Raw genomic sequence first — 144179 nt, forward strand, 5'->3', positions numbered from 1 at the left:
ATAAATACACTCATGTTCCTGCGTGAATGTTCTTACCCGTCTTGACCCCCCCCCCCAGAAAAAATCCTTTTGTAAAACTCCCTCCGAAAAAAATCCTGGATATGGTCTTGTCTAGGGGGTTTCAGGATGGTGTTAGTCAAACTTTAACTTGAAGGGCGGAGCGTTAAGGGGTGGCAGGTCCTCGCACATTGGATGATTTTGGCTGTTTGACATAAAAACGAATAAGTACGATGAAGAAAATACATAAACTAATTAAGGAATCAAAACCGAGGGAGATCTTCAGTCAATGGGAAATCACCGGCTGATTCTTTTCTGCTGGCTGAAAACCACCCTTATTTTTATTTCTTAATTATTTATATTTTATTAATATTATTTATATATATGTTTGTCCTTGCAAACGCGTGGTTTTAGAACATATTATGTATATCAAGCGTGGTCTTAGAACATATTTATGATTTTGTAATTATAATTTCTCATGTTGTACATCACTTTTATCTGAAAAGCTGAGTCTTTTATTTTTGTTACGTTTTTGTGGGGGGGGGGGGTCAAATCCAGTAATAACCCCCTAGGATACGGTCTTAATTGTGCCTGTTTGTTTTTATGACAACTGTCATTTCAAAATATGATGTTTTGGACCAAATACCTAAACATGTTAAATTTTCATCATTTTCATCACAAGGAAAATATTTGTTTACCCTACCTCAGCTCAATTTCAGAAAGATGATTGGTATGGGTGTGAAGATCTTATCTGTCGAAGGCATTGACTTCAATTTTTTAGTTTAGCAATAAAACTTGGACATAAACTGTAATAAATGATGACGTTTTATTTTTAAATAAACTTTTCAGTTGACTAATTGCTTGTTAATGTAGCAATTATTGCAAGTTCAAGTTAGACAATAAATGTGGAAGCCTCTGAATACGTATACGAGCGTAACTGGACCATGTTTGAGTTCTAACTACTTCCCTACGACTTGACTGGGATAAAGCATAAAAACGGAGGAGCTTTTATAAGAAAGGACATTTAAGAGCCACTTAGGAAGTGGCTAAAGTGTCAGTAGTTTTCCTACGGCAGTGAGTGTAATACTACAGAAAATCCCTATTTTTATTTCTATTTTAAACTGTTTTCCTCTTTATCACTACAGGGATTTATCACCAAAGATTACATTACCCTCCTTGGTCATCCCGTTAATAATTTCATCCACAATAATTTCAGCTTCCCACTTATTTTCTCGCTTCCTGTTCAAATTTATGATGCCGTAGATATCGTTGGCGCTAACTACTAATTCTTTGGAGGCGGCTAAATCTAGTTGCATTGAAATTAACCCTGCCCTAAAACTCTAAAATTGGATTCTTACGAATCCCGGGAATTATTTTTCAATCTTTTGTGCGGGAGCTTTGTTCCCTAAGCACGGATCCATTTGGGGTTCGGAGAGTCTAATTGGCCCCATAGATTTTGGAAATACTTTTATAGCATTTTCATTGAAAAAGGCTAAATTGATTCCTCCCACACCTCCTTGATTTTGTAACATGCCGTTTGGTACTTATGTGTTATAGCGACCACACTGTATTTCTTGATGTGAGTAAAACCGGTTTCTCTGTCTGCATTCGGAGATAATTAGCTTAGTCTCAGGGAGATCGACTACTATGCAGGTATATTTTAATTAAATATTAAAATATAGAGTTGGTTAGGTATTTAATATAAAATTAAATAAAAAAACAAATTTTTTTAACTGAAAGTAAGGAACGACGTTAAAACTCAAAACGAACAGAAATTATTCCGTATATGAAAGGAGCTGTCCCCTCCTCAATACCTCGCTCTTTACGCTTAAGTTTTTTTTGTTTTAAAAAATTAAGTTGTGTGACAGATTCAAAATTTAGCGTAAAGAGCGAGGTATTGAGGAGGGGACAGCCCCTTTCATATACGGAATGATTTCTATTCGTTGTAAGTTTTAACGTTGTTCCTTACTTTCAGTTAAAAAAACTTGTTTTTTTATTTACTTTTTGAACGTTTTTGAATTAATGCAGGTTTTGATTCTGGCTCACCGTACATGAATAATTAAAACAAAATTTGAATATTAATTTTACTTTTGTTTGGTTAAATGGATTTCGCGGAAATTGTTTGATTTTATTTACGAACGTTTTTATTAGTAATAAATATACGTAACTTAAGAATTAACTTACGCAATGAACTTCTATATTCATAGATTTTTAATACGTATATTAGAGGGTTCGCCCCCGAGTCAATAACTTGCTCTTTAAGCTAAAGTTCGAATTTTGTTCCAATTCTTTAAAAATGACCCTTAATCGCAATCAGTTGAAATCAGTTGAAAAACTTGTTTTTTTTACTTAATTTCTGCTATTTTTCTTTAGTAATGCTGGGAAATCTGGTGCCCCCTTCATACCTATGTCCATTCCCCCATGAAAAATTCCTTCTTGGAAAAATACTCCCATATAACCCCCGACCCCCCCCCCGCACCGACCCGAAAAAAATTCCCCTGAAAACGTCTGTATACTTCCCAATAACCAATACAATATGTTAACATTGGGTAAAGTTCATAGCTTTCAGCCCTCCCCCGGGGACTTCGGGGGATTAAGTCATCCTAAAAGACATTTTTATCATATTTTCGACCATGCTGAACAAAATGACTATCTCAAAATTTTGATCGGGTGAGTTTGTGAAAAAATGAGCGTGGGAGGGGGCCTAGTTGCCCTCCATTTTTGGGCACTTAAAAGGGCACTAGAACTTTTAATTTCCATTCCAATGAGCCCTCCCACGATATTCTAGGACCATTGGGTCAATACGATCACCCCTGGAAAAAAAAAACAAAAAACAAAACAAATAAACACGCATCCGTGATCTTTCTTCTGGCAATAAATGCAAAATTCCGTATTTTTGTAGATAGGTGCTTGAAACCTCTACAGTGGGGTTCTCTAATACGCTCAATATGATGGTGTGATTTTCATTAAGGTTTTATTACTTTTAGGGGGTCTTTCCCCCTTTTTTCGAAAATCAGACAAATCTTCTCAGGCGTGTAACTTTTGATGGGTAAGACTAAAGTTGATGAAACTTATATATTTGAAATCAGCATTAAAATTTGATTCTTTTGGTGTAGGCCCTATCTAGTGGTATGAAAATTCCGTTTTTTAGAGTTTTGGTTACTATTGAGCCCGGTCGCTCCTTACTTACAGTTCGTTACTACGAACTATTCGATCTGTTTTGGGTGCCCTACTTTCCATAATTCTCTGTTGTAGTTTCCATTATTTTGTTACTAAAGTATTATATTTCCATCATATTTCGGCATATCAAACAGTTCGTGGTAACGAACTGTAAGCGAGGAGCGACCGGGCTCAATAGTAACCAAAATTCTAAAAAACGGATCTTTGAATCCAGTATATGCATAAAAAAATCAGATTTTTATGCTGATCTTAAACATATAAGTTGCATCAAGTCTAGTCCTACCCACCAAAAGTTACGAGCCTGAAAAATTTGCCTTATTTTCGAAAAAAGGGGAAAGCATCCCCTAAAAATTATAGAACCTTAATAAAATCACACCATCATATTCAGCGTATCAGAAAACCCTACTGTAGAGATTTTAAGCTAATATCTGCAAAAATGTGAAATTTTGTATTTTTTGCCAGAAGAAAGATCCGGATGCGTGTTTATTTGTTTTTTTTTTCAGGGGTGATCGTATTTATCTAGTGGTCCTAAAATATCGTGAGAGGGCTCATTCGAACATAAATTTAAAGTTTTAGTACCCTTTGTAAGTGACCAAAAAAATTGGAGGGCAATTAGTTACGCTAAAGTTTTTTTTTAGTATATTCAAAAGAGCTATCTAATCTAATTTAACGGCCTTTGTGATTCAGGGGTCAAACTTTAGCGTAAAGAGCGAGGTATCGACTAGGGGGCGAACCCCCTCACATACATAATAATTTCTGTTCGCTATAAGTTTTAATGCTGCTCCTTACTTTCAGTTGAAAAACTTGTTTTTTTTTTATTTAATTTCATTTGGATTAACCTATCTTCACATCTTGGGCGTGGTTGATATAACACGTAAGTACCTGCCCTTTTTTTATTTTATTTTTAAAAGTTTGAAGAAAATCCTTGCCCCTTACATTTTCGTAAATGTAACAGCTTATCCCAAAAGAGCTCTAGTCCCCGAGTTCCCTTTCAATATTTGAACCTAAGATACCTTTCTAACTCTATTGTTGTCCCTAAATTATCCCCCCCCCCCTAAAGGATTTTTTTGGCAAAAATGTAAATTTTCCTTATAATCATGTTTTATTATTAAAAGACATGCGGAATGGAAAAGAGCCAAATATCTCTGATAGAGTCCTGTTTTTGGCAAGTAATTCACCATGAATGATGATTATATGATGATGATAATTAGGCCCTAAGAAGGGTATAAGGTGGGTCAGATGAATCGTTCATTTTTGTAAGGTTGTTATGTTGGCATTCATTCGGCACGTCAACCATTGTTACTGAAGCATTTGGAGTTCTTTACAAATGGATCCTCAATTCTTTTATAATCGGCAAAACCTGATTCACATATGGGCATACCGCACGTCAGAATCTCTTAGAAATCTCGCATGTCATCTGTATAACCAAATACGTTTCGGTTGTCATTTGGAACCTTCACAATCATGTGTAGAAGTCATTTAAAACTGCTAATCTTCCCGCGTCAAGAACCGCCTATGCGACGTTGTGACATATTATCTGATGCGCATTTTTGGGAGAGATCTCGCTTATTGGCGAAAACTTAATTAAGTCCCGCCTCAGGACCACCAGGCTTTTGGAAACTGTGTGCGGGCAGGTATACAGAAAATTCAGGTGTTAGGAAGTAGTTTCGAAAGTGGATGGATGTTAATATGAAACATTTGGAAAATTAATAAATGTTACCCTGCTTTCTAATGGATGGTGAAAGGCCTAGGGCCACTGATTTCTCAATCGCAGCTATTATGGCACGCTCAGCGGCCACGCCTATGGAGAAAGGTAGCTAAACGATTTGTGATATAAACATCCAGGTGCAGGATAGCAGAGTGGGACAAGTCATCTTTGTTAAACTGATAAATCTTGTTTTTTTCAAAAGAATGGCGAAAGGCCGGAGCCCACTGATTTTCAATTGCAGCAATTATTGCTAGCTCAATACCCTTAAACGGGTCTAAACCCATGAAGAAAAGATTACCTGCTGTTTTATGATATACCCTCATTACACTTTACGGCCTGTTGTAAATACTGTGGTATCGCCTAAATATCTAATACCATCTCATAAATACTTTAAATTTTCTTTATGTTCGTTTGAATATTAGTGGAATTTGTATGTGGTAGCTACCTGTTCAATATATAATTTAATCCTAAAATTTTTCAAATAACTACAAACACACAAATGAATATAGCCAATGTAAGAGCAGAAAAAGTGTAATAGTTTAAATGTAAAAATAGAAAGCAGCGTATGATTTATACAAGGCCGTATCCTTGTATAAATTGGTTAGGGTTTGGGGTTAGGGGGTTGGAACCCCCCCCCTGAAATGTTTGTCTGACTCATAAAAACGTTACAAAAGAATATAAACAAATTTTGGAGGCATTTGAAAAAAATTTGTACTCCCCCGGAAAAAAAAACCTTGGACACAGCCCTGGGTTTATATTTATAGGATGTTGTTACTAAGAAATCTAAACACAAAAAAGTAGAAACGGCGTAATGGCTTTTAACTTTAATATTAAAGCAGTGTTTGATTAATATATACATCCATTTTTCATTAGAAAATCCAAGGCAGGTGAGGTAAGGCAAAAGGCACTAATTAAAGGGCAGACGACATCCCTTGGATTTAAAAAACAATTCTGTTTTGGTATTTCTATTATAAATTGGAAAAGCAATAAAAAATGCTCCCTAGATTGGTTCAAAAATATCTTTTTGTGTCTTAATTTAAACGAAATGAAAACAAATCATTGTCCCCATACATTCTCGATGATATCACATGACATTTATAGCCATCTAATAAGCACTTTAAGTGTTTTAAGTTCATAAGAATATTAATTGAACTTATGTGGGTTAGCTATATAATCCATTAATCATTTAATCAGAGAATTATATAAATTGGCACAATCATGGGAATAAATAAAGCAAAATATAAATACAGAAACAGTGAAATGCCTTGAACATGAAAGTATAAAACTGCGTACGAGTAAATATTTCATCAGTTTTTTCACTGGAAGATTCAAGGCAGCTGAGGTCAAAGTCGAATGGGAGGGGGGGCTGTTCCCTACATTCTTAAATGTACAATTTTAATATTTGCATTATAAATCGACAAAATCCTAGCCTAGATTCTGCCCCTCTAGATTTTTTCAAATATTTTTGTGTGTATGTGTTAATACTAAAGAAATTGAGAAAATGCTTGCCCCAATTATGGGGCATATGCGCATTAAAAGGCCGTACCCAGGATTTTTTTCGGAGGGGGTTTTACTCAAAGATTATTTTTGGAGGGTTGGGGGGGGGGGAGGGTTACACGAAAAAAACGCATACAAAATTTGTTTTTATCCATTTTTGTTACGTTTTTACGAGTCGAAAAAACATTTCGGGTTCAAACCCCCTAATCCTCCCTCTGGGTATGGCCTTGGCGCATTTTGAATATCACCTTAATGTCTAATACCATCTCAAAATACTTCGAAGTGTACGTAGATTTAATAAAATATTAGTGGAACTTATGTGGGGTAGCTATTCTACAAACCGTTTAGTTTAAAATTCCTCTAAATAGGTATAAATACCAGAATGAATAGAATAAAGTATGGATACAGAAACAGAGAAACAGCTTTAACATGAAAGCATGGATCACAGTATGAATTATATTTATTTAATTTTTCGCTAAAAAATTCAATGCAGCTGAGGTAAGCCTAAAGGCGGCCCACTTGGCCGGGCAAAATAAATCCAAGCCAGGCAACAAGAGTTTATTGTTGTTCCCACTTCATTAGTTATTAGCTGCCTAGACAAGACAGTTTTATTTAGGTCTTCGCAATACGATAAGTAAAATTTCATATCAGAACCTAGACTTTCAAGCTATTGTTACAAGTAAAAAAAGACGACGTATTTTTTCTGAAACGAAAATACGTATAGAAACTACGCTGAGGCCCAAGGCCATATCCAGGGGGGTTTAGGGGGTTTGAACCCCCCCCCCCTCTGAAATGGGTCTGATTCGTAAAAACGTAACAAAAACGGACATAAACGAACTTTGTATGCGTTTTTTGAGGTTTTTTTTAGTAAAAACTCCCCAAAAAAATTTGGAGCAAAACCCCTGTGAAAAAAAAATCTTGGATACGGCCCTGCTGAGGCCCTAATAATGTCAACCAGGGGTGAATCTCCAACAATTTTATTGGGGTGCAAGAGGGGTCCATATCTGGATAGTCAAAGGGCATTGGATGAATAGCATTGTTTTCTCCACAATATTGGGAGAGCAACTGCCCCCTTCCCACCCCATGATGCCAACTGAATGACACTCCTGATGCCAACTGAGGCCATCGGAAGCAGATGGCTCAATACATATAGCTTAATTAACCTGATTGTAAGTGTGAGTAAAAAGTGTAAGTTTATACCCCATAAAGTATCTTAAATCACCACAGCAGAATGCACCACCCAGACAACAGATTTTAACTCCCTTCCGTGCCTTGTGATGGAGCCTGATTTTCGATAAGATCTTAAATCGTTTTCACAGCAAACGAACTTAAAGTAATAATTTTTAAATAATAACAGTTACCAATTTGATGTTAGGCACAGTAAATGATAATTGAAGACACTAGAGTTATGAAATATTAATTTTAAAATAATGAAAATTACAAAATAATCATAAAAATAGTAATTAAAAAGGGCAATAGTTAAAAATTATAAAAGTAATAAAAGCAAGAACGTATCTAGAGGGGCTGCCCGTTTTGAAACCTATCTCAAAATTTATGTTCAACTCGTAAAAAAATAACATAAAAGAATCAAATAGGTTATAAGCAAATTTTGTATGTGTTTTTACAGTTTTAGTATCCCCCTCCCAAATAAAAACTTTTGATACGCCTATGAAAATAGTGACAAAATTATGATATTAACTGATTAATATCATTTGTCAATTCTGTAATTTATAAATAAGCACATTACTTGTACAGCCACCCTATTTTAAAGAAAAAATAAACAGAACGTTTTATTTGCCTTTCATGACGGCCGGATAATAATTTGTTAATTTTCGTTTTGCGGTATTGTGACAGTGTTATGGCGGGGTAGCCTCCATATGCCTCTCTTCTACTCTTATTTGTTTCATTCTTCTTCCTTTTTTTGTCACCAGATGTTTTTTGTTCATTCTTTTGGTATACGATACATTTTTTGGTAATAAGTAGGATTCGGTAAGAGCTTAGCCTTCTCTTGGTTCTGTTAAGCTATTTTTAGCTATTTATTCTGTTTGTGTTAAATAAACAAAGATTATTCCATCTTTTTAAGTCTGAAATTTATTCTTCTTCTTTTTTGGTAAAGTGCTATGCAAATTTCATACCTGGTACAAATTTGATACATAATTTTTGTTCTGGAATATGTAATCCCCACTCTCCTTGTATATATCCCTCTGCTTATTCTTCCCTGCTTTGTCTGCTTGCAAAGACCAGGAAACATAGACACAAATGCGCTGCCTCCTTGATATAACAAGACGCATATAAGATCTGCGGCTTCAATGAATATTTCGTATATTTAAAACATTAGCAACCATTACTGTAAGGCGGAAAGAGATATAGCCCGGTTCCTATGTTGAATTAAACAATTCTATTAAATCATTAGTAAGCTGTGCAGAATAATGTCAAACTCAGCAATATTTTAAGCTAAAATTTAATAAAATTGGCTTATAAAGGGGGGGGGGGTGGAGGTTTAGTTAAGCCGACGGAGCGACTACTGTTGTTCCATGGGTGCCCAAAGCAGCCTCCCAGGGTAGGGTATGTCTACAAGACAATTTTAAAAAGGGTGCCAATGGCGTCTATTCACGAGAATCTTTGGAGTGAGTGTAAGATCTACTTTGGAGTGAGTGTAAATCTAGGGGGAAGCAATTTTGTTGTTTTTTCAATTTTTAATAAACATACTTAAAACTCACATTTTGCAATGAACGTCCAAGATAGGTATTTTTTAAAAATTTAGGTGGGATCTACGGAGCAAATATATCCCCTGCCCATAGAAGTCCCTGGTGGTTGCTATATTTAAAAAAATGTCAGAAAAGTGTCAGATTTCCCTAAAGACCATAAGTATGATCTTGCATACTTATGGTCTTCTGGGCGGGGGGAGGGGTCATTTGTTACCTTATTTTTCAGTTCCTTTCACCTAACCCATATAGCTTAGACCTGAAGTACCGCATGTCCCAGTTTTTTCTTAGAAGTAGCACATATTTTGTATTCTGCGGAAAGCTCTGCATATATTATTACTTAAAAGTAAAGAACACAGAACAAAAAGCTCAATGAAAACCAATATTTTTCCAGTTCACAAAGCTACATTTTGGATATTCTTGTAATAACAGCATAAGCATATTATTATGAGCTTTTTCAAACCCTCGCTACCCAAAGCTCTAGTCACCTCCTCACAATTAGTCACTGAGTACCCCGCGAAGTGCATTGAACGTTAACATTCTGCGTCACGCATTTGATAAAGTTTGTCTACCAAAAACAAAGTGTTTTACCCACACTGACGAAAATTTGGTACAAATCGTGCGATTTGTACGAAATATACCTTAGGTATAAATATACCTAAGATGGGTCTAGGAGGTGATTAAAATATTTTCTTATATCCTTGGCACCTTAATAATTTCCCCCGTGATTTCTTGTATTTCTTACATTTTCGCGTAGCTGGTATGTAGCCTACTATAGAATTAACTAAATAATTTGATTTGAAACTATTTTAAAAATCATCCATTGCCGCATAATTTCAAAACACAAAAAGCTCGGTTGCTAATTGCTGATGCAGCAGAAAATATGGACATAATTGTTGCATTCTCTTTCGACTCGCGGCGAGTTTAATTTGCAAAAGATTCATTCATAATCTAATTTTCTAAATGCTTTATTACTTTTGATAAAGACAGCTCTGTTTAATATCATTTATGTTGCATTTGAAACTCGACATATTGTTCAATATATCCCTCCTTAAATGGAAAGAGGTAATTTTCAATTAATTAATTTAATAATCTAAGATAAGATAATTTGTAGGCCTAGCGCCTCACACAGCGTATTGTCTGGTGACTTCATTAAAGAAGTAAAAAGTATGAAAGAAAATTCAATTATTGATATAATTAGTCTCCTATTTTGTAGGACAATGGCTGAAAAAGCTGAAAATATAATTTATAATTAACCTGTATTCTGTTTTTAAGAATAATTTTCATTCAAAATCTCATCTAAGATAAGATAAAATTTTTTCATTATGGAATACACATACAATATTACATTTTACTGTTCCCCCAAAGGCTCTTTGGCCTGTAAAGAAGGGGGAAATAAACGAGTCACTTACTCAGAGAAAAAAAACAAAAAAATTCAAAAAATCACTTACTCACAGAGAGAAGAGCAAAAAGTAGAAGAAAATAAAAGATAAATGACATAAAAAATATAGAAAACAAAACTAAGTAAATTGAATACACTAAGTAGATTAGCATATTAAATAGACTCCAATAAAACAATAATAAATATATATGAAAAATGAATAGATAAAATAATTTCTAAGAAGCCAAAGAATTTTTAACAATTTTTTAAACAAACCGAATGAGTGGCACCTTCGAGCTGATTCGGGCAGCTTATTCCACACAATATGACTCACAATCAAAGGAGTTATATTGTGTAGAATAAGCACAAAGTAGGAATATGTCCCCTTAAGAAAACCTCAGCAGCTTAAATATTCTAGTTGACTTGAAGCTGGTATATACACTAAGGAAAAAAAGTCTGGTTTCTCGATTCTTCCCGACATTTTATAGTCCTTGAAAGGACAAGTATGCAATAGTTTAAAGTAGGTTAAAAAGGATCAGAATCCAGGTGCTAAATGACCCTGGGGATTTTTATTTTTGACACTTGTTAAGTTGCAAAGTATAAAGTTTTGGGAGGGGCAATACATTTTTTAGGGGGACTGGGAGTTGTTTAACTGCATGATAGTGATCCGTTTTTATGAAGGAAAATGTTTAGGTGAGGGTTTTAGGGTGAAACAAATTTATTTTTGAGTATTTCCGCAAGCAGGAAAAATAGTTATAAGGCCTATTAGAACAATGGAACTTCTTAGAACCAAATAAGGCAAATTGTATATTCCAGTCCTTATGGCCAGTAATCAGTGGCGGATCCAGAAGGGGGGCGAAGGGGCGCGTGCCCCTCTTCCTAACGTAGTCTAAAGTAGTGCAATTTACTTAATTAACGCAAGATTGCGCTAATTAAACTTGCTCCTAACGCAAGTTTATCAGATCAACCTATTTTGCGCCTCCCCTAAAGAAAAATCCTGGGTCCGTCCCTGCCAGTAATCCCATGCAAATGCCATTTTCAACAAATTTACACATTTCTAAACCTTGCAACACAGAGTAAAGTTTAAAACGATCTCTGTATCCCTTAGATGAGTCCATGAGGAAGAAACACCAATTTTTGCCAAATATTTTTCGAAACTTTGCCAAATATTTTGCCAGTATTAAATGTTTCTTCTTCTTGAAGTAATTACAGTTATCAGGATCAGGGGCGTATCTCCAGTATTTTTATTGGGGGGCAAGAGGGGTCCATATCTGGATAGTCAAGGGGCGTGGGCTATATAATATTTTTTCTCTCCACATTATTGGGGGGTAACTACTCCCCCCCCCACCGAAACGCTGCTCCTGATCAGAATGCTTCAATACTTTAGAACCTTTTCTTTCTTTGTCATCCAAATTTTGTCATGGCCGGACATCAATTTGATCTGAAAGAATCATTGATATCTCCGGTTGATGCACCTTATCGGGCTTGATGTTACGTTGACGTCGTTGGGTTTCTCTGTTGATGACGGGGGAGGATCAGCGTTGATACCGACGGAGTTTATCTTTGACTGCCGTTTATGCTTTTTTACAACAGTCAAAAAGTGTTTTCTTTCGGTTGACAGAGATTCACATCAAGAAAACATGTTCTTGATGAAAACTCAACAATACAGATCCAGCGTTGTCACCGTGTTACATTCTGTGCCACCATCATTGTCGATAAGGTGTAGAACTAACATCCGCGGCTCTGGCATTTATAAGACACGCTCAACTGTGTGTAAAAACTCGTTTTTTTAGGATATAGATAACCCATAAGCAGAATCCCAAAGGATACATAAGAAGCCTACCATAGTGATGGTCCATCATGTAGTCGAGAGAATTTATATGCTTGTATTACCTTCTTATCCCATGGCGAAGATCAATGGTACTAGTCTAGCGGTTTCATGTTCAGCAGGATATCCATGGAATTTTGTTTGCTGTAGCATGCTATTTCATTAAAAGTACAAAGGACAGTGAAAATAAAAAATCACATAACCCCATAAATCTTAAAAAAAAAGTCGAAAACTCAATTTTTAATGAAAAAAGCCTCTGTGTATTGCTGATTAGTGTTTGGCAGTAGCAGATGCCACATTTAAAAAAAAAAAAAAAAAAAAAAAAAAAAAAAAAAAAAACGAAGATGAGAAACCAGCAAAAATAAGCTAAAAAATTACCACCAATGAGCTTAAGAAGATGTAGCTTTCGTTTTAAGATCCCGTCATCTTTGGAAATTACAGGTTTTGTTAATGTTGTGACTTTCATCGGTAAGCTTTTTAAGTTTAACCAATTAGTTTTACTTATTTATTTATGGTTTAACTTGGCAGCGTTGACGGAAATGTGATACTGCTCCAAAAATTTTATAATTTTGAAACAACCAAAAGATGTATCTTAAAAATCGTAGTTTCCATATATGAATAGAACTAAGATGGCTCCAGGGAGCTAGAATTGTATTTGTTTTGTTGTTTTTCGTATATCGAGGTCAAAAATGGAATAAATGATTGAAGTTCAAAGCTTTTTTCAGATTTGATTATAGGACCATGGTTGTCACCCAAGGTGATCCAACAAGTCTCCTGGGAACAATTTTAGTTCTTTGAATTAAGTTCTATTTCTATTGGGTGGAAAAAGAAGTTTGTGACTTATTAACAGAAGTTGTGCTAACTTTATTAACACCTTTATTGTGAAGGTCTACTCGAAACTCTTTGATAAAAACAAGTTTTGAAACAATTTTATTTTTAAATCCCTTTTATTTTTAAATCTCTTATATATATATATATATATATATATATATATATATATATATATATATATATATATATATATATATATATATATATATATATATATATATATATATATATATATATATATATATATATATATATATATATATATATATATATATATATATATATATATATATATATATATATATATATATATATATATATATATATATATATATATATATATATATATATATATATATATATATATATATATATATATATATATAATATATATATATATATATATATCTTTTTCTATAGGTATAACTGAAATCCATGACCAGGATCCACTGGCAAATTCGTTTAACGATTACGATGTTGATATTGAAGATTGCTCTGATACAGAATCGATTCGTTTTGCTCCTAGTCCTGAAAAAGAGGTGAAACAAGAAACACTTACACCCTCGCCCCAACCTTCCCCAGTTTCATCAACCATTGCCTCAATTAGTCCTGAGCCAGCAGCAGTGGAAGAAGTACATATAAGTAGTGGAAAGGACAGGAAAAAAATTCCTAGTTCGAAACTAGTCCCAAAATGCACCTGTGATGAACTTTTGGCAATTGAATGCCATCTTGAAACCAAAGAACTATGGGATAAATTCCACGACCTAGGAACAGAAATGATTATTACCAAAACTGGGAGGTAAGTATACTAAAGTAGTGTCATTGATTAGCTCGCAACTTTGCCATTTTCCAGAAAAGAGAGGGACTAGCAAGTTTCTTGGGTTTCGCAAAATAGGCATGATTGGGGGGGGGGGGCCTTTAAATTGACTTTAGGAATCCATAAAGTAAGTGCAAGAAACTGATTTTTGCTTCAAAATATGGTAAAAAGTTGACTATCTTCATTTGTCTGAGCTGTCCCCTATCCAGATAGACATTTTTTTCGCTTTCGGTACTTGAGAAAATTCAAATGAAGTCTCGTTACTGCCACCCTTCCCCCAATTCTCACAACCGATTTAGATGCAACCTATTTTTCTTTTTGAAAAAATTGTGATTTTCAAAAAAAAATTAAGATGTAAAAGAGATGAGTGACTAGGTCTCTCTCGGAACTAGAAGGTCCTTAGATTACAACATTATCATTTTTTTTCAATAAATTAGTCACAAACTTGATAAATAGTTTGCTTATCAATTTACTGTGTATAATCATATAAAAGCAAAAAAAGACATAATATTTCTATTTTATTCCAAAAATTTTTTCCCTGGTAACTATGGGGCGTAGTCACGAGGGGTGGGCATCCAGGGATCCGTTATCCTTAAGAAAATTGAAGAATGAAGTTTTTCAGAGGAATGAACCAATTATTAACTGTAATTCACTAAACAAAATGTAAAAGTAAAAAGTGCTTTTGTAGCTAGTTGATGCTAGTAGATTGTGGAATATATGGCCCAATCTGTATCTACATTGTAGCATATATCTCTGTAGACCATGAATAAATTCAATTTAGGCCTACAAATATAGAATATATACGGTAAAACTATGATACCTAAGTAAAAAGAGGGCTGCTAGCAGACGAATAGACTGAGCGTCCGCTCTGAAACCCCCAATTTTCATAATTTTCTTCTATTTTCTTGTGTTTCCATGTAATTTGTCAATTTCCGCGTACTCTATGGAGGTGTTTCCCCTTTGAAAATAAATTCTACATACCAGGGCCATATTTAGGATTTTGATCTGGGACTGGAAGGTTATCTACGTTTTGGGGGAGTATACAAAAATTCACAAAACGCAACAATTTTTTTTACATGTATATTTGAATTTTTTTTTCGTAAAAGTCAAACAAATATTTCAGGGGGGTATAGGAGGGTCCAGAATAGGTAATTCCTCTTGGTATGGCCTCCCAACACACGTACCTGGTCAAAAAGTCCATTTAAAAATTGTCTTTAATGTTCATATTTAATTTCAATGATGGAAATAATTATAACCCGGATCGTAAGACTAACCAATAATTCTCATATGAAAGCCAGCAGTTATTAGTACAAAGCATAAAATGGGTGCTAAATTGTATAATATTCGAAATAGTAATTTCCTGAAAATCGTAATCTATAGAAAATTTAATTTCAATCTCCCTTCCTTCCTTACATACAAACGTCTAATTTGTATTGGACACTAACACAAAAACTCCTTTTTTTGGGGGGGGGGGTACTTGTCAACATGGTAGCTAAACTCTAAACGAGACTAAAAAAGGAGTCATAGAAATTTGGGTACTGTTACACTTAATGGTACACACGAAACAAGTCAAGTTCGGTTAATGCTAATAAAAAGAAATAAAATAGTATGAATATATAATAGTTTAGAAACAGATGTGGGCTATATATTTGCACATTAGGGAGTGGGGGTAAAGTATACATATATTTAATACCTAATCTAACCTAGGTACCTCTCCCCCCCTAAACCCCAAAAAACAACAGTTTAAACATTGTAAATTCAATGAGAAACCACGCTTTACCATCAATTTAGATAGCAATTACCCGCTTTACGGGTCTCCATTTCTGCATTCCTTGGACAGTCTCTAGCGCTGTGTACCAATTAGTGCAATAGTACCGAAATTTGTCTGATTTAATTAAGAGGGCTCTGGTTTTATCCTTATCTACTGCCTGAATAGATCTTGGATAGTTTCCACCCGGAAATTTTCAGCAAATACCCTTTATAATAGACGTAACCTAATCTGTATTTGTGGAAATGGTGAATGACTATATTTATTAAAACAGTCTTCTTTTCGCTTTCCGGATTTTTTCTTCGCCATGAGAAAATTTAGTGAATTTCGGTCTTTCAATATTTTGGATTCCGTTTGGAATGCATATATTTGGAAACAATGTGTTGAATTAAACTTTGTTACTTTCCTAAATACTTTTAATTAAGAATAATTAATTAATAGCTACTTTTGATTTCTCTCTTTTAATCTAATTTAAATTATTCTTATTAATAATTATTTCTCGAAGCAAATTAGTATCATTACAATTTCAATACATTTATCACTACTCTAATTTAAGGTACCCTAACTAATAATTATTTTTCAAAACAATAAATATAAGTACAATTTCAGTATAATCATCATTACTCTTCTTTAATTGACAAGGATGAACCAGTTTAAGCCAAAATTCAATTGCAGGATCAATTCAACCCAAATCATTTCCTGTTCAACCAGTGTTATTAATATTGATAAATTATTTTTAATTATCTCAAAACCCAAATAGCAAAATTTTGACTGGGTACATCAAACGACTGTTGAAGCATATAAGAGCTTCCTTACATCAATTACAAGTTTAATCCATCATTTTTGACACCCGAAAGTAGATCCATAGTGTGGTTTTAACTACCCCCTTCGTGTTTGCAACAACCTCGGTTAATATTTAAGGGGGCATGAACTTGCTAGAAAGATGCTACTGTTAAGGCACATTTATAATTAGACATGGTTACACAGAAGGCATTAGATTCACTCAGAGAAGGACCAGGGAGAGGGTAGCTGCAGTAGCGTCAATTCATGAAAATGTTGGAGAGTGGGGAGGGGGGATGCAAAACATACCTTCAAAATCTATGGCCGTTAACTTTGTAGTTTCCTTCAATGAAAATATTAAGAAAAATATTTTTCAATGAAAGCACCTCAGACAAACCTATTTTTAAAAATCTAGGTGAGGCAAAAAAATGTGAGTGTAGGGGGGGGGGATAAATTTGTTCCCTCCCCACCACGCACACAAACACACATTTGACGTCCCCTGGGTCTGGGTAGCTGCCTGCCTTCTCCCGAAGGGGAAAAATTTAGCTCCAAATTTTGCAGTTCTTTTAAAAAATATTTTCTTTTACTAAAAAATTAGGTCATTTTTGAACCAAAAATAAAAGACAGATCCCTGTCTCATACTTTCATGGTAAAACAGGCTTTAATTCCATTGGTATTTTTTGTGACAAATTTTCCCAAGTCGATCGCATTATTTGTAATTTTTCGAGAGAAAAAATAGCCTTCTTCTGAAACCGGGTTAACTAATGCGCTGAGTTAGTTAACACTGCATGACAAAACTAAATAGATAGAGGACAAATCTGAAGCCCTATTGAGGAATTAAATAAAAAAAAAGTTTTTTTAACTGTAAGTAAGGAGCGACATTAAAACTTAAAACGAACAGAAATTATTCCGTATATGAAAGGGGCTGTCCCCTCCTCAACGCCTCGCTCTTTACTCTAAAGTTTGACTCTGTCTCGCAACTTTATTTTTTTAGAACAATAAAAAACTTTAGCGTAAAGAGTGAGGCCTTGAGGAGGTGACAGCCCTTTCATATACGGAATAATTTCTGCTCGTTTTAAGTTTTAATGTCGCTCCTTACTTTCAGTTAAAAAAACTTGTTTTTTTAATTTAATTTCTGATCGTTTTTTAGTTAATGCAGCTTTTATTTTGGCTCACCGTCATTGAATAAGTAAAAAAAAATTTGAATATTAATTTTACTTTTCTTGTGCTAAATGGCTTTCCAATAAACCAAAACAAATAATATACAGAAATACCAATACAGAAATTATTCTGTATATGAAAGGGGCTGTCCCCTCCTCAACGCCTCGCTCTTTACGGTAAATTTTTTTATTGTTTAAAAAATATAGTTGTGAGAAAGTCAAACTTTAACGTAAAGAGCGAGGCGGTGAGGACGGGACAGCCCCTTTCATATACGGGATAATTTCTGTTGGTTTTAAGTTTTAACGTCGTTCCTTACTTTCAGTTAAAAAAAATTTGTTTTTTTTAATTTAATTTCTGATCGTTTTTTAGTTAATGTAGGTTTTGATCTTGGCTAACCGTAATTGAATAGTTAAAGCAAAATTTTCATATTAATTTTACTTTTATTAGGTTAAATGGCTTTCTCGAAACTTGTTTAATTTTATTTACGAACGTTTTTATTAGCAATAAATATACGTAACTTACGAATCAACTTACGTAACGAACTTCTATATTCATATATTCTTAATACATATATTAGGGAATTCACCCTCTAGTCAATACCTTGTTCTTTAAGCTAAATTTCGAATTTTGTTCTTTAAAAATGACCCTTAATCATAAAGGCCGTTAATTAGAATAAATAGCTCTTATGAAAGTACTAAAACATCTTTGGCTTAAAGAGGGAGGTATTGACTTGGGGGTGAACCCAATGATATAATTATAACTTTCGGTTCGTTTTAAGCTGTGATGTTCCTCTTTACTTTCAGTTGAAAACCTTATTTTTTTTAATTTGATTTCTGGTCTTTTTTGTTAAGACTACTGGGAAATCTGGCGCCCCCTTCATAGCAATGTCCCTTCCCCCATGAAAGTTCCTTCATGGAAAGATCCTCTCACATAACCCCCAACCCAACCCCCTCCCCCACTACCAGAAAAAATCCCCCCTGAAAACGTCTTTATACTTCCCAATAACCAATACCATATGTTAACATTGGGTAAAGCTCATAACTTTCAGCCCTCCCCCCGAGGACTTCGGGAAATTAAGTCATCCTCAAATACATAGTTATCATATTTTCGACCATGCTGAACAAAATGGCTATCTCAAAATTTTGATCGGATGACTTTGGGAAAAAAATGTGCGTTGGAGGGGGCCTAGTTGCCCTCCATTTTTTTTGGTCACTTAAAAAGGGCACTAGAACTTTTAATTTCCGTTCCAATGAGCCCACCCACGATATTCTAGGAGCACTGGGTCGATACGATCACCCCTGGGGAAAAAAAACAAAAAAAAAACAAATAAACACGCATCCGTGATCTTTCTTCTGGCAAAAAATGCAAAATTCCACATTTTTGTAGATAGGAGCTTGAAACCTCTACAGTAGGGTTCTCTGATACGCTGGATATGATGGTGTGATTTTCATTTAGATTCTATAGCTTCTAGGGGATCTTTTTCCCTTTTTTTAAAATCAGCCAAATTTTCTCAGGCGCGTAACTTTTGATGGGTAGCACTAAACTTGATGAAAAATATATATTTGAAATCAGCATTGAAATCTGATTCTTCTGATGTATCTATTGGTATCAAAAACCCGTTTTTTAGAGTTTCGGTTACCATTGAGCCGGGTCGCTCCTTACTTACAGTTCGTTACCACGAAATGTTTGAAAATTTGAAAATCCATTTATGGAGAGACAGGTGACTCCACCTTTTCTTAGACCTGACTGACTCTATTTTGAGAAATCAGTAAAATAAAAAAGTTCTACAAGCACAGTCATATTGTCAGTTTCTTTGTGCCTGAATTTTGGCTCCGAGGGAAAATTTCTTTGGTCACTCTCGAAAGGAACCAGCCCATAAATGTAGAAAAAGAAAGCTGGGTCCAAATATAATTTGGATCTAAAATCAGTTATATAGGCCCAGGGTGGTATCCAGGATTTTTTTAGGGAGGGGGGAGTACAAATTTTTTTAGGGGGGGGGGGGTGTTACAAAAATGTATAAAAAATGTGTTTATGCTATATTCATTTTTGTCTGATAGACATTTCAGGGGGGAGGGTGGTTCAAACACCCTAACCCCCTCCTGGATACGGCCTTGTATAGACCTCTATCCTCCGTCCTAACAAAAAAAAGGTACAATTAATTTTACTAATAGTTGTGTTCCCGCGATATCAGAACTGGCACCAATAATAGTTGAAGTGATATAGTGAATTAGTGATATAGTGAATATAGTGAATTTTATCGCCCACAATAGTTGTGGGCGATAAAATTTGGAAATAGGGTGGGGGCAAGGATTATTTTATTTAGTTGTTCTTAATGAATGTATACGATGATACGAACCATAATACCAAATAAGTTGAGGGCTTTAGCCTCTGATCATCGTTTTGATTTTGGACTGAATGGCCAACAAGTCAGTGATGTGACTTATGTTACACACTTCTCGGGTGCAAGTAATTTCCTTTATAAAAAAATTTCCTTTAACAATACGATTATCGGCTACTAGATTGTCAAGAATAATCCAGATTGTCAACTTCTTTTTCTGTTGGTAATTCTACAATCCTACTTTGTATTCTGGATTGTCAAGCAACAATGCGTTATTCTTATTCAAATTCATGCCCTTCTATGCCGACTGCATTTATAGTGTAAAGTTTTGAATTGAATTCTTAGAACAAGATGCTCTTATCTAACCTTATGGGTATTTGGGTCCTATTGCTTTTATGATGTGTCCTCTTACGGAAATTAGAAAGTAGAACAGTGGGTTTATGATGTTATAAATGACTGAGTTTTAGCAGAATATAGAATACCAAGTTTCTAAAGACCTAAATTCAAAAGACCTTGGAAATCATTTATAAGTGGATCTCTGAAGAGTTTAAAATGAGTTCCTCTCGTGTACTACTTCTGTCATGTTCTGTTTTTTTTTTTTTTTTTTTTTTTTTTTTTTTTTTTTTTACCATGTAAATAGACTTTGTAAAATAAATGAACCGTTTATAGTAAAGATATTGTTCTTGTACCTCCTCCCACGTGAACCCATAGCCCTGAACGATTCGACTACACGCTTACCAATACCAGATGCTTATTAAAGTAAATACATGCCACCAAGGCCGTGCCCAGGGGGGAGGGGGTTAAGGGGTTTGAACCCCCCCTAAATGTTGTCTGACTCGTAAAAACGTAAAAAATGGAAATAAAAAAAACTTTTTATGCGTTTTTGACTTTTTTTGTGTAGCCCCCCCCTCCCTGGAAAAAAAATTCAGTAAAACACCCCCCGAAAAAAGAGCTCTTGGTGGGCCTTGCATGACACCAGAAAGGAGTAGAAAAGGTTTACAATACTCTTACCGTCAGTTAACCTCTTGCTGTACCGTACTTATAACTTCCTTTCATCTTCCTGATTTATGTGTAACGGTTAACAAGCCATCGACACGACTCAAATTGGACATTTTTTTTTTTTTTTTGGTACCTAACTGACCGTATTTCAAACAGTAAGTTTTTTAGGGCTTTAATTAGGGAAGGTTGAGATGGCTTGGACACGTTCTGTGGATGAAAGATGACGGGTTGCTAAGGATCGTCCTTTTCGGCCACCCTCTCTAGGTCCATTTGGAAAGTAGATCGTCCCCAAATTAGGAGGGAGGAGGTCGCAAGGAAGGTTGTAAATAGGGATGCTTTAAATAGATGGAGTTGTAGTGTGCGTAGCTATGTTGGCCCAAGGTGGCTTGGTGCTGAAGTGAGTTGTTAGTTGTAGTAGCAATATTGATTACTGGAAGTTAGATTCTCAACGATAAACCAGAATGTTGGAAATGTATTCGTCTTGGTACTCCAAATCCTAAAAAAAAATCCAGGTTCTTACGCGCAATGGAATTATGTCTATTCAATTATGTATCCCGTTATTTTAATTAAATTAGCAGTCTTGTTTTTAGCTTAGCTCTTATAGTCTTCATAACTTATGTTTATCTTTCTGATTTTGCTGATTTTACTTCCTGATTTGATTTAAGAAGTCGTTGATACGACTTAAATTACATGGTTTTCTGTTCAAATTTTTTCGGCAATTACTATTTTCTTTCACGTTATTGATTACTGTAAGTTAAACTGTCAATGGTATCCCGAATTATGAGGAATGTATTTATTTGGTAGTCTCGCAACCCTAATATGGTTTCTGGATTTTCAAGTGAAAAGACATTATGTTTATTTGCTTCTATCCCCAGCTACATCGACTGGATTAACAGTATTGCCACTAGTTAACCTCTTATAGTCTTTGTAACTTCCGTTCATCTTCCTGATTTGGGTGCGAAGGGTTAACAAGTCATCGATACGACTTAAATTACACAGTTCTCTATTGGTGGTCCCGTCGGAACGGAATTCAGAACACGCGCAATCTCTTCTAATAAATGTCACCCAAGTTCTTAGACACCACCTTTCCATCCGTTGTTTTACTTGGATTTATGAGCAGGCTTTGTCAGGTGGCAAAGATCGGTGAAGATTGAAATTAAAGAATCTTTGGTGATTTGGAGAGTCCGAACCTCATACCTTCCTTGACTAGGTGTTATGTAGCAGCACGTAAATATTTTCAATCTTTCAATAAAAAATGTATCCGAAAGTTAGCGCTTACCTCAGTACTGGCATTGGCTATGATCACCTTGGCCAAAGCTTTCAACATTTTTCCTTCAAAAATGCTGGATGAATTTTGACAGCTACTGGAAAAAAGTGCTGGGAATGCAGATTAAGGTGGAATTCTAACAAGTTGTTGGGAACGAAGGATAATTGAGGGAAACAGGAATAGAGAGAGAGAAAAAAAAATTAAAGTTTGGCTTACTACAATTTGAAGCTGTTGGTTATTCGGAACATCAAATAAATTCAGTCTCCATTTTTGATAGTATAGAATAATTTATCGGTATAAATATACAAAATATTTGCGGAGTAAAATAAAACGAAATTAAAATTGATAAGAAAAACTGTCTTTCTTTTCACCGAATAATTAAAAAAACTTTTTCCACAAAATAAGTTTTTCAAAGAAAAGTAAAGAACTCCATTAAACAAAGAATGAGAAAAAATAAAATCAAATAATCTACCAAGCGTGAAACTACCACAAATCAGCATAGAAAATAAATGAAACCCAAAACGAACAGAAATTACAATAAATAGCCGAGTCAAACTCAAAACGAGCAGAAATTAACATAAGTTGGGCTCAAAAACCCTATGCCTTTTCAAGGCCAGAACATAATTTGCACTTTACTGAAAAAATATAAATGTTTTTACTTTTATAACTTTAATAAATCAAATAATATTGACGTTTTGATTACTAAATATCAGTATATGTATATTAAACTGACAATGCACATTCAGTTGTATTTTTTTTCAGTTGTATTTTTATTTATTGTAATTTCTGTTCGTTTCGGGTTTCATTTATTTATCGATGCTGATTTGTGGTAGTTTCACGCTTGGTAGATTATTTGATTTTAAATTTGTTCATTTTCTTGTTTAATGGAGTTCTTTACTTTTCTTTGAAAAATCTATTTTGTGGAAAAAGTTTTTTTAATTAATTTTTGTTCGTTTTATATTGACATAGTCTTTTCAGAGAAAAAGAAAATAATATTTTAAATCTTGTCGTTTTTTTAAGAATTTATAGTTTGGCCTGCTATTTTTATGCTGGAGAAACATTTTCAGCAATTTTTAATAACAAACCTCCTCTTAAAAATCTGGACACAAATAGTAGTGTTTAATTTAGTTTCATACCTTCTCTAGCTGACCTGAAATTTAAAATTTGATACCATTCGCAAAAAAATCTTTTTACTCTCTTTGATAGCTTGGACACACTTACGCTATTTTGATTTGGTTAAATTTTAAGAGCAGAAGTAGCCCTGAAAGTTTGAACATAATACCCTCAGTCGTTCTTAGGATACTGGTGAGATGCCTTATTGGGAATTAGCATTAACGCAGTGCATTTTGGCGTGGGAGGGAGATTAGCTTCCCTCCAATCACTTTTGACTATTAAAAAGGGCATCAGGCCTTTCTATTTTCAATCGAATGAGCCCTTTTCGAAGTTCCTACGACAACTCCTTCGATACAAAGTGCCCTGGTCTAAACAAGAACAACAACAAAAAAATAATACATTATACCCACATCGATCTTTACTATAAAAATGTCAAGCCTTCCAATCACTTTCGAATACTAAAAAGGGCACTAGGCCTTTCGATATCCAATCGAATGAGCCCTTTTTGAGTTTTTACGACAACACTTCCTATAAACACCTCATATGCCCCCAGGGCATAAGTTACAACCCTTATTCTAAGGGCTGTGAGGGTGGTTGTCATCCTCTAAGACCTAATTTCCAGAACTTTCAACTACATTAAACAAAATGGCTATCTCAAAATTTTGATTGGATGTGTTTGGGAAAATGTAGGGTGTGAGAGGGGCGTCAGTCTTTCTCCAATCACTTTCAACTATTAAAAAAAGCACTAGCCAGTAGGGTGTATCTATGGAATTTGCATAAAGCAATAGGAATTACCATTCTATTTGCATGCCTCTATAGGAAAAATATTTCCAGGGCATGTACCTATGGATTTGCTTGCCTTATGTTCCTTGGCGTCTTTCCAGAGCATTTACTTATGGATTTGCTTGCCTTATGTTCCTTGGTGTCTTTCCAGAGCATATACCTATGGATTTGCTTGCCTTATGTTCCTTCCTGTGCTATTTGCTTGCCTTATGTTCCTTGGTGTCCTTACAGAGCATGTACCTATGGATTTGGGGAGATTATGTTCCTTGGCACCTTTTCAGAGCATGTAGTCGTGGATACCTTTCCAAGCAACGTGATTAAACACGCTTTTACAATCGGAATTGTTTGATTGACATTTGCAAAAAAGGGGTAATTAGTGATTGGATAATTTTTTAACATGAAATCTCTGAATAAAATATTTTTGGAGGAATGGGATGATGGGAGCGAGGTGTCTTAGAGTACTTATAATGGTGTTATTTGGGGAGATTACGTTCCTTGGCACCTTTTCAGAGCATGTACTCGTGGATACCTTTCCATGCAACGTGATTAAACACGCTTTTACAGTCGGAATTGTTTGATTGAGATTTGCAAAAAATGGGTAATTAGTGATTGGATAATTTTTTAACAAGAAATCTCTGAATAAAATATTTTTGGAGAAATGGGATGATGGGAGCGAGGTGTCTTAGAGTACTTATAATGGTGTTATTTGGGGAGATTAAGTTCCTTGGCACCTTTTCAGAGCATGTACTCGTGGATACCTTTCCAAGCAACGTGATTAAACACGCTTTTACAATCGGAATTGTTTGATTGACATTAGCAAAAAAGGGGTAATTAGTGATTGGATAATTTTTTAACATGAAATCTCTGAATAAAATATTTTTGGAGGGATGGGATGATGGGAGCGAGGTGTCTTAGAGTACTTATAATGGTGTTATTTGGGGAGATTACGTTCCTTGGCACTTTTTCAGAGCATTTACTCGTGGATACCTTTCCAAGCAAGGTGATTAAACACGCTTTTACAATCGGAATTGTTTGATTGACATTTGCAAAAAAGGGGTAATTAGTGATTGGATAATTTTTTTAACATGAAATCTCTGAATAAAACATTTTTGGAGGGATGGGATGATGGGAGCGAGGTGTCTTAAAGTACTTATAATGGTGTTATTTGGGGAGATTACGTTCCTTGGCACCTTTTCAGAGCATGTACTCGTGGATACCTTTCCAAGCAACGTGATCAAACACGCTTTTACAATCAGAATTGTTTGATTGAGATTTGCAAAAAAGGGGTAATTAGTGATTGGATAATTTTTTATCATGTGTAAACCTCTCTTTAGCTCTCTATTTATGCCCTTTTTGTATTGGCAGTTGTAATGGTTTACGTAAATTCCAAAGATAGACGATAAACGTTGATACATGGTCTTTATTGAATAACGTGAGAATACACATAGAGAAAATAAGGTAGCACAAGAACAACTAGCTACGACGAAGGCGAAAGATGGACTGCCTTTAGAAATGAACCAAGAATATAACTTTCCTGGAACGGAAGTTCCGGCTATTGGTTCTTCGACCATGCCTGGGAATAGGCCCTTTCCCACGACTAGCTTTAGTCCTAAGAGCCCCCCTGGACCGCTCTCGTTGACACATAAATGCCTGAATAGCTAAGAAATGAGATACCCGGAAAAGCTTCTCGAATTGATGTTCTACATACTTTACAGATTCTCCCCCCTGTTTTAAGTTAAATTTCCCAAATTTGGCTTATCCCCTTCTCTTTAAACCCTCAATCTTTAATTGAATTCAAAACATTCCCTTCCCAAATTATTCACTTCTCACCTACTAACATTCTATAGCATGAACTAGTAACAATTACATAATACAAACACTACACAATACTTGCATAAGTAAAAACTTACATAGTATAAAAGAACCACTCTAACAACAGTAGTCGGAAACTGGATATTTTAACACTTCATTTTTCTTTGTATACTTTAAAAGACTTGTTCCCCATACCCCTGAATTTGATGAGGACAAGGAAAGTTGGGATTATGTATAAACTTCGGATTAGGGCAAAAGGAATGACCGAGAAAGGCTAATTAATCCTGAAAATACCGGCGACAAATGAATGAAATGTCATAAACTTATAAATAATGGAATAGATATGTCAACCATTGCAGTTTGATTGGTCTACCATGCTGCAATGACGTCAGAATATTATTACCAATAAAATCCTCGGGGTTTTATTGCTATGGAACGCCTCGGTTTTGACCTATTTGGGTTTGCTCTACTAACTTGTGGTTCGACAAATGGCAGTACTACTGTTGATATCTCTACATAACTATTAGCGCTACGTATTAAAACCATCCCGTGAGGCATCAACCTCATCCCACTGGACCTCAAAACCAGCCCCCTTTCCACCTTTTTTTCTCATCCCAGGGAACCTCAAAATCAGCTCCCTTTTCCTGGGTAGCCAAACCGCCCTGCGAAGCATCAGTACCATCTCGCAGTGCAACAAAAAAAACATCCCGTGAGGCATCAGTACCATCCCACGGGACCTCAAACCAGCTCCCTTTTCCTGGGTAGCCAAACCGCCCTGCGAGGAATCAGTACCATCTCGCAGTCCAACAAAAAAAAACATCCCGTGAGGCATCAGTAACATCCCACGGGACGTCAAAACCAGCTCCCTTTTCCGGGGTAGCCAAACCGCCCTGCAATCATCCCGCGAGGCATCAGTACCATCCCACGGGACCTCAAAACCAGCTCCCTTTTCCTGGGTAGCCAAACCGCCCTGCGAGGAATCAGTACCAACTCGCAGTCCAACAAAAAAAAAAATCCCGTGAGTCATCAGTACCCACACACGGGACCTCAAAACCAGCTCCCTTTTCCTGGGGCGCCAAACCGCCCTGCGAGGAATCAGTACCATTTCGAAGTGCCTTCTCATTATCATTGAGTCCAAATTTCACCCTCGTCAGCGCAGAAAAAAATTCATCGGAAAAAGAGGACGTGTCTCCCTTCCCCACTATCTGTTCTATCTGTTCATATTGCTTTGCAACCTTGTACGCATCACCTAAACAAAAAAAAATTCTGCACTATTCTCTAACAAATACCATTTGTAGGACGGTCTGATCCCCTCCTTGAATAAATTAAGAGCAAATCTTCCAAGGACTATACCATCATTCCTGGCTTCTAAGGACACCCTACCTGACCTTCCTATTTTTTGCATCCTTCTACAGAATAGATTTACCCTTTCATCCTTAAATTGAGCCACGCCTATAAACTATAAACTATTAACTATAAACTGGGGCATATGCTACAAGTAATCCACTTTTAAACTTGACAAATTTATAATCGAGGGGAGTCAAATAAAAGAAATGGAAATATGCCATTTTCCTTCCACTGTTTTACAAAATCAAAAGCAACCTTTTTGCTATATCCAGTTTCCGCCGGATCGAGAATAGGAATAAAAACTGACATATTGAGGTCAAAATTTGAAAAAGCAATTATTCTAAAAATTTAAATATTTGTTTTAAACACAGCTCTTTAATTACGGACGCCAGATTTTGGGCAATAAACTTCACCTTTAACAACAAGGGTCTAATAAAATTTACTGGGTTGTTTAGTCGTGCTAAATCACTGACGAAAGATAGTCCGTTCCAAATCCAATTGTAGTTGGTCTCCATTAAATCACCAGCGTCAAATGTAGTCACAATTGAGAATTAATTTTCGATTATCGAATTCAAAATGTTAAATTTTGGTTGGAAACTGTCAAATGTAGATCACACGTCGACTGTATAAAATCAGGTAAAAAAAAAATTACCAAACGTAGAATGGCTAAGTGAAGGTAGAAATCAACCGGAGACTCTCAGTTGTAGAGATTTGAATTAGTAGGTAGAAGCTATCGCGAGGAAATCCATATTAGCCACTGTTTAACATCCTATTTCAAAATGTTCATTTAAAGGAAAGTGTTTCTCAAGAAGGCACTTTGAATAGAAGAAAGTTCAATAGCTCGTAACGTTTCGATGTCATTTTAATCAGTCTTTTGCAGTATTCGCTGCTCAATATCACAAGCAATTTTGGTAGCGGGCGAAATAGCTCTTCAATATGTTGCCAGTATTTAGCGTCTCTGTAAACCTCTCTTTAGCTCTCTATTTATGCCCTTTTTGTATTGGCAGATGTAATGGTTTACGTAAATTCCAAAGATAGACGATAAACGTTGGTACATGGTCATTATTGAATAACGTGAGAATACACATAGAGAAAATAAGGTAGCACAAGAACAACTAGCTACGACGAAGGCGAAAGATGGACTGCCTTTAGAAATGAACCCAGAATATAACTTTCCTGGAATGGAAGTTCCGGTTATTGGTTGTTCGACCATGCCTGGGAATAGGCCCTTTCCCACGACTAGCTTTAGTCCTAAGATCCCCCCCTGGACCACTCTCGTTGACACATAAATGCCCGAATGGCTAAGAAATGAGATACCCGCAAAAGCTTCTCGAATTGATGTTCTACATACTTTACACAAGAAATCTCTGAATAAAATATTTTTGGAGGGATGGGATGATGGGAGCGAGGTGTCTTAGAGTACTTATAATGGTGTTATTTGGGGAGATTATGTTCCTTGGCACCTTTTCAGAGCATGTACTCGTGGATAACTTTCAAAGCAAAGTGATTAAACACGCTTTTACAATCGGAATTGTTTGATTGAAATTTGCAAAAAAGGGGTAATTAGTGATTGGATAATTTTTTAACATGAAATCTCTGAATAAAATATTTTTGGAGGAATGGGATGATGGGAGCGAGGTGTCTTAGAGTACTTATAATGGTGTTATTTGGGGAGATTACGTTCCTTGGCACCTTTTCAGAGCATGTACTCGTGGATACCTTTCCAAGCAACGTGATTAAAAACGCTTTTACAATCGGAATTGTTTGATTGACAGTTGCAAAAAAGGGGTAATTAGTGATTGGATAATTTTTAACAATAACTATCGGAATTAAATATTAAGTAAGGGATGTTATGTAGTGAGTGTTGTGACATAGAGCTCTAAGTAGGGTGGTATTGGTGGACATAAAGTTAAACGAAATCTTATAGTAGCATGTGCACATGAATAAATATCAATGAAACGATAATAAGCACGCTTATAATATTGTACTTATTTAACTGACATTTCCGAAAAAAAGGTAATCAGTGATTGGATAATTTTTTAACATGAAATCTCTGAATAAAATATTTTTGGAGGGATGGGATGATGCGAGCGAGGTGTCTTAGAGTACTTATAATGGTGTTATTTGGGGAGATTAAGTTCCTTGGCACCTTTTCAGAGCATATACTCATGAATACCTTTCCATTCAAGGTGATTAAAAACACTTTTAGAATCGGAATTGTTTGATTGACATTTGCAAAAAAGGGGTAATTAGTGATTGGATAATTTTTTAACGTGAAATCTCTGAATAAAATATTTTTGGAGGGATGGGATGATGGGAGCGAGGTGTCTTAGAGTATTTATAATGGTGTTATTTGGGGAGATTACGTTCCTTGGCACCTTTTCAGAGCATGTGCTCGTGGATACCTTTCCAATCAGCGTGATTAAACACGCTTTTACAATCGGAATTGTTTGATTGACATTTGAAAAAAAGGGGTAATTAGTGATTGGATAATTTTGTAACATGATATCTCTGAATAAAATATTTTTGGAGGGATGGGATGATGGGGGCGAGGTGTCTTAGAGTACTTATAATGGTGTTATTTGGGGTGATTACGTTCCTTGTCACCTTTTCAGAGCATATACTCATGGATGCCTTTCCAAGCAACGTGATTAAAAACGCTTTTAGAATCGGAATTGTTTGATTGACATTTGCAAAAAAGGGGTAATTAGTGATTGGATAGTTTTTTAACATGAAATCTCTGAATAAAATATTTTTGGAGGGATGGGATGATGGGAGCGAGGTGTCTTAGAGTACTTATAATGGTGTTATTTGGGGAGATTATGTTCCTTGGCACCTTTTCAGAGCATGTACTCTTGGATACCCTTCCAAGCAACGTGATTAAAAACACTTTTACAATCGGAATTGTTTGATTGACATTTGCAAAAAAGGGGTAATTAGTGATTGGATAGTTTTTTAACATGAAATCTCTGAATAAAGTATTTTTGGAGGGATGGGATGATGGGAGCGAGGTGTCTTAGAGTACTTATAATGGTGTTATTTGGGGAGATTACGTTCCTTGGCACCTTTTCAGATTATATACTCGTGGATACCTTTCCAAGCAACGTGATTAAACACGCTTTTACAATCGTAATTCTTTGATTGACATTTGCAAAAAAGGGATAAGGAATTCGCAAATTGGAACCTATGAAGGATATTAATTAATGTTTGAATAAAATGAGTGTGATTGATTCTAATTAGTGATTGGATAATTTTCTAACAAGAAATCTCTGAATAAAATATTTTTGGAGGGATGGGAGTGAGGTGTCTTAGAGTACATATAATGGTGTTATTTGGGGAGATTACGTTCCTTGGCACCTTTCCAGAGCATTTACTTATGGATTCTAGCCGACTATGTTGAAGGTCAGTAAATAATTCCTTTGTTTTTTTTTGTTAAACACGATTGATTGAAATAAAAGCGGAACTTTTAAAATCACAGCAACTTAGGGTCAGTAAATAACTGCTTTGTTTTTTTTTGTTAAACACGATTTGCTGAAATTAAAGTGGACATTTGAAAATCACCAAAACTTAAAGTCAGTAAATGATTCCATTGTTTTTTGTTAAACACGATTGGTTGAAACAAAAGCGGAACTCTTAAAATCACAACAACTGAAGGTCAGTAAATAATTCCTTTTTTTTTTTAAAAACGATTGGCGGAAATAAAAGCGGAACTTTTAAAATCACAACAAATGAAGGTCAGTAAATGATTCCTTTGTTTTTTTTTGTTAAACACGAGGGATTGAAAAAAAAGTGGAAATCTTAAAATCACAGAAACTGAAGGTCAGTAAATAATTCCTTTGTTTTTTTTTGTTAAACACGATTGGCTTAAATAAAACTGGAACTTTTAAATTCACAACAACTGAAGGTCAGTAAATAATTCCTTCGTTTTTTTTGTTAAAAACGATTGGCTTAAATAAAAGCTTAACTTTTACAATCACAACAACTCATGGTCTGTAAATAATACATTTGTTTTTTGTTAAACAAAATTGACTGAAATGAAAGCAGAACTATTAAAATCAGAACAAAAGAAGGTCAGTAAATAATTCCCTTTTTTTTGTTTAACACGATTGGCTGAAACAAAAGAAGAACTTCTAAAATAACTACAACTGAAGGTCAGTAAATAATTCCTTTTTTTTTGTTAAACACGATTGATTGAAATAAAAGCAGAACTTTTAATATCCCAACAAAAAATGGAAATTAAATGTTTCCATTGTTTTTTTTTTGTTAAACACGATTGGCTGAAACAAAAGCGGAACTTCTAAACTAAAAAAAATTAAAGGACAGTAAATAATTCCTTTGTTGTTTTTTTTTTGTTAAACACGATTGGTTGAAACAAAAGCGGAACTTTTAAAATCACAACAACTGAATGTCAGTAAATGATTCCTTTTGTTTTTTTTTGTTAAAAACGATTGGCTGAAATAAAAGAGAAACTTTTAAAATCACAACAACTGAAGGTCAGTAAATGATAGCGAATCATGGGGGATCTACTGTTTATGGAAAAACGTTTGATTCTAGATGACGATTTTCTAGAGCTGTCTATTCAAAGGAAGATATTTTCTCAGGGAATGCTTGTCGATATTGAACGTAAACTCTAATTTTTTGCAAGAAAATTATAGAAAATATATTTCTCTAGGTCAAATGTGAATGAAATTTTTGCTTTGTGTATTCAAGAGGTGAAGAAACTTTATAATTTAATTTCTGATCGCAGGGGGCGGGCCATAGTTGAAGTTGTTTTCACGTAGCCTTTTTTCTAGCCAAAGACTCACATTTGACCTAGAGAAATGTATTTTCTATAATTTTCTTACAAGAAATTAGACTTTACGGTCAGTATCGACAAGCATTCCCTGAGAAAATATCTTCCTTTGAATAGACAGCTCTAGAAAATCGTCATCTAGAATCAAAGTTTTTCTATAAACAGAAGATCCCCCATGATTCGCTATCATTTACTGACCTTCAGTTGTTGTGATTTTAAAAGTTCCTATTTTATTTCAGCCAATCGTTTAAAAAAAAAAAAATCATTTACTGACCTATAGTTGTTGTGATTTTAAAAGTTCCGCTTTTATTTCAGCCAATCGTGTTTAACAAAAAAAAAACAAAGGAATCATTTACTGACCTTCAGTTGTTCTGATTTTAAAAGATCTACTTTCGTTTAATTCAATCTTGTTTAACAAAAAAAAACAATGGGATTATTTAATGAGCTTCAGTTGTTGTGATTTTAAAAGTTCCGCTTTTATTTCAGCCAATCGTGTTTAACAATAAAACACAAAGGAATAGTTTACTGACCTTTAGTTGTTGTGATTTTAAAAGTTCTGCTTTTGTTTCAACCAATCGTGTTTAACAAAAAAAACAAAACAAAGGAATCGTTTACTGACCTTCAATTGTTGTGATTTTAAAAGTTCCTCTTTTATTTCAGCCAATCGTTCTTAAAAAAAAACAAAGGAATTATTTACTGACCTTCAGTTGTGATTTTAAGAGTTCCGCTTTTATTTAAGCCAATCGTGTTTAACAAAAAAAAACAAAGGAATTATCTACTGACCTTAAGTTGTTGGATTTTAAAAGTTCCGCTTTTATTTCAGCCAATCGTGTTTAAAAAAAAAAAAAAAAAGGAATTATTTAATGACTATGAGTTGCTGTGATTTTAAAAGTTTTGCTTTCGTTTCAGCTAATCGTGTTTAACAAAAAACAATGGAATCATTTACTGACCTTCAGTTGTTGTGATTTTAAAAGTTCCACTTTTATTTCAGCCAATCTTTTTTAACAAAAAAGACAAAAAAAAAGGGAATCATTTACTGACCTTCAGTTGTTGTGATTTTAAAAAGTTACGCTTTTATTTCAATCAATCATGTTTAACAAAAAAAAACAACAATGGAATTATTTACTGAAGTTCAGTTGTTGGGATTTTAATAGTTCCACTTTCATTTCAGCCACTCGTGTGTAACAAAAAAAAAAGTTATTATTTACGGACCTTCAGTTGTTTTAATTGTGAAAGTTCCACTTTTGTTTAAGACCCTCGGGTTTAACAAAAAAAACAAAGGAATCATTTAATTAACTACATTTGTTTCTTTTTTAAAAGTTACAATTTTATTTCTTCCCCTATAGTTTAACAAAAAAAAAACAAAGGAATTATTTAATTTATGGCAGTTGTTGCGATTTTAAGCTTTACGCTTTTGTTGCAACCCATCGTGTATTACAAGAAAAAAAACAAAGGAATTTATTACTAACTTTCGGTTCTTGTGATTTTAAGGGTTCTGGTGTTGTTTAAGACCGCCGTGTTTAACAAAAAAAAAACAATGTACTCAATTAATGTCTATCACGTGCTGTGGTATTGAAAGGTCCTCATTCGTTTCAGTTAATATTGTATAACAAAAAATAAACAATAAAATTATTTACTGACCTCAAGTTTTTGTGAATTTAAAAAGTCCGCTTTTGTTTTAACCACTCCTGTTTAACAAAAAAAACAAAGGAATTAATTACTGTTATTGAGTTGTTGTGATTTTAATAGTTCCGCTTTTATTGAAATCACTCGTGTTTAACAAGAAAAAAAACAAAGGAATCATTTACTGACCTTCAGTTCTTGTGATTTTAAGAGTTCCACTTTTATTTCAACCAATCGTGTTTAACAAAAAAAAAAATGGAATTATTTACTGACCTTGAGTTGTTGTGATTTTAAAAGTTCCTCTTTTATTTCAGCCAATCATTTTTAACAAAAAAAGAAAAGAAGAAAAAAAGGAATCATTTACTGACCTTCAGTTGTTGTGATTTTAAAAGTTCCGCTTTTATTTCAGCCAATCGTGTTTAACAAAAAACAAAGGAATTATTTACCGACCATGAGTTGTTGTGATTGTAAAAGTTATACTTTTGTTTCAGCCAATCGTTTTTAACAAAAAAAAAACAAAGGAATCATTTACTGACCTTCAGTTTTTGTGATTTTAAAAGTTCCGCTTTTGTTTTCGCGAATCGTTTGTAACAAAAAAAAACAAAGGAATTATTTTATGACCTTCAGTTGTTTTGATTTTAAGAGTTCCGCTTTTATTTCAATCAATCGTGTTTAACAAAAAAAAAACAAAGGAATTATTTACTAACCTTCAACATAGTCGGCTAGAATCCATAAGTACATGCTCTGGAACGCCAAGGAACGTAATCTCCCCAAATAACACCATTATAAGTACTCTAAGACACCTCGCTCCCATCCCTCCAATAATATTTTATTCAGAGATTTCTTGTTAAGAAATTATCCAATTACTAATTAGAATCAATCACACTCCTATTATTCAAACATTAATTAATTTTCTTCATAGGGTCCAATTGGCGAATTCCTTATCCCTTTTTTGCAAATGTCAATCAAAGAATTCCGATTGTAAAAGCGTGTTTAATCACGATGCTTGGAAAGGTATCCATGAGTACATGGTCTGAAAAGGTGCCAAGGAACGTAATCTCCCCAAATAACACTGTTATAAGTACTCTAAGACACCTCGCTCCCATCATCCCATCCCTCCAAAAATATTTTATTCAGAGATTTCAAGTTAAAAAATTATCCAATCACTAATTACCCTTTTTTGCAAATGTCAATCAAGCAATTCTGATTGTAAAAGCGTGTTTAATCACGTTGCTTGGAAAGGTATCCACGAGTACATGCTCCGAAAAGGTGCCAAGGAACGTAATCTCCCCAAATAACACCATTATAAGTACTCTAAGACACCTCGCTCCCATCATCCCATCCCTCCAAAAATATTTTATTCAGAGATTTCATCTTAGAAAATTATCCAATCACTAATTACCCCTTTTTTGCAAATGTCAATCAAACAATTCCAATTGTAAAAGCGTTTTTAATCACGTTGCTTGGAAAGGTATCCACGAGTACATGCTTTGAAAAGGTGCCAAGGAACATAATCCCCCCAAATAACACCATTATAAGTACTCTAAGACACCTCACTCCCATCATCCCATCCCTCCAAAAATATTTTATTCAGAGATTTCATGTTAAAAAATTATCCAATCACTAATTACCCTTTTTTGCAAATGTCAATCAAACAATTCCGATTGTAAAAGCCTGTTTAATCACGTTGCTTGGAAAGGTATCCACGATTACATGCTCTGAAAAGGTGCCAAGGAGCCTAATCTCCCCAAATAACACCATTATAAGTACTCTAAGACACCTCGCTCCCATCATCCCATCCCTCCAAAAATATTTTATTCAGAGATTTCATGTTAAAAAAATTATGCAATCACTAATTACCCCTTTTTGCAAATGTCAATCAAACAATTCCGATTGTAAAAGCGTGTTTAATCACGTTGCTTGGAAAGGTATCCACGAGTACATGCTCTGAAAAGATGCCAAGGAACGTAATCTCCCCAAATAACACCATTATAAGTACTCTAAGACACCTCACTCCCATCATCCCATCCCTCCAAAAATATTTTATTCAGAGGTTTCATGTTAAAAAATTATCCAATCACTACTTACTCCTTTTTTGCAAATGTCAATCAAACAATTCCGATTGTAAAAGCGTGTTTAATCACGTTGCTTGGAAAGGTATCCACGAGTACATGCTCTGAAAAGGTGCCAAGGAACGTAATCTCCCCAAATAACACCATTTTAAGTACTCTAAGACACCTCGCTCTCATCATTCCATCCCTCTAAAAATATTTTATTCAGAGATTTCTTTTTAAAAAATTATCCAGTCACTAATTACCCCTTTTTTGCAAATGTCAATCAAACAATTCCGATTGTAAAAGCGTGTTTAATCACGTTGCTTGGAAAGGTGTCCACGAGTACATGCTCTGAAAAGGTGCCAAGGAACATAATCTCCCCAAATCCATAGGTACATGCTCTGGGCAGACACCAAGGAACATAAGGCAAGCAAATAGCACAGGAAGGAAAACAAGGCAAGCAAATCCATAAGTACATGCTCTGGAAAGACACCAAGGAACATAAGGCAAGCAAATCCATAAGTACATGCTCTGGAAAGACGGAAAGGAACATAAGGCAAGCAAATCCATAGGTACATGCCCTGGAAATGTTTTTCCTATAGAAGCAAGCAAATCGCATGGTAATTCCTATAGCTTTATGCAAATTCCATAGATACACCCTACTCTATCCCTTTCAATTTCCAATCAAATGAGCCTTTTTGAAGTTTCTACGACAACACTTGCAATAAAAACCTTATATGCCCCCCGGGGATAACTTACAACCCTCGCCCTGAGGGGTGGGGGGGGGGGGTTTGTCATCCTCAAAGACCTAATTTCCAGAGCTTTCTACTACGTTGGCTATCTGAAAATTTTGATTGGATGTGTTTGGAGGAATGGTGGGCATGAGAGGGGGGTTAGTTACCCTTCAATCACTTTTGACTATTAAAAAGGGCACTAGCCCTCTCAATTTCCAATTGAATGAGCCCCTTTTGAAATTTTACGACAACTCTATCAATAAAAATCTTATTTGCCCCCAGGGCATAACTTATAACCTTTGGCCTGGGGGCTCTTAGGAGTTTTTCATACTTAAATACATAATTTACATACCTTTCAACTACGTTAAAAAAATGGCTATCTCTATACTTTGATTGACTGTTTTTGCGGAAATGGTGGGCATGAGAGGGGGTTAATTACTCTCCACTCACTTTTGACTATTAAAAGGGGCAGTTTCAATTTCCAATCAAATGAGCTCCTTTTGAAATTTCTACAACAACTTTCTATATAAACCTTATATGCCCCCAGGGCATAACTTACAACCCTTGCACTGAAGGCTCTGATGGGGTTATGATCCTAAAAGACATAATTTCCAAAACTTTCGACTACGTTGAACAAAATGGATATCTCAAAATTTTGATTGGATGTGTTTGGGGAAACAGTGGGTGTGAGAGGGGGTTTAGCTGCCCTTCAATCACTCTCGACTATTAAAATGGCACTAGCCCTTTCAATTTTCAATTAAATGAGCCATTTTTGATGTTTTTACAACATCGCTTTCTATAAAAACCTTATATGCTCCCAGGGCATAACTTACAACCCTTGTGGGGGGATGGGTTGTCATCGTGAAAGACCTAATTTCCAAAACTTTCAACTACGTTGAATAAAATGGCTATCTAAAAATTTTGATTGGATGTGTTTTGGGAAAAGGTGGGTGTAAGAGGGGGGTTAGTTGCCCTCAAAGCGCTTTTGACTATTTAAAAGGCCACTAGTCCTTTGAATTTCCAATCGAATGAGCCCTTCTCAAGTTTCTACGACAAAGATTTCAATAAAAACCTTATATGCCCCCAGGGCATAATTTATAACCCTTGCCCTGAAGACTCCGGGGGGAGTGTTGCCTTCCAATCACTTTCGACTATTAAAAAGGGCACTAGCCATTTCAATTTCCAATCGAATGAGCCCTTTTTGTAGTTTTTACGATGACGCGTTCTATAAAAACCTTATATGCCCCTAGGGCATAACATAAAACCCTTGCCCTGAGAGCTGTGGGGGAGTGTCCTCCTCAAAAACATAATTTCTATCTGGAAATCCAAAACATTGAACAAAATGGATATAAAGAAAATTTGATTGGATTTGTTTGGGGGAAAGGTGGGCGAGAGAGGGGGGCTACTTGCTTTCAAATCACTTTCAACTATTAAAAAGGGAACTAGCCCTTTGAATTTCCAATCGAATGAGCCCTTTTTCAAGCTTCTTTGACAAAGATTTCAATAAAAACTTATATGCCCCCAGGGCATAACCTATAGCCCTTGCCCTGAAGTCTGTGGGGGGAGTATCCTGCTTAAAGGTATAATTTCCTGAACTTTAACTGCTTGGAACAAAATGGCTGTCTCAAAATTTTGATTGGATGTTTTTAGGGAAATAGTGGTTATGGAAGGGTTGTTAGTTGCCTTCCAATTACTTTCGACTATTAAAAGGGCACTAGCTATTTCAATTTCTAATAAATTGAGCCCTTTTTGAAGTTTCTACGACAACGTGTTCTATAAAACTTTATGTTCTCCCAGGGCATAACTTAAAATCATTGCCCTGAGGGCTGTGAGGGGGTTGTCATCCTCAAAGACCTAATTTACAGAACTTAAAACTACGTTGCATAAAATGGCTAATTCAAAATTTTGATTGGATGTGTTTGGGGAAAAGATGGGCGTGAGAGGGGGGTTAGTTGCCCTCCAATCACTTTCGACTACTAAAAAGGGTATTAGCCCTTTGAATATCCAATCGAATGAGCCTTTTTTGAAGTTTCTACGACAACGCCTTCTATAAAAACCTTAGAAGCCCCCAGGGCATAACTTACAACCCTTTTCTGAAGTCTATGGGGGAGTGTCCTCCTAAAAAAAATAATTTCTTTCTGGAAATCAACTACGCTGAACAAAATGGCTACCTCAAAATTTTGATTGGATGTGTTTCGGGAAATGGTGAGCGTGGAAGGGGTGCCACTCCAATTTCCAATTGAATAAGCCCTTTTCGAAGTTTCTACGACAACTTCTTCGATGCGAAGTGCCCTGCTCTAAAGGAAAAAAATTAATAATAAATGATACATTGTGCCAACATCTTTCTTATATGCCCTCAGGGCATAACTTAAAACCCTTGCCCCGAGGATTGTGGGGGAGTGTCCTCCTCAAAAACATATTTTCTATCTGGAAATCAACTACGCGGAACAAAATGGCTATCTCAAATTTTTGATGGGATGTATTTGGGGGAATGATGGGCGGGGGGGGGGGCTAGTTGCCCTCCAATCACTTTCGACTATTAAAAAGGGCACTAGTCCTTCGATTTTCCAATCGAATAAGCCTTTTTTGAAGTTTCTACGACAATGCCTTCTTTAAAAACCTTATATACCCCCAGGGCATAACTTACAACGCTTGCCCTGAACGCTGTGGGGGAGTTTCCTCCTCAGAAACATAATTTCTATCTGGGAATGAACTACGCTGAACAAAATGGATATCTCAAAATTTTGATTGGATGTGTTTCGGGAAATGGTGGGAGTGGAAGGGGTGTTAGTTGCCATACAATCCCTTTCGACAATTAAAAAGGGCGCAAGCAACTCCAATTTCCAATCGAATGAGCCCTTTTCGAAGTTTCTAGGACAGTTTCTTCGATACGAAGTTCCTTGCTCTAAAGGAAAAAAAATAATAAATGATACATTGAGGCCAACATCGTTCTTATATGCTGTCAGGTCATAACTAAAAACCCTTGCCCCGAGGGTTGTAGGGGAATGTCCTCCTCAAAAACATATTTTCTATTTGGAAATCAACTACGCTGAACAAAATAGCTATCTCAAATTTTGATTGGATGTGTTTGGGGGAATGATGGTCGGGGGGGGGGGGGGGCTTGTTGCCGTCCAATCACTTTCGACTTTTAAAAAGGGCACTAGCCACTCCAATTTCCAATCGAATGAGCCCATTTTGAAGTTTCTACGACAACTCCTTCGATACGAAGTGCCCGGGTATGGAGAGAGAGAAAAAAATAATACATTGTGCCCACATCGTTCTTTAGTTAGGCAGCGCTATCACGCTGCCTATGATTGTACTATTTTTAGTAGAACTATAATAAATACAGCGCAACCGTCCTAACTTAAAAACAACGGCATGCTGGAGGACTGCGTTCAGAGGCACCAATTGAGGGTGGGGGGCGAGCGATAAATTATCCCTTCCTACATATTTTGAAAAATTTGTTTTTGTGAGCTTTTATGGAAAAATATACCCCCCCCTCTCCCTCTTAGATTAAATTTTTTTCGTTCCCTCATTTTAAAAAAAAAGAAAAGTTCTTTGCCTCTAGATTTTCTTCAATCGGAGCCCACGGCTGGGCTCTGATTTCTTGTTTGCGCAAATGACAGTGAAAAGCCATCAATTAAAGTACGAGAGATGAAGTGTCTTCATTAAATTGGTGTTTTCTTACCTTTTGGAACAATTATGTCAATTATTGTTTTTGAAATCTAAAATATAATTGCCCAGTGGTTTATTTGGTACAATAGGACGTTACAAGGGTCTTGTCAAAGCTTTCAAAGAACTGCATTTTTTCTTGACAGAATTCTTGGTGCTTACACATTGGAACTGCTTTATGTCACTTCAAGTAAGATTCAACTTATTTTTCTTTTGAGATTGGTGTCAAGAGTCCAAATTGAACTTGTGATTTTAAAATAAACAATCTTATTGTTTTATAAGCGAATGTTTCCAACTCTAAGAATCGCAATCATCGATCGTTTGAGAGCTTATGTCAAATACACAATTAACTCTTAAGTTTCACGTTGCTTTTAGATTTCAGAATATCCCTATTGTCGCAGCAACATGTTTAAGTGTGAAGTAAAATATAGTTTTAAATGATACTATTATAGGTCTGGGATGATTCCTAAGGATTAGTAAGTAGCACATTAAAAATTATAGGGCATTGTGGACTGTTTCTAACGAAACTCTATTTGTGTTGATAAGATATTCATTTATTAATTATTAATTAAAAAAAACTTTCATAAAAATATTTTTTTCAAAGAAAAGTAAAGGCCATTTTAAACTAAAGCTCAGGAGATACAAATACTTTTTAAAATTAAAACTCAAAACGACCAGAAATTACTATTAAAGAATAAATGAAACCCAAAACGAACATAAATTAAATAAACAATCATAGCAAAAAAAACACACAACAAGTAATAATATAAATGAATAAATAGATCTTAAAGCGAGTATTGCTTCGATTGAATATGAAAATCAAGCTTAAAACGAATACAAATATTTTGCTTTAAAGTATAAATGAAACTTAAAACGAACAGAAATTAAATAAACAATCAATGCCAACAAACATACAATATATATTAATGTAAATGAATAAATAAATCTTAAAACGAGTGAAACTTAAATTGAATATGCAAATCAAGTTTGAATCGAATAAAAATAACTACAAACAACAGTTTGGGGATCGCCTCACTGCAGAAGCCTAAAAACTACTGCGTCATTGGCGCTTTACTGAAAACAATTCTTTGAAATATTTTCACTTTTGTAACTTTAAGAAATCAAAAATTAATTAATATTTTAGGGAATAAATATCAACATGTGTATATTAAATTGACAATGCACAATTTTTTTCAGTAAACTCATTTGCATTTTTTTCAGTAAAGTACAAATTATATTCTGGCTTTTAGAAAGCATAGGGGTTTTGAACCCTACTCACATTAATTTATGCTCGTTCTGAGTTTGACTCTAATATTTATTTTAATTTTTTTTTCGTTTTAGGTTTAATTTATTTATTGATACTGATTTGGGGTAGTTGTATGCTTGGTAGATTATGCTTGGTATGATAGTCCGGACGCCAGGTGTTGAAAATGTAATCCATACCACGACGGAATGGGGCTGCTACGAAAATTAGCCTACCCTCCACCCCCTAAATTGACCATGCAGATTCAAAAATACCAATGGCACTTGCTTACGAGTGGTGGAACACCCCGAAACTTGACATTTTATTATATTTTGGTGTTTCATGCAAGAAACTGCATGTTCCACAAAGTTTAAGGTGCAGTTTTCCGCTCAAATAGAAATTCCTAGAACCCATAGAATATTTTCATAACAAACTAACATGATTAGTTAAAAAAAAATGGCAAAGTTAAAAAAAATGGCAAAACTATATGAGTCTTGAACAGTTTTGGAAAGTATAAACAAAATTAAATTGAATATTAGATATAAAATGATATTAATTGTTGAAAGATCCATCAGATCGAGATTTTTTTTTCACTGTAATTTTGATTTTCATTTTCAATGCTGTAAGAACTGAAAAATAATAAATTTGTAATATACGAGTAATTCGTTTTCAGTGAAGCACCAATGACGCAGAAGGCTTTAGGTTTTCACAGTTAAAGAAGGGGGCAGTATCCAAACTTTGCTTGTAGTGAAACTATATTTGTCTTGACCAATCTTGAAGAGAACTAATAAATTAAACTGAATATTTGATGCATAATGATATTAATTGCTAAAAGCTCATCAGTTCAAAAATTTACTGTAATTTTAATATTTATTTTAAGTATTAAGTACAAAAGAAAATATTTGTTATATAATTCGTTTTCAGTAAAACGCCAATGACGCAGTAGGTTTTAGGCTTCTGCAGTGAGACGATATCCAAACTCTTGTTTGTAGTTATTTTTATTCGATTCAAACTTGATTTGCATATTCAATTTAAGTTTCACTCGTTTTAAGATTTATATATATTCATTTACATTAATATATATTGTATGCTTGTTCGCATTGATTGTTTATCTAATTTCTGTTCTTTTTAACTTTCATTTATAATTTAATAGCAAAATATTTCTTTTCGTTTTAAGCTTGATTTTCATATTCAATTTAAGCATTACTCGCTTTAAGATCTATTTATTCATTAATAGTATTACTTGTTGTATGTTTTTTGCTATGATTGTTTATTTGATTTTTGTTCGTTTTTGGTATCATCTACTCTTTGATTGGCGTTTCTGGTCGTTTTGAGTTTAAAATCGAAATGTTACTAGTATCTCCTTAACTCAAGTTTAAAATTGCATTTACATTTCTTTTAAAAAAATGTTTTTCGGAAAGTTTTTTTTAATTAATTTTTGTTCGTTTTTGATTGCAAAAAGTTTCTATTTTTATGGCTTAGGGGGGGGGGTGCTTACTGTCCGATTATTCTTGATTTTAAAAAACGGATCTAGAACTTTCAATTTAAATCGAATGAAGCTTTTTTCAAAGTCTATGCGATTACCTCTTTGATAACAACCTTATATATGAACAATAAACAGCTTGCATAACTTTTGGACAGTGATTGACAACAATGAATAGATTTAAAATATAGCTCCAATAAGGAGGTTTAGACGATTTCCCTTGCTGTCACAAAGGGATCACGGCTCTTTGGAGTTGGCCTTAATAGGAATATGTGTGTAAACGTAATTTTGCATCTATCACAGAATATGTATTTTAACCTTATAATTGGATAATTATAATATATTTCCTATGTGTTCTTCCCATACAAAACCTCTTCCCATAAGTTATAAACCCCCCTTAATAAGTTATGCCCCAGAGCATAACTTACAACACCCACCCCTGGGCCCTGGTGGGCTGTGTCGACACCGGAGTTTTTTGTTATCAGAACTTTGAACAATTTTAACAAAATGTGTATCTCAAAATTTTTATCTGATGCATTTAGGGCGTTAAGGAGGGAGAGGGGCTAGTTGCCCTTCAATCTCTTTTGACTCTTAAAAAGTGAACAAGAACTTTCAATTTTCAGTCAAATGAGCCCTCTCTAAAGTTTATACGAGCATCCCTTCCATAAGAAATTATATGAAGGATTCGGAGAATCCTTAAATTACAACCCTTGTCCTGAGGGCTTTGGGGGAGTTGTAATCCTAAAAGACCTAATTTCCAGAACTTAAAACTACGTTTAATAAAAGGGCTGTCTTAAAATTTTGATTGGATGTGTTTGGGGAAAAGGTTGGCATGAGAGGGGGACTAGTTGCCCTCAAATCACTTTTGACTATTGCAAAGGGCACTAGTCTTTTGAATTTCCAATTGGATATGCCTGTTTTGAAGTTTCTACGAGAACGCCTTCTATAAAAACCTTATATGCCCCCAGGGCATAGCTTAAAACTCTTTCCCTGAGGGTTGTGGGGGAGCAGTAGTATCCTTGTATAAGGTCCGAAACTTACATGGAAACTTACACCTGAAACACTTCAGTATCACGTGGACATTGCCAAAAAGTTGTCAACCTACAAAGTGGCTAAGCATGTTTTGAAACTATAGTCAAGGCTTTATAAGATAATCAGACTGGTTTTTTGTTATTGATATGAATTGCACAAGATTATGCAGAATAGCTTCACATGGAATTGCATAAGAATATGCTCAAAAGTGTAATAGATATGAACCGCACAAGAAAACCCACGCCTGAGACACTACAGTATCACATGGACATTGCAAAAAAGCTGGCAATCCTTTGCCTATAAAGTGGCCAAGCATGTTTTTTTTTTTTTTTTTATCGAAAACTAGAGATTGTCAAATTGCGTATTTAGGAATGATTTTGTAGGGAAAGCTGTCTATCACCCGTGTGTTATCCACAGTTCAATTTCTTTGAAGTCTGTGCTATCAAGAGCGGTTTCTGATTTTTTTTACAATTGCCTTTAGCCAATTATAGTTTGATATGAATGTGTCGGTAGATAGGATTTGCGAATTTGATCCTATTAAGGTGGAGAAAAAAAAGGGTTTAGCATTTGCAAATTGGACTTTACGAACGATATTAATTGATTAACAGGAATAAAAAAAAACAGAGCTAGATAATATTTGCGAATTAATCGTATGAAGAAGAAAAAAAGGGTATAGCATTTGCGAATACTTCGATGTGTACTGTATAATACACAAGTGGTGTTTGAACAGTGTTGTCAATTTAAAATAGTTTAACGTTATACTATACGAAGAAGTTGATACTAAGAGGGATGTAGATGGCAAGAATAGAATATTAATAACAGATAGCTTTACTTTTTCGATTTGTTCCGTATAATACATAAGTGGTGAGGTGATGGGAGTGGGCTGTATTAGAGTACTTTTAGTGTTGCGCTGTTTGTCTTAGAGGGGAAAATTGATTTTTGTGGGAGGTGTGAAAAATAAAAATATTTAGTTAAAATAAGGCTAAGGGGAATTGGGTTTTGAGGGTGGGGTGAAAAATAGTACTTATTAAATATCCAGGTAAACATACGACTAGAAATGCTTCAGCATAAATATGGTATTGCGTCTTTCTGAACTTTCTGGGGAGGGGGATGGAGCCAAGTATTTAGTTTGAAAAATGCTAAGAGGAATTGAGTTTTGTGGGTGGGATGAAAAATGGTACTTATTAAATATCCTGGTAAACATACGACTAGAAATACTGCAGCATAAATAAGATTATTGAGTCTTTCTGTACATTCTGTGGGAAGTAGGGGGTAGAGGTAAGTATTTAGTTTAAATAATTCTAGGAGGAATTGAGTTTTGTGAGTGGGGTGAAAAATGATACTTATTAAATCTCCAGGTAAACATACAACTAAAAAAATGCTTCAGCATAAATAATGCTATTGCGTCTTTCTGAACTTTCTGTGGGAGGTGGGATGTGGAGGTAAGTATTTATTTTAAATAATTCTAGGAGGAATTGAGTTTTGTGAGTGGGGTGAAAAATGATACTTATTAAATATCCAGGTAAACATACGATTAGAAATGCTTCCGCATAAATAAGGCTATTGCGTCTTTCTGAACTTTCTGTGGGAGGTGGGGGGGCGGGGGTAAGTATTTAGTTTAAATAATTCTAGGAGGAATTGAGTTTTGTGGGTGGGGTGAAAAATGGTACTTATTAAATATCCTGGTAACATACGACTAGAAATGCTTCAGCATAAATATGGGTATTGCGTCTTTCTGAATTTTCTGTGGGAGGTGGGGGGCGGGGGTAAGTATTTAGTTAAAATAATGCTAAGAGGAATTGGGTTTTGAGGGTGATGTGGAGCTAGGTTTCTTAGTCTCTCATAGGTGTGTGTTGTCTGAAACCTACAATTTGGGGTGGGTAGTTTGCTATTTCTAGCTTTTATGAGCTAGGTTTCAAAGCCTTTTGTAGGGGTGTGTTGTCTGAAACCTATAGTTTGGGATACTATTTGGACTTTTTAGAGCTAGGATTCTTAGTCTCTCATAGGTGTTTGTAGTCTCAAACCTACAATTTGGGGTGGGTAGTTTGCTATTTCTAGCTTTTATGAGCTAGGTTTCATAGCCTTTTGTATGTGTGTGTTGTCTGAAACCTACAATTTGAGGTGGGTAGTTTGCTTTTTCCGGCTTTTATGAGCTAGATTTCATAGACTTTTGTAGGTGTGTGTTGTCTGAAACCTATAGTTTGGGATGCTATTTGGGCTTTTCAGAGCTAGGTTTCTTAGTCTCTCATAGGTGTGTGTTGTCTGAAACCTACAATTTGGGATGGGTAGTTTGCTATTTCTGGATTTTCAGAGCTAAGCTTCTTAGTCTCTCATAGGTGTGTGTTGTCTGAAACCTACAATTTGAGGTGGGTAGTTTGCTATTTCTGGCTTTTATGAGCTAGGTAATAAACTATTTCTGTAAAATTTGAGCTAATAAGGGTTTTTGGGCGTAAACTCTAGTTTTTTGTAAGAAAATTATGGAAAATAAAATTTGTTGGCTCATAGGTGAAAATTAAGATCAGTTATGGATCGAAAAATAAACTATTTCTATAAAATCTGAGCTAATAACGGTTTTGACCGTAAACTCTAGTTTTTGTAACAAAATTATGGAAAATAAAATTCTCTGGTTCAAATCTGAAACGTAATTCTATTAACTATTTCTGTAAAATCTGAGCTAATAAGGGTTTTTGGCCATAAACTCTAGTTTTTTGTAAGAAAATTATGGAAAATACAATTTGTTGGCTCATAGGTGAAAATTAAGTCCAGTTATGGATCGAAAAATAAACTATTTCTATAAAATCTGAGCTAATAAGGATTTTTTGCCGTAAACTCTAGTTTTTTGTAATAAAATTATGGAAAATACAATTGTCTGGTTCAAATCTGAAACTTTAGCCTATTTTTGGATCGAAAAATAAACTATTTCTGTAAAATCTGAGCTAATAATGGTTTTTGGCCGTAAACTCTAGTATTTTGTCAGAAAATTATGGAAAATACAATTTTCTGGTTCAAATCTGAAACTTTAGTTTATTTTTGGATCGAAAAATAAACTATTTCTATAAAACCTGAGCTAAAAAAGGGTTTTTGACCGCAAACTCTAGTTTTTTTTGTAAGAAAATTATGGAAAATACAATTCGTTGGCTCATAGGTGAAAATTAAGTCCAGTTACGGATCGAAAAATAAACTATTTCTATAAAATCTGAGCTAATAAGGGCTTGTTGCAGTAAACTCTAGTTTTTTTTAAGAAAATTATGGAAAATACAATTCTTTGGTGCAAATCTGAAACTTTAGTCTATTTTTGGATCGAAAAATAAACTATTTCTGTAAAATCTAAGCTAATAAGGGTTTTTGACCGTAAACTCTAGTTTTTTTTTGTAAGAAAATTATGGAAAATACAATTCGTTGGTCCATAGGTGAAAATTAAGTCCAGTTATGGATCGAAAAATAAACTATATCTGTAAAATCTGAGCTAATAAGGGTTTTTGACCGTAAACTCTAGTTTTTTGTGAGAAAATTATGGAAAATACAATTCTCTGATTCAAATCTGAAACTTAATTCTATTTTTGGTTCGAAAAATAAACTATTTCTGTAAAATTTGAGATAATAAGGGTTTTTGACCGTAAACTCTAGTTTTTTGTAAGAAAATTATGGAAAATACAATTGTCTGTTTCAATTCTGAAACTCTAGTCTATTTTTGGATCGAAAAATAAAACTATTTCTATAAAATCTGAGCTAAAAATGTTTTTTTGACCGTAAACTCTATTTTTGTTTAAGAAAATTATGGAAAATACAAATCTAAGTCCAGTTATGGATCGAAAAATAAAGTATTTCTGTAAAATCTGAGCTAATAAGGGTTTTTGGCCTCAAACTATAGTTTTTTATAAGAAAATTATAGAAAATACAATTCCCTGGTTCAAATGTGAAACTTAAGTCTATTTTTGGATCGAGAAATAAAACTATTTCCGTAAAATCTGTGCTAATAAGGGTTTTTGGCCGTAAAATCTAGTTTCTTGTAAGAAAATTATGGAAAATACAATTCTCTAGCTCAAATGTGAAACTTAAGTCCAGTTTTGGATACTCATATTGATGATGACTGATAATTCTAATTCAATATTTTTTCCATAAAAACGGAATATTTTTTTTTTAAACTTCGAAATTATTCAACTTTATTTTTTTTTGTACGTATCTTAAAATGACAAAATATGCCTACGGCTCTAACAATTGTACTCTATGATTGGTCAGAGATACGATATGGCTTTCCCATTGGTATTCTATGTCCGGTTATTGACACTACCTAATCTATTGCATGTATTAAATCAGTATTTTTTACGCAGTGGAACGATAAACACATAAGTCATATCTTTGAAAAAAAAGTGAAGATGGAGCATTTTAATAAAGTGTGTTCACCTAACAAGGTTATTGTAGCATTGAATGCCGACAAGGAGAAGTATTTAAACTATGAAACAAGTACAAAAGGTTTCACTATTGGAAATGTATGCATGCATTGTCATGACAGTAAAGAATTAAATTTCTTTGGAATAGCGAAAAAATTCAACTCTTATGTTGGTGGTTATGCGAGATTGAGATCTCCAGAGATGATTGCACTCAAAGAGATGGCCAACATAAAAATAATCGTCGATGATAGAGGACAACTCCTTGCTACTGTTGCAAGTAACACATTACCTACTGAAACATCCAATCGTCAGCTTTCGGGTATTAGCATTCAACAGAAGGTCAATAAAAGAAAGGCCTACTATTCTACTAATATTGTTAACCGTATCTTCTCTATGTGCTATAACTGTTACCTGTATAGAAACAATTTGATAATAGACAGTGAAATGCCCGGAAAAATAAAAATATAATTGGCTGAAAATGTAACGATGGAATATAAAGATGACACGATGAAAAACAAAGCGCAAACAAACGTTACTGCCATTGATTAAACAGTCAATGAACCAAATAATACCAAATGCGAAAAGCATATTGAGCCTGTTGATGAGACACCAGTAAAAATTGTGTATGACTCTAAATTATTATTCTACTGATTACGAACTAAGAGAAGACAATAGCTACAATATCAAGAGAGAACATGGTGAACTATTTTATGGAACAGATTCAAAATGTCCAAAGTTAATCATTGATATTAATAATGTATCATAATATATTTTTGTATTAATATTCTAAATAGCATTATCTCATTAAAAATATATTATGCATTACCTTGTTCATTATTTTTAGAGTAAGCTAGCATATCAAACGTTTAGAATGTCTATTAAAACATCAGAGATGTAAGAAAATGAATTTGCATACATCTATTGTCAGACAAATGGGATAACATTGACAAAATCTAGCTATCAGAATGAGTAAATTCTTTATCAACATCCGTTGTTGGATATGTTATTATGTCATTATGAAAAAATTGTAAGTAAGTAGGTAAGTAAGAAATTAAGTAGGTAAGTACGTAACAAACTCTTTCTTGAATTCACCTCTTCGACACACAATACAGAAATTTAATTCAGGAAATTATGAAAAAAAATTGAACAAATTCTTTATTAACATTATTTATCGATTGAAGTCGCTTCCTAGACAGTCAATACAGCAATTTCAATAAAATCTAAGTATCAGATTGATGAAATTCTATATCAACATCCATTTCTCGGATGCATGCGGATGAAATTGACAAAATCTAAGTGTTAGAGTGACTAAATTTTATTTATCAATATCTTTTGTCAGATACATCGAATAAAATTGACAGAATCTAAGTGTCAGAGTGAATAATTTATTTTTTATCAACGTCTTTTATCAGTTACAACAATTATAAATAACAAAATCTAAATATCAGAGTGAATAAATGCTTTTCGGCATCCTTTGTCGGATATGTTGAATAAAATATGAAAAGTCGACATAGCTTTATTTCATTTTTTAAGGTTACTTTAGACGAGGTTACGTGCGCGCACGTAACCTCGTCTAAATTAACCTTAAAAAATGAAATAAAGTCCTCTATCATCAACGATTATTTTATGTTGGCATTCTCTTTGAGTGCAATCATCTCTGGAGATCTCAATCTCGGATAACCACCAACATAAGAGTTGAATTCTTTCGCTATTCCAAATAAATTGAATTCCTTACTGTCATGACTATGCATGCATACATTTCCAATAGTGCTATCACTTGTACTTGTTTCATAGTTTAAATACTTCTCCTTGTCGGCATTCAATGCTACAATAACCGTGTTATGTGAACACACTTTATTAAAATGCTCCATCTTCATTTTTTTTTTAAAGATATGACTTTATGTGTTTATCGTTCCACTGCGTAAAAAATACTGATTTAATACATACAATAGACTAGGTAGTGTCAATAACCGGACATAGAATACCAATGGGAAAGCCATATCGTATCTCTGACCAACCATAGAGTACAATTGTTAGAGCTGTAGGCATATTTTGTCATTTTAAGATACGTACAAAAAAAAAATTAAGTTGAATAATTTAGAAGTTAAAAAAAATTGTCTGTTTTTATGGAAAAAATATTGAATTAGAATCATCAGTCCTCATCATTATGAGTATCCAAACCTGGAATTAAGTTTCACATTTGAACTAGAGAATTGTATTTTACATAATCTTCTTACAAGAAACTAGAGTTTACGGTCAAAAACCCTTATTAGCTCAGATTTTACGGAAATAGTTTTATTTTTCAATCCAAAAATAGACTTAAGCTTCACATTTGAACTAGGGAATTGTATTTTCCATAATTTTCTTATAAGAAACTAGAGTTTAAGGCCAAAAACCCTTATTAGCTCAGATTTTACAGAAACACTTTATTTTTCAATCCATAACTGGACTTAATTTTCACCTATGAGCCAATGAATTGTATTTTCATAATTTTCTTGCAGAAAACTAGAGTTTACGGTCTAAAACCGTATACACTCAGATTTTCTAGAACTGGTTTTATTTTTCAATCCAAAAACAGACGGCAGTTTCACAATTGAATAAGAAAATTTTAATTTCCATAATTTTCTTACAAAAACTAGAATTTATGGTCAAAAACCCTTTTTAGCTCAGATTTTACGGAAATAGTTTTATTTTTCGATCCAAAAATAGACTTAAGTTTCAGATTTGAACCAGAGATTTGTATTTTCCATAATTTTCTTACAAAAAACTAGAGTTTACGGTCAAAAAACTCTTTTTAGCTCAGATTTTATAGAAATAGTTTTATTTTTCGATCCAAAAATAGACTAGAGTTTCAGATTTGAACCAGACAATTGTATTTTCCATAATTTCTTACAAAAAACTAGAATTTACGGTCAGACACCCTTATTAGCTCAAATTTTACAGAAATAGTTTATTTTTCGAACCAAAAATAGAAGTAAGTTTCAGATTTGAATCAGAGAATTGTATTTTCCATAATTTTCTCACAAAAAACTAGAGTTTACGGTCAAAAACCCCTATTAGCTCAGAATTTAAAGAAATAGTTTATTTTTGATCCATAACTGGACTTAATTTTCACCTATTAGTCAACGAATTGTATTTTCCATAATTTTCTTACAAAAAAAAACAAAAAACTATAGTTTACGGTCAAAAACCCTTATTATCTTAGATTTTACAGAAATAGTTAATTTTTCGATCCAAAAAGAGACTAAAGTTTCAGATTTGCACCAGAGAATTGTATTTTCCATAATTTTCTTACAAAAAACTAGAGTTTACTGCAACAAACCCTTATTAGCTCAGATTTTATAGAAATAGTTTATTTTTCGATCAATAACTGGACTTAATTTTCACCTATGAGCCAACGAATTGTATTTCCCATAATTTTCTTACAAAAACAAACAAACTAGAGATTACGGTCAAAAACCCTTTTTTAGCTCAGATTTTATGGAAATAGTTTTATTTTTAGATCCAAAAATAGACTAAGGTTTCAGATTTGAACCAGAAAATTGTATTTTCCATAATTTTCTTACAAAAAACTAGAGTTTACGGCCAAAAACCCTTATTAGCTCGGATTTTACAGAAATAGTTTATTTTTTGATTCAAAAATAGACTAAAGTTTCAGATTTGAACCAGAAAATTGTATTTTCCATAATTTTCTTACAAAAAACTAGAGTTTACGGCAAAAAACCCTTATTAGCTCAGATTTTATAGAAATAGTTTATTTTTCGATCCATAACTGGACTTAATTTTCACCTATGAGCCAACGGATTGTATTTTCCATAATTTTCTTACAAAAAACTAGAGTTTATGGCCAAAAACCCTTATTTGCTCAGATTTTACAGAAATAGTTAATAGAATTAAGTTTCAGGTTTTAACCAGAGAATTGTATTTTCCCTAATTTTCTTACAAAAACTAGAGTTTACGGTCAAAACCCTTATTAGCTCAGATTTTACAGAAATAGCTTATTTTTCAATCCATAATTGGACTTAGTTTTCACCTATGAGCCAACGAATTGTATTTTTCATAATTTTCTTACCAAAAACCAGATTTTACGGCCAAAAACCCTTATTAGCTCAGATTTTACAAAAATAGTTTGTTGCCTACCTCATAAAAGCCAGAAATAGCAAACTACCCACCTCAAATTGTAGGTTTCAGATAACACACACCTATGAGAGACTAAGAAACCTAGCTCATAAGAGCTAGAAATAGCAAACTACCCACCCCAAATTGTAGGTTTCAGACAACAAACACCTATGAGAGAATAAGAAACCTAGTTATGAAAAGCCAAAATAGCATCCCAAACCATAGGTTTCAGACAACACACACCTACAAAAGGCTATGAAACCTAGCTCATAAAAGCCAGAAATAGCAAACTACCCACCCCAAATTGTAGGTTTCAGACAACACACACCTACAAAAGGCTATGAAACCTAGCTCATAAAAGCTAGAAATAGCAAACTACCCACCCCAAATTGTAGGTTTCAGACAACAAACACCTATAAGAGAATAAGAATCCTAGCTCTGAAAAGTCCAAATAGCATCCCAAACTATAGGTTTCAGACAACAAACACCTACAAAAGGCTATGAAACCTAGATCATAAAATCTAGAAATAGCAAACTACCCACCCCAAATTGTAGGTTTCAGACAACACACACCTATGAGAGACTAAGAAACCTAGCTCCACATCACCCTCAAAACGCAATGCCTCTTAACATTATTTTAACTAAATAATTACCCCCGCCCCCACCCCCCACAGAAAGTCCAGAAAGACGCAATACCCATATTTATGCTGAAGCATTTCTAGTCGTATGTTTACCAGGATATTTAATAAGTACCATTTTTTACCCCACCCATAAAACTCATTTCCTCCTAGAATTATTTAAAATAAATACTTACCCCCCCACCTCCCACAGAAAGTTCAGAAAGACGCAATAGCCTTATTTATGCTGAAGCATTTCTAGTCGTATGTTTACCTGGATATTTAATAAGTATCATATTTCACCCCACCCACAAAACTCAGATTCGCCACGAATTATATAAACTAAATACTTACCTCCACCTCCCACCTCCCACAGAAAGTTCAGAAAGACGTAATAGCCTTATTTATGCTGAAGCATTTATTTAGTCGTATATTTACCTGGATATTTAATAAGTACCATTTTTCACCCCACCCACAAAACTCAATTCCTCCTCGAATTATTTAAACGAAATACTTACCCCCGCCCCCCACCTCCCACAGAATGTTCAGAAAGACGCAATAGTCTTATTTATGCTGCAGTATTTCTAGTCGTATGTTTACCAGGATATTTAATAAGTACCATTTTTCACCCCACCCACAAAACTCAATTCCTCCTAGCCTTTTTCAAACTAAATACTTGGCTCCATCCCCCTCAACAGAAAGTTCAGAAAGACGCAATACCCTATTTATCCTGAAGCATTTCTAGTCATATGTTTACCTGGATATTTAATAAGTACCATTTTTCACCCCACCCTCAAAACCCAATTCCTCTTAGCATTATTTTAACTAAATACTTGCATTTTTCACACCGTCCACAAAACTCAATTTTCCCCTCCTAGACCAACAGTACAACACTATAAATACTCTAAGACACCCCACTCCCATCACCCCACCACTTATGTATTATACGGAACACATCGAAGAAGTAAAGCTATCCGTTATTACAATTCTTTTCTCGCCATCTACATCCATCTTAGTATCAACTTCTTCGTATAGTATAACGTTAAACTATTTTAAATTGACAACACTGTTCAAACACCACTTGTGTATTATACAGTACACATCGAAGTATTCGCAAATGCTAAACCCTTTTTTTCTCCACCTTAATAGGCTCAAATTCGCTTATCCTATCTACCGACACATTCATATCAAATTATTGTTGGCTAATGGCAATTGTTAAAAAAAAATCAGAAACCGCTCTTGATAGCACAAACTTCAAAGAAATGGAACTGTTGATAACACACGGGTGATAGACAGCTTTCCCTACAAAATCATTCCTAAATACGCAATTTGACAATCTCTAGTTTTCGATTTAAAAAAAAAAAAAAAAAAACATGCTTGGCCACTTTAGAGGCAAAGGATTGCCAGCTTTTTTGCAATGTCCATGTGATACTGTAGTGCCTCGCAGTGGGTTTTCTTGTGCGGTTCATATCTATTACACTTTTGAGCATATTCTTATGCAATTCCATGTGAAGCTATTCTGCATAATCTTGTGCAATTCATATCAATAACAAAAAAACAGTCTGATTATCTTATAAAGCCTTGACTATAGTTTCAAAACATGCTTGGCCACTTTGTGGGTTGCCAACTTTTTGGCAATGTCCACGTGATATTGTAGTGTCTCAGGTGTAAGTTTCCATGTAAGTTTCGGACCTTATATATGGATACTACTGGGAGTGTCCTCCTCAAAAAACATATTTTCTATCTGGAAATCAACTACACTGAACAAAATGGCTATCTCAAAAGTTTGATTGGATGTGTTTGGGGAAATGCTGGGCGTGGGGGGGGAGGCTATTTACCCTTCAATCACTTTGACTATTAAAAAGGGCACTAGTTCTTTAATTTCAAATCGAATGAGTCTGTTTTGAAGTTTCTACGACAACGCCTTCTATAAAATCCTTATATGCCCCCAGGTCATAACTTAAAACCCTTGCCCTGAGGGTTTTGGGGGAGTGTCCTCCTCAAAAATATATTTTCAATCTGGAAATCAACTACGCTGAACAAAAATGGCTATCTCAAAATTTTTATTGGATGTGTTTGGGGGAATAATGGGCGTAGGGGGGGATAGATGCCCTTCAATCACTTTCGACTATTAAAAAGGGCATTATCCCTTTGAATTTCCAATCGAATGAGCCTTTTTTGAAGTTTCTAAGACAACACCTTCTATAAAAACCTTATATGCCCCCAGGGTATAACTTACAACCCTTGCCCTGAGCGATATAAGGTATTGCTTTACTCAACCTCCTATGTTATGTCCTGAAATCAACTACGTTGAGACCCACGGCTCCTTCAATATGTTTTTTCAATGTTTTGTAGGGAAGGAAAGGCATGGGGGGGGATATTTGAACTAAAAACCCTATTGAACATTAAAAAGGGCACTAGCCCTTTGAATGTCCAATTGAATGAGCCTTTTTTGAAGTTTCTACGACAACGCCTTCTATAAAAATCTTATATTCCCCCAGGGCATATCTTAAAACCCTTGCCCTGCAGGCTCTGGGGGAGTGTTCTCCTCAAAACATATTTTCTATCTGGAAATCAACTACGCTGAACAAAATGGCTATCTCAAAATTTTGATTGAATGTGCTTGGGGAAATGAAGGGCGTGGGGGGGGGGCGGCTAGATGCACTCCAATCACTTTCGACTATTAAAAACGGTACTAGTCCTTTAATTTCCAATCGAATGAGCCTGTTTTGAAGTTTCTACGACAACACCTTCTATAAAAACCTTTTATGCCCCAAGGGCATAACTTAAAACCCTTGCCCTGAGGTTTGCGGGGGAGTGTCCTCCTCAAAAACATATTTTCTATCTGGAAATCAACTACGCTGAACAAAATGGCTATCTGAAAATTTTGATTGGATATGTTTGTGGAAATGACGGGCTTGGGGGGGACGGGGGCTAGTTACACTCCAATCACTTTCGACTATTAAAAAGGGATCTAGCCCTTTAATTTCCAATCGAATGAGCATGTTTTGAAGTTTCTACGACGACACCTTCTATAAAAACCTTATATACCCCCAGGGCATAACTTAAAACCCTTGCCCTGAGGGTTGTGGGGGCGTATCCTCCTCAAAAATATATTTTACACCTGGAAATCAACTACGCTGAACAAAATGGCTATCTCAAAATTTTGATTGGATGTGTTTGGGGGAATGATGGGCGTGGGTGGGGGGGGGGGGCTAGTTGCCCTCCGATTACTTTCGACTATTAAAAAGGGCACTATCCATTTGAATTTTCCATCGATTGAGCCTTTTTTGATGTTTCACAAACAACGCCTTCTATACAAACATTAAATGCCCCCAGGGCATGACTTAAAACCATTGCCCTGACGGCTGTGGGCGAGTGTTCTCCTCAAAAATATATTTTCTATTTGGAAATCATCTACGATGAACAAAATGGCTATCTGAAAATTTTGATTGGATGTGTTTGGGGAAATGATGGGCGTGGGGGGGGGGGGGCTATTTGCCCTCCAAACACTTTCGACTATTAAAAAGGGCACTAGCACTTTAATTTCCAAACTAATTAACCTGTTTTGAAGCTTCTACGACAACGCCTTCAATAAAAACCTTATATGCCCCCAGGGCATAACTTAAAACCCTTGCCCTGAGGGTTGTGGGGGAGCTTCCTCCTCAAAAATATATTTTCTATGTGGAAATCAACTACGCTGAACAAAATGGCTATCTAAAAATTTTGATTGGATGTGTTTGGGGGAATGATGGGCGTGGGGGGGGGGCTTTTTGCCCTCCAATCATTTTCGACTATTAAAAAGGGCACTAGAACTCTCGATTTCCAATTGAATGAGCCCCCTTTGAAGCTTCTACGTCGACCCCTTCCATATGAAGTGCCTCTGGGGAAAAAAAATAATAAATAATAATAATAAAACATTGGAGCCGCATGGCCTTTACTATAGGCAACGCTACAGCGTTGCCTCTGATTTGTTTGTTTATTAGTTTGTTTATTGCATTGACCAGGAAGCTTTTTGTAATAGGCTTACCGGCAAAAATGCAGAAGAGGGGTGGAGGTCCTTTCTCAAAAATAAAAACAATGCGATCTGAAATATCATTTTGACGTTTCAGGCCCCTTCTTAGAAAATCTTGTATGCAGATTCTATGCGTTTTCCTTTCGGAAAACACCCCCATAAAATAGCCCCCCGCGGAAGGTACTCGTTCCTTTGGAAAATACTCCCTCCCTCCCGGAAAATAAAGGTGTCAAGTTTGCAGACCAGTCGATTATTACGGAATGATCTTAAAATTCAAGATTTTTATTTTTTTAGCACAGCATATATTATTTTTCCATATTTTCCTTTGCTGGAAAAAAACCTTCCTCCAAAATAAATTGAAGCTCATAAGGTCCTCAGTCCTTTCTGATACTAAACAATCATATTGTTTCTTTTTTAATCCAGATGCCAGTAGGGAGGTAAGAAGTGGACTATTTCACTAGACTCAGATGGACCACTGAATAGCTGAGAAGCGTGGAAAACTGAACAATTTGTTTTCAGGAGGGATTCCATATTCTGAAGGCAAATCTTTGGAGTGGAAGCTACCATTCTTTTTATTGAACTCTGCAGTGTTATCAGAATCCTTTCAATAAATGTTCTGGTTTATGAAGTCAACAACAACTCCTCTATTCCGGAGCCAGCATGCTACCACAGTAAAGAGAATATACAGCATCGACAAAGGCTATACTCTCAGTTAAAAAAATGTGAAAGATATTTAAAACCACACAAGATTCATACTCCGCCTTCCGCACGTGGGATACCGATGTACACATCACGATAAGCCTATGGAAAAACCTGTTTTTTTTGTCCGACCACTAGTAACTAAACTAAGGTTCTGACGTATATTCCCAGGGTTAGTACGCGCGGTATCAAATGTGTTTCACGTTTGGAAAAAGAAGACGCTATAGTCTACAGTGCATGCTACTAACAACTCACTGCACCACCGAGGGCAACACAACTTCGCACGCTCCTCCTCCATCCCAACCTTTCTAAAGCCTCCCTCTTTACACCATCCTAGGAAGTTCCCAGCATACTATTGGACAAAATTTATTGTGTAAAATAGACGATGGCTATGAAAGTCTTTTCGGAATATTAAAAATCTTATGAAAGTCTTTAATATATTAAAGATATATTTCGTGCAAGGCTTTAATCCTCTAGAAATCAGATACATCTTGGTCAAAATCATAGGATTCATCTTCAGGCTCAGATCCTGCGAAAATTAACAAATAGCACATTTAACAAAACTCAGGCTTTCTTTTTTTGGACAAAATCAAAGAGTTTTTGATCCAATCCCACTAAGGTATCAAAAATTATTCAAAGCATGTATTTTAGGGGACAAATTGGTTGTGCGAATCAAGGGCGGATCCCGGATTTTTTTCGGGGGGGGGGGAGGGTTTACTAATTTTTGACTCACTTTTCGACTAATTTTACTGATTTTTACCTAGGTTTTACTAATTTTCGACTTATTTTCGACTCGGTCAAAAATTTCGGGGGGGGGGTTTAAACCGGGTAACAGTGTATGAAACGGGCATTATACTATTAAATAAAATAAAATAAAACTAATAATAGATTAAATAATAGGTTAAGTAAAAACCAGTCGGTAAAAATGACAAGAAAGACAACAAACCTTCCTACCCCTGCCCCCAGACATGTTGGGTAGTAGTATGCACAGGACTGGCATATAAACAACCAGTGCCATCGTTTAAAGGCGTGGGCAAGGGGGGATCAGTAAAAAAGTTGGAGAAAAATTAGTTAAGTATAAGTAACGTTAGAAGTGTTTCTTGTTTTAAGTTTCAACTTTCCTCTGTACTTTGAGCAGATATTTTTGTTTAATTAATCGATCCTCGTTTTTAATATATAATAAACACGAAAAACAGGGATCCAATACACTTTCTACTAGGTTCCACATAATATTTATGCAAATATAGCGTCTTCGAAACCTTATAATCAAGTAAATAGTTGAGCCTAGTTAATGACAAAATTGCGAAAGTGTACTGAGCTTCCTGTTTGGTCACGTTTGCTCAGGTCAAATTTTTCCCCTGATTGTTTACGGTCTTCTACTTCCTAAAATCTATGTTCACAATAAGATTTTTTTATTTTAACACTTTCAAAACAGGATATTAATACACCCTGTACATCTGCAAATAAGACAGAAATTGAATCACTGAAAAACAAAAAGTGCTTGAAAACAAGAATTTTCTCATTAATAAATAGGAAAAAGAAATCATCGAAAAAGAAAATAAGACTTTGTGCTTTCAACAATAATATTCGTACTGTAGCTAGATAGGTCAAATAGGTTGTAGTTTGGTCTTAGAAGTTACTAGGGGGGAAGGGTATCAGCTCCAGGAAACATTTAATTATTTTAATCTTTTATCTCCAATATTTAAGTCAACACTGCAATATAGCTCAGAATTATGTCATTTCAAACAGTTCGTGGTAACAAACTGTAAGTAAGGAGTGACCCGGCTCAATAGTAACCGAAACTCTTAAAAAGGAATTTTGATACCAATAGACACATCAAAAAAATGGGATTTTTATGCTGATTTCAAAAATATGAGCTTCATCAATTTTTGTTTTACCCATCAAAAGTTACGCGCCTGAGAAACTGTGTCTTTTTTTCGAAAAAAGGGGGACACCCCCCTAAAAGTCATACAACCTTAATGAAAATCACAAAATCAGATTCAGCGTATCAGAGAACCCTGCAGTAGAGGTTTCAAGCTCCTATTAGCAAAAATATGGGATATTGCATTTTTTGGCGGAGGAAAGATTAAGAATGTGTGTTTATTTGTTTGTTTTTTGTTTTTTTTCAGGGGTGATCTTATCGACCCAGTGGTCCTAGGATATCGCAGGAGGGCGCATTCGAACGGAAATCAAAAGTTCTCTTGCCCATTTAAGTGACCAAAAAAATGGAGGGCAACTAGGCCCCAACCAACGCCCATTTTTTCCCAAAGTCACCTTATCATAATTTTGAGATAGGCATTTTGTTCAGCATGGTCAAAAAATATAGTAGCTATGTCTTTGAGGATGACTTAATCCCCACAGTGCCTGGGGGAAGGGCTGCAAGTTATGAACTTTGTCCAATGTTTACATATAGTGTTGGTTATTGGGGAGCATACAGACGTTTTCAGGGGGGATTTCTTCTGGTAGTGGGGGGTGGGGGTGGATCAGGGGTTACGTGTGAGGATCTTTCCATGGAGTAAGTTTTCATAGGGGAAGGACATTACTATGAAGGGGATGCCAGATTTTCCAGTATTATTTAAAAAAACGATCAGAAATTAAATGAAAAAAACAAGTTTTCTACTGAATAACTTTTCAACTGAAAATTTTTCTTAGAACGAACAGAAAATATTACTTATATGATTGGGTTCGCCCCCTAGTTAGGAAACTTAGAACAAACAGAAACTATTACTTATACGATTGGGTTCGCCCCCTAGTTCGCAAACTTAGAACGAACAGAAACTATTACTTATATGATTGGGTTCGCCCCCTAGTTAGCAAACTTAGAACGAACAGAAACTATTACTTATACGATTGGGTTCGCCCCCTAGTTCGCAAACTTAGAACGAACACAAACTATTACTTATATGATTGGGTTCGCCCCCTAGTTTGCAAACTTAGAACGAACAGAAACTATTACTTATATGATTGGGTTCGCCCCCTAGTTCGCAAACTTAGAACGAACAAAAAATATTACTTATATGATTGGGTTCGCCCCCTAGTTCGGAAACTTATAACGAACAGAAACTATTACTTATATGATTGGGTTCTCCCCCTAGTTCGAAAACTTAGAACGAACAGAAACTATTACTTATATGATTGGGTTCGCCCCCTAGTTTGCAAACTTAGAACGAACAGAAACTATTACTTATATGATTGGGTTCGCCCCCTAGTTCGCAAACTTAGAACGAACAGAAACTATTACTTATATGATTGGGTTCGCCCCCTAGTCAATACTTAGTTCTTTACGCTAAGTATTTTTTCGTACTTTCATAAGAGCTATTTAGTCTAATTAACGGCCTTTGTGATTAAGGGGTCATTCTTAAAGAGGAAAACAATTCGAACTTTAGCGTTAACACCGAGGTATTTACTAGGGGGGGGGTGAACCCTCCTAATATACGTAATAAAAAATATGAATATGGAAGTTTGTTATGTAAGTTAATTCGTAAGTTATGTATATTTATTACTTATAAAAATGTTCGTAATAAAATTAAACAACTTTTGAGAAAGCCATTTAGCCAAAAACAGTCAATGAAAATAAAACGCCTAATAAGCGCTGATAAGGTCATATTCCTTGAATTTTGGAGGATTCACATACTATCTCCTAAGTTCAGAACTGCCTCTACGCACAATACCATGCTGACTTCTCGGTATTTTCACTTTACTAAATATTTCTTTTAACCAGCTTCAAAAAAAGAATTTACATAAATATACTGAGGATTATTACTTTTATTAATCGTATTTCACGTAACGCCAGAGCTACTTATGTGAAATTTATCTCTGCATCAGCATGTTGTACGAAATGTCTGCTGCAAGTAGGATAAAGTGAATCCGAATAATTTTTTTTATTTTTCTCACAGTTTTGAAATTTTATGTTCACATACAAGCGGTACCAACCCACACTCTTTATCTATTGTTATAAGTTTGAACATGCAGCACTTGGAGACTGAACTTCGCTTAGTGAAGGGAATTTTAGATATAAAGAATATTCAGTGTCGCCCTCTTCCGGAAATGTATACCCCCCCCCCTACCCTAATTTGCACAAAAAAACTTTCATGTAATTTTTCTATATTTCGTTTTTTTTAACTAATATACAAAGGGGAAGGTAATTGTCAAACTCTAGGTGTCACATTTTCCCATCCATTTGGCATATCTGGCAAGTTTTAATTAATATAAGGTTTCAACCACAATGCTGTCAAGAATTATTCAAATTTTCTGGATATTTTTAATCAAACAATGCTTAACGAGTAAGTTAATGATTTACACATTTTTTTCACTACTTTAAATTAAAAATACTGTCGCCATTTCAAATTTAAGGACAATTTCCAGTGATGGGGATTCTTCATTGAGGATAATTTCCACAGGGCTTGGGGAAAATATGTCGAAAGAGTTTTTTCATTGGCAACGCCCATTTTTGTTATTTTTTATTTTCAAAAAATGAAAAAAAAACAAAGTGCACTTTTTGGGTGCCATGTGGCACTTTATAATTGCCTTAGTAAGTCAAATTTAAAACGAACAGTTAAATATAGAAATTAGTTCATAAATGAGCCAGTTATTACCTCTCTATGATGTCCATGTGTCCGGCCCAGTCTTTCCATTACAAAATGTCGCCCAAATTCAGCTTTTACTGTACCATATGGTACTTTATGACGGCCTGATGCAAGAATTAGCTTTTATAAGTTAACCATGTGGTTACCATAAGTTAACCCACTGTACCATGTGGTACTTTAAGACGGCCTGATGTAAGAATTAGCTTTTATAGGTCCTTAAACAGCTCTCGATGATGTTTCAGTGCCTCAGTAGTGGCAAAGAAATATAAGAGGATTTACCACTCGTGCCCCATGTAAAGAAGTAATTTTTCTTGTTGTTCAACGAGGGGGGTTGTAATTCTCCTGTATAAGGTTTCAACGAAGGTAATCTAAAGTGTGTACTTTTTGATTTGCTTAGATGTCCTTTTCAACTCACATGTAACTGAATGACACGATGCACGGGGCTCTTGAAATAGTGCAGAGTTCAACCGCGAGATTTAGTCTCCTATGATGGGCGCGGGGGTTGAAGGAAGTGGCAGGGGAATATACACTTTATTATCAACGGTAAAACCGGTAAAAAGTCGAACTTATTAAACTCACCATCACCCACCCGAAAGGTTGTTTACAGTAGAATGTTTGTCGTCTGCAGCAACTAATTGCTGACAGGCTTAGTGAAAGCTAAGTCCACTACTTAATTTATGCTTGTTTGATGCGTGTATATTGTTGATTTACGTATTCTGTAAGGTTTTTGAATTGAACCGGGTATATCTTTGCTAAATAGTAACTTTTCTTCGTTATTGCTGAAGGAAAGGGCTTTATTGAAGAATTAGGGAAGGAACGGGCTATCTTTACGTTTTAACCACTTGGTACACCCCTTCCCCTCAGGTGCAAGAGCGCATGTACATTCGGTCCCAGGATCGGGGCAGTTGGGCTTCTAAATATTCTGTAAATAATTAATTCAGAATAAACGCGTCCCTAGGCTCAGCGGTGTAAGAAGGCCAAGCTTTCGTTTCCTTAACCAGTTCAGTAAAAATCAGCTTTGCCCAGCTCTCAACTTTGATGTGTTTCACAACGTTATTCGAAATATAATTTGAACCAATTCTATTTGGTTATAACATGCTAATACATCAATAAAGAGCAGAGCTCCTTACTTTCTTTCTTCGGGTCAAAACCAACTTTAAAAAAGCACAGGAAGGTGGAACGACAAGAAGAAAGTGAAGAAAATCTTAAGAGTGAAAGCAGTTCAACGTTGACCAAATTAACTAATAAAGGTGATCCACTTAATGGTCCAGCTTCAGCTTTGACTCGTAAATGTGATGGTTCTATTCAACAAAGATACTTGATTTTCCCTTAGACTAACGGGAAAAAAATTCGGAACAGAATCATCAGAATCTTCAGACACCTCTAAAAAACATTCAGGCTTGTATTTTTCACAAGTTTTCCAGCAGCCCTTTCCCCACAGGTGATTTAGAGTAGGAGTAGGAGGGTTAAGGGGGTAACAAGAGTTTGGGTATGACCTCCTTCTCTCACTGTAAAAGTCTAAAACATACTGTGTCATTGGCGCTTTACTGAAACCATTTTTATAACAAATATTTTCTTTTGTGCTTAATATTGAAAATAAACATTAAAATTATAGTAACATTTTGAACTGATGAGCTTTCAGCAATTAATATCATTATACATCAAATATTCAGTTTAATTTATTAACTCTTTTTAAAGTTGTTAAAGACGAATATAGTTACACTACAAACAATTGTTTGGACCCTGCCTGCTTTCCTAACTGTAAATAAAATCCAAAAGCCTACTGCGTCATTGGCGCTTAACTGAAGACGGATTATATTACAAATATTTTCTTTTCCAGTTCTTACATCATTGAAAATAAAAATACAATTAAAGTGGAATTAATTCTTGAACTGATGGATCTTTCAACAATTAATGGCATTATACATTAAATATTCTATTTGATGTTGTTTATACTTTCCAAGACTTTTCAAGACGCATATAGTTTTGAGTAAAGTGCCAATGACGCAGTAGGTTCTAGACTTTTACAGTGAGAGAAGGAGGTCATACCCAAACTCTTGTTTGTGGTGATTTTTTTTCGTTTTAAGATTTATTTATTAATTTACATTAATATCTATTGCATGTTTGTTTGCATTGATTGTTTATATAATTTCTGTTCGTTTTAAGTTTCATTTGTACTTCAATAGGAAAATATTTTTCTCGTCTTAAGCTTGATTTTAATATTCAAACTAAGCATTACTCGCTTTAAGATCTATTTATTTATTTATATTATTACTTGTTGTATGTTTTTGCTATGATTGTTTATTTAATTTCTGTTCGTTTTGGGTTTCATTTATTCTTTAACAATAATTTCTGGTCGTTTTGAGTTTGAATTTTAAAGGTATTTTATCTGCTGAGCTTTAAAATGGCCTTCAATTTCATTGAAAAACTTATTTTTCGGAAGTTTTTTTCAAATTAATTTTTGTTCGTTTTTGATTGCAAAAAATGTTAAGTTTATAAAAATTTCCTTATTTCAAAATCAAGCTATAAAAAAAAAATATCAAATATTCATCGAAGTATCAAAACTGATATCAAAGTAACAATATCAAAGTGAAAAAATGGGTTTGTGTCAACCTCGGAGTTTTTATTATCTGATGTTCGAACTATTTTTACCAAATTTGCTATCTAAAATTTTATCGGATGGGTTTGGGTAAAAAGGGCGTGGGGGACTAGATTAAGCCTCGGTTTCTTTTGACTCTTTAAAAGTGAACTAGAACTTTCTATTTTAAATCAAATGAGCCCTCTCTGAAGTTTATACGAGTATCCCTTCTATAAGAACCATATATATTCCCAGAGTATAACTTACAGCGCCTGTCCCTAGGCCCTGGGGGGTTGTGTAGACCCTGGAGTTTTAATATCTAATGGTTGAACTATTTTTAACAAAATGATCACCTGAAACTTTTATTGGATGGGTTTATCCATCCGATACGCCCAACGGCGTGGAGGGTGGGAGGGGCTAGTTGCCCTCCGATATTTTTTCACTCTGAGAAAATGAACTAAAACTTTTAATTTCCATTCAAATGAACCCTCTCTGAAGTTTATACGAGCATACCTTCTATAAGAACCATATATGCCCCCAGAGCAACACTTACAACGTCTGCCCCAATCCGGGGGGGGTGGGGGGTTGTGTTCTACGCAGGAGTTTTTCTTATCTGACCTTTGAACTATTTTTAACGAAATGACCATACGTAAAGGAGTTTTTGTTATATGATCTTTGAACTATTTTTAAAAAAATGGCTACCTCAAATTTTTATTAGATGTATTTGGGGAAAACGGGCTTGGGAGGGGGCCAGTTGCCTTCTGTTCACTTTTGACTTTTAAAAAGGGCACTAGAACTCTTGATTTCAAATCGAATGAGCCTCCTTTGAAGTTTATACGACGACCCCTTCCATATGAAGTGCTTCTAGGAAAAAAATAAATGGAGTGTGAGGGAGGCTAGCTGCCCTCCAATCAGTTTTGACTCTTAAAAAGTGAATTACAACTTTCAACTTACAATCCAATGAGCCTTCTAGGAATTGCATACGAGCATCCCTTCCGTAACAATCATAAATGCTCCAGGGTATAACTTAAAACGCCTACCCCTGGGTCCTGGAGGGTTGTGTCGACACCGGAGTTTTTTGTTATCACAACTTTGAACTATGTTTAACAAAATGTTTATCTCAAAATTTTTATCTGCTGTATTTAGGGCGTGAGGAGGGGGGAGGGGGGCTAGTTGTTCTCCGATCTCTTTTGACTCTTAAAAATTGAACAAGAACTTTCAATTTCAAATCAAATGAGCCCTCTCCGAAGTTTATACGAGCATCCCTTCCATAAGAACTATATATGCCCCTAGAGCGTTACTTATAATGTCTGCCTCCGGGCCATGGCGGGTTCCGTTGACACCGGAATTTTTCTTATCTGACATTTGAAATATTTTTAATGACTTGGCTATTATAAAAACTTTATCTGATGGGCTTGGGGAAAAAAAAGTGTGAGGGGGGGGGCTAGTTGCCCTCGGATATCTTTTGACTCTTAAAAATTAAACTAGAACTTTCAATTTCCATTCAAATGAGCCCCCTCTTAAGTTTATACGAGCATCCCTTTCATAAGAACCATATACGCCCCCAGGACATCAATTACAACGCCTATCCTCTGGGCTCTGGGGGGAGTTTTTGTTATCTAATTTTTGAACAATTTCCAAAATTTGTAGCGAACGGGTTTGGGGAAAAACAGCATGGGGGGGGCTAGTTTAAGTCTCTTGACTCTTAAAAATTGAACTAGAACTTTTTTCCAATCAAATGAGAATTCTATGAAGTTTATACTAGCATCCCTTTCATAAGAACAATACATGCCCTTAGGGCATAACTTAGAACGCCTTCCCCTGTGCCCTGGGGGGTTCTACTGACAGCGGATTTTTTTTTATCCGACCTTTGAACTATTTTCAAAAAAATGTCCATCTCAAAATTTTCATCAGATGGGTTTTGAAAAAGAAGGCTGGGGGGAGTTAGCTGCCCTCGGATCTCTTTTGACTATTAAAAAAGTGAGCTCGAACTTTCAATATCCAATCAAATGAACCCTCTCTGAAGGTTATACGAGCATCCCTTTCATACGAACAATATATGCCCCAGGGTATAACTTACAACGCCTGCCCCCGGGCCCTGGGGGGTTATGATGACACCTGAGTTTTTGTTATCTGATTTTTGAGCAATTTTTAACTTATGGCTATTTCAAACTTTTTATTGGATGCATTTGGGGAAAAAAGGGCGTGGGGGAGGAGCTAGTTGCCCTCCAATCTTTTTTGAATCTCAAAAACTGAACTAGAACTTTCAATTTCCAATCAAATGAGCCAATTCTGAATTTTTTACGAGCATCCCTTCAATAAGAACCATATATTCCCCCAGAGCATAACTTACAACACCTGCCCTCGGGCCCTAGGGGGCTATGTTGACCCCTGAGATTTAGTTAAATGGTCATTGAACTATTAAAAAAAAAAACTATCTCAAAGTTCTTATGGGATGGATTTGAGGAAAAAAGGGCATAGAGGGGAGGGGGGCTAGGTGCCCTCAAATCTCTTTTGACTCTTAAAATTTGAACTAGAACTTTCAATTTCCAATCGAATGAGCCCTCTTTGAAGTTAATACGATTATCCCTTCCATAAGACCCATATATGCCCCCAGGGCATAACTTATAATACTGCCCCTGGGCCATGGGGGGTTGTGTTGACACCGGAATCCTTGTTATATGATCTTTGAACTATTTTTAACAAAACAGCTATCTTAAAATTTTTATTGGATGCATTTGGGAAAAAAGGGTTTGAGGAGGGGGGAAGCTGGTTACCCTCCAATATCTTTTGACGCTTAAAAGGTGAACTAGAACTTTCAATTTCTAGTCAAATGAGCCCTCTCTGAAGTTTATACGAGCATTTCTTTCATAAGAACCATATATGTCCCAGGGCATAACTTATAAACCTTGTCCCTGAAGACTATGGGGGGAGTTTCTTGCTCAAACACATAATTTCTAGAACTTTCACCTACGTTGAACAAAATGGCTATATCAAAATTTGATTGGATGTGTTTGGGGAAATTGTGGGCGTGGAAGGGGTGTCAGTTGCCTTAAGACCACTTTCGACTATTAAAAAGTGAACTAGCCATTTAAATTTCCTAGCGAATGAGCCCTTTCTGAACTTTCTACGACAACGTTGTCTATACAAAACCTTATATGCCCCCAGGGCATAAAGGTTTTGCCCTGAGGGCTGTGGGGGAGTCGTCATCCTCAAAGACCTTATTTCCAGAACTTCAAACTACGTTTAATAAAATTAATTAAAATTAAGTATTAAAATTAAAATACGTTTAATGGCTATCTCAAAATTTTGATTGGATGTGTTTGGGGAAATGGTGGGCGTAAGAGGGGTGTTAGTTGCCCTCCAATCACTTTTGACTATTAAAAAGGGCACTAGACCTTTCAATTTCCAATCAAATGAGCCATTTTCGAAGTTTCTATGACAACACCTTCTATAAAAACCTTATATGCCCCCAGGGCATAACTTAAAACCCTTGCCCTGAGGGTTGTGGGGGATTGTCCTCCTCAAAATATATTTTCTATCCTGAAATCAGCTACGCTGAATAAAATTGCTGTCTCAAAATTTTGATTGGATGTGTTTGGGGGAAGGCTGGGCTTGGGGGGCTAGTTGCCCTCCAATCACCTTTGACTATTAAAAAGGGCACTAGAACTCTCAATTTCCATTCGAATGAGCCCTCTTTGAAGTTTCTACGACGACCCCTTCTATATGAAGTGCCTCTGGGAAAAAAATAATAATAAATAGATAAATAAATAATAATAAAACATTGGAGCCGTATGGCCTTTACTAAAGGCAACGCTATAGCATTGCCTCTGATAAGCAAATTGAAGAGGCCAGATTCATCACTATTTTGCCATCTAGGATAGCCCTTGTCCATAGACTATCCTAATGTGAACCCCATCTTGCCCCCCTCAATAAAAATGTTGGAGCTATGCCCCTGTAAACAACATAGTGCCTACTGCAGTGATGATATTCGTACTTTCCACTGTTCCCTGTTTGGATGACAATACTCTTTACCCGTAACAGCGTCACCATCATCGACAAACACGTGTTCTTTTGGTTTTTATATAGAATACCTCCTATTTCCTCAGGAAAATCTCCCTGTACTTTTTCTATGGATGCAACTTTCTGCAACTTTTAGAAAAATAACAGTCAAATTTTAAATTTAATGATTTTTTGCTCATTTAGTGATTTTTTGTGTAAGGATTCTAATGATTTTATTTTTGACTTGGTGGTAACCCTGTACGTTGTGTGATCCTTTTAGACAGTAAAGAAATATAGCAGGTAATCATGAGGAAATGAAGTGTCAAATATTACCACATTTGTTTCAAGGGTCTATACATAATTTTTGAATTTAAACTTTGTATGATTTTAAAAATAACAATAAATTCAACCTAGGTAAATTATTAAAATGAGTAATATTTTATACAACATACGTCACATATTCCCAAATATGAGAGTTACCTTCTATTGTCCTTCGGAAGTGTGTGTCAAATAAAGTCACCATGACAAAGGTCATATCTGAGATTTAAGACTCCTGAAATAATTACTAAAAACTATGGGAGGGAGTAAGGAGTGATGCTTTGAAAAGACTGGAGTAGAGGATAATCCTGCTCAGCTGTGTTAGCCTCAGGTGACTTGGAAACGCAGTGAGGTGCAAAACTGAGCTAGAAGGGAGTGTAAGCAAGCAATGAGACCAATTCAAGAAAATGAAGTGGGGGCAAATTGTAGTTTCAAAATCTAAGGGGGAGGTAAGTTTTCGTTTCCCCCAATTGGTCAATGAAAATGCCAAAAAAGGTATATTCTACAATTAAAAATTAAAAAAGGATATTTCCGAGATCAAGGGGGAGGGGGCAAAAATATCTAGCCCCCGTTCCCTTAATTGCCATCACTCTAAGGAAGGTAATGTATTTTTCAGTACATTTTGAGCCTCCTCTTCTGCATTATCGCACATGTCTTCTCTAAGTATCTCGGGAAAGGATCTTTGCTAATACCTCAGAAGTTTAAAAATATCAGATACAACCTTAAAGTGTGACAAGGGTCATAACTACAAGTCATATTCTACTTAGCACTCGTATATATTAAATGTCATAGATTGACCCTTCATCAGATACTTAACATTCACCTGATTCACATTTTCAGGTTACTTTCTAATTGCGCAACCAGCCCCTCCCCCCCCCTGTTGAAACGAATTATATGTAGCCTACAGTGTGTTTGCCTTCTTTGAATAAATTGCTGCAGCAAAATAAACAATATATCAATTTAAAAAGAAATTGAAGAGACAAATCCACAATGAATTAGCGATATTATATTCTAAATGAGCTATTCAGAAGCAACGGTGACTGAGTCATTTTATTACATTATTTTAGTTTAGCAAATTCTCTAAATTAACACCAAATAAATACTAACAAACATTTTGCCATAAATTCTTAAATAATTTTGTATAAGCTAACTCAATTAATCCATAATAAAAAATGCAGCGTTTGAACGAGATAAAATCTTTGTCATGATCCAACGAAATATCATGGATCAATCATTCACCTAAGCAGTCTCCTATTTTATAGACGCATGTTCCCAACTGTAAGAGTGGCTTTCACCGGCCCTTTAAGAGCAGATGTCAAATATACAGTGATACTTGACGTGGCCCCCGTAGACAGTAAGCGATACAGATATGCCTACCATAGATCGTCCTGGCTTGTTGCTGGTAAGGCTGACCCACCTGCACCCCAAAGGTTGTATTCTCATCCTGACTGCCCCATGACCGGAGATCAGCTGAGGAAGCAGATTATCTCGTTTGAGAAAGTGAAACTTACAAATAATGATATGGACAAACATGGCCAGGTTAGTAATATGTTTGCCCACGTCTTACTGTTACTGCTACTCTACTAAAAGCTCCCTGCACCAACGAGCCACCTTAGACCAATACTGCTGCACACAGTGCTCTTCCACGCTAACTTGTTCAAAGTTACACAGATTTCCACCCCCTTGAAATTTCAATTTTCTTTCAATCCCTCCTTATGACCTCTTTTCATTTCATTCGGGGACGACCCATCGTTTTAGAGTGTGCTGGAGTTTTCCACGCTTCTTTCAGTCAGACAAAGCTGAAAATTCATGGATCCTAGACATGCCCTACACGATGTTTTATTTAGGGGGGGGGCTGTAAGGCGTTTTCCCACGCCTTACTTTTACTGTTACTCTACTAAAAGCTCGCTGCACCAACGAGCGGCCTTAGGCCAATACTGCTGCACACAGTGCTCTTCCACGCTAACTTGTTCAAAGTTACACATATTTCCACCCCCTTGAAATTTCAATTTTCTTTCAATCCCTCCTTATGACCTCTTTTCATTCCACTCGGGGACGACCCATCGTTTTAGAGGGTGCTGGAGTTTTCCACGCTTCTTTCAGTCAGACAAAGCTGAAAAGTAATGGATCCTAGACATGCCCTATATGATGTTTTATGTAGGGGCTCAATTACTCTCATCTCAAAGAGCACTGTAGGACTGTCTTTTTGCATTTCTGTGGGTGTCCATACCATTTTATCAGAAAACTATCCTATTAATTATTTTTTATACATGGCACTGGCACTCAGTGTAAGTGCCATATGATAAAATAATCTACTCTTGTGAAAAATTCACTTTAAACTTTTGGTCGAAGTTGCCACTAGGATGTTCTGGAAGCTAATCCAGATACGGCCTATTTCAACTGTTCTATGTTAGAAACCTTAAGAACATTGTTGTTGTCCTAGAAATTTTCAGAAAAGCCAAAAACTATGCAGACTATTGGTCATCAATTCCCATACAAAATGTTTGCTGGAGTGGCAAATTTTTGCTTTCAGAGGTCAGAAATTCAACATTTTTCTAGTCATTTTTTTTTTTCCACTGTGACGTTTGTAGCTTGTAGTAAGAGATGTAAAAGTGAAATAAACTAAAATTCCGACGACTAAAAAACGAAAATTCAGCAGTCATATAGTTTGTTTTTCAATTTCAAAGTTACAGGCCAAACAAACTACTGTAAGGGCATCCTTGTATAGACAATATATAGTAAGTTGCAGGATGGTTTACCCAAAGGAAAGCATGACAGCCCCTCCAAAAAGATTGGTGTTTCTGATGTGCATGTCGGTTGTACTGGACTATAATTGATCCGGAGTTCCAAATCAACCCACTGGAAGGAGGCTGAGCTTCTATAGTAGAGATTTTTTCTCCAGGATTGAAGGATAGAGTTAGTAATTCTTATAGAAAGGTTCATGATTGAAGATATCCCATTTTTGCTCTACTTTCAGGCAATGTTTCATATCTTTTTTTAAACATTACATATTCTTTAACGCTAAGTAGCCATACAGTTCAAAAGATGGGCCTGAATTCCCCCCTAACGACCGTCTTTCTCATATAGCTGTACTAATGAGACTGACTGTAAAAAAAAAAAAAAAAAAAAAAAAAAAAAAAAAAAAAAAACTATGCCAGGGAAACCAGGAACATCATAATATCATATTCTCCATCTTTAATAAAAACTTACCATATGCGCTAGGTATATTTAAATGATACGTGTTCCCAGAAACCACGTTATTAAATAATCAAAATCAGGGGTGCCAATAGGGGGGCGGGAGAGAATTCGAATTTTTTTTTTTTTTAAGTGCCCTTTTTTCGTATTTCCTTTTAAAAGCCCGTAAAAACAACCTTCTTCCTCCATTGATTTGAAAAATACCCTTTTGTATCTTCAGTAAAAAAAAAAAAAAAAAAAATTGTCCCACCCCTACAATATCATGAATTAGTGGCACTGAAAGTCGTACACGAGATTAGGGTCGTATCCGGAGTTTTTTTCCGGGGGGGGGGGGGGGCGGCAAAAGGATTTCTTTCGGGAGGTTAAAAAAATAACTTTAAAAAACCTATCAAAAATTTGTTTATATTCATTTTTGTTATGTTTTTACAAGTCGGACAAACATTTCAAGAGGGGGGCTCAAACACCCAACCCCCCTCCCTGGATACGGCCTTGTACGAGATTCTTTATATAGAAAATAATCAACTTTAAGTGGTATCTCGTACTTATTTAAGCTTGCCATAATTTATAAATTAATTTTCCCACCCCTATAATTTCATGAATTAGTGGCCCTGATAGCCGTACCCGAGATTAGGGTCGTATCCAGAGTTTTTTCCGGGTGGGGGGGAGGGGTTGCAAAAGGATTTTTTTTCGGGAGGTTAAAAAATAACTTTAAAAAACCTATCAAAAATTTGTTTATATTCATTTTTGTTACGTTTTTACAAGTCGGACAAACATTTCGAGAGGGGGGCTCAAACACACAACCCCCCTCCCTGGATACGGCCTTGCACGAGATTGTTTATATAGAAAATAGTCAACTTTAAGTGGTATCTCGTACTTATTAAAGCTTGCCGTAATTTATAAATTCATTTTCCAGATAACAATATTTTCCTACCTATCAAAGCAATCGATGCAGAAACATGTCTTTTTTTATCAGGTAGAAACTCTAAGGTTTGACAGGTCCAACGACACGCGCTCAGTTATGCACATCGTGAGGGCTAAGAAGTATGTTCCACCCCCTGTGTGACTGCCATTGTTTGCGCTAAGAGGACCGTAACCACTGAGCCCCCCTTGTCTGTCTACTCAATAACGAGACTTCAAAGATGTGGAAAAATAGGGGGATTGGCATGAAATCATACTGTCAAGTCCATTTTGGTGTGATGCCAGTTGTGGAAGCTATTGTGTGTGAAAGGAGACCGATTGATGTGATTGAGAGAAAATGACTTTTCGGCCCAGTCTTTTGGACATGTATTAATACGGGTGTTCAGAATGAGGGTGGTTAATATTGTTATATTTATGATTTAATTCATTTAACTTTAGAAGGCTAGGACGATAAATGTTAAGAAGAAGTATATTTTGGAGGAAAATGTAAAAAGTTGTTAACTCGAATTGATAATTCGTATGTTGGTAACAAAGGGGGGGGGGGAGATACTTTGTTCAGAGATTTATCATCTGAATTCCCTGAATCTTTCATTTTAATTTTTTTTTGCATACAACCAAGGATTGAACATACTAGCCTACTCTCTAATTGGCGACATTTCAATATAGCTCAAATAAAATGAACTCAAGCGCAGGCTCTAGTTAGCTCAAGAATTAGCAAAATCTATATATATCAATGGATCTATATTAGCTAGAAATGGGTGTTCCCAATGTTCATTGAGTAGGTATTTATTTTATATAATTCTCCCGGGGTGGGAAAAAAGCTCCCCCCCCCCCTGTCCCTCTCTCCTAGAAACATTGAGAAAAGTGGCCTAAAAAAAGGTTTTCCCTTACACGACGACCGGTGGCAGGGGCCAAAACTCAATAAAATCAATTATGCCAAACTTGGATGTAAGCTCCTAAAACTACCCTAGAAAATTTTCCTGTACAGTGTTTTTAACTGCAAAAACTAAACTGAAATTTATGTTTTTTTTTTCAAATTCCAATTAAATGGTACGAAATTTCTAGTCTTGTATATTTTTTAGCTTATTTTTTTTCCTTTTCTATTATGTTAAGGTGCTATGTGGTGTTAAATTTGTCTTTAACAGTCTTTCGACGATGATTCAATTCGTATGAAAAATTTTTAATAGTGACAGCTGAAGTAATAACTATCTACAATACGGTACATCTCCAAGGAAAGGAGGTTAACCGATTTGAACCTCCCCCCCCCCGCTTGCCCCGGAACTTCTGACCGACTGGTACAAAGTAATAAAAACACGTGTAAAATATATATATATATATATACAATATATATAAAAAAAAAAAAAAAAAAAAAAAAAAAATATATATATATATATATATATATATATATATATATATATATATATATATATATATATATATATATATATATATATATATATATATATATATATATATATATATATATATATATATATATATATATATATTGGGTTTCGTGATTTTTTTGTAAGCCCCCTTCCCGAACAAAAATAAAACCCCCAAAAAAGAATCCTGGATATAGCCCTGCTGGAGATGCTTGTTATTCACGTAACATCTATTCATCGGTACTTGTGTACTATCTATAACACAAGCGAAAAGTGAAGTTTGGTTAATGCTAATGAAATAAAATAAAATATAAATATAAATATTAATGCAAAGCTATTGTAGCTCCTAAAAACTATGTAGCAAAGAATTACCTGGTTCAATCCAAAAACCTTACAGAAAACATAAATCAACAATATACACGCATCAAACAAGCATAAATTAAGTAGTGGACTCAGCTTTCACTAAGCCTGTCAGCAATGAGTTGCTGCAGACGACAGCATTCTACTGTAAACAAGCTTTCGGGTGGGTGATGGTGAGTTTAATAAGTTCGTCTTTTTACCAGTTTTACCGTTGATAATAAAGTGCATATTCCCCTGCCACTTCCTTCAACCCCCGCGGCCATCATAGGAGACTAAATCTCGCAGTTGAACTCTGCACTATTTCAAAAGCCCCGTGCATCGTGTCATTCAGTTACATGTGATTTGAAAAGGACATCTAAGCAAATCAAAAAGTACACACTTTAGATTACCTTCGTTGAAACCTTATACAGGAGAATTACAACCCCCCTCGTTGAACAACAAGAAAAAATTACTTCATTACATGGGGCACGAGTGATAAATCCTCTTATATTTCTTTGCCACTACTGAGGCACTGAAACATCATCGAGAGCTGTTTAAAGACCTATAAAAGCTAATTCTTACATCAGACCGTCATAAAGTACCACATGGTACAGTGGGTTAACTTATGGTAACCACATGGTTAACTTATAAAAGCTAATTCTTGCATCAGGCCGTCATAAAGTACCATATGGTACAGTAAAAGCGGAATTTGGGCGACATTTTTGAATGGAAAGACTAGGCCGGACACATGGACATCATAGAAAGGTAATAATTGGCTCATTTATGAACTAATTTCTATATTTAACTGCTCTTTTTAAATTTGACTTAATAAGGCAATCATAAAGTGCCACATGGCACCCAAAAAGTGCACTTTGTTTTTTTTTCATTTTTTGCAAATAAAAAATAATAAAAATGGGTGTTGCCAATGAAAAAACTCTTTCGACATATTTTCCCCAAGCCCTTTGGAAATTATCCTCAATGAAGAATCCCCAACCACTGGATATAAAAATAATAGACATTAATGTGAAACAAATTTAGGCTATATATTTGCACATCAGCGGGTGGGGGTGGAGGGGTGTGTGTGTAAAGCATGGTATATATTAAATACATAACCTAACCTAACCCAACCTAAGTATCTTTTCCTCCTAAACCCCACAAAACAATAGTTTAAATATTTTAAACGTAATGACAAACCGCGGTTTCCAATCCAATACTCTATGGGAAGAAACCCATTTTATTAGTTTCTTAAGCAGCTTCCCTATATAAGATGGTATGTGTTACAGATAGCATATAAGTACCTATTCACCTATGCTTTAACTGACAAACCCTTGGCTTTCTTCTTTCACAAGGTACTCGGGGGGAGTCTGTGAAGCTCGATTTATTCATCACGAATCATTGGTCTTGAACTCTAGCGTCTATTCCCAAGAATAGAAACCCACTTGATCAGCCCTCACCATTAGAATAGTGGAGCCCAACCCCTATCAGAACAACCCTCACGAAGAAAAATGACCTGAAAAGGATGACTGCGGAAATGCTTTTCTATAGAGTTCATTAGCGTGATAATTGTCAAATCTGTCACATTTCCTCTCTGTGGTTTGACTTGGGTGGGGTTCACGACCCACATGAGTGTGAGACAACTAAGTCGGCCCCCTTGTCTATATTTCAAGAGTGTCATCACATTCAAGGAAACGAAGCTCTGGCGGCTCATTATAGCTTAGAATTCGCTCATTACTAGTGACGACCACACAAGGTGCGAGATAGCTTTCCGGCCAGTATATTTGTCTTATTAACCTACTAGCTGCAGCAACTTTATGACAGATTTGATTAGGCACACATAGAAATGTTTTATTTAGGGGTGGGGGGGGGGTAATAAAGAACAACTTTGGATGTGAAAATTTGAATAAAAATTGCGCAGAAATATTGAAAAATGTGAGATTCCTGGGGTAGGGGAGGATCAGACTCCAATCCCTCCGACTGAGTACGTCCTTGTAATTGATGCGAGACTTGTGAGAGTTACTTATAATTACATGACATTCCAGTCTCCTGCTAATACCTGGAGACCTAGGCCATATACATAAGTTTGGTTATTTTGCTGTTTGTTATTGCTTGTATTTCACATAAAGAGCTGGTTTATAACACACACAAAAAAAAAAAAAAAAAAAAAAAAAAAAAAAAAACAAAAGCTTTTGTGTGCAACGTAGGTCCTATCTAGTCATTAAGAAGGAATGGGCTGGATGAGATTTAGAACCAGAAGCAATTCTAAGGATTTGATAAGTAAAATTCTTCTGAATGCTTCTAAAAATTGAAAATTGTGTTACTGTAGTGTTCAGTGCAGAAAAGGGGAAAAGCTGTACGGTTATCCAATAGTTAATCTGAATTTTGAAAAAAAAACTTACAAGAAGCGAAGGGGGTCTCTGTCCCCCCTAAATCCTCAATTTTTCCAAATTTGCGTTGTTTCTTATTCAAATTGCTATTTTGGTACTTCCTTTCTAACCACTAGACACTCGAGAATTTGGATCTGCTAGATGAGACAATGACGGTTTTTAAGCTGTTTGTATACGGAGACAATTAGCTTAGGCTCAGTTGAAATCTACGGTATAGGTGTATTTGCAGTGGCGTCGTTTGGGGGTGGCAAGGGGGGCAGTTGTCCCCCCATAAATTGAAAAAAAGCTATTATAAAGCTCATGCCCCTTGACTCTCTGGATGTGGAACTTGTTTGCCACCTCAATAAAAATGCTGGAGCTACGCCCCTGTGTATTTGTATTGGGTTAGGTATTGATATAATGCGTTCTGGGTGACCCCCCTTCCATATTTTTTTTGTTGTAGTTTCCATAATTTTGTTACTAAACTATTAAATTTTCATCACATTTTGGTATATTTCATTTTGATTAACCTCAACTTCATTTCTTGAGTGTGTACTGCCTAACAAGAAAATACCAAATTTTTATCTTTACCTCCCTCTCCCCAAACAAATTACCTTGTACGTGCCTGGCCAGAAGTACTAAGAAACAGCAATAAGTTTAAAAGTGACAATACCTAATGTAAACACTAGCAAAGACCACACAATATGCGAGATAGCTTTCCGGCCAGTAGGCTATATTTGTCTGATTAACCTACATGTAGCATGTTCATGAGATATTTGATTCCAGTCATATGGAAGACAGATTTTCATTTTGTCTATTAGCTAGTCTTGCACATTTGTCAAATTAGAAAACTATAAACTAGTTCGTTTATCTAACTTTTAATCTCTTATAAGCACTTAATCCCAACGAAAGAATGAAATATGTATTCAAAACATTTGGGATAGATATATTAAATTGGTCGATCAATCAATTCAACAAATCATATAAAAGTCTAAGTTTTACAATGAATTTTTTTTGCCCAAACTTTTCATAAAAAGACACACAAATTTATTACGATTAATGAAGAAACCTGATTGTCAAGGAACAACTTACATTTCAATATTTTTGTAGCGAAGGTGTGTTCGTCCCTTGGCCATAGCCAGGCCATCCCCCTGGCCATAGCCAGGGGGAAAGGGATTCAGCCCAGCTCTTAAAATCTGAAACCCTACAAAATAATTGATACCTTGAATTTATAATAATTATAAACAACAGTATCAAAACTTGTATCAGCCCTCCCCCTTCAAATAAGTCTTACCTTCTCAAAGTAGAACTTTTGATACAACATTCGTCTATTCGAGCCCTAAAAAGCCTGTTTGGGAGTCTCTTGCGAAAGACTATTTAGATTAAAAAATGTTGGGCTAGGGAGCATATCAAAGGTGCAGTTTGTTATAAAAAAGAGAAATAGAGGAACTACTTATAAAAATCTTGCTACTCAAAACTTTCCGTTCTGTTTATTGGTTTGAATTTTACACAAGGACAGATGAGATTTCAAAAGATGGGGTTATTCGTTTTACCTTTTTTGACATATGCTTAAGGAGTAATGTAATTTGTTTGCGAAAATGCATCAAAGATGTATTGCAACGAAAACAAATCTTTTCATCACGAAAATGCCGGAAAGTCAGATCTCTTTTTCTCGTTGTTTCTGCCTTCTTAAGCACAAAAGACGCATAATAAAATTAAAACTTAAAAAAAACAGGAATTATTCCGTATACGAGGGGCTGTCTTTTCCATATCTCGCCCTAAATACTGTGCTCAATTACAAGGGCTGTTGAATTTGAATGAAAATTATTTCTAAAGAACCTTAAGACTTTAGCGTAAAGTGCGAGAGATGAGATAGGGGCAGCCCCATTATATACGAAATAATTTTTATTCGTTTTAAGTTTTAATGCTGCTCCTTACCTTCAGTTGATTTTTTTTCTTAGTTCACAGCTTAAAGTTCACACGTTTGTTGTGAGGGGCACTGAGTTTGTCTAATATTTTTTTGTGACTTGGTTTCAATTATATTTTTGGAATTTGGTTTAATTTATTGGATTGTCCTACATCTTTTTTTTTGTTTAGGGGCGGGGTCTCATAAAAATCGTTTTTGTTTGGGTCTTTTAATTATTTTTTTTTCCTCTTCTTTGTTTTGTTTTATGTGTGTGTGTGTTGAGTCTTCGGAAGGTTGAAATGCATTATGTTTAAAATACTTTTTTTTTTAGTATTTATGCTATTTCTGTTTTTCCTCTGTTTTTTCCTGGCCATAGAGCCTTACGGGGGGTTCTATATTGAGGTGCTTTTGTCGTAAATTTATTGGTTGAATAAACTGATTGATTGATTGATCATAGGGTAGTCCACGTGGAATAAATTGATTGCTTGGTAGTCCCCTGTTTAGTTTTTGATTTTTTTAAGTTTTTTTCTCTCTCTTCTTTTTTTAGGTGGATCATTGAATTTATGATTTTTTTTCTTGTTTTTTTTTTCGTTTATTTTTTTTTTTCTTGTGTTGAGTCTCTTAAAGGTGTGAATTTATGATGCTGAAAATGTTTTTGTTTTTTATGTATTTGCTTCATTTTTGTTTTTTATTTATTTGCTTCATTTTTGTTTCACCCCTGTTTTTTTTTTCCTGGCCATAGAGCCTTACGGGGGAGTTTATATTGAAGTGTATTTTGTTTAGTTTATTGATTGAATAAATTGATTGATTGATTGATAGGGTAGTCCCACATTTTCGTAAGTGTTGCCATGCTAAGCTGAGAAATTGAATTAGCTAAATTACTTAGCTAAATTTGGTGAGCCTTTTTACCCTGTAAAAATTCAAACATTAACAATTCGTCGATATCCAAAGACAACCATGACTGAAAAGGAAAGCTGCACCTTCTTAATCTGTTTGGTACCAGTATTTTTTTATTTTACTTTTGGCTTATTTGTCAACCTCACATTTTTTTTTCAGATTTGGCATCCGCTACTATCAAAAACACATAACTATAAATGGAGGTTGTTTTCAATAAAAATCTAATTTCTGACTCTTCTTAATATTTTAAGAAATATATGTTTGAGTAAGTCCCCACATCAACTACTATATTCCATTTCCACTGTCCTGGCACTGTAAAGAAAAAGCCTAAAATGGGTCTTTCTTCATTCTCGCATCCAGGAAGATTCTTAGTACCCCCTCCCCCATAAGAAATAACTGAGATGATTTTATCTACTTATGAGTGTAAATATCACTTCGTTTCCAACAATAAGTAGTTCTTGTTGACATGGGTGTAGCTTTGTTGTGCAAAACCTATTAATACCATAGCTAACCAACTCTTAAGATCTTCGATCCATCAGTCTTGTGATTTCAGTATACATTCAACTACCACTTCTGTTCGCTGATACCACAACTACCTGTTCGACTGTTCAACTCTGTTCAACCACCACAACTACCACTTCTGTTCGCTGATACCACAACTACCTGTTCGACTCTTCAACTCTGTTCAACTACCACAACTACCACTTCTGTTCGCTGATACCACAACTACCTGTTCGACTCTTCAACTCTGTTCAACTACCACAACTACCACTTCTGTTCGCTGATACCACAACTACCTGTTCGACTCTTCAACTCTCTTCAACCACCACAACTACCACTTCTGATCGCTGATACCACAACTACCTGTTCGACTGTTCAACTCTGTTCAACTACCACAACTACCACTTCTGTTCGCTGATACCACAACTACCTGTTCGACTGTTCAACTACCACAACTACCACTTGTTCGCTGATAAAACACGCTGAGATCAGCAACTAACTATTCCTCCAGCTTGACCGTATCATTTATGGCACTCCTCCTTTTGTCAACTCACTCTTTCATTGTTACTATGACTATTTTTTTCTGGTTCGAACATGATTAAATTGACTTAGAAAACATCACTTAAGGGATACGTTCCCTCTCAAACAAGCAAATTTGCGACAGCCCCACAACTGTTACTTGTAGAAAAAGGAAAAGGTACTTATATAGTTGAATTCATTTTTCACTGATCTATCCATTCACTAGGCCAGAATTATGATATTACCTTGACTTTTCCTTAAATAAGGATCTGAACTTGCTTAGAAATTAGTAAAAATGTCTCTTTTTCAACGATTTTGAACCAATTTCTGACGTATTTTTATCTGAAAAACCCTTTACACCAAATTTCAAAAATGTAATCCGTTAGATGGATGGAACTGAATCTCAGCCATTGAATGGTAGAAAAAGTATCGATTTTCGTTGACATATAAAAACTGTAGAACAGCAGGAAAATAGTACACAAAAACTCAAACAATGGACATAAGCCTTAGGAGTACTTTAAAAGTACTGTCAGACAGGCATATTTTGGAATGTTGTATGAGGTCAAATAACATCAGAAATAATCTATTTGGTTCGTGGCATACGAATAAAAAAGTGACCAATATTAATTATGCCCGCAGCAAGTAATTTTTAGTTATGCCTGCAGCAAGTAATTTTTGGTTGAGAAAACGATATTTGGGCAATCTAAGAAATCGCAAATTGGACAAAAATACTATAAATTTAAAAAATAAAATTGAGATATGAAGGTTCCTATGCAGAAAATAAGTGCAACCCTCACACCCCTGCGATCCTGCGAAAGTGTCGGATCACAGTTATAGGAACCAGGACAGGGTTGTCGGAACTTTCAAGCTTTTTGAATTCTGAATAACACTTTCCAACTTCATTATAATGCTACTGCATTACGCATATTTCAAAACCAAAATGTCATCTTTCTAATTTGATATACGTACCATGTAGTAGAATGCAACTTTCTCATTCATAGCATTTAATGATAATCTTATTAGTTAATTAAAGCGCTTACTCAATAAGACTAGGATTTAGCATGTAAAATGCTTCAGATCCCCAGGGAATATCCGAAGCTGGAAAGCCAAAGTTAGAATGACAGATTCGTTTCTAAGGCCAAATAGGTTCTCTATCTCTACCATATCGAGTTGAGTGATCTCCAGAGAGTGATCAAAGTAGCTAAGTATGAACAGTTTAAGTCGGCGAGTGATTGCGATGGGATTTAAGCAAGCGATTTGTTTCAGTCGTAATTTGAGAGTGATTTGCTATAATCATGCTAGTGGCAGATTCGATATGGTTTGGGAGGAAAATAATGAAACTCGAATTTAGACAGCTTTATTGTCTGAAAGGAAAAACACGCGACGAAAAGGATTTTCTGTGGAATTAGTGGCAAAAAGATTTTCCATCTGTGTTTGGGATTGATTATTCATTGGACCAGATGGTGCATTTACTGTAAATATTGAATTTTAGCGTCAAAGCCCGTGACACTTATGCATTATAGTGACCCCACTCAAGAAGTGGGTCAGGTTAATCTTAATTTAAATATACCTGAATATAATGAAAATCTAACACTTTAGTAGCAACATTATGGAAGTTCAGTAACTACAACAACGAATTATGGAAAGCAGGGCGACCAGAACGCGATATATTAAAGACCTAGTCTAACAAGAATACCAACTTTATATATTAAATATTTAATTAAAGTACTAAATATTTTAATTAATATTTAGTTAAATATTAATTATATATTAGTTTATGTAGTACTTATGTATTATAGCGATCCCACTAAAGAAGTTTGACCTGATCTGTCTGCGTAAAACCGGTTTGTATGTCTGCATTTGAAGAAAATTGTTAATTGTCTAATTAGCATTTAGAAAATTAGTTTAAAGGTGTATCTTAATTAAATATCTAGAATATAAGTTGGTTTTTTGGATATGTTAGGTTAGGTATTTAATATTAGGCTACGTGTTCTGGTCGGCCTGCTTTCCATAATTCCTTGTGTAGTCTCCATAATTTTGCTACTGTACTGTTATATTTTCATCACATTTAGGTATATTTCCTTAGAATTAACTTTCCGCTTAACCGTATAGTTTAGTTGTTTTACGTAGTTATGTTATTAGGCCTACTATTCTTGTGAATGTTTTGTTAACGCTTCCATTTTTAGTTTTTTTAATGCTCCTCCAAGGATATTCATTTTTTGTATAGAGGGTCGAAACATTATTATTATTATGATTATTATTGTTATTATTATTATTATTATTATTGCAAATAAGAGAACTCGTGCTTTCCTCAAAATCCGCTTGAAAACTCGACATATCTTGGTTAGTGATTCAGCTCCCTCCTCCCCTATGAAGTCTTGATATTTTGTAATTGTTTTATACTTTCCGTGTAATTTTTTTGTTTTTTAACTAAGCTCCTTCCCACCAAAATTATGTCGGTTCATTTGACCCAAAGAAGTACCGGGACTTAAATAAGTACCCGAAGTTGAAAAAATGTAATTGAATATTTTAACTTAGTGTAGGTGATATTAAAAAGAAATTAAATTTAAGTGAAATGATGGTTATGTCAACAAGTGGGGAGGAAGTGGGAGTAATTTATAAAAAAAAGGAGATAATTAGCACCAAATACAGTTATCAGCTAATATCAGGGGTCTGCTATGTTAGTGATTGATATCATTCAAAGAATTGCTATGAAATTTTAAATGAATATCTGATTGAAACAGGTGCACCATATAAGTGGAAGGGGAAACAAGGGGAATTTGTCCCTTTATTCTCCCCCCACTATTTTGAAATTGCCTCTTATGGTATTTTCTTAATGAAAAAACGAAAAACAACAACATTTTCCAAAATCTAGGAGGACCTAGATTTTGGAAAATACTTTTTTTGTATCTCTATTTTTTTTTTGTTTAATTCCCTACCTCCGCAACAATTTAGTAAATTGGTGCACCTGGGTTGGAACAACAAATATGTACTCGACCCGTGAAAATTTTCTGTGGAAGTGGCTGGGTCAATCCCTGGAAACAGGGATTAAGGCACCCACCTGAAATGGCCTTAAAAATTTTCATAGACAAAATAATATCTTGTTATATCTTGATAAATATTCATGGAAGGAATACTTGTATTTTTGTAATTTTCTGTTGGATGGATCCTTCTGGGTCGAGGCTCAGGCCTCAAAGGCCCGTTGCCTCCACACCCTAAAAAAATGGCCAGGTGAACCCAAAAAGAGTGATTTGCTCATCCTTACCATGTATTTTGACAGCTTTAGGAGCCTTGCTTCTCCCACAATATCTTCCAGCTTGACAGTCAAAAGATGAAAAAAAATCAACCCGTTGTCTACTCCTAGCAGGTGTAGACAACGAACTAGAAGGAGTAGACAACGAACGAGGGGTCTGATCTTCTATCAGACCCCTCCTTGTTTCAACGGTTAGCTTGTATTTTTGGCATAGTCTATAGACGAATAAACCCCCCCAATTCAGGCAAGGTGCTTCCGAAAATTCCCGAGTCGTAGCATGTGTTTATTCATCGTTGGGTAAGAATTGGGAGTACTTACTTTGTTTCATTGTATCCTACCTTCTTATTCCAGCTGTGTTCTATTCTTCTATTGCTCCATCATTCATCTCATTGTCGCCTTCCAGCAGCCCTGAGAAATGGGGATGACAGGTTCTGGTCAATATTATTTTTATGGAAGGATAGTTTAAACAGCTATGTCTTGGGAATTTCTTTTTTTTAGAAAAAAAATTATACTTTCTCAGCACCTGAGCTGGTGAGAAATTGACTAGCCTCACACTAAATAGGATACGCGAGAGAAATAGACAAGCGTCCTAGGGTCCCATTCATGCTATAATGATACCAAAATTGGAGGACATAAACGTCGCAGCCAGACTACGCGATGACGGAATGATTTCCACCAAAGCCCTGTTTGCCTCGGGAAGTGCAAGAAGAACTGAGGTGTAAAGTAAGAATCAATAGAACCATTCTTAAAGGTCAAAAGATATGAATTTATATCTTCAGTAATTAGAACCTCAGCGCTCTGGAACGGTCTTTGTGAGGTGTCCTACTATTTGCATGGCTTTCTCAAAGAAACCAGGCTAACAGTCATCTCAGCGAGAAGAAATGATGCAGATAAGCAGAAAAGTTTTGTTTTACTGTTTAAAGGGTTTAGCTATAAAAGCTTCGTGATATAGACTTTACTCATAGTATAAACTTATACTATAGACTTATAATATAGACATAGCATAGACTTAACTCAGACTTTATTTTAAAGAAGCCAAAAACTAGTCCTTGAAAATACATCTGGAGGGGAAATATTCAAGATGGTAGGAGTCTAACTGCAAAACAAGTAGTAAGGAACGGTTTAATATACATTTTAATCGATCATACACTAAAGAAGTAAAATCGTTGCCAGATATAGATGATAACGTTCTGTTGAAACTGAACATTTTGACTTTTGCTTTGAACTAGCATGGGGGCTAGGTGACAAGTAACAGTACTTTTGAGGAGAATTGTTCTCCATGGGAAAATATCTCTAGAAGTTAAGAGAGGGAATAATACTTCATTTTATCACTTTTAATCAGGAATACTTATTTTCTTTGAACAATTTCCAAGGGCTGTTCCTGTCCCTCTTCAAATGCTCGCTTATTAACTTCAATACATTTTGTTTTTTAGATTGTCCTAAATTCGATGCACCGATATCAGCCTCGAGTATTCTTAGTGAAACTACGACCTGAGCAGAATCAAGCACCCACTGATCTCGAAGGAGAGCAATATCGAAGTTACCTCTTCTCTGAAACGGTTTTTACAGCTGTTACTGCTTACCAGAATCAGTTGGTAAGTTTTTTTTCTGAAGACGCAGTAAATAGTAAGGCCAGGATTATGTTTAGAAAAAAAAATTCCCCGAAAAGGTTCGGTAATGCTTTAAGGCAGGACATATAATAAATAGGTAAATATTTGTGTTACAGTTTGTCTGGAATTCCTAGGTGTAGATTTTTTTAAAATAAAGCGCATCCACTTTCTATTTAGAAGTGAGGGGGGTGGTGGATTATAAAAATACTCTTAGGAGAATAAATATAGCAGGTAAATTGAAATTTTGATATTCTTAAGAGAATTTAGATGGGGCTCCTGTTCTTACTTTTGAGAATTGTTAACATTTCTCAAATCAGATAAACTATAAACTATAGTTTTATAGAATAGAATATTCTATAGAATATTCTGTATTCTATAGATATATATATTCTATATATTATATAGAATATATTCTATATTCTATATAGTTGAAACTAAGTTCAAACTATAGTTCATCTGGTCATTGATTGATGCATGAAGACAAATGAGTATGCTATATAAAGCTGTCATATCACATGACTGAAATTTCGAATATTAAAATAGGCATTGGAAAAAAATATATTAATTTAGTTGGTTCAAATAATCATAAAAAATAGTAAAGAAAATAAGAACTAAAGTTTGTTAGACATTATTTTTTCCAGATAATTTTAAAAATGCAAAATAACTAATTTGTACTTTTTTACATACAGTATGCACTAGTTTTTGAGCAGGATTGAAATTCAGTCTAGGTATATTAACTAAGGTTTGCACATTGACTTTTTTAAAATATATCTATATTTGCCTATACGTAGATCTCCACGTTATTAAAGGTTATAGCCAAATCTAGTGACCAAATAGGAAAGTATGGATAACTTTTCTTTAGTTCAATGGTAAACAGTATGTTTTAATTTTGTTGGTATCGCATTTTCGTTAGCCAATCAGAAGATTCCTTGTTTCTGTAGAGACATAGATCCATAGAGACATATATATATATATATATATATATATATATATATATATATATATATATATATATATATTTTTATATATATATATATATATATATATATATATATATATATATATATATATATATATATATATATATATATATATATATATATATATATATATATATATATATATATATATATATATATATATATATATATATATATATATATATATATATATATATATATATATATATATATATATATATATATATATATATATATATATATATATATATAGGATATTTAAAGGGGATTAAGGTAATTCTATGAGGTTTTTCAAGTGTCATGTTATTTTTATCTTTGGACGAAATGTTTTTCGTATTTTTGGACTTTGTACCTTTAGACCCATCTTTTCCCTTCAGATTACCAAGCTGAAAATAGACAGCAATCCTTTTGCCAAAGGTTTCCGAGATTCAACAAGACTTACTGACTTCGAAAGGTAAGTCATTTTCATTTTGTTTCCCTTTGTTCAGTCGAAAAAAAATATCAAAAGATTTTCCACCATTTCAGGCATTGATTCATCTGTGTGAATGACAATTACTAAACCTTTCAACTATGCTGAACAAAAAGGCTATCTCAGATTTGTTATTGAATATTTTTGGGGAAATGACAAGTCTATGAGGGGTGGGGCTGAAAAGAGGATCGGAGGATCTAAAATGGAGACTCTTGTCCATACTTCATTGAGTGTAAGCACCTTGAATTTTCCTATAAATGCAAAAATTAAACGAGACTTTAGTTTTAAAGCTTTCTAGAAATGTCTTACTTTTTAGGCAACTGCTTAGTGTTGAAGAAAAAAAGAACAGGTCGTTCTACCCTATATAGGGTCCTTGGTCTAAAGGGAGCTATAAGCCTTTTTCAAAAGCTGTTGCTTCTGAAAAAAAAAATAGTCAACTAATAAAACTTAGTATATAAGGGAGGACTAGTAGGATTTCTTCGAGCAGGGGTAGGGCTATAATACAGGAGTAGTGTGGTAGGATTGACTTCACAAGATTCAAGATATCTGAAAAAAAGTTTTGGTTTAGAGTTTCGAAGAAAGAAAATTGGCCTTTCATCCAATTTCGAGGCATTTTGTTTCGAATAGATGGGATTTTTTTCTTAGTTATGAGGTCATTTGCAGAAAAAGGAAGCTTATCAGGGGCGGATAAAATTACCCCTTGGAAACCAGCAATTACTAATGCGTTACAAAATTTCGTTAAATTTAAATAAAATATAGCTCTTACGGGCAAAAAACTCTTCTCTCATTTATTTTCTTTTGCCCGTCTTGAAGGGAGGGGCAAAGGTAATATCTTAAAGATTTACCTTAGATACAAATTTCAGGAGGAAACGTAGTGGAACCTTAATCATTTTATTAGCATTGACAATGTAACCACGGGTAAGTGTAACCGATTATACCATTACTGTTACGACAAGAAATAAATCAATTAGTCCTTATATTTTATTATCTTTACTGTTTTCCACATTAAAATGTTTTCCACATTTTTAACACCTTCACCGTTTCCCATCACTTTGACTGGTTTAAGTAACGTGTCATCGAATGTAATCAAATAACTCTATAAAACACAAACAGAAAAAAAAACAAATGAAATACCATGCTGGTTCCCGCTATAATGGCCTATACAATGCACGTTCTTTGGTTTGGGGGGGGGAGGGTATCTCCTTTTCTTTAGTGTCTTTCCTATTTAAACTATTAGAAGTAAATACCACATGATTTCTTAAAAATTCAGAATTTTCAACATCTTACCATTCCCTAAATACTTAAGAAAGTTGACTAATGTTTCATCAAATTTGATCAAACGTCTCAACAAAGCAGAAATATTTAAAATTTTTAAAATATCAAAAAAGTCTTGCCCCCTGCAAACATGTTTGTAGATTAGCGTCCCTGGTTATAATTAGAATTTATTTTGCTTTTATTAGCAGATAGATGTCTCAAAGTACATTTAGGTTCCGGAATAGTTACATAAATCCTTCTGCAGATCTAGGCTACACAACATTCAATGGACGAGTAATTCGTTTTGCCATTTAAAACAATTAATCTTTTCTTAAAAATGTACTAAATTAAGACTCAACCAAGTGTACTCTGACGCTAAGACCGAAAAAGTTAAAATTAAGCTCCCACGAAAAATATTACAGATCAGAAAATACTCAAGTCTTCACGAAGTCTCTTTCCCTTTCCCTTGCTTGTTTTTATACTTTAAAGCTGCCGATTTTTCTACAGAAACGGGAACACCACCAATGAGAGAACTTCAGGGCTGTGTCTAGCAACAACTGCGTACCATGATTTTTGTTCGGGGGATATTTTTTCAGGAGGGGGATAGGTACAAAAGAAAATATTAAAAATAGAATTAGAAATTTGTTTATTACGTTTGTATGATTCGAAAAAAAATTTCAAGGAAGGAGAGGTGTTCAAAGCCGGTACTCCCCCCTTCCAGATAACACCTTGCCTAGCACTCAAATCTAGAGGTTTGTATGATTTCCACTATAATTTCCTACATTTTCATATAGCTCGCCACTTATTCTTTTTTTTCTTGTTTTTTAATAATGACAAAAAGAACAATGACTTTCCCTCACATGGAAATCTATGAAATTACTGAAGAATTTTCTGATGACAGTGGTTGAAATGCATCGTTCGTATTAATTTTTCGGAAATAGCCGAAAGATTCAAAAGCTAGCTGATAGAACAGCAAATACCACAGTAAGGAACTCTCAAAATTTTAATGAAATTTACGGCTTGAATCAGTAACTTTTCTGCCAGTTTTGTTGGAACATTTTTGACTTAATGTATCTAAGATATCTGTCAAAATTTATATATTTTGTGATGATTTTATTTCATCACTATTTTATTAATGAGTCTCAATTCTCTTTGTTGTAGTATTTGCATTATATTTCGCTAGTTAGTCATGTATCCGAAAAATTTGCTTGGCCTGTATTTATTCGGTGTCTTCACAAAATTCCTCATTAGCTCTTTATATTTTTGTATTTTCAAAGTTTTATGCCCTCTTCCCTTTCCTGGAAGCCAGCTCCTACACATACCTAAGCTAAAGTGTCCACCGGGGGTACCAATTAATGAAACTATAGGGGCGGAGGCAATGATTATTTTTAAATTCTATTATGAAAACACAAAAACAGATTTTTTTATGATCTGGGCGAGGCAATTTTTCGATTTTTCAATGAAAATACCAAAAGATGTCGTTCAAAATCGAGGGGGATCCTCCTGTCCCCTTTAGCCTAATTTGGGGCTGATATATGAGTTACGATTTTGAACGACATTTTGAATGACAGCCAAAGAGTAGCAGAAAAGCTCAAAAACCCAGATCTGATAACCCAGTTTTAAGTATTTTCGACATAACACCTTTACTTTAGGTGTTGTTTTCCTAGACTACACTGCCGTTCTAAGACGAACAAATAAACTTTCAAATGGGGATAAATCCGTTTCCATTTTCACAGTCTAAATAAATGGATTTATCCTTATTTAAAAGTTTATTTGTTCAGTTTTAAGTATGTTAATAGCTAACAATATCATCAACCAAATTACTAACACCAAACAAATTTAAACAGAATAAAACGCTATATCAACAAACTGGTTTCTTACGTCTAAAAATCGATAACATCAAGACCATTTAGCTCATAGTTAAGCCTATTTAACCATAAAAATATGAAATAGGTTTTTTCCTTTAGTCTATCGGCTGTATTAACACCTTCTGTGTTATCAACCTGAACTTCTTTTGATTAAGTTTTCGCCGATATGTGCGAGGGGCGTTTTAGATTGCGTGCATATAGGAAAGTGTTGATTGTTTTTTCTTTGTGTAATAATCATACATTGCTGTTATGATTAGACCACCTTGACTTTGTCTTCTTTATCATGAAATAGCTATTTATTGGCTTACTCGGGGGGTGATTGAGATAATTAAACAATGATGATGAGAGCGTACATATAACTTATTATTAAACCTTAATGAAGTCAGGTTTCTATGTGATCTTCATATGACTTTCTCAAAATCGGACTGAGTAAACGTACCTCACATGTCGTAAATGAAAATAATTGTTCACTAAAAAAAAAAAAAAAAAAAAGTTACCCAATGTTTACATATAGTATTGGTTATTGGGAAGTATACAGCCGTTTTCAAGGGGGATTTTTATGGTAGTGGGGGGGGGATCAGGGGGCTATGTGGGAGGATCTTTCGATGGAGAAAGTTTTTATGGGGGAAGGGAAATTGCTTTGAAGGGGCGCCGGATTTTCCAGCATTATTTAAAAAAAAGATCAGAAATTAAATAAAAAAAATAACAAGTTTTTCAGCTAAAAGTAAGGAGCAACATCAAAAACTAAAACTAACAGAAATTATTACGTATATGATTGGGTTCGCCCCCTAGTCAATACCTCGCTCTTTATGCCAAGGATTTTTTAGTACTTTCATAAGAGCTATTTATTCCAATTAACGGCCTTTGTGATTAAGGGGTCATTTTTAAAAGAATTGGAACAAAACTCGAACTTTAGCGTAAAGAGCGAGGTATTGACTAGGGAGAGAACCCCTAATATATGTATAAAAATATATGAATATAGAAGTTCGTTACGTAAGTTAATTCGTAAGCTATGTATATTTATTACTAATAAAAACGTTCGTAAATAAAGTTAAAAAACATTCGAGAAAGCCATTTAACCAAAAAAAAGTAAAATTAATATGTAAATTTTGTTTTAATTATTCATGTAGCCTACGGTGAACCAAAATCAAAACTGTATTAATTCAAAAACATTCAAAAATTAAATAAAAAAAACAAGTTTTTTTAACTGAAAGTAAGGAGTGACATTACAACTTATAACGAACAGAAATTATTCCGTATATGAAAGGGGCTGTCCCCTCCTCAATGCCTCGCTCTTTATGCTAAAGTTTGACTCTTTCTCACAACTCTATTTTTTAAAACAATAAAAACTTTTAGCGTAAAGAGCGAGGCGTTGAGGACAGCCCCTTTTATGTACGGAATAATTTCTGTTCGTTTTAAGTTTTAATGTCATGATGACAATTTTATCCCTTCCTCCCCGCAAATTTTTCACTCGGTAACTGTTGGTCAATGCAGGTTTTGATGAAGGATTTATAAGTAGAAATTGCAGTTGTTTTATATACAGAAGTAAGATTGATAGTAAACCACAATTTTTTGAATTGAGATGTTGAGCTCCACGCCTCCCCCCCCTCAAGCATGATCCCTGTGTATTTTTTAAAGATACGATACTATATTCATAAAAAAACAAAATCAAGCAACAAATATGAGGGACTGATCCATGTCCTGTGAAGGGGGGGGGGGGAGGATACTATATTATTGAAACACTAATTTGTAAACAAGAGAGAGAGAGAAGGAGAACAAAAGAGTTCATTTGGCTCAAGTTGGTAGTAATAGAGAAAAAGCTATAATGATGATAATAACAGAAACCAAAAAGATTTGAAAAGTATCTTGAAGGTACCAAACAAGCGGCCTTCTCGAGCTGAATCAGGAAAAGTATTCCGTATAATATGATACACAACAGAAGGATTTAAAATAAGATATTACTCTTGGAGAAAGCAAGACTTGAATATTTTGAGACCTATGGAGGTGAAATAAACTATCAGAACACCTCCGTCTATACTTTCCATTAGGGACTTCCAAATGGTTATTTTTGGTACCATTGCCCCTTATGGACTTTTTTAGCACGCAGACCTTCTTCCACTTTGAACACACAGCTAGGAATATATCTCATTGGGGAGGGGTGTGAAGATCCAAAACATTCTAAGGAGGTGAGTATATTTGCGCTAATTTGAGTCTTAATAGCGGCAAACCGCTCGAAAATTAAATAATTATTCTTCATTGGCGCTCACAACTCCAAGTCCTGGGCGTTATATATGTTTTTGGCGGAGAGGGAACAAAATGCAAAAATATAAATTTTTAGATCACATATTTCCGCATTCCCTGTGGAGTTGTTCAGACAGATATGAACAGAATAACCGGGAATTTCAGAACGAGGTAGGGGAGACGTAGTAGGTCAAATCGTCCATATTCCTTATTATAAAAAAAATAAATTATTTCTTGGGTGGGGGTCAACACGGAAACTATAAATAGGCTGGACTGAAGAGACTTCAACAATGTATCAGCCTCAAGTGGCTTGGCACTGCGGTGAGGAGTTAGTAGCACTAATTAAAAATTTGCCCAATTCTAGGCTCACATGGAAAAAGGAACTACTATATGAACCACTCGTGGATCTTCTCAATGCACTGTTTTAGTCGCCGTTATGTTCACAAATGATTGCCTCTTCCGTTATTGATGCCGTTGTTTCGAAAAAAAAAAATTTGGCTATCAATATACGTGGATGTGGCTGTTCCGTGGAAAAAAAAATGCCTAGTTGCTCAATAAAAATTGAACTTTTTAAATCAATAAATTATTTGAAAAAGCAACCAAAATTGTTTAAATTGACAACTTCCCATGACAAACAAATATTGATCCTGTGTGGACCTAGAACAAGATGAAAAAAGACAAAAGTATGCATTTTCATTCGATTAAACACCTTCATTTGGATCTGTATTTAGGGGAATCAATTCAGCTGAGGGGGAGTCGGAGTAATTTGCCTTCCTCTAGATTTTGTTGGCCCCTTTAGGTTTTTGAAAATACTTTTTCTTATATTTTCATTGAAAAAATTATAAAAATGATAAAATCACCCACCCCTTCTTTAGATTTTGAAAAATACATTCCCCACTGTATTTTCGTGGATTGACACCACTGCTGCTTATGGAAGCTTTATAAATAAGCTTCATATTTTGCTCCATCATTTGGCACGTACTTTAAGTTCGAGGTTTTTGCAGTTTAAGGTTTTTCATGACATGAGTGAGTAGACACAGTATCATCGCGTGTGTAAAGGGGTGTATAGCCAGGAACTGCGGATAGGTCTATAATTTTAATTTACGAGGTTAATTTCCGACAAAGCGGCCCATAACTTTTGGTAATCAACGCCCTTGTCTATCTATTTCGGTTAAAAGTGAGAAAAAACGGATCTTTTCGACATTTTTGGGTTTGATGAAATGTACTCATCAGAAACCATAAAATTCTCAAGTGTTAAAATGAGCCCCTATTAAATAATGGAGAAAGATTGCTTTTATAAAGCACGAAGCGGTGAAAATAACCCTTATTTGAAGGCAGTAAATTTGCTGCTTTTAGACTAATATCTACTACTATTATAGGTTATTTTCTTCTCCTGAATTTTTTAAGCTGAAAAAAAAAATCACTAGATTATTAATAATATATCTTGATATGGTGCCGCCACTAGACGAATGTTCGAAGAATTTTGCAAAGGAGACTAAATATTATGCAATAATTAAAATCTATTATTTCTCTATTTAAAAATACAAAATATTGTGAAATTAAAATTTCCAAGTATGTGTAAAACACTTCAGCTATTATTATGCATTATTTTATTTTATTTATTTTATTTTATTATTCTTCTTCTCCTTCTGAAAAGTTGACATAAAGAATTAGAAGATTATTAATAGTAATGCGGTATGTGGTGCCGCAACTTTAGCTATGCTTAGAGGACTTGAGACTAAATACTATTCAGTAATTATTACTTATTTATTTTACTAGTTACAAAATAATATTTAATGATTTAAATGCTATTCAAATATGTTTTAAGTAAAATTGGTAAATCCTCTTTCTTATTTTAAAAGAGAAAAGAAATATTTCTTGAGCAATATCTGAAACGGTGGTCAAATCTATGCCATACTCAAACTATAATAATCAAATTCAAGATTCTAACAAATGAATTACCATCCACCTTTCTTATTCTGTTTTTTTTTTTAATCTTACCAACATTCCTTTCAGTTGTAATCTTCGCCATATTGAAAAAAAAACTCTATAAATTTGAGTGCTAACACTCAAACTTAACTGAATTAATTATGTGACATTTAACCAAGAATTACCCAAATCTGCCTATGTGTTTTGCAGGGTTTTTTTTCTGGAACACGGCTCCCCTTCTACGGTAGCACCAAAAATATAAAATTAAGAAACCATTTGCTCCAAGATCTCCCTGTCTACCTTGTACTCCCTTCCTTCAATGTTATACACCCATAACCCAAATATGACCCTAATATAAAACCTAGTCTCTACACCATCTTACACAACAATACAATACACAATTCAGAAAGCACCGATGGTACTTAATTAAGAAAGTACTGATTTACTTAATTAAGAAAACACTGATGGTTTTTCTCCAACTAAGGGCTCATCACAGAAAGATACGATTCGTATAGCCAGTCTGTCTTTATATCAGGTTCATCATATTGCACTTTGGGAGCTGTGTAAGCAGTAATTTAAATTTGAGTAGGTCAACCAATGCGGGGGGGGGAAAATTGTGATAGAATGGGCGAAATATAAAAATACTGGGGTAATTTTTCCATTGGAGAGAGGAGCATCAGCCCAGAAACACCCCCTTTCCTCTGCTTGTGTCCTTGCGCTATACAAAATTTTAAGGTATAGGCATATGTTCCTTCTAAAACAAGCAATTTTGTGATTAATTTAAAAAACAAAGTTTTTCTGAGGAAAGTAAAGAGCGAAATTGAAACTTAAAACAAACAAAAATTGTTACTTCACAGCCTACATAATGTATATGATAAAACAAGTGCAAGTAAACTAACTGGTGATATTTCCCTATGTTTGTAGGAGTATAGAAAACTAGTGCTTTACTGAAAACACAAAACAATATAGGAGTTTTGGTACAGTAAAAGTAAACCATTTAAGGACACTTTTAACAGTATAAAAATAAAGCATTTTATGACAGCTTTTAGCTTATTAAGGGTGCTTGGAGGAGTAACACACGGGAGGTGTTCTTGCAAACCTCCGGCTAACGGTATAGGACCATAATTATTACAATGATACTCTTTTATACCTCCAAGCTTTTCTACTTATGAATTAACACCAAAAGTGTTGTTTGAGCAAAGTGTTGATGAGCAATAGCTTTCAAATGAGCCATTAAACATCACTCTAAAAAGTTTTGGCAGCCCACTAGCCGCAGCTTTTCCGCTTGAGACATGGCACCAAAAGTGCCGTTTTAGTGCCATTTGGAACTGGAAGATGCTGAAATTTGCAGGAAGAACGTAGATATAAGGAAAATCTTTTATATGAGCTATCAAAAATCTGTCTACGATGCTGTGGTAGCCCTCTAGTCCCACCCCTTGAGAAACGGCACAAAAAGTGCCATATCTAGTGCCCTATGGCACTTGAAATTGTGGTATGAGAAATAGCTTTTGAATGACCCATTAAGAATCTCTCTATGATGTTCTGGTAAACCACTAACCCTGAAAAAAAAAGAAAAGAAAAAACAAACGGGAGACGGGTCAGCTACTAATGCAAAAAAGTGATTTTCCTTGTTGTTCAAGGTGGGGGACTGTAAATTCCCTGCAAAAGGTTTTCGACTATGCTAATTACAATGGTACACTTTTTATTTTGATCTGACACCATTTTCGAGGGGTTTCAGGCTCTTTTTCGAAATCACTGTAAATATTTCTTCGCAATAAACTTTTACTTTTAACATGGGCCGAAATAATAGTTACCATTCCTGAATCAGTGTCAGATGGCATATTTTTCACTAGGCATTAAAAAAAAAAATACCATTTTTAACTTTTGGTTACTATGGGCTGTGGTTCGCTCTTTACCAGGTTGCAGCTACTGCTTTAGTCATGATAAGCAGGGGAGTAGCTTCAGTATTTTTATTGACGGGGCATGAGGGGTCCATATCCGGATAGTCAAGGGGCATGGCTATATAATAGTTATTTTCTCCAAATTATTGGGGGGCCAAATAACTCCCCTTGCCCCCCCCCCCCCCGAAACGACGCCCCTGGTGATAAGTCTGCTGCCGAAACTTGTGCCAAAAGAACATGATACCTATATCATTGCTTTCATTAATTCACTGAGCCTGAATCATTATATTATTGAGACTTTTTATAGAGAAGAATCTAAATTCGCTTAAAAAATAGGAAAAATGTAATTTTTTCAACAGATTTCAACCAATTTTCTCCTTATTTTTAATCTAACAAATCCTGTACCGGATTTCAAAGAACTGAATAGAACTGGATAGAACTAAATAAAATGGATAGAACTGAATCTCAGCTACCGGGTAATAGTAAAATTTTCCATTTTCATTCATTTACTAAAATCATACGAGAGCAGGAAAATGACATACTACTGAAACTGAGCCCCCCCCCCTTAAATTAGTTATGATGGACATCTTTAAACGGACTCTAAAATTTGGCGTAAATGTCACAGTGAGCTCTATGTTTATTCATGAATCGTCAGCTGTAAATAATATGAATGCTGCAGTGATTGCTAAGATGCTTTGACAGATGATGGCTTTTCTAAGTAACAAAAGAGATCTTGTAACAGCAAAGTGGTGATTTTGAACCTTTGTGCCACAAAACATCAGTCTTTACCAAAAGAGGATCGGAGTGTTAGAAAATGTTAGAAATTAATGGTAGAAAGTGTTAGAAATGAATTCTAACACAGCCAATTGATTTTTTAAGGTCTAAAACCTTAGCCAGGCGATTTTCATTCCCCCTCTCAACTTGAAAAACGGCTTTACATAGTGCAGATCAGGACTTGTAGTATAGCGTGAATGCCGCCGTGAGTTCTGTCTTTATTCATACAAAATTAGGTAATAATAACATGGTGATAATGACATTAATTACTTTTAAAGTAATTAATTTAAAATAATTTTTCCACAATATAAATTTTTAAAAGAAAAGTAAACAGCTACATTAAAACAAAGACAAGCAGAACTAAAATCAAATAATATTTCAAGCGCAAAAAGGCCATAAATCACAATCAATCATTAAAAAAAAAAATCCAAAACAAACATAAATTATAACACACAACCAAGTCAAACGTCAGGAGAAGAGAAAATACCACAAATAGGATGAAGGCTTGCACTTCATACACCCTCGATAGACTAGAACGTCGTTTGCGCTTTACTGAAAACAATTTTTATTTCGATATTTGTGTTTTTGTTTCATTTCTCAGAGCATCAAAAAACAAACAAAAAACAGCATAATGAACAAGACTACTGGAAGAACAAATAAGTGTGGATTGACACTTTACTATACACTGATAATCATTCATGAAAGTCTCATCAGCAAATTTGCATTTACAAACCTTACAAAACAGAAAATCTTCAAAATGTATTTTGGTAAACAGTTCGTGATGACAAACTGTAAGTGAAAAGCTTCTCAGCCCAATAGTAACCAAAACTCTAAAAAAAAACAGTAGGTACATCAAAAGAACTGAATTTTTATGATGATTTCAAATATATAGAATTCATTAGGTATAATGACACCCATCCAAAGTTAAGAGTCTCAGAAGGTTTGCCTGATATCAGGAAAGGGGAAACATCCCAAAAAAGTCAAACAATCTTAACAAAAATTACAATGTCAGATTCAGCATATCAGGAAACCCAACCATAGAGGTTTCAAACTCCTTGTATTTGGATCGGATTAACGACACTTAATGACTACTATGGTCCTTGCCTCGGACCTGCAGTGTATTGCTAGAAGTGGGCTCGATCTCTGGGTCTCGCATTACCAAGCTGAGGTGAAACCCGCTGCGCCACCATAGGACTTGATTAAGCAGGATTCATACCTCTAGACCAGCAGGCTGATAGTTTCAAGCTTTTATTCTTTTTTTTCTCCAGGATGATCGTAAAACCAGGAGAGGGTTCATTCAAACAGAAATCTAAATTTCTAATGATCTGTTTCAGTGACCAAAAGGTTTGGAGGGTAACCAGCCCCCATTCCATGTCCTTTTCCTCCAAAAATATCCAATCAAAATTTTGAGGTAGCCGTTTTATTCAAGATAGTTGAAAGGTCCAGTAACTATGCCTTCAGGATAAATTGGTTCCGTAGTTCCTGGGGAACGGGCTGTAAGTTACGTGACTAGCCCATTGTTGACATATAGCCTAGTACTTTCTATTTGGAATATATATGTTTTTTTTGGGGGGGGGAGGAGATTCTCTGCGAGGGAGGGGAATTTTCTATGGGAATAGCTTTCTGTGATGAGGAATCTCTCCGGGGGAATTTTTCAGGGAAAGTTTTAACATAAGGGGGGAGAGGGGATTTCCTGGCATGATTTGAAAAACGGTCAGAATTAAAGTAAAAAATAATTTTTTCAGCAAAAAGTTAAAATATTTAAAACACTTAGCCGTTCCCGAGATATTACTGATACGCGCTTTTGACAACCTGCATGCACATAGTGTGTTCCGGCTTAGCGCAACATCCCCCTTAATATTCCCTAAGAGTTTCATCCCATGTTCTTGGCCATTCAAGAGATGTTACAATTACGCCCTTTGAATAACCTGGACGCATATGGTTTCTTTTGATTTGGCTCAACACCCCCCTCGACATACCGGGAAAATTTCAACTTAATATCCTTAGGCGTTAAAAAAGAGTATCTGCGATAGCCTTTTTGACAATTAGTTAAAAAAACTTTCAGAAAAATAAGTTTTTCAAAGAAAATTAAAGGCCATTTCAAACTTAAGCTCAGCAGATACAAATACCTTTTAAAATTCCTGCTTAAAACAACCGGATAATGCTATTAAAGAATAAATGAAACCCAAAACGAACAGAAATTAAATAAACAATCATAGCAAAAACATACAACAAGTAATAATACAAATGAATAAATAGATCTTAAAACAATTAATGCTTAGATTGAATATGAAAACAAAGCTTAAAACGAAAAAAATATTTTCCTATTGAAGAATAAATGAAACTTAAAACGAACAAAAATTAAATAAACAATCAATGCAAACAAACATATAATAGATATTAATGTGAATGAATAAATAAATCTTAAAACGAGTGAAACTTAAATTGAATATGCAAATCAAGCATGAAACGAACAAAAATCACTACAAACAAGAGTTTAGGTATGACCTCCTTCTCTTACTGTAAAAGTCTAAAACTACTGCGTCATTGGCGCATTGGCGCAATCTCTTTTGACTCTAAAAAACTGAACTAGAACTTTCGATTTCCAATCAAATGAGCCATCTCTGAAGTTTTTACGAGCATCCCTTCAATAAGAACCATATAGTCCCCCAGGGCATAACTTACAACACCTGCCCTCGGGCCCTGGGGGGGGGCTGTCTTGACCCTGGAGTTTTCGTTATATGGTCTTTGAACTATTTAAAAAAAAGCTATCTCAAAGTTCTTATCGGATGGGTTTGAGGAAAAAAGGGCGTGGAGGGGTAGGGGGCTAGATGCCCTCTAATCTCTTTTGACTCTTAAAAAGTGAACCAGAACTTTCAATTTCTAATCAAATAAGCCGTCTTTGAAGTTAATACTAGCACCTCTTCCATAAGACCCATATGCCCCCAGAGTATAACTTACGACGCCTGCCCCCGGGCCCTGGGCGGTTGTGTCGACACCACAATTTTGTTATATGATCTTTAAACTATTTTTAACAAAATCGCTGTCTTAAAATTTTTATTGGATGTATTTGGGAAAAAAGGGTTTAGGAGTGGGGAGGCTGGTTACCCTCCAATATTTTTTGACGCTTAAAAATGAATTAGAACTTTCAATTTCCGATCAAATTAGCCTTCTTTGAAGTTTATACGAGCATTCCTTCCATAAAAAACATATATGCCCCCAGGGCAAAACTTATAACCCTTGCCCCTGAAGACTGTAGGGGGAGTGTCCTGCTCAAACATACAATTTCCAGAACTTTCAACTACGTTGAACAAAATGGCTATATAAAAATTTTGATTGGATGTGTTTGGGGAAATGGTGGGCTTGGAAGGGGTGTTAGTTGCCTTCCAATCACTTTCGACTATTAAAAAGTGAACTGGCCATCGAATGAGCCCTTTCTGAAGTTTCTACGACAACGCTTTATATACAAAACCTTATATACCCCCAGGGCATAACTTACAACCCTTACCCTGACGGCTGTGGGAGGGGGGTTGTTAACCTCAAAGACCTAATTTCCTGAATTTTCAACTACGCTGAACAAAATGGCTAACTCAAAATTTTGACTGGATGTGTTTGGGGAAAACGTGGGCGTGAGAGGGGGGTTAGTTGCCCTCCAATCAATTTCGACTACTAAAAAGGACACTAGCCCTTTGAATTTTCACTCTAAATAGCACTTTTTGAAGTTTCTACGACAAAACCTTCTATAAAAACCGTATAAACCCCAAGGATATAACTTACAACCCCTGCCCTGAGGGCTATGAGGGTAGTATCCTCCTCAAAGACATAATTTCTATCTGGAAATCAACTACGCTGAACAAAATGGCTATCTAAAAATTTTGATTGGATGTGTTTGGGGAAATGGCGGGCATGGAATGGGAGTTATTTGTCTTCCAATCACTTTTGACCCTTAAAAAGGGCACTAGAACTCTCGATTTCCAATCGAACGAGCCCCCTTTGAAGTATTTAACACGACACCTTCCATATGAAGTGCCTCTGGGAAGAAAAAAATAATAATAAGTAATAAAACATTGGAGGCGTATGGCCTTTACTATAGGCAACGCTATAGCGTTGCCTCTGATCTTGGATGCACATAGTGTTGTTTGATTTAGATCAACATCCCTAACAGCATGTCCTGAAACTTCTAAGGTATTACGCTCAGCAAATAAATTCTTAGACCACACTGCCTTCCCATTTATAAAATTTAACCAATGAAAATATAGCAAAAACTGGTTTAATAATGGTTCATAAAGTAGTTTATTGAGCAGTTTTCTGGTAAATTTTAAGTTTTGTTTATTGTTTTGTTTTCCTTTTCAAGTTTTATTAATTTAGCTTAATTAATTTTTCCCCGTTGATTAAAGCTTTCGGATATGATGTCGAACTATTCGGATTTCTTTGTTACATAATTTGTTGTTTTTGTTTTTTTTGTCCACTGCTTTGTTTAAAATATTATACCTGCTTTCACAACATTTTCATTTGTTATGTTCTGTAATACCCTTAGCTGTTCTTGGGATATTGTACTGACGCTCTTTTGACAAGAGGCACACCTATTCTTCTTGATTTTGTTTTTCATATCCCTCAATTTCCCCTGATAATTTCAACTTTATCCCGTATTCTGTTCCTCATAAATCGTAATCATGCTATTTTGATAACCTGGATGGATTTAAACGCTTTTGAGATAGTTCAATAATAATAATAATAATAATAATAATAACAATAGTAGTAACGTTAAGAGCTTCAACTTAATACCCTCAATAGTTCCTGAGATATTGCTGGTACACCATTTTGAAAACCTGCATGCACATAGCGCCTTATGATCTAGTTTTACATGCCCATCAACTTTCCTTGAAAGCTCCAACCCTATTCTGTTCTTAATAAAGTACATCTATGCCATTTTGAGAACCTGGGTTTACTCAAACTCTTTTGATTTAGTTCAATAGTAGTGGTAGTAGTAATAGTAACAGCAGCGGTAGCAGTTGTAGCAGCAATAGTGGTAGTAATAGTATTAGTAATAGCTGAGAAAGTTTCAACTTATTATCCCAAGCCGTGAATAAGATGTTGCTGATATGACATTTTGACAACGTGTATTCACATAGGACGTTTTGATTTAGTTTAACATTTCCCTCGACATTCCTTAAAATTCTTGCCTGGATACCGTTAGCCTTTCTCAAGATCCAGTATCAAACATAACCCCCTTTTCAAATAACAAAACCTATATGCAGGGGCGGACCTACAGCATTTTTATTGGGGAGGCAAGAGAGGTCCATATCCGGATAGTCAAAGGGCATGCGATGTATAATAATTTTTTCTTCACATTATTGGGGGGGGGCAACTGCCCCCCCCCCCTTGCCACCCCCAAATGACGCCCCTGCCTATATGAAAACAATGGGCAGTTTCCATAACTTACAGTCATCTGACCTATGGGTTGTGGGACGCTTGTCATCCCCAGAGGTATAGTTTTTGGACCTTCCAACCATTTTGAACAAAATAGCTATCTTAAGATTTTGATCGGACGTCTTTTATAGGGGGGGGGGGGCAGCAAAAATAGACGTGAGACTGGTTCTGGTTGCCTTCCAATTATTCTTGACTCTCAAAAAGGGCATTAGAACTTTCAAATTCCAATAGAATGAGCCCCTCCAAAGTTTCTATGACAACTCCTTCCATACGAAGTGATCTATGAAAAATAAATAATAAATACATAAAGCCCACTTTGCTCTTCACTTTGGCCGCGCTATTACGCTGCTTATAACAGTAAAGATCGTAATACAGGAAAATGACGTTTTCTGCCACTTTGTGCCACACGTGGCAATTACCCTCATATGAAAGAGAGTAATTAAGTTTTGAATTGTCAGTATGCATCTCATTATTTATTTGTAGTTTTTTTTTCTGCCAGGGTTTGCACGTATATCGCAAGAGCCTCTAATAGTTTTGTCTCAATACCTCTGTCATGAAGAGTCATATGGCACCTTCATGGACCAGCTGGGAAGCATAATAAGGATACCATAATAATATCCATGGTCGTAAATATTTAACAGGAGGTTTATAGTCCCCATCTTGCATTTTTGGTAAACAAAAGCTGAAGAAATCTCGTTAAAAAAGGTTGCCGAATAAAAAATTGTTGCGTACTTATTTTACGAGAATAATAATTTTTTTACATTTAAATTTCCAAAAATACCAATGACAACACACCCCTCGGAATTTTTAGTATGTGATAAGTTGCGAATACCTTGTTGGAAATTTCAAGGAAGGTGGAACTAAAACTTATATTTAATATCATTTTTCAACAACAAAAAATCACACTTGTGTTTCATCTCCTAGGTGAAAGGAAGATCATTTTATGGGGTTTATTGTGTATGTTAAAAAAATAAAACGAGGAAAAATTAACTAAAAAATACAAACAATTTACGAAAGTAAAGAGAGAAGCTGAACCTTAAAACGAACAAAAAATTATTGCTTTGCAGATTATGCGAGTTATATCTACAAAACTAGCTTATATAAACTGTATCGTGATATTTTTCGACATCGGTAGAATTTAAAAAACGAACAATTTACTGAAAACTTAGATTGCTTCGTTCTTTGCAGAATTATAATTGTATGATAAAAGTTATCGATACCGTGGTCTGTGGAAGACTGTTGCGAGGCTTCTAAATCAATCTTTTATTTTCTACAGGCTACTCACGGAATTTTCTAATTCTAAGAGAAGAGTACATTTTGTTGTTCTTAGGCCAGTTTTGAGTTTTCAGTAAAGGGCTGATTTTTAGAATTTTATAAATATTTGAAAATATAATAAGTGAGTGGATTTAAGGTAGTTTTGTAGATGTATCTTGCGTAATCAATAATTTTTAACAATCAGTTTTGTCTGTGTTATGTTTCAACTTCGTTTCACTTCCACGAGAAAATTTTTTTTAATTAATTGCAATGAGGAGCTTCTGCAGGGTGTCTTTGACAGACAACGTACACAGCAGAAGGGGGAGATTCAGGCTCCTCCTAAATCCAAAAAATGTCTTGAATTTATGGGCCTTCTTATTTCAATTTACCAAACGTTTTTTTTTGTTATTGAAACTCCACACAAATTTCATATTCCCCCTCCCAAAAAGTTTAATTCCTGTGTATATGCCTTGATTTTTGGCCAGGGCCCCTGCAAAACAAAAGATTCTTACTTTATATTTTTTTGTATAATTTATCTTTTAATTCTGTTTTTGAATCCCCTCCTTCGCGGCATCGATTTCTGCGCAAGTGTCTAAGGACTATGATAGAATGTGTTCATGGGAGATTTCTTTTATGCAGTTTTTCCTCATGTGTTTTACCAAATTATAATTATATAAACCATGATTAACATGTAATCCTATGAGTTTACTTTTTATTTGCACCATTTAAGAGAAGTGAACGCATTTAGTCTTTATTGTCTAATTATATAAAAAAAAAGAAAGATGAGAATATGAAAGAAAGGCTTGATTTTAAAAAAATACAGGAATGAAGCGGGCTTGACATCATCAATTAACTTAGCTCATGCTTGTTTCACAGTATAACTGTTATTAGACAAGTCGTCATTGAAAGCTTAAGAAAAATTAAATTTTAACGCAACCCATATCAAATTTCACAACATACCATTTGCTCTATACCTAATACTGAAACCATTTCAACTGCGGTTTTCAATTATATACGACAGAAGAATCGGTGTAATCAGACACACGTTTGATTTATGGGCTGATACACTCTTCTGTGACACATAGTGATGCTATCAGATATACCAGCATCAATTTGTTATTCGACAAATGTTGGTTATGTTTGTGAAACCCAATCTCACCGCCTCAAAATTTGTTATAAGTGACTTTCAACAGTAAAAAACAATTCTGCGTAGACGCGGCAATTAGGAGAGAGGGGGAGTGACCCTTTCCGAGTTGTCTTGTCCCCTAGATTTCAAAAATACCTTCTTCGGGAATTTTAAATGAAGATATATTTTTTGGCATGTTCATTGAAAATATTGATAAGTAACAAAACTAAACCCCCCCCCCTAAATTTTCAAAATCTATCCCCCATCAATTATATTTTCTCGAATTTATGCTACTGGCCATGTGCCTGAAATATTTTGAAACCTTAATGTAATTTTACCAGAACAAAGAAAAGCAAAACAAGCCCATTTTGTTCCAGGGGTTGTTTGAATATGTATTTCAGCCGGGTATGTGCATTAAACCAAAGAAGAAGAAAAAAGAAATTACTGTCGTATTCTTTCGGGGTAACAATGGTTTTAATTCCATTGCTTTATTTTTGTGACATTATTTCTGGAGCCAATCCCATAAAAGAGAACGAAAGATATTTGGGTCAGAACGTTTATTACAAGTGATGAAGTACAAGCGAACCGCGCGTTTTTAAATTTTAACATCGTACTCGAATGTTTTGTCTAAATATAGGGGGGCTTTCCCTCTTCCTCCAAACATGAATCTTTGTCGGAGTATTCTCTGGCTTGCTACTAAAAAGGGGTAACATATATAAGAATTACCGTCAACAAGGCGCCCCTCCCAATTTTATATCATCCCTTTTGGAAGACCAATTTGGTACAATCACTATCGGAGAGAAGGCCAAATAACAAAATAATAAACACACATGTTTAAACGTTTTATTAAAAAATATTGCTCTGGGTTTGTGTGGAGGGGCTGACCCCTGATAGATAGATTGACAAAAAAAAAACAACAGAAGATCCTTTCGTGCTATTCTGATGTAGTATTTCTTGAGGGTAGAATTCACAGTATAAAGATACAGTATAATTTAAATACTGTGGTAAAAACTAGCGAGTCTCGCGCCAGTCTGAACCCAGATCACGTAGGGGTTTAATAGTTGAACAGCTTCTTGATTCAGTTGCTTTAATCAATTGAATCATTGAACCAACATCAAGGTCGCAAACTATTTTGTTGGTTTGAACTACCAAAAAGAAAGTACACTGTTTTCCGGCTCTTTGTCAAACAGTTCGTGGTAACGAACTGTAAGTAAGGAGCGACCCGGCTTATTAATAACCGAAACTCTAAAAACGGAATTTTGATACCAATAGATACATCAAAAGAATCAGATTTTTTATGCTGATTTCAAATATATAAGTTTCATCAAGTTTAGTCTTACCCATCAAAAGTTACGCAGAGAGAAAAGAAAAGTTACCTGAGAAAATTTGCCTTATTTTCGACAAAAGGGGGAACGGGAAACACCCCTAAAAGTCATAGAACTTTAATACAAATAATACCATCAGATTCAGCGTAGCAGAGAACCCTACTATAGAAGTTTCAAGCTCCTTTTGCCGAAAATGTGGAATTTTGCATTTTTTGCCAGAAGAAAGACCAAGGATGCGTGTTTATTTGTTGTTTTTTTTGTTTGTTTTTTTCCCAGGGTTGATCGTATCGACCCAGTGGTTGTAGAATATATGACGGAAGGGCTCATTCGAGTGAAAATTAAAAGTTATAGTTCCCTTTTTAAGTGACCAAGAAATAGAGGGCAACTAGGCCCCCTCCCAATCTCATTTTTTCCATAAAGTCACCCGAATAATATTTTGAGATATCCATTTTGTTCAGCATGGTAAAAAAAAATACAATAACTTTGTCTTTGAGGATGACTTAATCCCCTAGAGTCCCCCGGGGAAGGTCTGCAAGTTATGAACTTCGCCCAATGTTTACGTATAGTATTGGTTATTGGGAAGCATACGGAAGTTTTCAGGGGGGATTTTTTCTAGTAGTTGGAGGGCTGGATCGGGGGTTACGTGGGAGGATCTTTCCATGGTAGAAGTTTTCTTTGGGAAAGGGATATTGCTATGAAGGGGACACCGGATTTCCTAGCATTATTAAAAAACGATCAGAAATTAAATTAAAAAAACAATTTTTTTTAACTGAAAGTAAGGAGCAACATCAAAACTTAAAACGAACAGAAATTATTATGTATATGATTGGGTTCGCCCCCTAGTCATTACCTCGCTCTTTACGCTAAAGTTTTTTTTGTACTTTCATTCTTAAAGAAAATACTTATATAGAAAGAATACGTAAGCTAATTCGTAAGTTACGTCAGAACAAAATTCCGAGAAAGCCATTTAGCCAAAAAAAGTAAAATTAATACGCAAATTTCGTTTTAATTATTCATGTACGGTGAGCCAAAATCAAAGCGGCATTATTTCAAAATCGTTCAGAAATTAAATTAAAAAAACAAGTTTTTTTTTAAACTGAAAGTAAGGAGCGACATTGAAACTTAAAACGAACAGAAATTGTTCTGTATATGAAAGGGGCTGTCCCCTCCTCAACGCCTTACTCTTTACGGTAAAGTTTGACTCTGTCTCACAACTTTATTTTTTAAACAATAAAAAACTTTATTTATTAAACAAATTTATCCCCTCCTTCATAATTAAAAGCAGATCTGAACTTTAAAGAGAGGCCTAGACAATTTTACTCCAAAGGGATTAGGACCTCTCGCTTTCAGACTTAACTCTTCTGCTTTAACAACCCCCACCCTCCTGTTTCAAACGACCGTTCTCTGTGTGCAAGTACGCTTAGCTGCATCCCAAGATGTTCAACTGTTTTTGTGTCTAACTGTTTTACTCGGTAACATGTAATTAAAACTTGAAATGTGGAGTATCTAATGATCAATATCAACAATATTTAATTTAATCTGGCAGAGAAGACTGTCAAATGATACGAATCAATGACACCATTAATACGCATTGCATACTTTCATTTGCACCATGAATCACTTTCTTGGGCATCAAATCTTCAATCCTGGGCGCGCTGCTATTTGCCGCCTGACACCTTATAATCAGATCATCGCCAGAAATAATTAATACAGGTGAATCTGGCATTCAAAAGTCCTTAAGTGTCATTACATTCTTTTGCTGGATCATAATTTGACGTGGAACGTATTAACCAACCATGCCGAAATCTGGCGCTTTGCGTTGCACCTATAATTTTCTGTGAAATGAGATCAGACAGATTAATAAATTGATAATAAACAACTTTGATAAAAAGAAGAAATACATGGCATGACGTTATCTCGTTAATGATTTATTCCTATTTATTCATTATTTTATTATTTTGCGATTTATTATATTACTAATTATAATATGTGTTATGTTACTACATTATATGTATATCTACTTATTATATAACTTTTGTTATGATTAATTATTTAGTATTTTTTTTATGTTACTATTTTGAAAAAATGTTACGTTCAAAAATTTTAGGCTATGGATACGTACCCTGCTCTATATCCCTCTACGGACCTTTAATAATAAACTTCTTTTGATAAGCATTAATCTGATTTTTTTGCACTTAGATACTGATGGGTGGATCATTATTTGATGTGCAACGTATTAACCATACGCAATAGTGCACAGGAGTGAATCTCCAGCATTTTTATTGGAGGAGGGGGCAAGAGGGGCCCATTTCCAGATAGTCAAGGGACATGGGATATATAATGTTTTTTTCTCCACATTATTGGGGGGAAACTGCCTCACTTGCCTCCCCCTCCAAACCATGCCCCTGATAGTGTCATAGAGCCACAAATCTGGCCCTTTGCTCTGAGTAAGTAAGTAAGTTTATTTTTAACCCGCGATATAAAATAAATGCGGAGTAAAAAAGAAAAAAAAATAAATTTATTCACTAGGAAATAAAACGAAAAACACAGCATAAATAACATAGCAATATTTATAAATCTATAATCTGGAAAAAAATAAGTGAGGGGGTCACTATCACATATCTTCCTAGGAGTATTGGTCCTCAGGTCCTTAGCGATGTTGTCAAGCAGCACTAGAGGGTCGATAAGTCCAAAATGAGAAATAGTCGTGTACAATCTTGGTAAATATAGCAGGAATTTACAATATTTAAAATAGGCACTCCTTAGCTAAAGACGGTCTTTTTGCGTATTAAAGGCTGCAAACAGGAAAGAAAAAGAATTGTAGGAGAACAAAAACTATGGTAAAATTTTCATAAGCCTGGGCGGCTAGGGACGAGCATGTAGTCGAAAGCTCTGTACCTATAATATTCTGTGAATGGACTCATAAATATATTAAAATTAAATTCAAATATAAAGTTATGCAACATATTGTAACAAAACTCTCACTTATAAACGATGTTCCGCGGGTGGTGCATAGAACATACAACCGGCCTTCCTTTGGAAGAAGAAACACAAGAGAAATCCTGCCCTAGTTTTCAGGCACTAATTTAATTAAGTTTTAAAGTTCACTTTGAAAAGGGCAGATGTGTTATTTCCGAGTCTTAAAAATTTTTCCCCTATCCACTCTTTTGTCTGTAGTGCAACTATCCTTGCATTACTTTTATATGTATTGCGTTACCAACCAGGGGTGGATACAGAATTGATGCTTGGCTGGGGGATAAGGGGGTACCGATAAAAATTTAGCTCCCCGTCGTAATTTTTTGTCTCTATTACCCTGTAAGTAGTACTATTTTTTTAAACCGGAAGGAGGTGGCACGTGCACCTAAAATCAACCCCAGATCCTCCAAGGTTAGAATAAAAAATTACCTCAAAGGTTAGGATTTGCTTACACAGATCTGAAATAAGATTATCTATTTAGTCTTATAAAGATAAGATTATTAAATATTATTTAAAACATAAAACAAGATGTTTTAAATGAGAGTTCCTCACATGAGTATATTACTAATTTGATACAACAAAATATTTAGCATAGCTTTAAGTCTAAGCCCCCCCCCTCCCAAGATAGGATAACGGGTTTTTCAGCTAGTAGGTTTTTTATTATTTAATAAGTGATTGATTCAACCTGTGATGGCACAGTGGGTTAGTGTTCAGCTACTTAATACGAGGCAAAAGGCCTGCCGTAAGGTTGGGTGATAGGTCTGCTACCCGTCTTTTAACAAAAGACCCAACAACTAAAACATCGATTTGACACACTATGTGCCATCAGTGGCTCAAGAGAATCCTTATGTTTTTTTTTATCGAACCAAGTGAATGATTTAGAACGGTTAGAATGTTTGAATGTGTTTTATGTGTATTTATAAATAAAATAGATTTTTCAGTTTCACTATATTTGTGGAAAAACTGAGAAGATTATAATATTAAAGTCGATGGTTGAGAACGTAACAAAATCAATCGAAAAAAGTTCATCTAAGACGCAAGCCATTTGCGATGGCTTTTGAGCCATTTGAAGGAAATTAAAAACAATTGTACATTGGTCGTTTTATTTTTATAAAAACATTATCTATGATAACAGAACTTCAAAATACTTATAAGATTTTGTATTTTCCAGGGATACAATGGATACCTTGCTGCTCGATCCTTCTTATTCACGACCTCCACCGTTGCGGCTGCATCCTGATCCAGAAGTTGATGCAATCCTTAGTGATCGTGCCCGAGCTGCTGCTCTTGGCAACCTTTTATGGTCAGCAAGCAGACCTCCCTGTCCCGATTTTAGCATACAAAATCCAGCAATGCTATTACACAGTGCTATGAGAAACCAACCTTCCAATGTTTCTTTGTCAACAAATCTATGGACGCAGTGGGCTTCTTTACATGGACTTAATTTAAATCCTCTGAGTATGTTCTGTCTGAATATGCCGGGCTCAAGTGGAAGTCCTAGCAGATTAACTCTGCCGCAAGTTGATCCACGTGTTGGCAGGCAATTTTCTCCAATTTCTGGATTTCATCTACCACCTTTTGCTTCATTATCTCCGTCAAATAACACTGATAATTTGCATATTCCAAAAACGGAATAAAAAAGGGATATGTTTTTTTTATATAAACCTAATCTCTTTCTAAACATTTAGCATTGCTAAAAAAATTCTTATTAATAGAAGATCTTCTATAATTTGCGAAAGGCCTGGTTCAAGTGGAAGTTCTAGCAGATAAATTTGTCATAAGTTGAACTGCCCGTTGCCCGACAACTTCCTCCGATTTCATGCACTACCTTTTTTTATTAGCTCCGTCAAAATATAACAGATAATTTCTGTAAATAATTGCTTGGACCAAACTGCCTTTATATTTATAATTGAAACGAAAATATAGTAAAAACGGGAAAATTTGTAACAAGACGGTGAAAATAGAATAACAAACTTATTAATACAAAAACAATAACAAAAGTCAGACTTGTTTGGCTTCACATCTGGAAGCCTTTATCAACTCAAGTTTAAGTTAGTTTTTTCACTAGATAAAGGTTTCCATATGTGAAGCCGAAATTATTGGACTTATTAAGTAGTTTTTTTTTATTTTATTATACTGTATTATTTTTAAAAAATACCTGTTTCTAAATACTTTGGTTTCAAAGATAGTTTCCATGATCAGCAACTGAATAAACAAAGTGATAGTAATTTTTATATAAATGTAATCAATTTCTAAATATCTGTTCTAGCTCATATAAGTCCTTATTAATAGAAGATCTTCTATAATTTAAGGAGAAGAGTAGATGGCTGGACAGTAAATGGCTAACATTTTCAGGCTAACAACGGCTGCACGTATCCAAAACGGCCGGATTTTATTTCCACTGTTGCTCTAGGATTTTGCTCTAAAATAGCGTTCATTTTAAACTTTTTTTTACGCTTATTTATTAAAGGTTGAGAGACTGTCACAATAAGTTGGAAAATATCAAAAAAAGCTTGTGGAGCTAGTTACTATAAAAGTTTAAGCTCAATCACTCTCACTTAGTATACCCCTTTATGGCTTGGCCAAGTAAATATTCTTGGTGGAGCAGCCATATGTTACAGATTTGCCAAGAATAAGGTGCTTATTCTGTGAAAAAAACAGCTTATGGTCCTCCGCGTTTACTTTTCCAGCTCTGGAAGAAAACGCTACGTCTGTCAAGCCCTTAAAAAACACCATAACGGACTTAACAATTACTCCACTGGATCAATTTTTTAACGAGAGAGGGAGTCAAATTCAGGTGAGATATAAAATACAAAAACGCAAAAATAGGTGAATTATTTGTAAAATACAACAAATTATAGGGGAAAACGTATGAATCTCGAGATATCGCTGGTGGAGCAAACTTATTTGAAAGGAGTCATTGTCATCATGGAGCCTACCATGGGTTCATACCTATATTAAGAATTGATTTTTCGTTTATTATTATATCGCTTATGCGCGAATTTCTAGGAATAGGCTCCCTACTAATCATGCTGTGTTGGAAATTATCTTAGTATGCCTCTTAAGTTTAATTAAGTTTATTGTAGGTAAGATAATTCAGGTAAAGTCAAGTCCATATCCAAAAAATCCTTTCCAATTCTGCTTAAAGGTGCTAAGTCTTACCTTTGGGTTTTCACCTCAAATCAATTACAGTCTCCCAAAAATTACTCGTCGTGAATAGCCTTAACAGTTTTTTTTGCCTCTCTTAAATCTCATTTTCCGGGCATGGTAATTCAACTGGGTATAAATGAATGTGGAAGGGTTTGTGGGGTTTGGACTTTCTTCCTAAAGCTTGAAAAATTACATGAAAACGAAGAAGTTCTGTTTTGGGGATAAAATACATATGCCCCTGGAAATAGGCTGGGTCTTCGATAAGAAAGTCTTTCTACGGCTTTATAGTGTAAAAATTGCCTTTTAGGGCTTTCTGCTTTTGCGTACGCTCCAACGCCAAGACCGAAAGATCCAAGATAGACACACTTAATAAAAATTCCTTTCCCTGAAACAAACTCTTGTGTTCAGAGCTGCTTCTGGGTAACTAGTTATAACTTTTATTGTTGGGATAGTAAAGTATTAGCAAAATCATGACCAGATGAAAGACTAGGTTCAAAGATAAAAAGTTAAAATTTTTCCTTTATGACAGAAATATATCTTTTCTGCTACAGCCAGTAACACTCTATACTGCTATTCTGAAAACTTTCAGTAGGAAAAAATATTTGTCATGTATGTGCCTGTACTTTGATGGGTATAGTTAAACAAATTCCCAAGTGACAACTAAATTTCAAATCCCACGTGAGGTGGAAAAACACCTGGTCCTTTTGCAAGAACAAGAACCATACCTTACTTGGAGAAGAGAAAAATAAGATACCCTATAGGGGGAGAGCATATTACCAAAAATCCATGGACTTCTTTTATGGTTGTAACACGTGTCACTAATGTACGAGTCCTAGATCCAGGGGAATGTTAGTCATAGGGTGTCAGTCCTTAGCTCCAAAGTGTATGAAAACCCACAAAGAATTTAATGTTATCCATACCAAAGTATAATCGTATATAGTTTAATTTGTTTTAGTTGTTTCATTTCTCTATTTATGCTAAGTCTAAAGTATTTTCCTAAAGTGTTAAATTGTGAACGGATAGTTAGCATGTTTACGTTATTACGGTGTTATATATTTAGACATTTCTGGGCTTTCAATTTTGTTTTCTCTACTATATTTTCTCAATTAATCTCTACTTGGGATCGTCAAATCAATTATTCAATAATCTCCCAATGCACTCTTTAAGAAACAATTTGCAATTGATCACCTTTTATGTTCTAAAATACAAGCTAAAAGAAAATACAAATCTAAGTCTACTATTTAGATGCGACAACTTTTTTTGTTAGAATTTTAAAACAGCTTTAGATTATTTTTCCTGCTACATTTTAGCGTTTTGTCTTTATTTTTGGGCCGTCAGATCCAAGGGGCAGTTTATTTTCGTTTACATCATGGACCGCATGTCACTCTCAGGAACGTTAACTGGGGAGCGGGGAAATTGCCCCCTTGATTTTTTTCCAACCTTAGATTTTGAAAATAGTTTCGTTTTGGTATTTTCATTAAAAAGCCATTTTTTTTAGTTTCATTGAAGAAAACAAAAAAACAATGGAATTCCCCCTCATCCCGATTGGAAAAACATATTTTACCCTCCCCCATCATTTTGTTAAATTGATGCACCTGGTAACTCTTGAGAGATGTTTGCTATTTGTGGGGGGAGGAGTCACGGCTTGGTGGAAATGAGCACTTGTGTGGTGTAGAGTTTGTCAAGCGTGGTTGAACAATTTTCCTCTAAGATATATGCCAAGTGACGGAGAGTGGACAACCCCTTAGTAAAATCATCACTCTCCAGTACTTCAATAAAATATTTATTTTTAATGAATGGCACTTGATTTGCTCTTATTTTTCAGGGGAAAATTTCGATCACATATACAGCGACCGTCATCAATAGAATTACTAAAATAATAGGCCTACTGTTGAAACTAACATACTTATAGACAAAAAAAATGAATAACTTTTCGGGTCTTTCACAAAATAATGAACTTCCGGATTACTCACTAGATTATTTTCAGCGAAATTTCAATGATAAAGTTCATTTTTAACAACAAAATTCATGTTTTACAAAAAAATTTATTTTCAGGGGGAATATATTTTTTTTCAATTTTTCAATAAAAAAACCAAAAGAGACATTTTTTAAAATGAAAATTAAAAATTAATTTTTTAATAAAGGGGTAGTGGTTGAAAATCTAGGGAAGTAATGCCCATGTCCCCTACTTCCCCTCTAACTTTTGCCACTAAAATACATGACGTCCCAATGTTGAGTTCGGCTCCTCAAAACAAAAACACATTCTTTCGATTCTTCACAGTTTTGAGGCAGATGTACCTTGCACGATTACTGTCGATACTGTAACGATTGGAAAAACCAGGGAGTTATTACATAGCTTCATTTCCCCCTTTTTATCATCAAAAAGGCAATATTAAAAAAAGGCGATATTTGTGTCTTATAACCACTACACTCAAGTTCTGTCGAAAAATGAAGTTTGATTAATGCTAATGAAATAAAACATAATATGATGAAGATATAATACTTTATCAACAAAATAATGAAAACTACAACAAAGAATTATGGGAGGGGGTCGCCCAGACCGCATTATATTAAATACGTAACCTAAACTAACCTAACCTAACCAAAATACCAACTAAATGTTTAATTAAAATATAGCTACAATGTTGTTTCCCACTGAGCCGAAGCTGACATTGTCTGGTATAAAACCAAGAAAACCGGTGATTGTCTCACGTTCGCGATACAAGATCTTGAGTGTGGTTGCTATAAGACAAAAGTACCAAAAAGGCTTATTAACTAAATAGCTTCGAAGTACAACTGCTCGAAACTTGAATTGCAGATTTAATGTGTTTTGACCTTGAATGGCCAAAGTTTAGCTTTAAAGTACCCAAGTGCTTTTTCCCTTGTATATAAGCTTCCAATTCAAAAGAGTTGTTTTTGTTAAATGATTTTAACCTAATAAAAGTGATTTTTAAAAAAAAAATAACAAGTTATGCTAGTCATAGTAGACACAACCCAGTACTTAGTGATATTGGTCATATATAGTTAACTTGTAGTTATACGAGGAAAAACTGAGCTGAAGACTTTTTTTTAACTCAATATGTTAAAAACTGAGATAAAAAAAAAGAAGTGCAATCAGGTAGGTTTTGACAATTTGAAAGGTGTTATGTGGCAATTTATGTCAAATTGATATGGATAGCCTGCCAAATCAACTGAAAGACGCTCAATCGATTGATTCAATGTACACTTATGCTTCTTATTAGTTCTAAAGGCAACTGGAAGTTTTATTTTTTTTTTATCAAAAACTGAATTATACATCTTTCTTTTATGATTCAAAAACACTCAAAATGAGACCTATGATATCAAAATAGTTTTTGTCTTATCTTGGAGGCCCTAAAACCCTCATTGCACATATAACTGTTCATTGATCACACTGGAAATTCAAAGGATTTTTTTCACTCTTACGAACCATTCATTTTGTGTAGCATACTATGGATTGAATTCGCAGAGCTGAGTAGCTAAGTCAAGAGGACAAGTGTACACGAGAAGGATTTGAAACTCTCGCTTATGCTGATGAAGTAACCCATATCCAAATTTTCCTAATATCTATTTCAAAGGCGTCATATCCCATTTTCTTTGTGGGCAATGGAGGGAAAAGCCAAGCATTTTCTCAGAGGAAGTCTCTATTACAGAGAATTTGCATTTTGCCCCCCCTCCTTTTTTGGAAACTCGACCCTTATTGGCGAAATTACCAGATCTAAACCTTTGGAGGATTCCAAATCTTTGGAGGATTTCTCCCCGTGTCCTTCTCTGCTGGGCGTGTCTAACAAATTTGAAAACAGGAGGGGGTCCTTGATATTTATGAAATTTATGTTCTTTGTGTTTCTTCTGATAAAAATGGTTTTCACGTAATCCACCATTAGAGGCTTTTCCAGTATGGAAAAAGCAAAAAAAAAAAAAAAAAAAAACAATGTATTTAAAAATGTTCTACGAGATACAGCCAGATTAACCAGACGTATGGTATTTTGACAGGTGCCGTTCTTGAAGAAAAAAGAGAAAAATACATTAAAACAAAAACAACAGAACTGATCAGCTCATACGCTTTAACTGCTCCTGAAGAATTACATGTGTGTGATTTACCTCCAAAGGCAAACTATCCCACCTTCCTAAGCCAAAAAGCTATGTTCCAAGAAACTAGCTTTGCAAAAGAGTACAGTGTCCTAAAAGGTGCATCTATTTCCCCTTTTTGGTCATAACTTATATACCACACCCTCATAAATACATAGCTATATATATATATATATATATATATATATATATATATATATATATATATATATATATATATATATATATATATATATATATATATTAATAGGCAATTAGGGAAAAAAAAACACAATAATAGGCAATTTCCGTTCAAGGGAATCTTTTTCCAACATTTCACGACTATTGTATTGGTTTGGTTCGATCAGCCCTCTTTATCATAGTTTTAGGAGGAATTATAGAGGATGAGGGTATATAGGGCATTATGCAGGAATCGTTTTAATTTTAAAATTCAATTCAAGATGTCACAACATTTTCCAAACCTATCAAGGGCACCGGCAAACAAATTTCCAGCGGGGGGGGGGGCAGACACCAAAATAACAGTGATGGCTGGGTGACAGGGAATATAATTTAGGATTATTTTTGTAGAAATAAGATTATTTTTAAAAACTTTTGGGAAAAATTCTCAAATAAAAAGAGCCAAACCTATGAAGGGCGCCGGTAGAAAATTTTCCAGGGGGGGGGGCAGACGCCAAAATAGCAGTTGTGGATGGGTGACAGGGAATACAGTCCAGGATATTTTTTTTGTAGGAATAAGTTTATTTTTAAAAACTTTTAGGAAAAAATTCTCAAAAAAGAGCAATATAATTGCATGTAAACTGAAACAAAATATAGTAAATTTAAACAACAAGGATTTCTGGCAAAGGTATCAATTTATTTAATCAATAATATATTTAATTATTATGCATTTAATATTAAAAGAAAATCAAACTCAAACCAAAATTACAGAACGATTTATTGCTTCCGTAGATTATAACAGATGTAGACTTGTCTTTTTGCAATTTCTTACTCCTTAGATTAGTTTACAGAAGGAGTAGAGAAACTCAAAAATCATTCTGCCTGCATAGATACCACGTTTTGGTTTTAAAACGGCCATGTAATAAAACATTTTAAAGCAGTTTGTCCATTAAAATGTACTTTTTTAGGAATTTACCCTATCCTTGACTAAACCATGACTCACCCACCCCCCCCCCCTCATTATAGCTGATAGGCAATTACAGACCAACAAACGTAGCCTAAGTTCATTACAGATTAAGCGAATCAACTTGGTTGAATCCAGTACTACCACCGTGTGGCAATAGTTCTTTTGCAACCGGAGAAAATAAAATATAGTGATTGATACTTTTAATTCCATTAGCTTCTCGGAAAATTCGTCCTCTTTGGGGTAAAGTCGTAGTTTGGTGCCCTAAAATGGCGGAAGACAAGACTTTCCCCTGGCCCAATCTGTATGGTCACTTAATTTACGTTTGAATGAGTTCCCTTCCAATTATCTTGGACCTTCGGTTGAATACAATCCCCCCTGGGATAAAGCAAAACAAATAATATTGGATTGACGATGTTTGTTCTGAAAAACAATGCGACACACCACATTTTGAAGATTGGAGCTGGGAACCTCTACGGCAGGGTTCTCTGATATGATGTATTAATAAAGGGATTTTCAATAAGATTGCTTGCTTCTTTGGGATTGTTTCTTTTTTTTCAAAAATCGGGCAAATTTTCTCAGATTTTTAATTTTGGGATGGGTAGCAATAAACCGAAAGAATTTTATATATTGAGAATCAGCATATAAAGCCAATACTGTCAGTTTAGCAACTGTAATGAGAATTCCATTTTTAGTTTTGCTTAATATTCGCCCAATTTACTTTTTGCTTCCAGTTTTTGTATCACAAATTGTTTGATAAGATTCTCCTGTGAGGAACTTTCTTTTTTAAACCTGAAACAGAAAGAGGGTCAATTTGACAGCTGGACAGTAAGTTTAAACTTTGTTTTTCTTTCACTATTTTATTTTTCTTAATGTCTGAATATATAAGGGATTTAAGTTGAAGGGGGAGCATTGTCATGTTATGAAAGAGGTACATTTTACATGGCCGTTATAAAATCAAAACGCGGTATCTATGCAGGCAGGATGATTTTTTAGTTTCTTTACTCCTTCTGTAAACTATTCTAAGGCTTATGAATTTGCATAAAGACAAGTATACATCCGCTGCAGTCCACGGAAGCAATAAATCGAACTGTAATTTTGGCTTGAGTTTGATTTTCTTTTAATATTAACTGCATAATAATTAAATATATTATTGATTAAATAAATTTATACCTTTGCCAGAAATCTTTGTTGTTTAAAATTTGCTGTATTTTGTTTCATTTTACATGCAATTTAATTACTCTTTTTTTTAGAATTGTTTCCTAAAAGGTTTTAAAAATAAACTTATTCCTACCAAAAAAATATCCTGAATTATATTCCCTCTCACCCAGCCACCACTGCTATTTCGGCGTCTGCCCCTCCTAGAAAATATACCCTCTTCTTCCATATTTCCTCCCAAAACTATGATCAAGAAGGCTGATCGAACCAAACCAATACAATATAGTCGTGAAATGCTGGGAAAAGATTTCTTTGAACGGAAATTGCTAATTATAGTTTATTTTTCCCCCTGATTAGGCATTATTTTTTCCCCCTTATCGGGTAAAAAAAAGTCTGCTCCTTTCCAATTTAGCCCGGGGCTCGGGCCCGGGATGAGATCGAAAGTCAAAATATTTATTTCAATAAGAGAGACTGAAATTTACGTTCCTGGAGACAAAACTCCCTTAAATACCCTAAATAGGATTTATAAACAAACAGAAACTAACTTAAAAACATGAATTTCAGAATGGAAATAAATACTGATATTACAATTTACGACGAACAAAAATTGTCCTGTAAATAAGTAGGGCTGTCGAGTCTCTTAGTCACTCCATTGTATACGGTAAGTTTTGACTTTTTGCCCATCAATACTTCAAGAAAAATTATTTCAACGTAAGATCAATGTAATTATTTTTTCTACCAGCAATTTCCAGAATTTAATTTTCCAAGAAAAGAAATTTTCCAGCATCGAACGAAAGGCTTAGAAGGATATGTTAACGTTTTCAGGAGGAACTGTCTGGTGTCTAAGGATAGTCTTGGGTGCTCATTTGGCCGGCCCTATATCAAACAATAATCTGCGCGGAAAAAGTGACTTGACCCGACTTTTTAGGGGCATACTAAAAGGTCTAAGATTGCTAGGTCGTGTTTTACGGCTGAAGGATGAAAGATAAAAGCCAAAGATTGGATTTTTTGGCCATCCATCTAGGACCAAACGAAAGCAGGTCCTGGCTGAAAGGGTTAGAAGATGTAATAATAAAAATATAAGGGAAACTGGATCTTCATTGGAGGGGATAAAAATTGAAAGTTTGAATAGATTTGGATGTGTTTCAGCTTTGTTGACTTCAGGCGGCTTGCTGCTGCAATGAGATGTTAGTAGTAGTAATGAAAGGAATATTAATCCACGCCGGCATTAAATTTCCATTTCACCTCATTGCCAAGTGGGTAAATATTTCACATGCTAAAATAATTTCGGTAATGGTGCATTATGCGGGCATCGCTATATACTGTATCAAAGAAACCAGTCACGAAACCCGTCAAACTGCTATTTTATTAGCAGACAACGGGTGATTTGCTAGATAAACTGAACGGAAAGCGGGGTTTCTCAATATTTAAACTATTGCTTTTTGGGGTTTAGGAGAGACAAAGTTACCTAGGTTAGGTTACGTATTTAATGTATGCTATGCGTTACCCCCCCCCCCTAATGTGCAAATATATAGCAGAAATTTGCTTATAAACTATTATGTAGGCATCCTGTTTTATTTTATTTCATTAGCATTAACCAAACTTGACTTCTTCGCGGTGCCCGTATAATGCACCAGTACCATAATTTCAGTTAAGCAATATTTTATTTCTTTAATTTGAAAACATAATGGGTTTCCCTCTGAGCATGGTGAAAAGAAGGACAATTTTTTTTACTCTCTTGCAAAAGTTGGATTTTCTTATCCCCTTATCACATATATGGGTTTGGTCTTCATCAAATTCATCAAATTTCGGCCAAGCTAGTTTTGTTTCTTTTTTTTAACGGCTTAGCTTAGCTTCTAAGAAAGGACTCGATTCTATGTAATGCCATAGGTTTGGTGTTATGGTATTGGGTGTTATGGCAACAAAACTTCACTGCACTTTAATTTTACAATGGTAATATAAATGACCAAAACTTAAACTGTCTTAATGAGTCTTGGGCTCCAGCAGTACCCCTTCAATGTCGGGTATATTGACCAATTTTAACTAGGTTTTGTATTGATTACCCATCCATATTGGCCAAGAAAACAAACCCAAGTCGTAAATTTATCCGACATTTTTATCACATGGGTTACCGCTTTGTCAACGCAATAAAGTCATCGACCACCCATAATGTCCCTCCTCCAAACTTTTTTCGAGATAATTTGTCGATCAAGTGAGAAACCTTAAGGTAGTGTCGGGTAGTTTTAACAAATTCTTGGCTCGTGTTGTTTCAGTTCTAGGCACGGGGTTGTTACTATTCTTGAATGCTTTAAAATGTCAGCCAAAACTTTAACTGTCGGTAATTTATTTGGTTTACGTTTCGTGTAGGCTAATGGAAGAGCCGTTAATAAAAAGGGAAAGAATCTAAGGTGTCAATGTTTCTATACCTATGTCTAGTTCCGGTGATGGGTAAGTGATTGGAGGGCTAAGTGATTACATCTTGCTGCGTAACAAATCCCTTAAATGCACTAAACTTTTCAAGAAAACGTCTACTCTCTCGATTTTAAACCCACATGCAATGGGGGTATATTTGCACTATGTTTGGGTATCAATTTTACCTGGCATTTCTTTTAAATAACTGTGTTTGAGGGTCGAATATCTCTCTTCTACAGAGGAACCCGGACAAATCGTATTCACACTATTTCCGTGCTAAAATACCTGAAGCAAAGGTAACAATAATTTTTGTATTATTCTTAAAAAAATAATGATAGGTGGCTCACATGTTTTTTGTCCAAAACATACCTGCCCGAGATGCAAGCCACCAAAGTGGTTCCCTTTGCACATATTCTTTAATTTTTCTATTTCTCTTTAATGTTTATGTTGAATATCAAACTGATTTTATTATAGAAATTTTACTATCCTTATACAAAGGGGATAAAAACAAGGGACCAAAAGAAAAGCTGATTTTGGTACTCTCATTAATATAAAAATTATAGGTAAAATAAAGGGCGGATCTACAAATTCACAGGGTGCGAGGGGATAAGGCAAAAATATTATTATGCGGGAGGGGAGTTTCCACTTACTTGTGTCAATTGTTCAATTGTTTTGTAGAAATTTTTCAAGAATAAAATACTCTAAAGTCACAAAAAATACAAAAATAGGCATTTAAGTTTGGCAAATACATACGTTTTGACTATTTCATAGTTGTGGGTGCTATTGAATTTAACCAATGTTGAAATTCAGGAGATATGCAAGCCCATTTTATTTATTTGTTCCTTGTCCCAAAAAAATTTTCTTTGAAAAAAAAACTTTTTATTTACAATTTATTGTTTGGGATTTTGTTTGTCAAATAAATTGCATAGGCAATTCTTAGATAGCTCCCATGAAAAACAACTAGTAGATCCTCCTCAATCGCTTAGAGTGCCCATGTTACACAGTCATATTTAACCATTATCATGATGTTGCAGCTTTAGAAAAAATGCGCTCGGCTTTCGCCCTCTACGTCACAAAACAGACATCACCACCACCGCCATCATTTTTATTTATTATTGTGACTTGTGGAACATCAAACAGTTCGTGTAAACGAACTGTAAGTAAGGAGCGACTCGGCTCAATAGTAACCGAAACTCTAAAACCGGAATTTTGGTACCAGTAGATACATCAAAAGAATCGGATTTTTATGCTGACTTTAAATATATAAGCTTCATTAAGTTTAATTTTCTTAAGATGACTTTAAATATATATGATTCATTAAGTTTAGTTTCATAAGTTTCATTAAGTGTAGGGCCTACCCATCAAAAGTTATGAGCCTGAGAAAATTTGCCTTATGTTCAAAAAAAGGGGGAAACACCCCTAAAAGTCATAGAATCTCAATGAAAATCAGACCATAAGATTCAGCGTGTAAGAGAACCCTACTGTAGAGGTTTCAAGCTCTTATCTGCAAAAATGTGGAATTTTGCATTTTTTGCCTGAAGAAAGATCACGGGTGCGTGTTTACTTGTTTTTTGTTTGTTTGTTTGTTTTCCCCAGGGGTGATCGTATCAACCTAGTGGTCCTAAAATATCGCGAGAAGTCTCATTCGAACGGAAATTAAAAGTTCTAGTGGCCTTTATAAGTGACCAAAAAGATTGGAGGGTAGCCTGGCCCCCTCCCCCACCCCTTTTTCCCACAAAGTCGTCTGATCAAACTTCTGAGATAGCCATTTTGCTTATCATAGCTGAAAGGCCCAATAACTCTGCCTTTGTATATAACATGACCCCCCCCCCCCCAGCCCCAGGAGAAAGGTCTTTTAGTAATAAAATTTGCCCGTCATTTACACATAGTATTTGTTTTTGTGAAGTATGTATACATTTTCCGGTTGGGGAGGGGGAGAATTTTCCTTTTTTTTCTCTGGGGAGGGAAGGTTCCAGGGGGTGAACTTGTCAGGGAAAACTATACAGTGGGGGAATTTGCCAGAATGCTAATACAAAATTCTTTTTAAGTGTCTTGCTTTCTCTTTTTCGTCTCAATTTTACGCGTGGAGTTGTTAATTGTAATTGTCCGGGGTAAATTTTTACCGAGATTGAATTGTTTAGAGGATATTTCTGTGAGGAGGGGGATTTCACAGTGGAGGTGGGGCCAGATTTTCTGGCATTACTTAAAAACCATCAGAAATTAAATTAAAAAGAAAACAAATATTTTATACTGAAAGTAAGGAGCAACATTAAAACTTAAAACGAACAGATATTATTACGTGTAGGAAGGGGATTGCCCCATTCTCAACACCTCGCTCTTTGTGCTAAAGTTTGAATTCTGTCCCAATTCGTTAAGAACGACTCCTGAAACAGAAGCGTGGTTTAACTAGAACAATAGGAAGCTTTTTTAAAAGTACTAAAAAGCTTTAGCATAAACAGCGAGGTGTTGAGGAAAGGGCAATCCCCTTTACACACTTACCAATTTTTACGTGTAGGATGGAATTGTCTGGGGGAATTTCCCTGGCGGGGGCATTTTATGTGGAAACAACTTTATATGGAGGGATTTTCCGTGAGGGGAAGGAATTTTCCAAAAAGGGGGAGCTGGATTCCCTGCCGTTATTTAAAAACTATCAAAAACAAAATAAAAAAAAAGTGTTTTTTCAACTAAAAGTGAAGAGTAACATCAAAACTTGAAACGAACAGAAATTAGCACGCATAGGAGGGACTTATTCCCTCCTCAATACCTCGCTCTTTATGCTACTTAATGAAATTGATAACTAATCATTTCCTTTGAATTATGAAGTGGCAAAATGGCCCTAGAAGTTGCAGTAACGACATTTTTTGGAACTATTTAATAAGCGTGTGTTTATTTAAACAATCCGTTTATTATTGTTATTAACAAGAGTAGCATATCATTATGCTCGTAATAATGATAACGTTCGTAAACAAAATTAAGAGTTTAGTGCCCTTTTAAGCAACCAAAAAAATTGGAAGGCAACTAGGCCCCCTCCCCCTCCCCTTTTTCTCAAATTCGTCTGATCGAAATTTTGAGAAAACCATTTAGCCAAAAAAAGAAAATTAAAATGCAAATTTCCTTTTAATTATTCATATGCAGTGAGCTAAATTCAAAACCTGCATTAATTCAAAAACGTTAAGAAATTAAATAAAAAAACAAGTTTTTTCTTAGCAGAAAGTAAGGGGCGACATTAAAACGGAAAGAAATTGTTCCTATATGAAAGGGACTGTCCCCTCCTCAAAGCCTCACTCTTTGTGCTAAAGTTTGACTCTTTCTCACAACTCTACTTTTTAAACATTAAAAACTTCAGCGGAAAGAGAGGGGCGTTGAGGAAGGACTTATTCTAATTAAACGGCTCTTGTGTTTTAGGAGTCGCTCTTAAATAATTGAAACATCAGTTAAAATTTAGCGTAAAGCATAATATTTTGCTTAGCGTAAAGCAAAGTATTAAGGAGGAAGGATAACCCCTCATATACCGAATAATTTTATGTTTGTTTTTAGTTTTAATGTTGGTCCTTACTTTCAGTTTTGAATTTTTTTTTATTTAATTCATGATCGTTCTTCAAATAATACTCGGAAATCTGGCCCCCTCCATTTGAAATTTCCTCCTCTCACGGAAAACTCCTCCGTTTAAGTTTCTCCCACGTAGAATACCACTGCCTCTAGGAAAATTCCCTCCGGACCCTTCCTTGCTTGTTGAAAATTCCCCTCGTAAAATTTCTTGCGAACAATTCCGCCTAAAAAATTCTCCTCAACATACTTTCATTTGAAAAAGACTTTAATTCCTAATCATTTTTCAAATCATATTGGAAATCCCCCCCTCCGTGGGAAATATCCCCAGAAAATACCTCCCCCTATTGGGAAGTTGCTCCCGCAAAAAATTGTCCCATAAAGAATTTTCCCCGCGGAAAATTCCCCTCATGGAAATTTACTCCCGTAAGAGAACACGAAAAATTTTTCCAAACAATTCCAGTCCCGCTGAAAATTTTCCCAAGACAATTCCCCTGGACCATCTCCACAGGCAAAATTGGGTCAACAAACAGAAAGTAAGACAAATAATAGAATTTCCCGCGGAAAATCTCCTCCGTGGAAACCCACCCCAGCAGAAAATCACCATCCCCCTTCCCCAAAAAATATCTTAGTAAACAATGGGATTAATTATTTCATAATTTATAGCCTTTTCCCCAGGAGCTTTTAATTTATGTTCAAATGAGCCCTCTACCAATATTCTAGGACCACTGGTTTGATAAGATCACCCTTGGTGAAAAAAAAAATAAATAATAGGAAACATGCATCCACGATCTGGCACAAAATTACAAAATTCCACATTTTTGTAGATAGGAGCTTGAAACCATTACAATAGGGATTTCTGATACGCTGAATCTGATGGTGTGATTTTCATTAAGATTCCTAGAGGGAGTGTTTCTCCCCTTGTCAAAGTCGGGCAACTATTCTCAGGCTCGTAGCTTTTTGTGGGTAACACTAACTCCCCAAAAAATTATCTTAGCAAACAATGAGCTTACCTATTTCATAACTTATAGCCCTTTCCCCCGGAGCTGTAATAGGGTCACGGTATCCCCAAAGACATATTTATCAAACCTTTTAAGCTATGTAAAACAAAATGGCTATCTCGACATTTTGATTGGACAAGTTTGGGGTGAAGGAAGGGACGTAGAGGAGGGGAAGGGTTGGATGCCCTCCAATCTTTTTGGACACTTAAAAATGGCACTGGAACTTTTGATTTATGTTCAAATGAGCCCTCTACCAATATTCTAGGACCATTGGTTTGATACGATCACCCTTGGTGAAAAAAAAAATAATAATAATAGCAAACACGCATCCGCGATCTGGCAAAAAATTACAAAGTTCCACATTTTTGCAGATAGGAGCTTGAAACCATTACAGTAGAGTTTTCTGAACAGCTGAATCTGATGGTGTGATTTTCATTAAGATTCCTTGAGGGATTTTTTTCCCCCTTTTCAAAGTCAGGCAAATATTCTCAGGCTCGTAGCTTTTGGTCGGTAACACTAAACCTTGTGAATCTTATGTTTTTGGAATCAGTATAAGATATCAAACTGCTTTATGGGTGCTATAGGATAAAAATTCAATTAAATAGGGGAGGGCTCTTGTTTTGTAAATAGGTGTTTCAAAATTTGTTGTTTCAGTACGCCTAAGCACAATGTTTTGTGGCAAGGCTGGGTATTGAGCTGAATCATTCAATGACCGTTATGTCGAGAGAGAAGGAGAACAATTTTTCTCCTATCCTCACAAGAGTATACTCTACGGGTTCCTGCCTGGCTTCACAACTAGTTTGGTTATAGTTGACATATAATTCAAGCTAGAAAAAAAACGCAGTCTTCAACTCGAGCCTTGACTTCTCTCTCCAAATCTTTGTACTTGCTGATTGAGATTTCCCATTTTATACCTGATTACCTTTCGGCAAGTTCAAAAACAAAGTCGTTTTCAACTCAAAACATATTTTTATTAGCAATTTTATTTCACACCGCTTTTCGCTCTGAGAAATTCTCGTCACCATGCATAACGTCGTAATAACACGAAAACGTGCTCTTAGATTAGAAACATTTTTCTATCAAAGCAATGCCGACTGTCGAATAAACAACGGATGTGACAAAACATTCGGTTCTTATTAGAACTCTGTCGATTTGTTTCAACACGGCCATAGATCCTGGAGGCCCACCAGCGTTCTACAAATTTCACGGCTGATCTCAGGGTCTCTCGTCCAAACTTCCGGAATGGTTTTCGTAACGCTATAACTGGCAAATTACTTTCTCTGCTAAATTGGAAAGGGGGACATGTTACGTCCTTATGCAAATAACAAGTTTGAAGTATTTGAAGATAAGTATTCTGTAAGTCTTCTTAGAAGCCAGGTTAGGTTATGATCTATCCATACCGTCTATTAGACTTCCAATAAATAGATAGATGCGGGACTGTTATAACTTGAAGATTTCGGAATTGTTGCCTTTGGAGTCAAGATTACATCACATAGCATCATCAAAGGTGAAGTGGCAAGCGGAACAATCTTTCTATTACAAACGATTCCCATCAGGAAAATTCACAGGGGGGGGGGGTCTTGGGCCCAGACCCCCCAAGGCTCTAAATTTATCTGAATTTCTTGGCATTTTTCTTATTGTTACCCATTCCCCAAAACAAATCATGAAAACGGGCCGGATGTATATAACGCTGTCATAAGCTCCTTTAAGGTGGATGTCCTTCACCTGCCCTTCATTTTGATTTGGCAAGGCTTAGCACTTAGGGGGAAGGGGTAAAAATTTGGCAAAATATAAAAATAGGCCATTCACATGGATAAAGTTATACGAAAACTCGAAAATATGTGTTCCATATTCTATTCCAGAGCCTCCCTCCCCCACCTTCCCATGTAAGCTCCTTGAGCAGAAGCATATCAGCATTAGGTATGATTGCATGGGCGTTGCTGTAAAATGCGAAGTTTTGCGCATCTTCTTCTGTAAGATGAATGTGCGGCACATGCAAGAGAGAATACGATAAAATTAATTTCAAAAATTTATCGCTATCCCTAACACGTGCCTTCTTTTTTCTTTTTATGTTATGTTTCAATCACTTTAAATATAACGTCTATATAACCCAAACTCTAAATTAACACCTTGCCTAAAAAATGAAGAAAAATGTATGAAAAGAAATATAAAACTATAAATATAAAGAAAAATCTCTCGGTAAAGAAATATAAAAAACGAATCAAGACGTATGGTTGACCCGGAATCACTACTAATAATGGAAAAAGAATCCACAACCTTCAGGAGACATAGTTTTTTTTTTTTACAGAATATAAAAATAACGCTATTCAATAGCTGCGCACATTTTTGCTGACTTATAAGATGAAATAATTTTTTTCACAAACGAAACAATGAAATAAGATACTGCCTCCTCCTCCCTGGAAAATTCCCCTCACGATCATTCCTCCATAGAAAGTACCTTCTTCGTAACATCTCCCTCCCCAGACAATTCTATCCTCGCGGCAAGATCCCCCCGAGACAATTTCTTGCGGAGAATTCCGCCCGGTTTATTCTCCTTGGTCTAGTTCCATCGGTAAAAAGACACGTTTTTCATTTCATCGGTTTTCAAATCATGCTGAAAACCTCCCCTCTATAGAAAATTTCTCCTGGAAATTTCCTCTCCCAATAGAAAGTTTCTTCCGTGGAAAATTCTACCATGGAGAATGTCTCCCGCAGAAAATTTTTCCATGGAGCATTTTTTCGGCGGAAGATCCTCCCTCCCCACAAAATGACCTCGCGACAATTAAAAATCCCTTGGACAATTACCCTAAACATCTCCACATGAGAAATTGAGTCGGCAAAGGGGAATTAAGATAACTACAAAGTAATTCGTATATGAATTTTGGTGAATTCTTCCGTGTAAACTTTTCCTCTTGAAAGTTCATTCCCCTGAAATTTCCCTCCCCGTGAAAATCCTCCCCTGCAGAAAATTCCTCCTCCCTGACCAATGTCTGTTTACTTCCCAATAAGCGAATCTCATAAGATGAAGAACTTCCCTAAGGGCTGAGGGGAGTCATGTCATCCCCAGTGGCATGGTTAATTTACTCTTCAACTATGCTAAGAAAAATATCTATTCAAAATATGGATCGGATAAATTTTGGGAAAAAAGGGACAAGATAGGGGGTAGTAATAGTGATGCTTCACTGCCTTTAAAGGGACCAATAGCCACTACTCATTTCTTCGAATGGTTCAACGGCACAAGAAGAAGGTTTAACGGCGCATTCATGTTTCCGTGGCCAGGTACCGCAATTTTATTTCTAGGCAAGAGTCCCGGATGTTTCAATTTAATTAATTGGAGTGTGGTCGGGATAATATACAAGTAGCAACAAATAGGGAAATGAACAAGGGGAATGGAGCTCCTAATCACTCGCAACTGTACAATGCGGTCAGCTGGAAAGATTCCCATGAGAGCTCTGGCAAGATTCCGGGCGCATGCCCTCTGACGTCACGGCAGCCATAGGGAAAATTAACATGAGATTTTAACCGGAGCCCTGTTTCTATTCCCCCAGGATGTTTTTTTTTCTATTAAAAACCTCAGAGGGTCATTATGGAACATGTCTAATATTTCCCCTTAGCAACCGCCATTTTTTTAGCACATTAGATAAGTGGAGCTACCAGCCCCTAAAGCCGTCACACCTGGTCAACACCGTCAACGCCCCTGTTAAAGGGAACAGAGTTGGTAAGACTCCCATGACACACTCCTCTGGACTCCAATAACGTCACAACACATCCCGTTTCCAACGGTCAGGTGTAATATGCTTGACGTAATTTTATGTAACCTTGCGACAGGAACCCATGGGGGAATCCCAGCTTATAACGTAACGGCAGCACACACCGTATGTGATCTTACGTAAAGACAGTGCAAGCATCACTGTCACTAAATACCTCTTCGACATTTTCATTTTTCACCCAAAACGCTCAAAGTATTTTTTCTTCTTTAACTTAATGGCGGCAGTCACTCTATGTAAGGCCAGCGCATCTTACGCAATGTCTGCATACATCATTGTTAGATAATAACCTGTTTGGTATATTATTTTCCGCTCGAAACTTTCAAAGTTTTTTTTTTTCTTTCTTTAGTTGTTTCTTATTTTTCTTTAGTTCTTGACCCCGCCAGGACTCGAAAGGTCAATTTTCTTCCTATGGATTTGTGCCTTAACTAAGAGGACTAACAAGCCATTCCTAATATTTTGTCCTACTCATTTTTTCTAAAAGTAACCTATTGCGCAGCACCTTTAATTCCCCATTTTTGGCACATGCTAGAACGGCGTGTTACTGCCCAAATTTGACACGCTCTCGGAGACAATTGCTCTCAAGATATTAATAGCGATACAGACTAAAGGGTGCTTAAATTTTATAATCACATTGATCATCCCAAAGAATACATCTTGAAAAAACAGAGCTTGTAAATAAAAGTTTTATTAATAAAAACCAACTTACATCAATATTAAAAACATAGAAAAAAAGCAGTTAAAAAACACAAAAAAAACGTGAAAAGAGGTTTATCATAATATATGCAAAAGATCCATCTATTATAGAAAAACACATCCTAGCGTGCAATACCAGGGCTATATCGCTGATTATTAAATGCAAATTTTTGCCCTATTAAGAACTTTAAATGAAAATACCCCGTTTTCTTTGAGTTAAACTTATGAATATTTTACAACATCCTGACAATATACGGCTGCCCCCCGCACCCTTACAATAATTTTGAGAGGGCGAGCTGATATTAATGGTACATTTAAACCACATTAAGAGGTATTTTGAAGGACTTTTAACGAAATGCATTATTTCTTAGACAGGAATTTAGATTTCAGTCCCCCTCTACCGAAAAATCCAATTAACGCCTCCCGCCTTATCTTTAAGCTCCAGAGTTCACTAGTCCAAGGCAACGCATGCAACAATTCCAAACTATTACTGCTCTTTGACATCCCTCCGACATCAACCCATCTCCCCCAAGACATCTTTCAGGCATTTCTTGTTAAAAATTATACTTCAACCATTGATTCCTGGTTTTTACAAGCCAAGCCTATCATAATAGCCTCAGAAACACTCCACACCGTCACACCGTTACACACCAGCCGCCCCCTCCGTCATCCACGTAGCACCATCCCCCGCCATCTAAGACATATCCAACCTTTTGCTCCGAAAATAAGCTAGTGAATCTCATGAAACAGTGTGTTTTACTTGAACACCGAGAAGTCTCCCATTTCTTTCCTAGAGAGGTATACTCCAAGGCAATGCATACCAAGGCCAGGATGCATTTTGTTAAAAAAAAGCTCTTAATATAACATAGATTCAACTCTACTATCAAAGGCACCCCTCCTCTGGAACTACTTGCTTGGACCCCTCTCCTCTCATCCTTCTTTAATTTATGCATTTTTTGTTTATATTTTATCCCTTTGTTAGATTTTCATGTTTTTTTTTCGCATAGTCTGTCTCAAAACGCTGTATTTACTGTTGGAATCAGTTGCTTGGACCCCATCACCTTTCTATAATATATGAATCTTTTGCATGTATTACGATAAGTCTTTTTTCACCCTTTATTTTTTGTTGGTCGTGTTTTTTAACTGTTCTTTTCTGTGTTTTTAATATTGTTTGTAAATTTGTTCGAAACAATAAAACTTTTATTTAGAAAGTCTGTGTTGTTAAGGTTTATTGTTTAGGACGAGTAAAGAGTTTACACAATTTTAGCACCCCTTAGTTTCTTATTACTTAAAAATACCTTGATAGTAATTGTCTCTAAGAGCTTGCCATATTTTGACAGTAACACGTCGTTCTAGCGTGTGCCAAAAATGGGGAATCAATGGGTAATCTGAATAATTTTTAACAAGAAATGGCTGAAAGATGTCTCGGGGGAGATAGGACGATGTCTGAGGGGTGCCACAGAGCAGAAATAGTGTGGCGTTGTTCCAAGCGTTGCCTTGGACTAGTACACTCTAGAGCTTAAAGATAAGGCAGAAGGCGTTAAATCAATTTTTCGGTAGAGGGGCACTGAAACCTTACATTCATGTCTAAGAAACGATGCATTTCGTTAAAAAAGCTCTTAATATAGCATAAATTTAACTCTATTTTCAAGGCACCCCTCCTCTGGAACTACTTGCTTGGACCCCTATCCTCCCATCCTTCTTTAATTTCTGAATGTTACTGTTTATATTTTATCCCTTTGTAAGCCATTTCATGTTTTGTTTTTCGATTCGCATAATCCTGTGTCAAAACGTTGTATTTTCAGAATTTCCCTAATTGCACATTTGCCTTTGGAGCAATAATTTCTCTAAATAGAATTTCCCCTTTGCAAGTTTTTCTATTCTTGCTGAAAATGCCCCCTGGGTTGCGTGAGGACTGAGACAAAAGGAGGCTATACAAAAATCGGGGGTTCTGCTAAACGAGGGTTTAGCTAAACGGGCTCAGTTGCACGGTTATAAACATGGGCTTGGCCTGCGAGAACCTGAAACACGGGATTTAAAGGAATAATTTTTAAAAAGAAATACCTTAAAGATGCCAGGGGGGAGATGTGGCGATGTCAGAAGGGTGCTGTATGCCATCCATAGTTTACCAGGGTGGTATGCATTTCTTTGGAGTATCACTCTCTAGGAAAGAAATGGGCGTTTTCTCGGTGTTCAAGTAAAAAACACTGTTTAATGAGATTCACTAGCTTATTTTCAGAACAAAAGGTTGGAGATGCCTTAGGGGGCGGGAGGATGGTGCCACGTTGATGATGGAGGGGGGCTGGTGTGTAAAGGTGTAATGGTGTGGAGTGTTTTGGAGGCTATTAAGATAGGCTTGGCTTGTGAAAACCATAAATCAATGGTTGAAGTATAATTTTTAAAAAGAAATGCCTGAAAGATGTCTTGGGGGAGATGGGGCGATATTGGAGGGGTGCCACAGATCAGTAATAGTGTGGCATTGTTGCACGCGTTGCCATGGACTATTACACTCTAGAGCTTAAAGATAAGGCGGGAGGCCTTAATTGAATTTTTCGGTAGAGGGGGACTGAAATCTAACATTCCTGTCTAAGAAACGATGCATTTCGTTAAAAGTCCTTCAAAAATACATCATAATATGGTTTAAACTCCCAACAAATATCAGCTCTCCCTCTCAAAAATGATTGTTAGGGGGTGGGGGGCCGTATATTTTCAGAATATTGTGAAATATTCAAAAGTTTAACTCAAAGAAAACGGGGTATTTTCCTTAAAAGTTCTTAATAGAGCATAAATTTGCATCTAATATCAGTGATATCCCCCTGGTATTGCATGCTAGGATGTGTGTTTCTATAATAGATGGTTCTTTTGCATATATTAAATAAAAAAAAAACAACGTTTTTTTTTAACTGAAAGTAAGGAGCAACATTAAAACTTAAAACGAACAGAAATTATTCCGTATATGAAAGGGACTGTCCCTTCCTCAACGCCTTGCTCTTTACGCTAAAGTATTTTATTGTTTTAAAATGTGAGAAAGGGTTAAACTTTAGCGTAAGGAGCAAAGCGGTGAGGAGGGAACAGCCCCTTTCCTATACGGAATAATTTCTGTTCGTTTAAAGTTTTAATGTTGCTCCTTACTTTCAGTTAAAAAACTTTTTTTTAAATTTAATTTTTGAACGTTTTTGAGTTAATGCAGGTTTTGATTTTGGCTCACCGTACATGAATAATTAAAACAAAATTTGCATACTAATTTTACTTTTATTTGGTTAAATGACTTTCTCAAAAGTTGTTTAATTTTATTTACGAACGATTTTATTAGTAATAAGTATACGTAACTTACGAATTAACTTACGTAAGAACTTCTATATTCATATATTTTTAATACGTATATTGGGGGGTTCACCCCCTAGTCAATATCTCGCTCTTTATGCTAAAGTTTGAATTTTGTTCCAATTCTTTAAAATGACCTCTTAATCACAATGGCCGTTAATTAGAATAAATAGCTCTTATGAAAGTACTAAAACATCTTTGGTTTAAAAAGCAAGGTATTGACTAGGGGGCGAACCCAATCATATACATAATAATTTCTGTTATTTTTAAGTTTTGATGTTGCTCCTTACTTTCAGTTGAAAAACATGTTTTTTATTTAATTTCTGATCGTTTTTTAAATAATACTGGGAAATCCGGCGCCCCTTTCATAGAAATGTCCCTTTCCCACGAAAACTTCCTCCATGGAAATATCTTCCCACATAGCCCCCAACCCTCCCCCCTCTCCCCCCGCTACCAGAAAAAATCCAACCTGAAAACGTCTGTATACTTCCCAATAACCAATACTATATGTAAACACTGGGTAAAGTTCATAATTTTCAGCCCTCCCCCCGGGGACTTTGCGGGATTAAGTTATACTAAAAGACATATTTAGTATATTTTCAACCATGTTGAACAAAGTGGCTATCTCAGAATTTTGATTGGGTGACTTTTGGAAAAAATGAGCGTGAGAGGGGGCCTAGTTACCCTCCATTTTTTTGGTCACTTAAAAAGGGCACTAGAACTTTTAATTTCCGTTTGAATGAACACTCCCACGATATTCTAGGACCACTGGGTTGATACGATCACCCCTGAAAAAAAAACAAAAAAAACAAATAAACAAGCATATGTGATCTTTCTTCTGACAAAAAATACAAACTTCCACATTTTTGCAGATAGAATCTTGAAACCTCTACAGTATGTTTCTCTAAGACGCTGAATATGATGGTGTGATTTTCATTAAGGTTGTATAAATTTTAGGGGGCGTTTATCCCTTTTTCGAAAATCAGGCAAATTTTCTCAGGTCCGTAAATTTTGAAGTGTAAAACTTAACTGGATGAAATTTATATATTCGAAATCAAAATCAAAATCTGATTATTTTGATGTATCTACTGGTATCAAAATTCCGTTTTTTGGATTTTCGGCTACTATTGAGCCGGGTCGCTCCTTACTTATAGTTCATTACCACTAACTGTTTGATTAAGATAAGCCTCTTTTCAAGTTTTTTTTTTTTTGGGGGGGGGGGGCAGTAACTCGCTGTTCTAGCGTGTGCCAAAATTGGGGAACTACAGGTGTCGTGCAATAAGTTAATTTTAGAAAAAAAATGAGTAGGACAAATTATTAGGAATGGCTTGTTAGTCCTCTCGATTAAAGCACAAATCCGTTGGAAGAAAATTACCTTTTGATTCCTGGCGGGGTCAAGAACTAAAGAAAAAACAACCAAAGAAAGAAAAAAATGTTGAATGTTTCGAGCGAAAAATAATGTGCCAAAAAGGGTATTATCTAACAGTGATGTATGCAGACATTGCGCAAGATGCACTGGCCTCGCATAAAGTGTGTGCCGCCATTAAGTTAAAGAAGAAAAAATGCTTTGAGCGTTTCGAGCCAAAAACGAAAATGTCGAAGAGGTATTATGTGACAGTGATGCTTGCAAATTAATGATGTAAGATCACATACGGTGTGTGCTGTCGTTTCCCCCCATGGGTTCCTGTCGCAAGTTACATACTATTGCGTCAAGCATATTACACCTGACTGTTTGAAACGGGGTGTGTTGTGACGTCATTGGAATCCAGAGGGGTGTTTCATAGGATTTTTGCCAACTGTGTTTCCTTTAATAGAACCGGTGACGGCATTGCACAGGTCTGGTGGCTTCAGGGGCTGGTAGATCCACTTATCTAATGTGCTAAAAAATGGTGGCTGCAAAGGGGAAATATTGGACGTGTTCCATAATAGTCCTTTGAGGTTTTTAATAGAAAGAAAACATCGTGAGGGAATAGAAACAGGGTCCATTTAAAATCTCATGTTAATTTTCCATATGGCTGCCGTGACTTCAGAGGGCATGCGCTTGAAATCTTACCAGGGCTCTTATGTGAATTTTTCTGTCTGACCGCATTGTACAGTTGCGAGGGATTAGGAGCTCCATTCTCCTTGTTATTTTTTCTATTTATTGCTGCTTGTCTATTATCCCGACTACACTCCAATTAATCATATTGAAACATCCAGGACTCTTGCCTAGAAACAAGATTTTGGCACCTTCGTCACGGAAAGGAGAATGCGCCGTTAAACCTTCTTCGTGCGCCGTTGAACCATTAGAAGAAAGGAGCAGTGGCTAAAAGCCCCATTAAAAGCAGTGAGGCATCACTACTGGAAGTTGCCTTCCAGTCTTTTTGGTCAATTAAAAAGGGCAAAAGAAGTTTTAATTTTCATTTAAATGAACCTTCTCCTGATCTTCTAGGACTTTTAGTTCGACACCTTGGCGAAAAAACAAAAACAAAAAACAATAATAAACACCTATCAGTGTTATTTTTCAGGCAAAAAAGGACAAAAAAGGACAGATGGGAGCTTCAGACCTCTAAAGCAAGGTTCTTTATATGCTGAATCTGATGGTGTGATTTTCATTAAGATTCCCTTGACTTTTTGGAGATTTTTCTCTTTAAACGCATCCGTAGCAGATTCCCATAGGATTTTAAACACATCCCTTCCAATAGAATTTTAAACGTATGCCTGTTTTTAAAATTATGTCATATGCAAATCCCTTGGATTCAGCAGTATGCCCTGTTTCAAGCGCATGCCATATTTCCACAACACCCATGCAAGATTTCCATAGGATTCCACAACATGCACTGTTTCCACGACATCTGAGATTCCCATGACATCAAAAGACACACCTGCAGGATTCCGAAAACATGCCCTGTTTCAAGCGCATGTCATGTTCCGTGGCAGCAACGTTTACCTATGTGATATGGATGACACAGTCTTGCTTCAGTACTAGAAAAGACTTCAGTATCTTTCCTACACCTGCGATAATTGACACGCAGACGGGGAAAATCTATTTCTAGAAATGAGTTATCACCAGGTCATTTAGTAATAAATGCGAGAGGGGATTACAAGATGATTAAATTGTTTAAACTATTAGGTATTGAAGATTCGTCCTAAACTATAAATCTAAAAACACAGACCTTCTTACATAGAAACTGATTAATAAAAACAAATTTGCAACATTTTTAAAACACAAAAAAACACTTAAAACACAAAAAACGTCAAAAAAAAGTTTATAAAACGGCTTATAAAGAATAAAATTTGACAATATGTGCACTGAGTAATATTTTCTCATCACCCCCCAAGACATTTTTACGAGATGTCTTGTTAAATATTATGCTTCGACCCATTAATTGAAGTTTTTGCAAGCCAAACCTTTCATGATGCTCCACAAAGAATCCCCACAACACCATGGCATTATGCGTGTTCTCCCTGCCATCCATGTGGTACCCCCTTCCCTCATCACCCCCAGGACATTTTCAACCTTTTCTCACCGGGAATAAGCTTCTGAATCTAATTTGAACACTTTTTATCATTTGAACAGCAGGACTCGGGATTTCGTTGCTAGAACGTGATACTATAATCAATTCATGCAACACTACCACACTATTACTGTTCTGTGACACCCTCTGACCTCACATCATCACCTAAAAGGCATTTTCAGACATTTCTTGCTAAATTATTCTTCAACCCATTGATTCAAATTTTTGCAAACCAGGCCTTTCATGATACTCCACAAAATAGCCCCACACCACCATGGCATTATGCGCCTACCCCCTGCCATTCAAGTTGAACTTCCCGTCACACCTTGGAAATTTTCAACTTTTCCCACCGAAAATTAGTTTCTGAACATAAATTAAGCACTTTTTTATTATTTGAAGAGCGGGACTCCTCAAAACAGCCCCAACTCCACCATGAAATTACGCGCATGCCCCTGCCATCCAAAGGGCACCCCCCTCATCACCCCTAGGACATTTTAACCTTTTCCCATTGAAAATAATCTTCTGAATCTAAATTAAACACATTTTTATTATTTGAACAGCGGGACTCGGCATTTCATAGCTAGAACGTGGATCTTGATGCTCCACAAAATGCCCCCACATCATTACTGCTTTACACACCTGCCCCTTCGTCATCCACGTGGCTTCCCCCCGCTCATCCCCCCTAGGAAATTTTCAGCCCTTTCCCTCCGAAAATAAGCTTGTGAATATAAATTAAACACTGATTTTTCATTTGAATAGCAGGAACTTGGCACTTTATTCCTAGAGAGTGATACTCTAAGCAATTCACCCTTCAAATAAAAAAAAACACTTTTTTTTATTTTAACAGCAGGAACTCGGCATTTCATTGCTAGAGAGGGATACTCCAGCCAATTCACACGACAAACCCACAATATTACTGCTATGTGAGACCCTCTGACATCACACCATCATTCCTAAAACATTTTTCAGACATTTCTTCTTAAAAATTATGCTTCAACCCATTGATTTAAGTTTTTGCAAGCCAACCATTTAAAGATGCTCCCCAAAACACCCCTACACCATCACAGCTTTACGCGCCTGCTCCTCCGTCATCCACTTGGCACCCCCCCCCCAAATCATCACCCCTAGGATATTTTCAACCCTTTCACTCCAAAACAAGCTTGTGAATCTAAATTAAGCACTGTGTTTTTATTTGAACAGCGGGATCTCGGTATTTCATGCTTGAGCGTGATACTTCAAGCAATTCACGCAACACCAACACATTATTACTACTCCGTTGCCCCCCTTTGCCACCCCATTCATCATTCCTAAGGCCTTTTCAGACATTTCTTGTTGATGATTATGCATTAAACCTATTGATTATAATTTTCCTAGGCCAACCCTTTCATGATACTTCCAAATTCCACCAATCCCAAGGTTTTGTATGCGGCTGCCTCAGTAGTAATCTATGGCTCCTCTTCAAAATTAGCTGGTTTATTGTATGTTTTCGATTAGTATCATTTGTAAATTGGAAGAACATACATCTACATCATATTTTAAAAAGTGAGAATGAAATTATCCAAGAAGACGTGCGTACATGATGAAATTTTAGTAGCATTCAATGCTGAGAAAGAGAAATATTTGAATTATCAAACAAGTGTTAATGACAATCCTATTGGAAATGTATATGTGCGCTGTCATGAAACTAAGCAGTTAAATTCCTTTCGAATACCGAAACAATTCATCAAAATGGTGATCATACGAGAGTAACATTCCCCGAGATGATAGTGCTCAAAGAAAATGCTATTCTAAGACTTTTAGTTGACGATGAAGGCCAACTTCTTGCTACCGTTTCTGGTAAACCATTACCCGTTGATAAATTCTAGCACCATCTTTCAGGCACCACCATTCAGTAGAAGACAAGAAGAAGACAGGCATACCGTTGTAACAGTACCATATGCCATATCATATTCAAGTGTCAAAACTACAATCTATGTAAAAATAATGGCATAATGGACAGCAAAAACCACCAGTAAAATAAAAAGGGCTTTGAAAGAAAATATCATCAAGGAATATAAAGATGAATTGATGAAAAACAAAGCATCGGCAAACGTTACTGCTACCATCATGGGTTTACGAACATATACAGTCCATTAAGTCGGTTTTATCGACATTGAAATGTATTACGAGGATGTTAAAAGTTGTGTATACCTCCAAAATTTATATATATAACATCTGAAGAAAAAACATGATGAATTATTTTACGAGTAGATTTAGGGTGATTATTCTATGATGATATTCAACACATAACTATGCCAACAAAAATGTCTTATTGCATTACTTTGTCTTGTTTCCACTATTTTTACGAGAGAAACTCAGAACTGAAGGGTAACTTTTTTTCTCTTCTTTTGGAAAAAATCCAGAATCAAATAGATCTTTTTCTATTCTTTGGAAAACATCAGATTCGAAGATTAAAATTTTTCTCTTCTTTGAGAAATTCAGAAGAGAACTTTAAATTTTATCTCTTCTTTGTGAAATTAAAAACTAAAGTTTAACTTTTTTCTCTTCTGCGAACAAAATTCAGAATCGAACAGAAATTTTTTTTATGTTCTTTAATTAATTAAGAATTGACCCTTAACATATTTCTCTTCTATGGAAAAATACAGAAGAGAAGTAAAACATTTTCTTCTTTGAAAAATTCAGAACTAAAGTGTAACTTATTTCTCTTCTATGGAAAAATTCAGAAGAGAACTTGGGCTTTTCATCACTTCTTTGAGGAAACTCAGAATTAAAATGGAGCTTTTTTCTATTTATTGGAAAAAATTTGGAATCGAAGTGTAACTTTTCTCTCTTCCTTGAGAAAATTCAGAATTAAAATCGCACTTTTTCTGATCCTTGAGAAAATTCAGAATTAAAGTGGAACTTTTTCTCTTCTAGGTAAATGTACAGAATCGAAGTATAGATTTTTCTCTTCTCTAAAAAAAATCCAGAATCGAAGTATAACTTCTTTTCTCTTTTGTGTAAAATCCAGAACAGAACTTTCACCTTTTTTTCTCTTCATTGAGAAAATTCAGAATCGAAGTGTAACTCTTTCTCATCTCTGAAAAAATTTAGAATTTAAGCGGAACTTTTTTCTTCTTTGGGGAAACTGAGGACTGAAGTGTATTTTTCCTTATATTCTATGGAAAAAAATCAGAATCGAAGCTTATCTTTTTCTCTTCTCTGGAAAAAATCAAGAATTGAAGTGGAACTTCTTTCTCTTCTTTGAGAAAATTCAGAATTGATCTGGAACTTTTTTCTATTCTTTGGAAAAATTCGGAATCATAGTGTAACATTTTTCTCTTCCTCGAGAAAATTCAGAATTAAAGTGGAACTTTTTCTCTTCTCTGGAAAAAATTCAGAATCAAAGTATAGCTTTTTTCTCTTCTATGGGAAAAATCTGGAACAGATCTTGAATTATTTTTTCTTCCTTGAAAAAATTCAGAATTGAAATGTTACTCTTTCTCATCTTTGAAAAAATTCAGAACTTAATTGGAACTTTTTTCTTCTATGGGGAAACTCATAACTGAAGTGTAACTTTCTTTCTCTTCTTTGGAAAAAATTACGAATCGAACGTTAACATTTTTTTTCAAAGGAAAAATTGAAAAGCAAACTTCAACTTTTTTCTTTGAAAAATTCAGAACTGAAGTAGAATATTTTATCTTCTTTGGTGAATCTTAGAACCGGAGTATATCTTTGAAAAATTCAGAATCGAAGTGTAACTTTTGTTTTCTCTTCTATGGAAAAATTCAGAAGAGAAATTGAACATTTCTTCACTTCTTCGAAAAAACTCAGAATTAGAGTGAAACTTCCTCTCTTCTTTGGAAAAAATTTCGAATTGAGGTATAATTTTTTCAATGTTCTAAGGAAAAATTCAGAACAGAACTTGAAATTTTTTCTCTTCTTCGAGAAAATCCAGAGGTGAAGCGGGACTTCTTTTTATTCTTCGAAAAAATTCATAAATGAAATGGAACTTTTTCCATTCTTTGGAAAAATTAGGAATAATAGTTTAACTTTTTTCTCTTCCTTGAGAAAACAGAAGAGAACTTGAAATTTTTTTCTCTTCATTGAGAAAATTCCGAATTTAAGTGGAACTTTTTTCTTCTTTGAGAAAACTCATAATTGAAAATGTTATGATGGCGTAATCTCGTGTGATTTGTTTTGGTTCTGGGGGAGCTTTATAATCCAGAAAAGAACAGGTTTTGAAGGTCAATGAGACTTGGTTTGATGTTAAACTTCGATTCCAAATTTTTTCATAAGAAGAGTAAAAAAGTTAAACTTTAGTTCTGCATCTGTTGGTAAACCCATGATGGTAGCAGCACTGTTTGCTGATGCTTTGTTTTTCATCAATTCATCTTTGTATTCCTTGGTGATATTTTCTTACTAAGCCCTTTTTGTTTTACTTGTGGTTTTTGTCGTCCATTATGGCATTATTTTTACATAGATTGCAGTTTCGACACTTTGATATGATATAGCATATGATTAGGTTACAGCGGTATGCCTGTCTTCTTCTTTTCCTCTTTTGAATGGTAATGCCTGAAAGATGGTGATAGGATTTGGCAACGCGTAATGTGTTACAAGCAACGGTAGCAGGAAGTTAGCCTTCACCCTCAACTAATAGTTTTAGACTAGCGTTCTCTTTAAGCACTATCATCTCGGGGAATGTTACTCTCGCATAGCCACCACTTTGATGTATTTTTCGGTATTCCAAAGGAATTAAACTCTCTAGGTTCATGACAGTGCACATATACTTTTCCAATAGAATCGTCGTTAGCACTTGTTTCATAGTTCAAATATTTCTTTTATCAGCATTTAATGCTACTACAATTTTATCATGTACCCACGTCTTCTCAGAATATGTATTCTAACTTCTTAAAATATGATGTAGATGTATATGCATAGAATTTACAAAAGATACTGATCAAAAACATAAATAAGCTAGCTAATTTCAATGAGGAGTCATATATTACCACTGAAGCAGCCGCATATAAAAACTTGGTACTGGTGGAAATTAGATGCATCATGAATGGGCATCATAACAATGTCCTAGGGGTGATGATTGGGGGGGGGATGTCACGTGGATGACGGAAGGGCAGGTGTGTAAAGCTGTGATGGTTTAGGGGTGTTTGTTGGACCCTCATGATAGGGTTAGCTTGCGAAAACTTTAATCAATGATGATGTGATGTCAGAGAGTGCCTAAGAGTAGTAATATTGTGGTAGTTTGGCGTGAATTGCTTGGAGTATTACGCTCCAGGAATGAAATGCATAGTTCTTGCTGTTCAAATAAAAAAAAGCGTTTAGTTTAGATTCACAAGCTAATTTTCAGAGGGAAAGGGTTGAAAATGTCCTAAGGGAGATGAGTGAAGGGATTTCACGTGGCTGACAGAAGGGTAGGTGTGTAAAGCTGTGATGATGTAGGGGTGTTTTGTGGAGCATCTTTATAGGGCTGTCTTGCGAGTACTTGAACCAATGAGTTGAAGCATAATTGGAAACAATAAATGTCTGAAAAAATTCATAAGAATGATGGTTTGATGTCAGAGGGTGCTGCAAGGGGGGGGATCTTGTCAGGGTGATGACTCCATGCCCAAACTCAGCCATGAGACCCGAGATCCCCTAAATAAGCCTCAATAGACGAAATGAACCAAGTGAGAGACATATCTTGACAAAATCATAATCATCGTTATAAAATATACAAGACAACACAGGTATAAGAAAAGCTAAGATTTTATTATTAAAGAAGAGAACTTTTCAGTTAATAGTTATTTCATTATAAATCAAAATTCAATAATTATTATTCACAATCAAAGATCAATTCTTCTTCATATAATTGCTAGAAGTAAAATTTATTATTATTAAAGGAAAGCAAGCATTATAACTAATATATTAAGACTAATATGTTCCTGTTTAAAAGAATCTAATAAAAATATTAAAGAATGGGATATATACCCGTTTACTAGGATTTTAACATAATAAAATTAAGAAAGAGCAAGGAACACATTAGACTTACATTCTACATGCATACAAGAAGCTTGAGCAAAGCCAAAAACCCAACTGACTTCTCTCGTCAGTGTCACGCTATAAAAAGATATGTTCCCCCTTTATTTGTCAAACAAACGTAGCTAAATTCAATCCTTCTAAGAAAGGGTGTGTATTGCAAAATAAGTAAATTGTGTGCAAAGATAAATTCATTCGGTTCAAACATACCCTGAAAGGACATTGCCTTAAGCCGGATTCATAGCAACTTGATATTAATTTAAAAATTAGAAGGACACTTCTTACAAATCCGACCTTGTAATATAAGCTTGCGTAAAAGTTTTTAAAGATTTTATTATGCTGGTATCTTCGAATAACTATAGAAAACTATTATAGTCGTCCCACTCAATTGCGCTGGCCTTTACAAGGATAAATCATGAGACAAGGAAACACAGAAACACAGAATTAAATACATAATTAGTATACAGCAATAGAAAATCAATTGAATTTTAGACTGGAACGCTATTGAATGAGTAAGTGACCAAGAAAATTGTAAGACTATTAATCGACAGAAGATTATCAGCAGAAGGTACTTTCTTTTCGCTAGCCTTTAATGATTTAATACAATTTTATCTTTTGCGGTGCTTGTTGTATTTTCCTCACATCTACGATCGTGCCTTATCGTGTCATTAAGGAACGTAGAATCTTTTTACAACACGATTCCCTT

At 35.2% G+C, this 144179-nt stretch overlaps 1 protein-coding gene across 1 annotated transcript; it reads left to right on the forward strand.

Moving 5' to 3' along the window:
• Window positions 1-4856: 4856 nt before the first annotated feature.
• LOC148947454 (T-box transcription factor TBX20-like) lies at window positions 4857-115910 on the forward strand. Its single transcript, XM_089095270.1, has 6 exons — window positions 4857-4990; window positions 13548-13926; window positions 70533-70809; window positions 85980-86141; window positions 87514-87590; window positions 110855-115910. The coding sequence occupies exons 1-6, from the start codon at window positions 4891-4893 to the stop codon at window positions 111318-111320; spliced, it is 1461 nt and encodes a 486-aa protein (XP_088951396.1). The 5' UTR covers window positions 4857-4890; the 3' UTR covers window positions 111321-115910.
• The last annotated feature ends 28269 nt before the right edge of the window (window positions 115911-144179 follow it).

This window comes from Artemia sp. Qi Xiang Cuo, chromosome 10, assembly GCF_049724085.1.
Source record: "Artemia sp. Qi Xiang Cuo chromosome 10, ASM4972408v1, whole genome shotgun sequence".
Taxonomy (NCBI): Eukaryota; Metazoa; Arthropoda; class Branchiopoda; order Anostraca; family Artemiidae; genus Artemia; species Artemia sp. Qi Xiang Cuo.

Excerpts from the sequence above, each read along its gene's own strand:
- LOC148947454 (XM_089095270.1), top strand. The coding sequence starts at position 4,891 with ATGTTACCCTGCTTTCTAATGGATGGTGAAAGGCCTAGGGCCACTGAT. Across the intron at positions 86,142-87,513 it reads CTGCTTACCAGAATCAGTTG|ATTACCAAGCTGAAAATAGA; the intron begins GTAAGTTTTTTT and ends TTTTCCCTTCAG. Across the intron at positions 87,591-110,854 it reads AGACTTACTGACTTCGAAAG|GGATACAATGGATACCTTGC; the intron begins GTAAGTCATTTT and ends TGTATTTTCCAG.